Below are 140732 nucleotides of genomic sequence, written 5' to 3'. Positions count from 1 at the left end.
TACTAGCAAAAAATTGGCCTTAGACTTCACCCACAGTGGGAGGGTGTTCCACATACCCTGTCAGGAAGCATGCTGGGTGTAGCCACCTGCGGTGGGTGCTACCTTGCCTTCTTAGGCAGGTGTGGGCATGACCACATGCCTGATGATGGGATCACCCATGGACGCTGGCCGGAAACCGTCTGGGTGATCCCATCAGATATGGGTGATGCCCTCCGCTTCCAGTAGGTGTTCCGGGGTATGCCTACATTAATAGGTGGATACACCCACACCTGTCCCATCAGGCATGATTGGGTACACCATGGGGGGGTTCAAAGGAGGTGTTTGGATGTACCTAATCAAGCCTTGGGCGTTGCCCATGTTGAACATGCCGTCGGCATCGCGGTGGTATATGTGTCGATGCTCAGCATCTGCACCCGGTGTAGTCAGTAGTGTCTGGACCTTTATAGCATACCTTGTTGGCTGCATAGCGTGATATAAGGGTACTGACTGTGGACGACAAGGGCTTGCAAAGCTTTTTTATTATTATTTGATTCGGTCGACCGGGAGGCAGACCCAAACCCTCTAGCTGATCATCTTGCAACACTTTGTTGACTGAAATGGTTCTATTCCGTGGTCTTTGTGTTAGAGCAGAGAATACCTTTCTATCTACTTATGCTAGTGACTCTATAGCTATCTAGACCCCCTAGCCCAGAGCCCTAAACCCCCCTACATACCATCCCCCCCACACACTGATCAAAGTTATTTCCCCATCCCCTAATCACCATAATATATTACCTTAGACTAGTCAGACCATTTACATAATTTTTTATATCTTTCCCACGAGTATACAGCCCAGAACGAATTTAATATCATTTGCTCAGGATGGGTGAACCACAGGCACTAAACAGTGGGTGTGATGTGACAGGGGGTGGAGACACCCATAGTGATGGGAACAGCCATAGCATGTGGGTTAAACCCATGCAGGTGAACCTCTTAGGTTAGAAGTCAGGGGGGGGTATTTAACCCTAAGAGGTTTGGGGGGGTGGTAGCCTGAGGTGTTCAGAACCAGGGCCGGAAACGGAAACGCCTTCGAGAGCGCGGACATGGAAGAGTTCGGGCCGCAGAAGGACGACGTCGGAGTTGTCGGAATCGATTCCGTGGTCTGGTCTCCGAGAGAGGGCGTCAGGTCGGCCCATGTCGCGGCCGGGCTTGTGGTGCAGCGTGAAGTCGAACTGGGAGAGGTAGAGGGACCAGCGGGCCTGTCTCCGGTTGAGGTGCTGCGTCTTCCTAAAGTACTCCAGATTCTTATGGTCAGTCCAAATCTCGACGGGATGCGCGGCGCCCTCGAGGAAGTGTCTATACTCCTCGAGTGCGCGGATGATCGCGAGCATCTCCTTGTCGTGGATTTCGTAGTTGCACTGGACATCATTTAAGCTTTTGGAATAGAATGCTACAGGGTGCCACTTCCCGTCCGGGGCGGATTGTGAAAGAACCGCCCCCGTCGCATAATCAGAGCTGTCCGCCTCAAGTCGGAAAGGCCGTGCGTCGTCCGGAATCGCCAGGACCGGTTCCGAGGTGACTGCGTCCTTGATCGCTTGGAACGCGGAGGCCTCCCGCGTCGCCCCAAGTCCACTGCTGGTCCTTCTTGGTGAGCACGAAGAGAGGGCGCGCGAGGGTCGAGAAGTCCCGAATGAACCTGCGGTAGAAATTAGCGAACCCAAGGAACTGCTGAATGTCCTTCTTGTTTTCCGGAGTCGGCCAAGCGGAGACGCCTGTGACTTTGACGGGGTCCATTTCGACGTGGTTGTGGGAGATGATGACTCCGAGGTACTCGATTGACGATTTTTCAAAGTCGCACTTCTCCGCTCGGAGGTACAACTTGTGCTCTCGGAGTCGCCGCAAGACCTCCTGAACGATCTGACGGTGTTTCCGGAGGTCGGAATGGGCGATCAGGATGTCGTCAAGGTAGATCATGACGTCTCCGGAGAGGATGAGGTCCTGGAAAATGTCATTCATCATCGTTTGGAACGTCAGGGAGAGTTTGTCAGGCCGAAATACATCACCAAGGGCTCGAACAGGCCTCGGTTAGTCCGGAAAGCCGCTTTCCACTCGTCACCTTCCTTGATCCGGACGTTGTTGAAGCCCCAACGGACGTCGAGTTTGGTGAAGTAACGAGCGCCTTTGAGCCGGTTGATGAGGTCGTTGATCAGCGGAAGGGGGTACCGGTTTTTGACAGTCATCGCATTGAGAGCACGGTAGTCCTGGACGAGCGGAGTCCGCCGTCCTTCTTCTTGACGAAGAAGACCGGAGACGCCATCGGAGACTTGGAGGGGCGAATCCGGCCCGTCGAAAGCCCTTCCTCGATGAACGCGTCGAGCTCGCGTTGCTCGAGGGGCGAGATGGGGTACACCTTGCAGTTGGTGGGCTTAGCGTCGGGGACGAGTTCAATGGCGTGGTCCCAGGCTCTCCGCTCCGGTAGCGTGTCGAAGGACTCCTTGTTGAAGACGTCCTGAAACTCCTTAGCCCAGTCCGGGATCTCGGAGGGCGCAGGGGCGGAGTTCCTGGCGAAGGCTTCGCCAGGCGCTGTGAGACAGTACTGCCAGCGCGTATCTCCTCCGAGGGGCGGAACGAGGTGTAGAAGATGCGGTCACCATCTTCAAGCTGACCATCGTCTTCATCATCGTCGGAGTCCAGCATCAGATCAGGCAGGGCGGAGTCGTCACCGGAGACGGAATCGTCTCCGTCGTCAGGCCCAGAGAGGTCCATGGTGCAGACCGAGGGGAACGGGCCGGAGCGGAGTCGCTTCTGGAGCAGCCGGAGTCGCCGTAGCTCAGTCCGTTCAACGCGTTCTTCCTCGCGGCAAGTGGAGCAACCGGGGGGCACCGTGTCATCTTGACCTCCTTGGTTTCCCAATTGATTTCCGGGTTATGCTTCCGCAGCCAGGAGTACCCCAGAATAAGGTCTTGTTTACCAAGATGAGTGACGGCGAAGTTGAACACGCTCGGAATGGCCTTTGTAGCGTAAGACCAAGTCCGCGATCTGGTTGATGGAGCCGGCGTCGTTCGGAGTGCCATCAACGTTAAAGACCGGAATCGGTTGCGCCAGGGTGCGGACCGGAATGCCATTCCGAGCGACATAGTTCGTGTCGATAAAGTCGGAGGTGGCACCACAGTCAACCAGGCCAGAGAGCGAGAGCTTAAGCGCCTGGTAGTGGACTCTAGCTCCAACGGGAGGTGGAGGGAGTTCACTCCAGGGGAAGCAGCGACAGTGCACTGCTTGGGCAGTTTCTTTTCCCAGGCAGTGAGGCGGCGAAGGACGATGACCGGAGTCGCGGGCGAAGTCGGAGACGGAGTCAAAACGGGGCGGGGGAGGGTATGTCTTTCGTTTCAGGCTCGTTGTAGGGCAAAGGAATTGATTCGTCATACAAACAAGCGAAACGATTTACGGACGCGAACGAGGGCACACCAGTCACTCGTCGCGGGGACAAAATCCTCTCCGGCCATCGACTCCGACTGTTTCCGGCAGCGCAGCTGTGTCCGAGTAGCGGGCGATCAACTCCGCTAACATCTCGTCACCGAAGTTGTTGGATCACCTCGTCGAGGATGTCCATTGAGCGGACGTCCGCGGGGAGGGGGCAATCCCGGGCGAGATGGTTTGGGTCGCCGCACCTGAAGCAGGCGCGGCGAGGGGCACCCCGAGCCCTGGTGCGATCCAACTCCATTGGGACGGGAGCTGGAGGCGCCGGAGCGGGGGCGCGGGCCACGGGTGGCACGACCGGAGCCACCGGGCGGAAAGAGGCCGGAGCCGGGATGCGGTTGACCGGAAACGGAGTCCGAATCAAACCGCCAGGCATCTTGGGGGCGGCTGACTTGATCAGCTTGGCCCGGACCAGGGCCTCGTATTGACGGAAGGCCCGGGTGCGCCAGCTAAGGTAGTCCCGGAGGTCCGGGGGGTCGTTCGAGGACGTGATTCCGTTGTTGATCAGGGGGTCAAGTCCGTGGCGGAACTTGGTCACCTTGACCAACGCGTCTTCAATCCGGCGAGGTCCATCAGGTCCTCGAAGTCGTCCGGTGTACTGGTAGACATCCTTTGTGCCCATGTGATAGGCGGAAGTCTCCAGTTTGGAGAGAGCATGATCTTGCTCATTCTCCTCAACGAACCGGAGTCGGAACTCGGAAACGAACGAGCCCCAGGACGGAAACAGAAACGGGGCTTTGCTTCCGTGGCGCTCCGCCCATTGCTGAGCGGGTCCTTCTGCCATAAACGACATGGCATAGCGGACGGCCTTTTCCTCGCTCGCCTCTCCGTTGACCACGAAGGCCTCAGGGGCAAGGCGGGCGTAGGTGCGGACCGCATAGAGAAACGCGCGGCCCGCGTTTCCGATCGCCGTTGAAGGTGAACGGAGGGTTTGGTCGCAAGACCAATTTTGAGGCGAGGTTGATGTCGCCAAAGAGGGCCTCGGAATCGCCCTGAACCGGAGTCGGAGTCGGAATCGACGTCTCCGGGGGTGGTGTTGTTTGGGGTCCGCCAGCAGTATTAGCGGCGGCAGCGGCAGCGGAAGCCTGGGTGGTGAGAAGAGTAAGGGCCTCAGTTAGGCGGTCGATTTTCGCCTCGAGTGCATCCAGCCGAGTGTCAGCATCAGGAGTAGCTCCGGAAGGCATGACAGGTGCGGGGATGACAGGAGTGACAGAGGAGGAGGGGACAAGTGGTAGGGGGGGGTGACGAGGGCGGAACGGACTCGTATTCCGAGCCTGAGTCAGCGCCCGAACCTAGCAATCTTGTCCGGTTGATCCCGTAGAGAGTTTCTTCTGCTGTAAGGGGCAACCCCGGAGGCCTGAGATCAAGGTCCTAGCAGTGGAGGATCCAAAGAGAAGAAACTCTAAGGGTCCGCCTGCTAGGTAGCGGAACTATATACTGCGCTCTTGACGCGCCAAGGTTGATCGTTGCTCCGTGCAGTATGCCTGCGCCATGTCGCAGGCCAGGTCCCAGGGGGATCGCCAGGCGGGGGCGGCGATGCGCCTGACGGAGGCGGTGATGCGATCACCGGAGTCGGAGCCGGAGTCGGACCGGAATCGGAATCGTCTCCGAGGGGCCGAAAGGGAGGTTCCCCTGACAACTATTCTCAGTTTCAGTAATGATTCACCTGAACTTGAATATGGTTTTAGGAATAGAGATATCAATGGCATTAGTCAGCATGTCTGAATTAATACTGATGATTGTCTATTATAAGGAATTTCACAGTGATTTAATGTCTCTAGACCACAGAAATACTATCCTAGAATAATTTATCATCCTGCAGCCATAGCAACATAATAATTATATCATATTTCTGTCATTTTCTACATATAAGGAAGACAAAAATATATTGATGACTTTTAAACTGTATTAAAACTATTTAGAATGTTTTAAAACATTTGTTGAACCCTTTCTGTTTGATTTGTCTCAACCCACAAACGGAAACAAAAAGGTTGGAGCCCTACTTCGGAACGCAGAAGTGGATGGTCGAACTGAGCGATCGAGGTTATTGTTGGGTTACTACTTAGTACTTAAGGCGTAGCCAGATAATAATTTTGACTGCTGGTTATAGCTAAGTAGTGGATGTGAGTAGTAATTATAATGTATCAAAGGAGCTCAGATCTAGTAGCTTCATCGTTGTTTTGTGTCGCGGAAGAACTGCTTCCTTCAATTCAGCGACCAGCTCCCGCATACCAGCCGCCTTCTCCGTCGAAGTCGACTCCGAAGTCTCGCAGCTGGGTTGTACGACGAGGGCCTCCAGTCCCGAATACGACTTGAGGTATGCGACGGCAGCGGCGGAGAGTCGGTTGATCGTCACGGATTTGAGCTCGATGCGACTGCGAAGCAGGGCGTCCCAGACGGGGTCCCAGTCACGAATCCCGACGAGCTCGAGAACGCGAAGGTTGGGGGAGAGGCAAATGATATCCTCAGCCGGAACTTGATTGAGAATGTCTTGGGATGGGGTTGCAGGAGGGTGCATGGGGAGTATGCGCAATGGGAGGGTAGCAGTGAGATACAGTTTCGGCTTGGGATGGGCGGTCGCGCATGACAGTTTGAGCGCGACCAGCCCTGAAAGTCGGGGTAGGGCAAGGTCAACATAGTCCGGCTGGATAAGCTCGAACGAGGCCAGCACGGAGAACGCTGGCAACGTGCCGCAGACCGTATCGTAGAGCCATGCCGGGTCATCGTGCGAGATGCGGAATCTACAGTTGCTTTGGTGTCAGGCACACATTTCTGCAAAAAGAAAGAAAAAACGCACACTATACTGGTGATGCGACGAGCACATGCGTGGATGGCGAGCAGCAGTCCTTTTACAGGCGACTCCTCGATTATAGCCGACGCAGCAGAGCATGTCGGAATCGGCGTTGTTGCCCGTGCAATAGTTAGTCGTTTGGCATATCGAGACCACCCAGTGCTGCCCGCGTTCAAAGCCCGGAAGAATTCGCTAGTCCTCTCCCAGCGCAAGCGATTGGTCGGAATATATATATTCCTACAAAACAGGGGCTCGACACAGAGTCGAAGGATCGTGTTTGTGGCGCGCAAGGACGCCTGGTCTGCGATGCAGAGCTAGAACTAGAATGAGTATCTCCAGCATTGAGAGAAAAGTAGAGCTCACATGAGAGGCAATCTCGTATATGAGTTCGTTGGGTAGATTCTGGAGGGAAATCATAGCTGGCGATAGCATTTGGTGCGATAGTTCTTATAGCGTTGGTATTGGGCGGAGCTGGGCGGTATTCGGTTGGTTCTCCAATTGTGTGTGTGAAAGGCAGCTTGTACGTTGCAACGGCAGCAACACGCTAAGGCAACGCTCGACGGAAGTGACACTAAGTGGCGCCAAGAAGCGAGCTTTCCCACCTTAAATCGTATCGCGGGAGTGTAAGGGGGCCGCGGAGTCGGAGAGCAGCTCGGCTATGGCGCACTAGCGGGTCGCTTATCGACATTCGACTGCCCTATGGTGCCGCCGGCCTAGTCACCACTAATTTGTGACAAGGCGATGAGCTCAGCATAGAATATATATTTTCATTATCCCTCTTACAAAAGTAGTTGAATTGAGTCTAGTAAACAATCTGTTAGAGGGTTTTCCCTTAAAATGCCTCAATAAATTTTCGATACTTTGAGACTGAGCGGTGTTATATAAGCATCACGTGCAATGCACGTGGCCTCCAAGGAACACGATAACAGATGATAACGCGGGTCAGATACATGTTGAATCAAGCTATCTATACATCAAACTGACGTGCAAGGGTCTCTGGGACACGCCTGTGGGACTTATACTTGTGTGAACTGAACTGCCGAACCCTTGCCTGCGCGTCCTTGCAATCTAAGCCGCCATTATATGCATCAATCCATCGCCACATACGATGCTCCCACTTCCGAATGGTCTCCACTGAGATGGATGCCAACGACTCATCGAAGTTCTTCTTCAAACCATCGAAGGTATAGTCACAAACCTCCCGCAGTCGTCGTTTGACAGCTCCCCAAAAGAACTCGATAAAGTTGAGTTCACAATGATATTTGGGAAGGAAGATGCAGAGGTGGCCGGCCTCTTCGATAGTTTCTTGAACAAGAGATCGTTGGGCCTTGAAATCAGGCTGTGTCTCCAGTATCCGGCGACAGCAGCAATCATCACGATCGGTGTTGCATGGATTCTTGCACTCTCGAAGAAGCCCTGATCGCCAAAGTCCACGTTCTTGGAGAACAACGCGCATCCCTTTGGGCTGATTTCTGAGTTTGTCGTCAGAGTGGGTTGCCGGGTAAATCATTGGCTGAGGAACACGCTTCTTGTCAGCATCAAGATACCAGCCATCGCGGAGTCGAGCTTGCTTGCCGCCTGGATTAAGGTTCATCCGTTGAGCCAGCAAAGCATCCTCGGAATAAGCTGAATGACCCTGTGAGTTGTCGATCATGAACAGGGCTTGATATCCTGGGCCATGGGCAGCCTCAAATGCAGGTATGATCTTTTCTTTCAGCTGAAACATGCTCAGTCAATGATAAAAAAAGAACGATACATACACACCTGCTTCACGAAGAGCTCGCCATTCCAGTAACCATCATAGTTCTTCCCGTATTCAATCGTCTGACCTGCATCTTTCAGATGTCCACATGTCGATGCGATAACACCGCTGTAATGAAGACCACGACCCTTCCCCTTCTTTCGCAGCGGCTGTTCACCTGCTGGACCCCAACTCTTTGCTCGTCCGTCATGTGCTTGACAGGTAACCTCGTCGTGCGAGCAGAGAACAAGCTGTCTCTCGACCATCACACCCTCGCCCTTCTCAACCAATCGCTCAACCTCCCCGACCACATATTCCACCAATCGAGGCTTGTGCTTCAACATTGCGGGAATGAATTCCTTCTGTCGGTAAGCCACCACATCCGGTCGCTCATGTCCATCATAATAAAGAGCCTTTTTATGTTCTTGATATTTCCAGCCGAATTTGGCCAGCCATTCGCGAGCTGTCGAAAGCGAGATTGTTTGTCCCAAACCGACCTTTATGCCAACACGTGGAAACAGTGTATTGACGACATACTTTCGAAGGGCTTTGGGTATCTCATCGTCGACCAGATGTCGAAGATATTCTTGGGCTTGAGGTGAGACAAATTTGGCTCGCACGAATTCAGAGAACTTTGCCGGATCGGTAACCCACTTGTTAGAGCGGAGATATGACAGCAATTCGTCGCGGATGGCAGGATCGTCAAGCAAGCTCTCTGTCTTTGAATGGTGGCCACGGCTGGATTGCGGGAGGATACGACTGTTAATCCAGTCATGGACCCAGATGCGCGTTAGTCGACTTCCCCACTCTGGTCCAAATCCATTGGCTTCTGCAGCTCGCACAGATGCATCCATCAGCCGCCGATGACCTTTAACCATCATGTGAAGACAGCTTTGGACGCAACGAGCACGCCGTGCTTGGAGGCTGTTTTGTCCCGCCTGGAATTCAGTCTTCTTTGAAGTAATGTGCTTGTTTATTGCTGTCAGAGCATCTGTCTGTTGCTTAAGCCGTTCTTCCCGTGCCTTCTGACGAGCCACACGGACAGGTACATCGAGTTTTCGGCGTTTGCGAGGACGACGAAATAGTTCTGCAATCGTTGGTGCGTGACTGTCGTTCACTGCTTGTCTCTCTTGCTCATCACCATCGTTGTCAGACTCCCACTCCTCGTCTTGGAAGTCTGACGCGTATCCGCCCACAAACACATCATCGTCATCATCAATCTCGATACTGCTTGCCACATTGGAAGTCGAGGGAATGGGTACAGGCTCAGGTGGAGGTGGAGGTGATGACTGGCTGGCTTGGAATTGCAAGAATCGTTGGAGGTCGAAGACTCCATCTTGGAGAATGTCACTGGGAAGGGGTTCCCAAGCTGCGGGACTGGGAACTGGCAGCGGAGCTGGCGGAAGCGAAGGTGGTGGAGACACTGTGGGTATTGCAACAGGTACGCCTCCAAAATGCTTCACGAAAGTCTGAGACTCAGAACTGACAATACTTTAGAGTCAGACGACATGCTGGATGCTGAGCATACCTTATTTTGGATGCTGCGGCGGCAACTTCGCGCTCGCGCGCCAGTTGGCGGTGTCGGCGCTCAGTGCTCTCGCCAGGACTGCCCTTGGTATGCACGCTGCGTCCCACTGTCACTTCCGCCTTCTTCCACTCCTTTGCCGTTCGCTTCTTCATTATCCCTCCCCACTGCTGCAAACTACGCAGTGTTTGCATTTCCCTCTCCATCTGGCCGCGAAGGCATTCAATCTCCTCTTCCTCATTCAGTGGCTCAATGTCCAGAATGCCCACTTCCTCCTCACTGGCACACTCATCTACCCGGTTGATGTCCCACTCCCAATCATCTTCGGTCCACTCTTCAACATTGTGGGACACTCCACCTTTCCAGGTTGTCGTCTCCGAGTCATCGTCGATGGAATCATTTTCGGAGTCGGAAGAGAGAATTTCGATGGTGTCAACCGGAGACTTCTTGTGTCGATGGGAGCGGGCAGTCCTTGCAAGGCGCAGGTAGCGTTTTCTGAGTCGTGTAGGCATGTACACTGTGGGTAGAAGCTAAAAAATTCATTTGTACATTACAGCCGGCCTAAATTACTTGTTTATTACGTGCAGAAAAAAAACGGCTCGCTCGCTTTGAGCGGTGGCTGTGCTGATTTGTCAGCTGTCACAAATTAGCGGTGACTAGGCCGGCGGCACCATAGACGGCAGTTAAGCGGCCAGACTGGAACCGGGAGTAGAATGATGGCCTGAGCTCAGTCAGCAGTCGACAATGCAGAACTGGAATGCACTACCAATCGGCGAGTATTGAGAAGGCGGCTCTAGAGTGCTTCATGTTTCTGGATTCCGGAACCGGAAGCTGAGAGGTTTGAGTCCTGAGTAGGTAGCTGTCGACTTGATCCGTGGCTGCTGTTCAGTGGGTCTAGACGCATCATATCCTCAGCTGACGATTGGGCCGAGATGAAAGATAAGGCTTACCCACTCGCGAGATGCAATATTCCGCTCCGCTTCGATCCTTTTTGAAAACCCCACATACTAGTAAGTACTGGTAGTAAGTATGCGCATTTCCATACAGGTACACACTCTGGTCCATCGACACCGGTCAAGTGGCACAATGAATCGCTTGATGAGATATTTGAGTTCCCCTGCAACAATTTAGACGCCCGCGGGTATCGTCGACAGGTCGTCTAGATGGTAAGTCGCGCAAAAAAAGATCCGTGACTCGTGTGACACATAGCTCTTCGCTGGCCATCGCAACTGCAGGAACCGCCCGCAACCACCGCTGTCTTGACACTCTCAGAAAAACTGACACTGGATAAGAGACTTCATCAATGTTACGGGGATTGATGCATCTGCCGTTTGCAAAAGCTGTTGAGCAAGAACATTCGGACGAGCACCGGCAGTTGCAGTGGACCAGTGGTCAACTTGAAACAGTGTCGAACGGCATAACCTGCTGTGTATTTCACCGTGATGGTCGACCGTGAACGCTAGAAAACTTACTTCACATGGGCTGAGGGGGAACGGCTCTCGTCGTGGAGATTTGAATGACTGGTGAGTCCTTCTCAAAGAACCAAGCGACATCTAAATTTAAAGCAATACAGCCGCATTTCCATATTCCGCCTCATCCATTCATTGTAATCGCGCTCTTCTACAAACTAGCACTCCGCCATGCGACCAACAGGGAAATCTCCTTCACGCAGTTGGTCCCCAGGAAGAGCTAATCCCATTCTGGGTAACCTTGAATTCGAGTTCTTGTTACTCTCGGTTCCCATCCCACCAAATCGGAAACATATCACCGCGACCCACGCTCCCAGGCTTTTCCCTACAAATAAGCTGTTGCGGAAATGCTCAGCCTCCCCAATTTCACCCTCCTCACTCCCTCATCTCATGGCTTCCCTCGATGATTTAGCGACGGAAATTGTGCAAGAGGTGGCTTCACATGTGAGTATTCAATTAGTTTTTGACTTGTTCGTCGTCAGATAACACATTGGTATCTAGCTTGCTGTTGCGGACCAAGGAGCGCTGCGCGCGACTAACAAATACCTACAACTTTGCGTTGAGCCCCTGCTGTGCAAGATCATCTTCATTCCAAGCGATCAGCTCTTCTCGGACAACACCATGCTCTTCATCCGCACATTGGCGAACGGGAAATCGTGCTGGTCGAGATATGGGAGAACTTTGAGCATTCGTCATCAGACGACCATGGGGCCCGGCAGTCGAAGGGGGTCAGAGCCCGAGGATGCCACGCCTGGACTCTTAACCTCCGCACTCTTATCGTGTGCTCGGCGCATAAGAACCGTCCGGTGAGAATATTCAGTGCTTCTCTTCTCTATTCTTCGTGTTCACCGACTGTAGTCATTTCGTCTCGCGGGACGACCCGCCTTGGCTATATGACGTCATCTGCTCTGTCCTCCCAGCATTTCCCCACCTCGAAAACTTCGACCTCCGACAGCTCGACCATCCCCAAATCACGCTTCCGATATTGTCCCATCTCTCAACACTTAGAATCTCCACATCCCCCTCGTTGCCCGAACCACAGCAATTCCTGACATTTGGTCTACATTGGCGGTTACTTGTCGTTCATCCACCAGCCACCCCATCCAACTCCCTCCCAAATCCAGCGTCGATTGAGAATGTCGTCGCCAATTGCCCTGATCTCCGCGTCCTTGAACTCTTGGGTGTGCAGGATTGGCAAGACGTTTGGCGCACAACTCTTCGAATTGGGATTCATCTACAATCGTTGACCGTCGATCGCATAACGCCATCTGTGCTCGAATATCTGAAGTCTTACTCCGGATTGCAAGTCCTCGTTATTCAAAGAAATGTTCACGATCGACGGAGTCCAGCAGAGCTTGACCCGCTCGCTCGGGAATTCTTCGACGAGGTGTTACCGCTCCATAAATCTACCCTCACAGTTCTTTGCTGTCCCATGCAATACGAGAACGAGTGGTCAATCAGCCTTTCCAACATTCAAGCCCTTGATTGTCTGAAGAATTTGGAGCGGTTGGAGATGAGCGTTAACCAGGCTGCTATCGAGAGGAGATTGCCTTGCTTGGTGAGTAAGCCCTTGCAGTTTCTTCCAATATCGTTCTTATACTCCGCCCTAGAGCGCATTCTTCGACACAATCATCGGTCTCCCGCATATCAAGCATATTGTCCTTTCGCTGGCTCTTGCAGAAGCAGAGCGCGCCCGCGTATCCGCCATCTCCACGGGTATCCTCCCAAACAATGAGCGACAGATTAAAGAGGCACTGAGTCCGTACCTGGGGGTGTTCTCTGATAGAGTTGTGGCTCAAGTCAATGAGCTCGATGAGGCAAAATTCGTGCTGAGCGACCAGAACACCGATTTGCGCGAGTATCCGTTTCGCGGGTTTCGCGGACCGACTGTGTCGGGAGGGGGTTCCGTGTGGGCCGCAGTTGTATCCCGACGCGGAGAGTTGGTCATTTAATGTAATAACTTGGTGCTGACTAGCTAAATCGTAATCATCCAAGTACTCAAGTATCTACTAAATAGGGCAAAATTTTTCGATTGATCCCATCACCGACGTGACAAGGCTGCTTTTTGACTTTCATGAGTGACTTCACTGGCAAAGCTTCAACGTTGACATGGTCCTTCGACGTATCCCCTTTCCTCGCCAGCCTCAGCGCGCGAGAGCCATTATCTTTCCATGCTAGTACTCTCGGCGACTCTACCCTGCGACGTGCTGTCAATGAGGTGCCTGACGAAATCATGCGGTACAAGGCCGGTATTCAACAGCTGGAGGCTTTGACTACGAGGTTATCTGCCCAACAACGGCAACTGACTCGTTATCTTGAGGACTGCCAGTCCGCGCTCAAATGCCACATCCGCCAATTGCCTGCAGAGCTGCTGGTTGACATTCTGGAGCTTGCCGCGGGGCTGCTGGGGCCCGGAGAGTTTGGGAGATCGGATTTGGATACAGAAAAATCCGAGCTAGAGCGCCTAGGACAGAAAAGCCTCCTTCGGCTTGCCCAGGTATACTTCGTTACTTATACTAGTATTTTCTAGTTTCCGCTCACTTTTGGCGTAAACAGGTCTCGTCGCATTGGCGGTTGATTGTGATGGAAACTCCGCGGCTCTGGGCAAATATCCGCGTCGATTGTGATCTCTGGCCTGACATTGACAAGTCTACGAATGTCTTTCTTCCGCTCCTTGCATCGACATTGTCCAAAAGCGCCAATCATCCACTGACCATCGCCTTTTTGGGCCCGGATTCAGACGATGAAAGCTCACAGTCAGTGATGGTCCGTGCATTGTCCTTGATTGCTCACCACGCTTTTCGCTGGGAGGATGTCTTCATAAAGATCGATTCATTATCTCTACTCCTCGAGTTGCCGTTTGAATCCCCGCCCGTGTTTCACCAACTTACGACTGTGGAATTCAGCCTCTCTCTGCCAAATGATGAGAAGACATTCGCCCTCCTCCAGCACAGTCCGCGGCTTTCGAACGTCACTTTCACGGGAGATGTTCCAGATGTGATCCTTCCCTGGGAGCATATCCGTGCTTTCGCGATGTTTTACCGCTATGATTCTGACTGGCGGGCTTTAAAATCTCTTACAAACGCAACAATGGCTTCACTCCGGGAACTTGGCCCTGACAGCTCCTTCTACATCGATATGTGCCTTGCACAGCTAGCAACTGGCACGGACCCGGACCTCCCAGTTGCTTGCTCACCTCGAAGCCCGCAGACTCCGGTCCTCTCCAATATAACGTCATTAACGCTCAGCATCTGCCAAGAACAATCGGACAATGTCGAACTCAGCGATTGGTTCAACGCGTTCACTTGTACTGCCATGTGGAAATTCCGGCTCGTTCCGCAGCAGGATCCTGACCCGCACCAGTTTCCGGTATGGGCCCCAGCGGCCTTCGCCTCCTTTGCCGTACGGTCAAGATTTGAGGATACACTCACGAGCCTGGCAATCATCGCCGTGGTGACGACTGCGGAACTGCTCTCAGCCCTCGAGCTGCTTCCGAAGCTGGAGCAACTCCTCGTGTCTGACCTCCCGGCGCAAACGGGCCTCCCGGCGGTCATCACGAACGCGCTTTTACTAGCACTGGCTCAGAGGGACGCTGTCCTTATACCTGAGCTTCGTTCCATTACCCTGTCCAGCTGGTTGGACTTCGCCGACGACACTCTGGTAGAATTCATCAAGGAACGCGGGGCAGATATATTTCGCCGCCCTCCGCCGCCCACCAGCCGCCCACCGCCGCGTCACTTAGCCCCATCGCCGCCCACCTCTGTCACGCTGCCGCGGCAGTCACACCAGTGGGTGGGCGGCGGGTTGGGCGGCGAAGTACATGATCTGACGTAATCATGCACTTCGCCGCCCACCGTCGTCGAGCAACGTCATGAGGACTCTGAAAGTTGGCGGTGGGTGCCATGGTAATGTGCTGGATAATAGATATGTGTAAGAAACACTCACGCTGAGGGCTGGCGTCGTCTCCGTTGGCTTCAGGGCCGCGGCGGCCCTGTCAACGCGCCGCCCAGGGGTGGGCGGCGAAGTACTTTAAGGTTTTGGGATTTTTGTTGGATTACATAGTCTTGTGTGTTCTATACACTATAGTGAAGACCCCAATGGATAATTTGCAGTTGTTGTGCTGCTATTTACATTCTAAGTAATGATAAATCTTTAGGGATTGTTGAATTCACATGTTACACCATGTGGAAAACCCCCCTGATCTTGTAGAATTGGAGTGTCCAACAACTATATAGGGCTTCTGAGGGCATGGGACTTGGACATCTAGTAGTTTACAAGCCACTTATGGTATTTAGAAGCCGTCCCCCTCGCATGGCCACCGTAGTGTCACCGACGCGCCACGCCCACTGCGCTTTTGTTCGCACGGCTCACCGGCGGGCTTTGAGTGGTGCTGGAAAGCTGGGCTGTGCAACTTGAGGGCACCGAGGTTGTTGTTGGAGACATTGGTCAAGTCCTGTGAAGGCAGAAACGCACGCGGGCCCGGCACGCGGCGCACTTTCGCTTGGTGGTCGTGGCGGTGGAGTCGACGGTGCGCGATCGGCGATGCTCGCGTGAAGTAACAAGATATGTCGAGAATGCGGGTCCGTCCTCGACCGGCGAGTCGCACGGGGAGCAGCCGAGTCGCACGGGGAGCAGCCGAGCCGCTCATCAACTTGAAGCCGCGTACCAACTTGAAGCTGCGCAGTGCGGCAGCGGCGGGCGGCCATGTGCTTTGGGTTTGTGTGAGGGCACCGACGTTGGGTTCTTGAAGTCACAGGGGGGGCCGTGGCCGGGGGCATGTCGGGATGGTGGTGGAGCGGAGGCAAGATGCAGTGATGACTCATCATCTGTCAGCCGCCGGTGTCGACGCCGCCGGCGAACGTTGATGGCGACGACGACGACGGCGCGGGCAACGCAACATGCGTTCACAACCCGGAGAAGTGGCCAGCGACGAAGGCGACGGCCTTGTGGTGACAAGGAGTGAGGTCGATGGAAGAGAGGCGCGCCGCAGCTGCCGCTTACTGGGGTGGGCGGCCATGTCATCGCCGCCCTCCTCGCTTGGCTGAGAGCCGCCCTCTGTCACACGAGAGCCGCACTCAGTTGTGCGAGAGCCGCCCACAGCCGCGGCAGCACTGCCACGAGCCGCCCACCACAAAAAGAGGGCGGCGAAATTCAGGCAAAAAGCCGCCCACCGCCGCGTCCGAGCCGCCCACCCAAAATGTCCAAGGGCGATGCTCGACAACGAAGCCACCGTTCGAGCCGCTCGGTGGCGCGTTCGAAAGGGCTCGTCGGGGGCTATCGAACGCCCCAAGAATGTTGTTATTAGGTGAAGTACTTATAAAGATATTGTCTACAGAACATTCGTGGAGCCGCCCACCAGCCGCCTCCGAGCCGCCCACCCCAGAAGCGGCGAAATATTTTTGCCCGACCTGGAGTGATGAATGGACACTGGCCACGACGGCTCAGAATCATAGCCAGCGCCGGTACGAAGGTCCGCTTCTACCTTCCCGATACGACGCCGGAAGTTGCTCAAGGCACATTGTGCTTCAGCTGCATTGATGGCCCGGAGCCACCGGGATTCGAAGTTGGGTAGACAAACACGGTCGTGGTGGTCTGGGCTGCAGCTAAATTGTCGAGTAACGCATTGGTCGGCGACCTTCAATGCGCGGAATGCTTGCCAGGAAATGGAGAGAGAGGCGTGGACAATCAGTATGCGTTGCGCGTGGAGAGGCGCCAAAGTCTTCAAATTCGGGAAGCTTAGGGGCTGCGAGAATGGGAGCGCGTTTGGGGGTATTTTGGTAGGAAAAAGGTCTAGCTCTCGTGTGTAGAGGAGAGTCAGAAAGCGACGTCGTCCGTGCTTGTCACCCGCATCCATAGCTTCGGAGGAGGGTAGAGAACCCGCAGTAATGCGCTGAAGCCACAACTTTTCGATCGTTTCGACAAGCTTGGTGTTCAAGAGCTGCATCGCCAGATCGAAGAGCCTGCCGAAAAGGGCTCCAGACAGCATGGTCGCGTGTTTTGTCACGATTTCAAGAAGGACCATACCCGCCCATCGCTGCCAGCCCTCCATCTCGTACTTGTGCGCGAGCTGGGAAAGCGCCATGATATCTTCAAGCGCGTCGAAGGGGATCTCTTGCGGAACAAGCTCGAAACCACTGTCGGAACCATTACTTATGCGAGCTGAGGAAGGCACAAATAGCCGGAGACGCACGGTTTAGTAGTATATTTCAGCAAGGCACGGAAATCGCTCGCACTCTCCCCCTCCAGCACTATGGGATTGTTGTCCGACAAGCCCTCAGCGGGCGAGGTTGTATCAAACACGACATTTGCGACACTTACGTTGACGCTCAAGTCCGACACCCCGTGCCGATCAGGTGTCGGATTTGGACAAAATGTGTGACAGTGTAAGATCTTCCCGACTGCTCGGGTTGCGGCGCCGGCCGCGGCGGCCGGGGTTTTCCACCCCGGACCCCCGACCAGGGCTTTGCCCTGGACCCACCCTGCCGGGAGCCTCCGCTCGCCGCGTGGCCCGCTGCGCGGAGCCTTTCCCTTCTTTTCTCCCTCTCTTTCGCCTTGGATACTCCTAACAAGTCCTTTTTGGGACTAGATTGCGGCGCCGGCCGCGACGGCCGGGGTTTTCCACCCCGGACCCCGACCAGGGCTTCGCCCCGGACCCCACGCTGCCGCGGGCTGCCGTTCGCCACGGGGGCCCGCTGCGCGGAGCTTGCCATCCTACTTTATGATCTGCCGTGTGTCACATTTCCTTGTGAATCCCCCAAACGGGAGTGTCGGACTTGGCCATCAGCGCCTTCAAGTGTCGCAGTTGGACAAATTTTCATCATTTTCTGTCCATCAATTACCGAAAATAGTATGTGTCGTACTTGGACTAAGGTGTCGTGAGTGTCGAAGATGAAATATCCCGTCAGCGGGCAGCTCGCCCTGCGGTAACCCAAACATCGTCGCGAACACGGGTGAGTCGCGCACCAGGAGTGACTTTTGGACCTACATTATAGATCTCTCAGGACTTGATTGTTACAGATGGGGTAGACACGTACCCTGAAGAGCGTAGTCTCGACCCTCAAAATGCAATAGTCGCCACAGGACGGCGTCTCTGGGTAGAATGACGCGTCTCGAGTGACGACGATGTCGGAGTCGCTGCGCTGTCGTTTGAGCGGCCGCGCATCGACGGTACCATTGTGTTCACCGAGACTTGTCTCTTGCGTTGTGTCCATTGCAGGAAGATCGCATATTGTGGCCCAATCAGCGGAACGTTCAAAGACACGTCCCAATTGGGCAGCAATACCGGCTGAATAACATCTTTTTTGAAGGATCAAGTGGTGATTCTCTCTAGCTCCGCCTCTTCCGTGTCGAGCTTGAGCGCGGGCGCCCGAGCGACCAACAGAGTCGCTGCGCGGCCTGGTGCTCCGAGACCTGTATTCATCCTGGATGCCCATGGTTAGTTATGATATCAACAGCCGCTGATTTTCGCGGGATCGTGACCAAATGCGGACAGATTTAGTGTACATTACGCTAGCACGTGCCACGCTACATATCTTTCTCACCCTTCATCACGATGGGCGTGCAGATCGCAACCGCCATGGCGAGAGGGCTGCCAACGGCAAAGACGAGGAAACCGCTGCCCGTGCTGCCGAACGAGCTGCTTATGCTCGTCTTCCGCATGGCCGACCGCGCCACGCTCAACGCGGTAGCGCTCGTTTCACGGGCCTTCCATGAACTCAGCATGGAGGCACATGTCACCGCGCTCGCATGGAAGTCGCAGGCCCTTGCAGAGTCCAATATTGTGTTCTGGCGCCGGCACAACCATGCAGTCAAGTTGACGCATGTTAAGCGGCTGGCGCTTTGCTTTGGCCGGAGGCGCGGTGTGTCAAGTTCTTCATGCCGATTTCCTGACTAATTTTCCATTTTGCAGATATACCTGAGCACACTACGGCTGCTATCTGTAATTTTATCCCGTCATTCACACACCTTCAATCGTTGTTCATGGTTTCGACTGCGCTCCCGGATGATTTCTTCTTCGTTCTGGCGCGTCTCGAGCGGCTGACGGCACTAACTTTATCTTCGTGCGCTATTCCTGAAATCTCAAATACACCTCATATTCTCCCCGCGGTCACCTCGCTCAGGCTTTCTTATCCTGTGGACAAACTCACTGGGAGGCATGAATATGTGCAGTACTTCTTCTCCTTCTTCCCCCGGCTTTCCACTCTCGCGACGGACTCGCTTCAAGACGACGAGATTTCGCTTACCCAAGCTCAAGCCGCGCAACTCGTCTTCCTCAATCTAGGCAGCGGATACTCCACAGGCAGCGCGTCGAACACAATCGAAACCTGGTATGAGTCTCTCCAGCGGTTCGACTTCCCTGTATTGCGGCGTATATCCGTCATCTCCCCAAGTCTGTACCACCACTACACCACAAATTATGTCCCGCTGGCTGAACCAAGCAAACCATTTCCGGCGTTGGAGGACATCTTCGGCCCCTTGGTGTTTGTGGAGAAGTTTGCCGCTGCCGCCCCCAAGCTGTCTCGCGTGGCGGTGCAGAATGCCCTAACGAAGTCTGTCATCGCGCTCCGCTTCGTTGAAAGCCTGGCTGCACATCCCCTCCGTAGGCTTGCGATAATCCTCACCACCTGGGACCCCGACGTTTTTGCTCGCATTGCGGAGTTGCATTCAGGACTAGAACGACTCGAAGTTCTGTACTACCAAGGAACTCCTTCAGAGGTATGCGTGTTAGACCGTAAAGGGCTGCTTGATTCACCTTGAATAGAAATTCATGCGCGAAGTGGGTACAATCCACCTCCCCAAGTTCTCTACATCGGGCCTCAAAGTGCTCCATCTATATGCACTACCGACGGCTCCGTCTGACTGCGAGGCGTACTTCAGCTCGCAGCGGTGGCACCCCGTGGAAGTACAAGACAGGCCGCGTCTAACCTTTGCCAAACTGCGCCGTTTTGTCGAGGCGTGGGGCGGGGCAGCTCCGACGCTGAAGCGCGTCCGACTGGGGCGGGAGCCGTGGAAGACCTGGGTCCGGGACGACAACTTCGACTGGGAGCAGCGGCGCGGGGAGCAGGTGTCCACTCGGGGATGGGGGAGCGTGCGGCAGATGGACAGGTATTTGGCAAATACCGCCATGTTTGCACATGGGTACTAAAAATGAAATGCTTATCTGTGAAGCACTTCCGCGATTCATCTCTTGTTTCATTACACGCAATTTGTGAAGCCGCTTAGTCATGTGTGTGTGTCACGAGTGACCTTGTACGTAAACACTTTCGCTCTCCTCCCACCACTTCCCGCTCCTGCCCTCGTCCCCCATGCGTTTCCGAACGCTAGAAATCCGATGGAACGACTCCAAGCCCATCAGCTCCTGCGATTTTCAACCTGTACCCGTCAAAAAAGCCCGCCCACCGCCCAATGACCCGCGTGCATTTGGCGGCCAGTCCTATCGCCTTGCCACTGGTGGAGAGGACAATCACGTCCGTGTCTGGATGGTTTACCCGCATATCCGACCGCCAGGTGTCGAGGACGAGTCAATATCACGCCGCCCTGCTCGCGTCGAGTACCTGGCCACGCTGAGCCGCCATTCTGCAGCGGTCAACGTGGTCAGATTCTCCCCCAACGGTGTGTGGCAACGATTTTACGCGACTTTCCACGACTGCTGACGCGTAAAATAGGCGAGCTCATCGCGTCTGCTGGTGACGACGGCATGGTCATTATTTGGGCTCAGAGCGCCAGTCCACAGACGACGACCTATGGGAGCGACCTCAGCGCTGAAGACTTGCAGTACGAAAAGGAGTACTGGAAGCCGCGAACCACGTTTCGTTGCACGACGATGCAGGTTTATGACCTTGCTTGGAGTCCAACGGGCGAATATCTATTGACTGGGAGCACGGACAATACAGCCAGAGTCTTTGCTGCAGCAGATGGTGCGTTCTTTGAGCTAGCTATTGCTCTACTCCCTTTACTCATTTCCATCCAGGGAAATGTGTCCATGAAATCGCTGAGCATTCACATTATGTTCAAGGCGTTGCTTGGGATCCGTTGAACGAGTATATTGCCACCCAATCTTCAGACCGCTCTATGCATGTCTATCGAATCTCGACCTCCAAAGTGCGTCTCATCCTTTGGTCATTCCCTCAAGTGATATTAACTCTTTCGCCTCAGGGAAGCTTTGAAGCCCATGCCGTTGGAAGAAACACCCGTTTTCCCACTCATACACCAACCCCTCGAGCTCACAGCCGTACTCCATCGATTCACCGAGACGAGTCGATCCTCAGCGCCAGCAGCACTGAATGGAGTCGACCCCTTCTCATGCGAAGTCAATCCATCGAAAGCGACCGTGAAAGAGAGCCGGGTCTTTCCACTCCCTTTCCACCTACTCCAGTGTCGATGTTGGCAACAGCTTCAATTAATGCTGCCATGTTTCCACCACCACCTGCGGGCACTTCAAGTCGTCGATCATCTTTCAGTGGCAGTAATGCTCCCAGTTCGCCTGGCTGTTCGTGTTATCTTTCTATTTTCTCTTCTTCTAATGCTAAAATCCTGATTTGTAGTCTCACGAGCTCATGCTCGTAGTCCTTCTCCGATGCCCGCTCTTCCTGCGATCCGAACACCTCCCAGCGCTAGTGCTGGCTGGGCTGGTCGGTACGATGAGCGGAGTCGCAGTAGAAGTCGCTATGACGAACGAAGATACACCGACGGGGCCAGAATGTATGGCGATGAAGGCTATAGCAACTTTTTCCGTCGCCTGGCTTTCAGTCCAGATGGTGGTCTCTTGTTGACGCCAGCCGGCACATTCGAAGACCCCAGCGCAAGTGTGCCGGGATGGGAGAACGCGGACCAGGAGGCGGATGCTGAAATGTCGTCACGAGGGCGGAAAGCTCGGTCATCCACGGAAAATGTTGGGCCAGCGGAGCAACAAGCGACAAATGCGTCCAACTCCACAGTCTACATCTACTCTCGCGCCAACTTTGCCCGCCCGCCCGTCGCACAGCTTCCTGGCCACAAAAAAGCTAGTGTTGCGGTCCGCTTCAATCCTGTCCTTTTCGATTTGCGACCGGGTGTTCTGGGTGGTACAAAATCTGCTCAAGGAACCGCAACAGGTGCGGGAGACGGGCCAAGAGATGTCGAGGAAAATATTGAAGTAGATATTACCGGACCTTCCTCATCGGCTTCTCCAACAATCTCACCTGTCGATTCGAGTCGACCACCTTCTTTGGCAACACCAGTTCCGTCAAATCCTTCGTCTCCACGAATTAATGCCATTCCTTTACCCCCGCCACCACACTCCAATCTTCCTGGCACAGGCTCCATTTTCGCGCTTCCCTATCGAATGCTGTATGCCGTCGTCACGATGGACACACTTGCGATTTACGACACCCAGCAAGCGGGACCCATCTGTCTGCTCACGAAGCTCCATTACGATGAGTTTACGGACTTGTCGTGGTCGCCCGATGGTCAATGCCTGATTGTATCCTCGCGCGACGGGTATTGCACGCTGGTCACTTTTGACGAAATCTTGCCACCACATCACACCCAGCAGACGGTGCTGCAACTCCAGCAAATTGCGGCGGCTCATTCTATGGTTGTTCCTGGAAGCACTCCCGCGACACCAAGTCTCAGCGGGAGGAAGCGGCCGCTGGAGCCGTTGACGCCTGCTGCGAGTGTTGACGGTGATCGGGAGTCGATCCCGCCATTGCCAGCGAATGCGACTGTGGATGATGCAGGCGCAAGCGGGTCCAAAGGGGTCGAAGGAGAGAAGCAAGAGGGGGACGATGGTCCCCCGAAGAAAAAGCGGCGCGTTGCGCTAACCCGGGTTGGCGACTTGTAAAGTGGACGACCCTTTGGCGACAATAGGGCCGTGTTTTGCCTACTACTCCATATGTTTCTACCGACAACAACCATAACACCTTTGTTGTGCTTACACCTTGTCGATGATGGACTAGAAGAGCTACTTGTAATACAACTACATATTGTCGTTGATATGCTCCTCGGGTCCACCTATCTATGCGTTACCATTGGGAACGGCAACATTCAAGTGTGGAGGCGTAGTTTCTCTGTCGTACCTGGGTACCATCGGGCATGTTTTGAGAGTAGCATCCCCGGCGAACCCGGGAAGCCGACTAGTACAGGCTGTGAAAACGCGCACTGATTAACGTCGCAACAAAACTCGTCCTCCGTGCTCATCTGGACCTGTATTGCACCGATACCACAACTTTTCGATGGTGTCAACAAGCCGGCCTCCAGCTCCCTCGCCGGCGCAGATACTTAAGCGCAACGTCCTCTCAGAGCACATCAAGGAACAAGCTCGAGCCTGATCCAGACTGGAACAAAAATTGAAAATTCGCAGATAGACCAGGACACGCGGACTGTTTTTGTTTACACATTCCCTGTGGGCTTGTTGTCCGACACGCTTTCAGCGGGCAACTGGCTGTTCGCCCTGCGGTAGCCTACACAACAGCGCAGCTACACAGCTGCAAATCGCTTTTCGTCGACCCAGAATAGCATGCACCTGAGCTATGCAACTCTAAGCTGCCCAGCCCGCCGCCGACGTTATTCTTAGAAATGTCTTAGGCACCGCAGTTGACCCTGATCAGCGCGGTCTGGACTCTCGAAAATTAAAAAATGTCATGGTCACCAGACGACCATCGACGGCGTCCTTTTTGCAGACTGCCACGTCTCGACTCGGGTGAGGATCCCGCCGCCGGAAGCCGCGTCGCTGGCGTTGGGGTGGGCGCACCCCAGGCGCCCGCCAAGAAGCGCGCCGCTGGGCGGTACTCGGATCCAAGCACCCCAAGTGCATGGCAGTTCACGGTCCAATCAACGGCACGCGCAAGGATCACCCAGGCAGCCTAGTTTCTCGCAGGGACTCACCCCAAATAGGCCGCCCTACGGGATGAAATCACGATGGACCCTTGTTGTTCAACACGACCCTGGACTTGGGAGCTCAAAGTGCTCCACAAATGTTCAACTTTAACCTCTCGCGCTCCACGATCAAGCGGAGGTTGAACACGGAGGCAATCCGGCGAGGAGGTTCAAGTTGGGAAGCGAAGATACGAGCACTTTCGGGGCAACCTCTCATTAGATTAGGCGCCCCCATCAGCGACGCCAGGAACAGGCGAATCAAACGCAGCGTGCGCCGTGATTGGCTACCGGACTTTTGCGCACGTTTCAACGAATATTATCACTGACCGGAACGACGGGCATCGCCAGCGCCGAGCGTACCAAGGACGGCCAAGCTTACCAAGAATTGATCCAAGACAAGCCAAGCACGTCGAGTTCCGCCCACCCAAGCGCGCCAAGCGGACGTGTTGAATTGCGGTCTGGACCGATGGACCCGCTTGTGCTGAACAACCCAATCATGTATCAACGCTTGCGGGACTGCGATCCATTCGCGGTGGGACAACCGTATGCTTTAAAATCCAGGATCTGCGTTTCTCGGGCGCCTTCATATTTGTACCGCCCACTCTTTCTTTTCTGCTTCGCAACCCCCCGCCTCTTCCTCTTTTCTTCCTCTCTGTCGTGTCTGCGTGCGGACTCGACATCTACTCCTTCGAAGACAAAAGGCCTCTTTGTAACGCCGTCTGGACTTTCAAGCTTCAGTCTTGTAATCCCTTGCGTCTTTCACCAACCATGTTTACCCGGTTACTCGTATCGTCGCTAGCGGTCACGTACGCCAGCGCAAGCTGCATGCACGGCACGTCCTTCATGCCACGCGCGGAGGGCAAGGTCGACATTAGCAAGTTCGGCTACTCTGGTCTGCAAGGGCCACTCAACTGGGCGGGGCTGGACCCGGCCAACAGCGCGTGCCGCTCGAGCAAAGTGCAGTCGCCCATCGTCCTCGACGACTCCGTCGGCAAGGCCAAGTCGAAGCCGAAAATCGAGATCGAAACGCTCGAGGAGACCGAGTTCGAAAACTTGGGCACGACGCTCGAGGTCGTCATCGGCGAGGGCAAGGGCAAGACGACCGTCGAGGGCAAGGAGTTCGACCTGAAGCAGTTCCATCTCCACACCCCCAGCGAGCACCGCATCAACGACGAGTACTTCCCGCTGGAGATGCACATGGTCCACCAGGCGAAAGGTAATTGGTCATCTCGTCGTGCTTCTTTTGATGGGCGATTTGCTGACTGTGCTTCCCGTGCAGACGCGTCCATCGCCGTCATCGCGATCCCCTTCCAGCTCACGGAGGACGGCTCGACCACTGAGCTCCTCACCGCTGCCACCGCCAACCTCAAGGACGTCGGCAAACCCGGCACCGCCACCAAGACTGGCAAGCTCGATTTCGCGGCGCTCATCAAGGCCGTTGAGGACGGCCCCCTCTTCCAGTACACCGGCTCGCTCACCACCCCGCCCTGCGCTGAGGGCCTCACCTTCCTCGTCCTCGAGAAGCCCCTCCCCCGTGAACGTCAAGACGTTCAACGCCCTCAAGAGCGTGATCAAGTTCAACTCGCGCTACACGCAGAACAAGCTCGGCGAGAGCAACTTGCTCGCTGTCTCGACGGAGCTCTTCGCCAAGGAGGACGGTACGTGCCTTGTTTGACGACGTTGGTATGGCTGCTGAGCGCTTGTAGGCTGCAAAACGGTCACCGTTAACAAGAACGAGCAGCCGCCCAAGAAGCCCGAGATGGAGCACAAGATGATGGAGCCTAAGAAGCCCGAAATGGAGCCCAAAAAGCCCGGAATGATGGAGCCCAAGAAACCCGAGATGGAGCCCAAAAAACCCGAAATGAACATGGAAAAAGGCAAGATGGACATGCCCAAGAAGCCGGAGATGTCGCATGAGATGAAAATGAAGGAGGAATGCGGCCAAATGTGCAAGCACAAGCGTCACAACGACTTCGAGCACGACCTCCACTAGTCCGGGGTCCTTGTAGCTCGTTCTTTCGTTAATGTACTTATCTTTCCTTCGGACGGTTAACGTTACAGTACTTGGGCTCGGTAACTAATGGATCTCACTTTTTTTTTGTTTCCTCTGACAACCCGACGACTGCGTTCGTCGAGCGAGCATTGGCAGTAACCAGCACTATGTCGGCGTTTTCGGTGGCGCAACTGTAAAGTGAGACAACCGCGACCGTTGCATCGCTCTCCGCAGGCCTTGGCAGTAACTGTAACCAGCGGGGCGCCTTCGCGCATTGACATAAACCCTAGTTGCTGGATACTTAGCTATCTGGCGCAATGGATTCAAGTCGCGATATTGTCGCGAGGCGAGCACAAGCAGCAATCGCGCATTGGACATGGCGACGAAGGATTTTCTGCACCCTCCCGGGCAATGGTCTGGTCATCTCCCTGCGAAAAGAAAGGTGGCGGTTGGCAGTCACTGGTTTGGCGAGGATAAGTTGTGACGTCACGTTTGCGTCCGCATCCCTTGATTTCTCTCTCATCCATTGGCAACACACATGCAAGTGCCAGGTGAATGCGATGGGCTCGGCACAGAAGGCGCAGGAGCTAACTCTAACCCTCTGTCGGTCTTTCAGCTCGTCGAGGTGCTCCTCACGGCCGTTTTCTCTGCCCGGCGCAAATGCGAAAGACGCTAAATGTCCTGCTGTGGCCCGGAAAGTTGCGCCGTACGATGCAGGGATCCAACAGTTTGAGTTGATCGCCACACGACTGCCAGTGGGCGAGCAGCGCCAGCAGCAGCTCGCAACGCACGTCGAACCTAAGAATGCCGTCTGACGCCAAATTCCTAGTCTCCGGTTCGGATCGAGTTATTCTGGAGGTGGCGGTGGGAACGCCCAATCCTCAGGCTGGAGACTTGGAGAGACCAGTAACGGTGACAGTATACTCGTGGAGCTAGAGCGAATATGCCGAATAGCGCACAAACAGCTCTCGAAGCTTCAAATCGCTGTGGTCAGTGATCTGTGTATACCCATCGTTTTGACCGCTATACTGACTCGAAATAGTTTTCTTGATTATCGACCCTGACCTTGACAATCTAGTCAGCACTGGCAGCTGTCAGCTAACCAGTTGGAACTCAATTGAGAGACTCCGAACTGGTACCATGACCAGGAATTCACCGTGGCTTACTGTCATGGGGCCAGACTCCCAGACGTCTGCTGTCTCGAGTGTATCGACGACACCCCAAGTTGACTCTTTTGTCCTCCCACTGGCAGCAGTTGGGATTCAGGCACATCCGAAAACCCGTTTTCATCGAACATTTCAGATTTCAGGAGGAGCGGAGTGGTGTGTAGTTAAACGGGTGTGAGGATACAGATCTCGGGATATCTTGATTCTCATATGATTCGGAGTTACGGCGCGAGTATGAATATGAACGGGGCATATTTATTCCCAGCCATCATAGAGTTCGCGGCGAATCATAAGTGGCGCCACACTGCGAAGGGTCGTGGAATCACAGCAACTGCCCATCATGGCATCGCCATGCTCGACGTTCCACAGCTCTCTCTCGTACCACCATGGCCCCCACCCCCACCTTGGATGCCCAAACCAACTCCGCTCGTGCAACAGATGCCATTGGGCTGGCAGCACAGCTCACAACAAGTATTCCAATTGCAGGAGGAGCGATCTCTAGCTGTCTCAATGTGATGAAGGGGCTTCTTGAAATGGTCTCGGTGAGTTTGCCACCACTTCCCTCACAAGATCGACTCAGGGTGTTGTCATGTTACAGACTGCACAGTACAACAAGAAGGAGCTGCCCGGTCTTATTGACCAGCTAAAGGAAATCTGTGAAATACAGATGGAGAAATTAGCTGATATCCCAGAAGTCCAGCATTTATTCTCTGTATTGAAGAGGTATTTTGAATGTGTTGTTGCAACTTAGTGTATTAATCATATGCTGCAGCAAGCTAGAGCCATATATTATTCAATGTGAAGACCTTCTACAGAGCTCAAAGAAGAAGAGAAACTTCTGGAAGAGCCCATCTATCAAAGCAGACATCAGTGATATCAAGACAAAACTAAATGCATACCTTCAAAAGTTTATGGTCAGTCTTAAACAATTCCACCAGTAACTTGAAACATCATAAACTAAGCTTTCTTCAAGACAGAAATGCAGATAGCATTATTTATTCTCACACAACAGTTCTATACTGAGGGTAAGAATTACATACATCATGACACTTTATGGATTAACAATCAAAAGACAAAATGAATCAAGCTCTCAGTAAGCTAGATGCAAGATATATTGCAGCTCAATATAATGCTGAGAATACACCCAACTGCTGCTTGGAAGATACCAGGGTAAAAGTTACCCAAGAAATCATTGCTAGATTGACCAGCAATCAATATCCACAGCAAATTATCCTGCTTACTGGCTCAGCAGGGTCTGGGAAGTCTACAATTGCTAAGACAGTAGCTACAAAGCTAGCAGAGGAGCATTCTCTTGCTGCCTCTTTCTTTTTCTCATACCGCTTTGCTGGACGTAATGACCATAGAGGCTTACCTATTGCTCTTGCCTATCAACTGGCAGCATATAGTTCTGAGTTCAAAAGGCTACTCGGAAAATTTCTTGAGGACAGTCAATTTCAGGTCCTGAATGAAGATCCTAAGAACCAGTTTGATAAGCTTGTCATAGCTCTTTTGAATCAGTTACAAGTCCCCTCCTCTCAATCATTTTGGATTATTTGTCTAGATGCTCTTGATGAGTGTGGGCAGGATCAGGGCCAGATAGTTGTATCATGGCTGACAACTGCCAGAGATAAAATTCCTTTCTTTATCCGTTTTTTCCTTACTGGGAGACCACAAGTTCCAGCAACAATTATGACTGGTCCTCTCAAGGCATCTGCTTTTGATATTAAGCTGGACCATCTTGAGCAGCATATTGTTAGAGCAGATATCAACAGATATCTTCACCACTTGCTTCCCCTTACATCAACAAATTGGTATGACAAGTCAAAGGCTGCTTCTACTATCAGTTATATCTCATATCATGCTGCTGGACTGTTCATATATGCAGCCACTTGTGTTAGATATATCAGTACATCTGATAGCCAGAACAGCTGGGATGAACAAGCAGAATATCTGTTGAATATGCAAACTGGACATCAAGATCTTAATGCACTCTACTTGAATGTTGTATCATCAGCCATCCAGAGGCCAGAGGCAAATTCAGAACAGTGGAGAAAGGATCAATATGAAAGACAACTCAGTATACTTTATACTGTGCTTAATCTTTTTGAGCCACTTAGTCTTGATACTCTGGCTAAATTACTAGATATAAACAAGGAGAAGGTTCATAAGTATCTCATGAGATTAAGTGCTGTGGTATTTGTTCCAGATCTAGATGACACAGCCAGTCTTGTTCAGCTATATCATCTATCATTCAAGGAATTTGTACATCAACCTGCCCAAGACATAAATAATCCTGACTTCAGCTGTAGCTCTGAAAAGGCACAAATATTTGTTATTAAGAGAATTATCCAGGTTCAATTAAATGAACTTAGGTTCAATATTTGTGATATTAAAACATCATACAAGTCAAATGAAGAGCAAAATTTGGATATTATGAAATATATTCCACCACACCTCAGATACTGTGTTTTTGCACTGGATCAAGCATATCACCCCACATACTCAGAATCTTTCTGATATCCAGAATCTTCTGATGACCAATGTATGGTTTTGGCTAGAAGTGATTGCCTTATTAGGTGGGGTGACAGTGATAATGCAGCAGGTGAAGACAATATCACAATGGATCCAGGTAAGATAGACACCTATATGCTGACTATTCCTCATAAAATACAGAATGAAAAGCACAAAGCAATGTTTCAAGAGCTTGCTAGTTTCCTGCAAGTTTTTGGGGGATGTATACAGCATAGTACAGCACATTTATATGTGTCCGCATTAAATTTGATACCTCAGAACTCCCACATGATAACTTCGCAACTGAAAGAAGGGGGCTTGAATCAGACACTCAAGGTCAACCAGGGAGCTTGGAAAGACTGGCCACAACTTGTAAAAACTTTCCATCAGGATTCACCAGTTCACAGAGCAAGATTTTCATCTGATGGACAATCTATTATCATCTGTGATGTACACTCTATATACTGCCGGAATGCTATAACAGGAGAGCAGCTTGGGCATTGGCCAGCAAGTAACCTGGGGGTGAGTCCGGATCTAAGGATTTATAGCAGACCTGTTCTCTCACTAGATGGACAATATATTGGATCTGTTATAAGTAATATGTTGCAAATATGGCATGCACCTACTGGAGATCTGATAAGACAATCTGACCTAGGAGGCATTGATATTAAGCGGATTATTTTCTCACCAGATAGCCAGCTTATTGCTATGGATGGTGGCCAGAGGATGCAGATATGGAATATACATACTGGAGAGCCATTTGAGCAGCCATTTGAGGGGCATACAGGCAGAATTATCTCTCTTGCATTCTCATCAGACAGTCAATATATTGTCTCAGGCTCTGAAGATTCAACACTCAGAATATGGAATGCATTTACTGGAAATCCTGTTGGTTGTTCACTTCAAGGACATACTAACATGATTTTGTCTGTAGCATTCTCACCAGATGGGCAGTATATTGTGTCTGGATCTGCAGACAAAACTCTTCGTATCTGGAAAACATTTACAGGAGATCATGTTCAACATTCTCTCAAAGGACATACTGCTCCAGTTCTTTCAGTAGCAGTTTCACCAGATAGCCAATTTGTTGTGTCTGGATCTCAGGACCAGACTATACATGTATGGAGCCTACTGACTGGAGCTCATATTGGACATCCACTTTTGGGACACACTGCTGATGTTGGCTCAGTTGCCTTTTCACCAGATGGCCAATATATTATTTCAGGATCTGATGACAACACAGTAAGAATATGGAATATCTCTGAATATTATGATCTAGTCAACACAATTTCCTTAGCCAAAGGTCATAATAGTAAGATTTTAACATCTGCTAGAATGTCTATGCACAGAAATAGTGAGAGGACTTGTCCTGAACAGCACTCTGGCTCGGTCAACACTGTTGTATTCTCACCCAATGGTCAGTATATAGCTTCTGCATCTGATGATAAGACCATACATATATGGAATACATTTGCTGAAGATAATCTCAGCTATAGTCTTAAAGGACATACTGGTGCAGTTCGCTCTGTTGGATTCTCTTCAGATAGTCAGCATATTATTTCTGGATCTCTTGATGAGACTGTGCAAATATATAATGCACTTACTGGAGACTGCATTGGATCTCTTAAGCATAGTTCTCCAGTTTTCTCTGTAGTGTTCTCACCAGATGGCCAATATATTGCTTCGGCTTCAAACACTATATCTGTATGGAATGCACATACACAAGCACTTGTTTGGTATTCTACTGAGTATGATAGCAACCTATTTTACTCTCTTGCATTTTCTTCAGATGGCCGATATATTGTTTCTGGCTCCTATGATCAAAATGTTCATATATGGGATGCTATGAATGGAGATATTGTGAGGCATTACCCTTTTGAAGAACATTTTAGAATTGTCTGCTCAGTGTCATTCTCACCAGATGGTCAGTATATTGCCTCTGGGTCTTCTGATGGCTATGTGGATGTCTGGAATACTCTTGCAACAGATCATGTCAAACATTGTCTTATAGGACATACTGACTCTGTCCGGTCAGTAGCCTTCTCACCAGATGGCCAGTATATTGTATCTGGATCACTTGATCATACAATCCGGATATGGAATGTAGCAACAGGCGAACTTGTGAAACAGCCTCTGGAAGGCCACACTGATGCAGTTCTCTCTGTTGCATTTTCTCCTGATGGAAACTTTATTGTTTCTAGTTCCCAGGACCAAACTATAAGAGTATGGAGAATACATACTCTTGGTTCCTTATTCTCCTCTTATACTATGCTGCCTACATCTAATGTCAGTTAGTTTTATTAGCTATATTATTTTGACTTATATATGTTTAGAGCTTCACACTGCCTACCTTATCACCCTTTTGGAAACTTAGTGATGATGGCTGGGTTCTATCTGAACAGGAAGATCTTCTTTTTTGGCTTCCTCCAGATTTTCGACCAGGATTTTATATGCCACTGAGTACCAAGGTCATTAGTCATCACAAAGTCAACTTCTCCTATGAGAATTTTATGCATGGAGATAACTGGACTAAATGCTATAGTGCTATCCAACTATCAGGTAGTCAAGACTTCATTGTTTAATACTCTAAGTTACTAATATGTTAATTTAGCATAAACACCCCGCCTAACCTTGAGACTATGCTGGAAAATGTGCTCAATATGATTATTTGGATAATCAACTATGTGACCTGTAAGGTTCTTTTATATATATATATTTTTCTTATTTAAGTTTGATAATATATATTATGATCAGTCATTACTGTAGAGGTATTTTTATATGCAAGGTAACTTTACTGAAAGACAAAAGGTAAGTTAATACCAGCCAGTAATCATTTGACAAATTACAAAAGCTGTTAACAATTCATTTACTTGTTGGGTCGGGCCACAAACCCAGCCCGATTTCGGGCCTCACTTTGTTGGAGCAGGACCCTGATAATAGAGACTTTGCGATGTGCCACCAGGAGCCACCCGGTGGCCGAAATTTGTTGCGATCACCGGTGGCTCCAGTGGCTCCACAGTGATATCATGTGGCCCGATGATAAGCCACAGTCTGGGACAGACCAGGAAACGACTATTTTTGTCGATTTTGTTGCTCAGCGCACGTCTCAGAGTTGACATGAGTCCCGAATGGTCAACTAGGGAGTTATCTGCACAAGAACCAGTCAAAATCCAGTCAAAATCTATCAAATCGCTCTCAGTGATTCCAAAATCTTGACTAGGAAAAGTTTGCAGAGCCCTTTTCTTGCTAGAATCTATCCAATTCTATGCAAAATCCCCAAAGGGAGTGCATTCTAAAAGGCATATTTGGTTTGGCGCTCAGTGGAGACTTGAAGTCGACTTCTCCTAGATAAGGGATACCCCTATCTCTGTTGGTATCAACAACTGACATCATTGGAACATGGTTTCGGATCATGTTGGAGGATCGAGAGTCCCAAGGGACGGTTAAACGGCGAAAACCTACTCAATTGATTGGGGCCTGGACCTGTGATCAACGGCGACTCTAAAACACTGTCGAGGAACTGATCATCTGAACATTGGAAATGCACCAGGAGAGCTGGGACAACTACTGCTGAGGCCATACGCACAAGATACAAGTTATGGGTGTCAATCGAAAGCTGGGAAGCAGAGCTATCCACTTATCCTACTCAAGATCGAGGGATTCTTCACAAGGAAAACTAGATGGTCACGAACACAGAAGATTTACACAGGTCATTGACACCAATACACGCGATACCAGTCATCTGGACCTGGATTTTCAACTCTGGGCCGTATGGCGAAACGATACCTATACAATTATGCACATGGACGACTCTTCTTACTTGAGATTTTCCCTGATTCTATCAATTTCGTTTTAGTATTTATATCACTGTCTTGTATTTGGGGGATTCATGGATTGCCCCACTCTACTAGGTGCATCTGGGGATCTAGCTCGTCAATCTATCTTGCTAGCTCTTTCGAAATAGTATCAACGCGGTCGGGAGGATTATTGGTTGAGGGTTTCGGTTGCGGAATGTAAGAGTTCCGGTTGCTGTTTATTGGGTTTCGGTTGCTGGTCGAGAGTTTAAGGCAGTTAGTTCCTGACTCGAGACAACTCAGAGGGTTTAAGGCAGTTAGTCCTGATCCAACGAGTATAAACTCTCCGGGCATCGTATTGGCGCTTCTCTATTACTGAGTTTCGTCGATAGTACACTTTGGGGCACACAAAATCAATGTTTTTCGCAAGAAACTCGTATCAACCCTACAACCTTACACATTGTGCCAAGGCTCTGTTCACAGGGGTCTGTTCTCGCACAAGGAGTCGATGATTTTTGGGTTTTGTGACTTTTCCTACTCAACATTATACATCTTTCTCTCTACGTCAAGTGGAGTTTAGTTGTTTTTGTTGGTTTGGTTAGTTAGAGAGCTCATTTGCTGTCCCCACTCCGCACTCATCACCGAATAAGCTCAAATTAGACTGAGTTAACATGACGTGGCTATGATGTCATCTTGCTCCAAGAATTGTGTCTTATTTGAATAAAATTTCATGAAACTTGAGTTTTTTCACAATTTCTACTCAAAACTGGTGTGAATTAGCAGAATTGATAGCCACTGGAGCCACCAGTGATCGCAACGTAATTTGGCCACTGGGTGGCTCCCGGTGGAATGTCACAAACTCTCTAATAGGTAGGGGACCCATATGTGTGGTTGTGTTTTTTCCCAGACGCTCTGCAACCAATTCTTCTGTGAGGCTTGGCTTTGGACCCAGGTTTTCTCCAGATGCTCAATAGGGTATATCTAGGCTGAAATTTGCTAAAAACTTGGTTTAAAATCAAAGTTTTGCCTAATATTATAGTTGCACCCAAATGCCAAGTCGAGGTCAAAATTTGGTTAGCAACCAAGTCTTGGTTGGGTGGTTTTGACACGTGCTCTGAGCTAGTTTTGAGTCCATTCATGTCTGAAGAATAATAAATAATTGGAACTTTGAGAAACTTGGGCTAGGTGAGGTCCCTGGCTTACAGAATTATATAGTGTAACTAGCATGACAAATTTCCAGAAAAGGGAATTTTTGCCATTTGACCATACAATCATCAGATAATGTCACACATTGTCACAAAGCAAATTTATATATTTTGTCTATACAAACAACTTTCATTAAGTAACCTATAGTGTCAATTGAATAGTTGTGCCCGTACTGCCAAATCACTAACTAATGTACAGCTAATGAGGCTCTAGTTCCATAACTACTGGAGGTATATACATGATTTAAGTACTATCAGACAGGTCTTCAGCAGTACCATTAATTGACCAAGATATTTGATCACTATGTTACAATATGATCACTGTATCTACTTTTCAGTCATATGAAAGAGAATATCTGGTAGTTCAACTAATGTGTAGTGGGTGACTTATATGTTCAGATACTTTACACCTGTGTAGCCCAGTATACACTGTGAATTTTCAGGTCCACCACAGCAGGTTGGACCTAATAATTCATGGTGATATCTGCAATGCCCATACAAATGAATAATTCATGGAAAGTAGGATGAATAATTTCAAGTTTCAACACTGCTTTTTCATCTAAGTCCATCCAGTATGAATAATTATGAATAATTTAAGCAGTATGACACTCAGACTTGAAATCTAACACTGATATGTGACGTCACAAAAGGTTTTCTATACAAAGGGTTTTCTATAAGACTATAATATAAGTGTATCATACTATAAATAGCAATGAATAATTAACCCTTTTGGCAACTTGTGTGCATTTCAGCACCGGGTCACGATGTTACCAATGTCACAGAGTGTGGGAGATTTGCAGAAAAGGAAATTTTTGCCGTTTGAGACTAAAACCATTAGAGAATGTCACAGATCGTCACAAAATCAAGGTTGTACATTTTTTTTTATACAAAACAACTTTCATTAAGTAACTAATAGTGCTACCACTATTATAGTGGTAGCTCAATAGTTGTGCCAGCACAAGCTAATCACTAGTTGATGCATAAGTGATGATGTCACAAACAAAGCCGGATAAGATGATGGGCCAACTTAATGGATGATCAAATGATCTAATGTTGTAGTGGTTAATGATGAAATCAAGTTGTATTGATAGGTATGATACAACTGAATGACTATTTCCCAGGAGGTAGGAGGGAAAAGAGAATAAACGTGCTAGGAGCAGAAGGCCACCAGCGTCCTCCTTATATACTAATTCCAGGCTGACTAATACTGACTCACTCTGACACATACCAACTCACCCTGACTCATGTCATGACTTATGACTCAGATTGATATGACTCGGTCTGAGTCATTGATGGATTGATGATATCATCTAACCAAATATGGTAAGGCTGTGCTAGCCTTTGTTTGGGGTTGGTTGGTGTGATGTGATGGAGGTTGATGATATCAGCAGAGCCTAGAAAGTGTAACATTACCCCCCTCTTATGATCAATGTCCTCATTGAACCAAGAGTGGTAGCAAGCCATAATCCAGATATATAAGGCAATTGTCAGGGGAACCCCCCTTTCGACCCCTCGGAGACATCTCCGATTCCGGTCCGATTCCGATGGCGTCTCCGGTCCAGCCCTCCATCTCGCCAGCACAATCACCGATCCGTCAATGCCCTCCCAATGGTCGCCCTGGGACCTTGCCTGCGACACCGCCCAAGCCTTCTGTGCCCAACAGCGGCAGCTACAGACAAGCAGTATATAGTCAGCTACCTAGCAGGTGGACCCTTAGAGTTTCTTCTCTTTGGATCCTCCCCTGCTAGGTCAGCTTCATTTGTATTTGCTTACCAATATTCACGCTTTGGATCCTCCCCTGCTAGGCCTTGATCTCAGGCCTCCGGGGTTGCCCTTACAGCAATTCAGGAAATGGAACTAGAAAACTGTTATATGAGAGCGTCTTTGACCAAATTCCTGGTGATCAAACTGCTCTTCTTCTGTATGTGTGGCAAGTCTTGCAGACACAAGCAGACTATGGTTGCCTATGGTGTCTTGTGCCAGTGCTCGGGTACTGGTTAGAGTTCTGTTCCTCAAGGAATTGTGTGATATACTCCTTAGCATTGGTAAGATTTTGCTGAGGCTCCCAGGTATTCTCACCATATGGATAGCCTTTCCATTTCACAAGATATTGCCAGCCTCTGCCTCTCTTCCGTGACTTGAGAATTTTTCTTAATCTCATATTCTGGCTGATCCTGCACAATTATAGGGGCAGGGTGTTCTTCTTGACGGTGAGGTGGTGGTTCATGATATAGGGAGAGCAGCTCTTTGTCAGACTGCGGGTCGGGCCGTGCAAGGACCTCTCCTAAGAACACACGCCCGGAACAGAACAGACGGATAGTCGGGCCCGCAAGGACGGCGGGCGGGGTAGATCGAAACTGAAAGGGCCCGTGAACTCGGTCCCTTGTCGCTGTCGGTGGTCGAAGGTTTGAATCGGGTCGTGTCGGGCCTGATGAGTTGATAACGCCTCCTTGCACGGAGTAAGGTAGTTCTTCAGACGATCTAAGCGATAGAGTACAGGGTACACTATCGCGCCTTATATACGCGGGCCCGCAAAGGGGGTGATCGGACACCCTGGCCTCTCCTCCTCCTCCTCGCTCCCGTTCCTGGCCGCAGAGGGGACGATCGTACATCCCTTGCGGGCCAGGCGCTACTCCTAACCTCCTAGCACTCCTCCCCAGTCCCCTTGTGTCGAGTTGGGCTCGGCGACGGCTCGGCGCGTCGTTCTCGGTCACATGCTTCCCACGTGTGTGTTCCTCCTACTGGGGCGCATGTTCCCCGTTGTCACGTGCTGCGTGCTACGGGCCCGCGATGGCCCGACACCAGCGCCGGAGCAGACGGGCCGGGTCTTATCCGTGACACTCTTCATTGTACACAGGATATTGATAGTCAAGTCCTGGTACCTTTAACTGGTATGATGCTGCTCCTACCTTGTTCAAAATCTCATAAGGACCAAGTCGCTTGTCAGACATCTTTATTTAAGGCCGTCCTTGATTCAACTGCTCACTAGCTTCTAGCCATACCTTCTAACCAATCTTGAAATCTGGTGTGGGCTGCCGTTTCTTATTGTAATACTTCTTCATTTGCTCTTTAGCCTTTCTCAAGCATCCTCTCTAACGGCCTTCCATCTTTTCAGCAAAGTCCTGGGCACTGTCATTCCGAGACTCCATGAGTCTCCATTCCTTTTCAAGGGTGGTATCCATGATCAAGATAGAATGTTGAGAACTTGGTAGAGGCATTGACCTTGTCATTGTAGGTAAACTCAGCAAGTGCAAGCCAGTCAGACGAATCAGACTGATGAAAGTTTACATAGATTCGGAGATAATGTTCAATCTCCTGGTTCATCAAATTGGGACTCCATCGACTGATTCACGGACTGCGAACTGGATCCAGATTGGTTCTGCATCGCCTGAAACATGTTGTATATTATCATGAACTGTTGAAAGTTCGGGTCGACCAGGGCAGGCCTGGTTGAGCAGGCCCTTGAAGGTATGCAGGGTACGCTTCACTCTTTTGCCCCATTTCCCCCATTCTTTGAGGCTGTTTTCCTCCTATCCCTGGCGATACTGAATCTTGTTGTAGGATCTGTGGAAACAATTGCATCGCCCCCGGCTAGTTCGAGAATCGTGCTGGTTCATTAACTGAGACATTATTTACTTGATACTGTCTAGTCATCGCAGCTATTTGCGCCCTCAATGAACAGATTTCATCCTCATTCGTGTCATACAGCAAGTTATACTGCTCATTGGGAGTATATTCGTTGTAAAACGATGATTGAAGGTTTGTCTGCACATTTCCTGACACAATATTCCCTCCACCTTTGCCATACCAGTCAAGAATTCATTGATATCTTGAAACATTCTCAGGATACTTTGGAATATATTGACCTCCAGATAGACACAAGCCTCCATTCTCCATAACAATCTTCCCCTGGTCTAACAACATCCTCTTCTTTGGGCAATCTCACACCATATGTCCAGTTTCCTCACAGAAATGACATTAGTCCCCTCCACTCTGTTGTCCCCCATACACCTGTTTAGCCCACAACCCACTGTACATTATCAGTGGTAACCCGGCGGGTTGCCACTGATAAGTTGCAGTGCTGGCAGCACCTCCCAAGTGGTGAATGATTGCTGAAAAGAGGGGTGAATAATTCTCAACTCCAAGGTAAATTTCTGCTAAGTCGAATAGGTAGGGGGTGAATAAAGGTGAATAACACAACACAGGCCATCGAGACCAAGTTCCCTAAAGTCACATGTGACACAGTGTCCCAAAAAGGAATTTTCATCAATACCCACCATTTAGTACCTATACTATGCTGTGTCATACTATGATATACTGTAATATGGAGGGATACACATAATAAATTTCTATAAAAGGAAATTTTGGTCATTTGAGAATATCATCATCATTAGAGAATGTCACAAATGGTCACAAAATCAAAGTTGTACATTTTAACCATATAAGTAACTTTCATTAAGTAACCTATAGTGGCAGCTGATTAGTTGTGTCAGCATTAGCCAATTACCACCTGATATCCTCTATCTCCATAACTACCTGATGAAAATACATGATCTAAGTACTGCTAGGAAGGTTCTACAGGGTATTATCAATTTATATGCTATGTCATCACCATAATATGATATAATCACTGTAGTTACTAATTGGTTATATAAAAGGGAATATCTGGTACTCCAACATTATAAGGTAGATGACTTATATATCTAGAGACCCCAAACTAAAGCTATAGTCTGTCTAATTCCAACCCCAAGTGAATATGATACTGTGTATGCAGTGCATTCACTCATCAATGGTATTTGATCTTCATCAACACTGAAAGATAACTGGGGATCTTGAGTTTGCCTGGGGGGATAAAGCTGGGAGGGGACTCATTTGAAAGGTATACCATCCTATTATACCCTTGTCCATCTAGCCATCTCATCTGGTATCACCACATCAATCCATTGACTGCTAAGCATGATAGAATGCTGAGTTGAGGAGTATTTTGCTGATGTCCTGGGACCCCATTTATGGAATCTCATGATCTAAGTTGATCCAGCTTCAGGTGATGGTTTACCACAATCCTATTGATTGGTGATCATGCAGTGAGTACTGGAGTGGGTCAATTTCCAGAGAACTTAAGTGCTATATAACCTAGAATAGAGATATGCTAGAGGGGTATGGGTACCAGTTTCCAGGAGGTGGATCATACCCCTACTAGTGCATGCACTCAGATTCCTCAGGTTCACCAAGGTCATATTGTGGTGAACTCATCATTATTGGTATAGATAACACTCATAATGGTACTGTGAGAGATCCAGATTAGCTATGAGATTGATTAAAGTGCTGGACAGGTTTATTTTAAGGTCCATACAGCTGTAGGTTCAAGTCTTGGATCATACCTGAAATTAATTTCTGACCAGTTGTAATAGCAAAGACACTCTCTTTTGCTCTATGGGTACCTACCCTCTCTTCAGGTACCTTGTGTAACACATGCTAGAACCACAACTGATTATAGTACAGGGTCCTAGTAGACACCCCTATACATGCATCTCAATGTCCAGTACTCAGTCTATAGACCTCACTATTTATGTAAACTAGTTTTGTACCTAACACCTGTTTGAATATCTGCCTCAATTCATCCATCAAGAACATACAGAGATCAATCAGAGTATGTGGTTGGGTATATATCCTTTCCTAACTGAATGTTACAGATTTCGATCTATAATCAACTAGGTTGATGAGCTAGATCCCCAGATGCACCTAGTAGAGTGGGGCAATCTGTGAATTCCCAAATACCAGACAGTGATATAAATACTAAAACAAAATTGATAGAATCAGGTAAAATCATGAGTAAGAAAAGTAGTTCATGCACATGATTGTATAATTCCAGGTCCAGATTGTTGAAGAAACTAGACAAAATATTCGATGTTTATTAGAGTAGGACTACCAAGTATTTATACTACTCTCTTTATTCTAGTATATTCTGTATTCTGAGTCAATAGAAAGTGGGAGAACATTCCCAACGCGCCGAGTGTCGGTGATGACTCGGGTTCGCCAACCCGCTTACTTCAACACTCCCCCTCGAACACGAGTCGAGCCGTGCTTTCGCAAGCATGGTGCGCAGTGGAATACCTCGCCTGGGTTAGAGGCTTTCTTGTGGTGTTGTAGACTCCCCCTTTCTCCATGCAGTCTCTGATGCTGACTGTAAATCCCAGTGTCTGTTGCCCATGTGCCGTTTGCTGCTTGGCCGTTCCTATGGTCCTTCCTGGCCGCCCTCGGCGCCAGCGTCAACCCGGAGTCCATGCCGTGCCCATACCAAATCCGTTGCCGCGGCCCATAAGCCCTCGGTGTCCATGTCCGTGTCCGCGAGTACATTCCCATGTCGTGTCGGTAGCCTCCGGCCCGGTTCCAGTTCAAGTCCATCCATTTCCGAGTCCGACTGTGATCCAGCCCATCGTGGCGATCCCTTTCGTGACTCTGTTCCATTCCATTCCAGGTCCCAACCAACTGATCCAGCCCATTGGCGATCCCATGGCGGTAACCCATCCCAAGCCAAGTCCATGCCGCTCTGGCGCGCCGGCCGTGAGCCCGAAGCTGTGTCGATGACCGATCTGTGCTGACCATGCTCATCTGTCCGTGTGCTGGCGATGCTGAGCCATCTGCCATCCGTGATCGAGTGTCCGGTACGTGTCGTTCCCTTCGCCGCTCTTTCCCGCTGCTCTGCCAGCCCATTGCCGTAGAGGGATCACATCCCAAAAGGCTGCTCCAGGAGCCGTCCCATCCCGTGGTCGCTGTGTGTCGGAGGAGGGTGGTGCAGGGGATAATAAGTGGTGTCGCTACTGTGGGGTGCTTGGCCAATGTGAGGTGCCGGGCCCATAACCTGTTGAAGAAACTAGACAAAATATTCGATGTTTATTAGAGTAGGACTACCAAGTATTTATACTACTCTCTTTATTCTAGTATATTCTGTATTCTGAGTCAATAGAAAGTGGGAGAACATTCCCAACGCGCCGAGCGTCGGTGATGGCGCAGCCGCTGACGTCATCTCTCGGCGATGACTTGGGTTCGCCAACCCGCTTACTTCAACACAGATGACTGGTATCGCGTGTATTGGATATACTTTCTTTTCCTTGGAAAACCGTTGGAAAAGTGAAATACCATGGGAAAATCTTTATAAAAAAGATGTAAATCATCATGCTCTAGGGCTCTGAGTTTGACAAAAATAGCCAGAAAATCTACCAAAATTTCCTTGACCTTGTAGGTCAGCCCTAAGAGAGGTGACTTGGCGTACTATACTGTAGCATTTTATTCAATTTGGTGGCCACGTGTCACACCAGCCTTAAAATGCTAAATTTTTTTTGGTGGTCACACTTGACAGCCCAGATGCTGAATTCCCTTAGCTGATCTTCCATTTTTCGCTGGCGCGGCCCTGTGGGCCACACATTATGGTCACCTTTGGAGCCCCCGGACACTGAAAACTTTATTCCAGCACTGATGTCACACCTATTTTGGGCGCCAAATTGAAAAAAAATGCTACAGTAGGGTGTTGGTTCTAAAGCATTAATCGTCTCTTCAATTATTTTCAATTGCTTTGGTATGGTGTTGTATGCCTCTGTTCGCTCAAGGCCCTTGAGCTTGTCCTCGAGCGTTGTCACGACTTGGCCCCAGTCTACCTCGTAGGGATAGACACTGGACCGTATCGGGGTTGCGTGCCTTATCCTACGGTACGGTGAGGTACAGAACAGGGACTGTATTACACCGTACCATAGCCCGTAATACGGAATGCCATAGCAACTTCCATGAAGTACGTCATTCTGACGTGGCACGTCACAGCGGCAGTGCTTTTTTTCCTCTCTGCCTCCCATCCCCCCGTCAGCTCCTGTCAGCCTAAGCATGGCAGACCCGCTAGCGGGCCGAAAGTGCATCAAAAAAAGTGTGTCGCACTGCTTGTTGTTGCTTGTACTCACCTTCCCAAAGCTTCAAATAGCCGTGAGCCCTGTGCTACACTGTAAGCTTCGACAAGCAAGACCGTGGCCGCGTCGACGCTGTCCATTCTTAGCTTCTTCTTGGCCTCCATCGGCACCTTCATGCTCCCAACCATCTTGCTTCTCGGCCTTCCCACCTCTTATCTAAACGCTATTGAGCCATGCGCTAATTAGGGAATGGCACGGGTATACCCACGAGTATCCGAGGGCCTACCCGCACCTGTACCCGCACAGCCACAGTACTCATACCCGCGGGTACGGGTATGGGTTTACCCATGGGTTGGGCAGGCACGGAGGAAGCAAGATAAGAGACAGCTTGGTTATTGTCCGGAAGGTGGGATAAAATGCTGCGCAGGAGCAGAGCCGAACACAGAGCATCTCAGAGACCACCTGGAGCAATGCCAGCTAAGTCATCAGGCCACGGGTAAGCCAGCCGCTGACCCGTACCCGTACCCGCGCGGGTATGGCCTACTGTAAGGGCAACCCTGGAGACTCCGACGAAAGCCTAGCAGGGGAGGATCCAAAGCGTGAATAAGACTACAGGAAATACACGGAGGGACCGACCTAGCAGGGGAGGATCCAAAGAGAAGAAACTCTAAGGGTCCGCCTGCTAGGGCGCCAACTATATACTGGTCGTCCGTAACTGCCGACGTAGAGCGCAGAAGGCCTGGGCGGCGTCGCAGGCTCTGTCCCAAGGTGATCGTTGGGAGGGTCTTGACGGATCGGTGATTGTGCGGGCGAAGGAGGCCGTGGACGATGGTCGGGGTGGGTCGGAGCGTCCGAGGGGGCGCCGGTCGGATGCGCCTCGGATGCGTTCGGAGGGTCCGAAGGGGGCCAGGCGGGGGTTCCCCTGACATCACCCCCCTTTGAATGCGGCGTCCCGACGCATAGTTCGGAAGGGCAAGGAGTCGAAGGTCGCTGAGGCGATGTGCCGTGGTTTACCTGGGTACCTCCGATAGAAGTCCGCAATTTTGTCTGGCGCGAAGACACGGTCGAACCGAACCCACGAGTCGTCACGGGCATCGTAGCCTTTCCACCTGACGAAGTAGTTAAGACGCTTATACCTTATCCTGGCATCCAAGATTTCCTCGACTTCCCATTCGGGGACTCCGTCCTCTAGTTCGGGGGCGGTTCGTCGTAGCCGGGTCGTCCATTGAAGGGGTCGTCCTGAGCGAGCTCGAGTTTAACAACGGGGAAGACGGGGTGGAGCTTGGAGTAACGCGGGGGAGGTCGAGCTTGTAGGCACCTTTGCTAACCTCTGCGAGCACCTTGAACGGTCCGAGGCGCTTGTGGGAGAACTTCTCGGAGGGCCGAGTTGTTCTGATGTCAGAGGCATCTAACCAAACCTTATCACCAACTTGAATATTCGGAGCGTCCGATCGTCTCCGATCGTAGTACCGTTTATACTCGTCTTTGGCTTTGACGAGCGCGGCCTTCGCCCGAGACGCCGTTTGCTATCCGATCGCGAAACTCGTTCACCGACTCCAACTCTGAGCGGGTGCCCGGCTCGAAACCCATTCGGGGGAGCCGGCCAGTGTCCGTCATAAAGGGTACCTGTTGAGTGGAGGAGTGAACGTGGTTGTTATAGGCGAACTCAGCGGCAGGGATAAGCTCGTCCCAGTCGTCTTGTTGGTAGTTGGTGAAGATTCGGATGTACTGCTCGAGCTCCTGGTTAACGCGTTCGGTTTGTCCGTCGGTCTGCGGGTGGTAAGCCGTAGAGGTAGCCGGGCTTGACGCCAATTAAGCGCCAGAGTTCGGCGTAAAGTCAGCGATGAACTGCGAACCGCGGTCCGAAATGTACTTCTCGGGGTTCCGTGGTGTCTCCAGACGTTCTGATAGTACAAGCGGGCAGCTCCGACCGCGTCTATTGTCGTATGGCATTCGGTGAAGTGAGCGCGTTTCCCGAGGGCGTCAACCACTACCATAACCGCGTCGTACCCATGGGCCTCGGGGAGCTCGACGATGAAGTCCACAGTGACGGTGTGCCAGCGCTCGGGGGGGACTTCGGTCGGATGTAGCTCCCCGTGCGGAAGCCTTCGGAGGGCCTTCGTACGACAGCATAAGTCGCAGGTCGCGACGTAGCGTCCGATATGGCGGGACATCTGTGGCCACCAGTAGTTGCGCGAAACCAACTCCAGGGTCTTGAACCGCCCGGCATGTCCGGCGACACGCGTGTCGTGGCAGAGCTCTATAATGCGCCTCCTCAGGTCTTTGTCTTTGGGGACTACGACCTTGCCGCGGAAGTACAGGAGGTCGCCTGAGACGGCCCACTCGTCCGAACGCGATGAGCGGGGGCCCCGAGCTTGACCTCGGACCTTCAAGAGTTGCCGAGCCGCAAGTGCGACAGGTTCCTCTAGGTCAGGCTCACCGGATAGCGCTTCCTTGATGTCGCGGACAAGTTCGGAGCCAGGCCCAGAGACAGCGACGGCCTCAAGTGCGCGAACGTGGAACAGTTCGGGGCGTAAGAGGGTGACATCCGAGTTGTCGTCGGAGATACCGTGGTCAGGCCGGGCGGGAGAGAGCATCGGGGCGGCCCATCTGGCGACCTGGGACGTGGTGCAGCGTAAAGTCAAACCTGGAAAGGTACAATGACCATCGGGCTTGCCGACGATTAAGGTGTTGCGCCTTTCGGAAGTATTCCAAGTTCTTATGGTCAGTCCAGATCTCAACCGGATGCGCGGGCGCCCTCGAGGAAATGCCGATACTCCTCGAGGCGCGGATGATCGCGAGCATCTCCTTGTCGTGAATCTCGTAGTTGCGCTGGACATCATTTAAGCTTTTGGAATAGAACGCTACAGGGTGCCACTTCCCGTCCGGGGCGGATTGTTGTGAAAGAACCGCCCCGTCGCATAATCTGAGCTGTCTGCTTCAAGTCGGAAAGGCCGAGAGTCGTCCGGGATCGCTAAGACAGGTTCTGATACGACCGCGTCCTTGATGGCTTGAAAGGCGGCGGCCTGGGCTCTCCCCAGGTCCATTTCTGGTCTTTCTTGGTGAGCGCAAAGAGAGGTTGCGCTAGGGCCGAGAAATCCCGAATGAACCTGCGGTAGAAATTAGCAAACCCCAGGAACTGCTGAACGTCCTTCTTGTTTTCGGGCGGAGGCCATGCGGAGACTCCGGCGACCTTAACGGGGTCCATTTCGACATGGTTGTGCGAGATAATGACCCCCAAGTACTCGATTGACGATTTCTCGAAGTCGCACTTTTCCTTGCGAAGGTACAACTTGTGCATTCGAGCCGCCGAAGGACCTCCCGGACGATCTCGCGGTGCTTGCGGAGGTCCGAATGTGCGATAAGAGTGTCGTCGAGGTAGATCATAACGTCGCCTGAAAGAATGAGATCCTGGAAAATGTCATTCATCATCGTTTGGAACGTCGGGGGGAGTTTGTCAGGCCGAAATACATCACCAAAGGTTCGAACAACCCTCGGTTAGTCCGAAAGGCCGCCTTCCACTCGTCTCCTTCTTTAATCCGGACGTTATTAAAACCCCAGCGAACGCCGAGTTTGGTGAAGTAACGAGCGCCCTTGAGCCTGTTGATAAGGTCGTTAATCAACGGAAGAGGGTACCGGTTCTTAATCGTCATTGCGTTGAGGGCGCGGTAGTCCTGGACAAACCGAAGCCCTCCGTCCTTTTTCTTAACGAAGAAGACGGGGAGGCCATCGGAGATTTCGAAGGGCGAATACGGCCTGTGGCAAGTCCTTCCTCGATGAACTCGTCAAGTTCGCGCTGTTCGAGGGGAGAGATCGGATACACCTTGCAGTTAGCGGGCTTCGGCGTCAGGGACGAGTTCGATAGCGTGGTCCCAAGCCCTTCGTTCTGGTAACGTGTCAAAGGACTCCTTGTCGAAGACGTCTTGGAACTCCTTGGCCCAGTCCGGGATCTCCGAAGGCGGAGGGGCCGAGTTACGGGCGAAGGCCTCTGCAAGGCGTTGGGACACTGTACTGCCAGCGGGATCTCCTCAACTGGGCGAAAGGAGGTGTAGAAGATGCGGTCGCCGTCTTCAAGATGCTCGTCGCCGTCGAGATCTGGTGAGGGCTCCGGAGGGTCCGAAGCAGCTCCGAGCTCGTCGTCAGCATCATCTGGGCCAGCGATATTGATAGCGCAAACAGTGGGGAAGGCGCCCGCAAGTAGTCGTGATTTAAGGAGTCGGAGCCGCCGAACCTCGGCGTGTTCGGTCCGCTCTTCGTCACGGCAGGTAGAGCAGCTGCGGGGGCAACGACTCATTTTCACCTCCTTTGTTTCCCAGTTGATCTCGGGGTTATGCTTTTTGAGCCAGGAGTATCCGAGTATCAGGTCCTGTTTCCCAAGGTGGGTTACAGCCAGCTGAACGCGTTCGGAGTGTCCGTTGTACCGTAGAACGAGGTCCGCGATTTGGCGAATAGACCCAGCATCATTGGGGGTGCCGTCGACGTTGTAGACCGGGATGGGTACTGAGAGATTCCGGACTGGCACATTATTCCGGTTGACATATTCTGTGTCGATAAAGTCCGGTAGCTCCGCAGTCGACCAGACCCGAGAGGGAGAGCTTGAGCGCGTTCGCAGTGGACTCAAGTTCAAGGGGGAGGTGCAGCGAGTTAACGCCAGGAGCGGCAGAGATGGTATAACTGCCAGGTAGCTTTTTCTCCCAGGCAAGTCGGCGAATCCGAACGGGGGGCTTCGGAGGGGGCAGAGGGTGCGTCTTTCGTTTCGGGCTCGTTGTAGGGCAAGGGAGTTGATTCATCATACAAACAAGTGAAACGATTTATGGACGCGAACGAGGGCACACCAGTCACTCGTCGCGGGGGACAAAATCCTCCGCCGGAGCCTCCGAATGCGCCTCCGCTAAGGCCGCAGTATCGGACAACCGCGCAAGCAGCTCTCCAAGCATCTCATCGCCAAGTTGCTGGATTACCTCGTCGAGGATGTCCACATGGCGGACGTCGGCGGGGAGCGGACAGTCCCGAGCCAAATGGTTGGGGTCGCCGCATCTGAAGCAGGCTCGACGAGGGGCACCCCGAGCCTAGTACGATCCAGCTCCATAGGGACGGGAGCCGGAGGTACCGGGACGGGGCGCGGGCCGCGGGTGGCACAGGCGGGGCCACCGGGCGGATGGGGAACGGAGTTGCCGAACGAGTGATGGGGAAGGCGCCGCGCGGGCCCCGGGCGGTCCGCGGGGTAGCCGTTCCCTTAATGAGCTTCGCTCGCACCAGGGCTTCATATTGTCGGAAGGGCCGAAGTGCGCCAGCCCAGATAGTCACGGAGGTCTGGGGGGTCGTTCGAAGAGGTGATGCCGTTGTTGATCAAGGGGTCAAGTCCGTGGCGGTACTTGGTTACCTTAACCAACGCGTCTTCGAAGCCAGCGAGGTCCATCAAGTCCTCGAAGTCGTCGGTATATCCGTAGACATCCCGCGTTCCCATGTGATAACCCGCGCTTTCCAACTTAGCGAGCGAGGTCCTGTTCGTTCTCCTCGACGAACCGAAGGCGAAACTCGGAGAGGAACTGGCTCCACCGAGGGAAGGGGAAGGGGTTTTTGCTCCCATGACGCTCTGCCCATTGCTGAGTGGGTCCCTCCGCCATATAGGACATGGCGTAGCGGACGGCCTTTTCTTCGCTCGGCTCTCCGTTAACTACGAAGGCCTCCGGGGCAAGCCGAGCGTAGGTTTTGACCGCGTATAGGAAGGCGCGGCCGCGTTTGCGATCTCCGTTAAACGCAAACGGGGGGTTTGGTCGTAAGACCAGTTTTGAGGCGACAGTAATGTCACCAAATAACGCATCCGCGTCGGGGGCATTCGGAGATGCCGGCGGTTCGGGAGCTGCCGGAGGTGGTGCGGCAGCGGAAGCCTGGGAAGCAAGGTGGGTGAGGATATTGGTGAGGTTGTCTAGTTTCGCCTCAAGTGCGTCCATGCGCGGTCAGCGTCCGGAGCAGCTCCGGTAGACATAGCGGGCGTAAAGACGACAAGAGCAGAGGAGGAGGGGTCAAGTGGCAGGGGCGGTGACGAGGGGGGGTACGGACTCGTACTCCGAGCCTGAGTCAGCACCAAACCTGGCAATCTTGACCGGTTAATCCCGTAGAGAGTTTCTTCTGCTGTAAGGGCAACCCTGGAGACTCCGGCGAAAGCCTAGCAGGGGAGGATCCAAAGCGTGAATAAGACTACAGGAAATACACGGAGGGACCGACCTAGCAGGGGAGGATCCAAAGAGAAGAAACTCTAAGGGTCCGCCTGCTAGGGCGCCAACTATATACTGGTCGTCCGTAACTGCCGACGGTGGCGCAGAAGGCCTGGGCGGCGTCGCAGGCTCTGTCCCAAGGTGATCGTTGGGAGGGTCTTGACGGATCGGTGATTGTGCGGGCGAAGGAGGCCGTGGACGATGGTCGGGGTGGGTCGGAGCGTCCGAGGGGGCGCCGGGTCGGATGCGCCTCGGATGCGTTCGGAGGGTCCGAAGGGGGCCGAAGCGGGGGTTCCCCTGACACCTACCCGTGCCATTGCCTAGCGCCAATCCTGTCGGGCTTCTTTGTGCTGTCTATGTCTACTGGACAATCATCTGCATGGTTCTTGGTGCGGTTTTTTTTGCTCATTTATCATGCTACTGATCTGATGGCCATCCAGTCACATTCTTCTTCCCCCATGCGACCAATATCATCAAGCATCTCACGTTCGACGTTCCCTATCACTATTGACAAGACCATATTTCACACATGCATCTCAAGCACCTCTACCGTCTGGTCGGAAAGGCCCCCCATGGAGAAGGAGTCCAGCCTCAGAAAGTATGTGCTCACTTCATCTATGTTTCACTGATCAACGTCTTCAAGAACAACATCATGCAATGACAGTTATTGTAGATTCCGATCAAGGCCATGCTCAGCCTCTTGGTATGTCTGCCATTTAGCATTAGTTTGCTCTCTCATGTTGCTCAGTTGTCATCCTGGAAACCGTAATAAAAGACATTTGCCAGCTTCTGGGCAAGAAGGGCCGCTGATCTGGTAGACCAATCTACCTTGTTAGTCTGCACCGTTGTTTCCACGACTGGGAATCAATGGCTCAGCTTAAAGTCACTTCTTCAGGCCACTTTATGATGCCACAATGAATCTGCGGGGGGGAGCACCAGGTACACAACTCTTTGCATTCCCATTCAGACTGACAGTATCGCAGGGACTACTACTCGTAACGCTCAAGGCTGGGAGCAATGTGCGCTCAATGCTGATGGAAAGCTAAATGATGCTGAGGAAATCGATTTTGGGCCGGGTCCAGGAGCTGCAGATGAGTGTGAGTGCAACATATGTCTGCTTTGCTTATTTTTAACTTGCCGATAGCAGTGCTCGGTGAATCCTCAGAAGGTCAATAAATCCGGGACAACAAAAAAACGAAAGCTCATGTGTGCCGCCATTGAGGACAAATCTGACATTTAGAAGCCTTGTTGTCATTGTCGCAAGCGAAAAGTGGCAGGAAAGGGAAAGGAAAAGAAGGTGGTCAATATAGACAGTGAGGACGAGGGATCGTCATACTCTGGAGATAGTGCTGATTGTTCAGATGGGCCTCACGCTTGAAGACGAGTTGGTTGTTTTTTCGGTTTGCTGTAACTCCTTCACAGTCGCTCGCTAATATTGCAGTAGAAATTGAAAGGGATGGTGTCGATTTCCCTCGATACATGGACTTCACCGAATGGGCATGCATTTCTCGCTATTGTTGTCCATTTTATCACCGAAAACGGCAAATCTGGCACGTATCTTCCATTTTATATTTGGGAATCTCATATTCTTTCATAGAATAGCTCTTACTCAACTTCCAGGAGCTTCTAGGAGAACACTCAGGTGAGAATATGTCAGGGTTCGGGTCGGGCCAACGGGCCCTATACGGCCCATCGGGCCCTCACCACCCTTAGAGCCCTAGGGCTTGACAAGCCCTCATAATTCACAAGCTCAAAGCAATGAGCAACAACACTAATATCCTAGAGAAGGGACATAATCACGGATCGCACTTTAGTCAGCCATCAAGCCATCATGACCCGCCATCAGGGATCATGATGCGCCGCCGGACGCCCTTGACAGCGGGCCCAATCGGCCCTAGACAACCACAGGGTCCAGGAGGGAGCTCCTTACTGTTGCATTGTCAAACACTCCTTAGTGTCGACATTGGCATGGCTCCTTTCCAGAGGAATGGTCCCTGGGCTCCTAGCGGAGCGACCAGGGACGACCAGAGACATCCCCTGCTCCATTCTGATCGACCCTCAGCGGGCCCGATCGGCCCCTAGCGGCCACAGTATATAAAGACTAGAGTATTACTCCTGTACCTTAGGTTTAGCATTGAAGTCTCTTCCTTTGAACCCTACTCCAGCCTGGTCCCCTAGAGCGGGGTTGCTGCAACCATACCCCGGGAAAGGGGCGTCTAGACAACTTCCAACACCCAGGCTAGCTTGCCTCATTGACCTGAGCCCTTGGTTGGGCTGGACAGCTCAGGCTCTTGTCTCTTATGTTCACCCTTGTCCTAGCCACTTCTTCTTGCTCTCTGGCCTCAAGCTCTGGGTTCCCCTGGTACGGGGCGATGGGAGGGTGCGGGCCCGATCGGGCCCGCATGTCACGCGGTGTCTAGGAGCCACAGCGACTCGTTGCTCCAGGAAAGGAGATATGTCGCCCCTTGGACTGGCAACCCTTCTCAAGCGCTCCAGGGGTCTCGGGCCCGCAGCCCCTGTTGCGGGGCGACTCCCCTCGACCCCCCGAACCGTCGGGCGTGACCGCGTTACGTCACGCCCCGCCCGAACGGCTTGTTCAACTGGCCCAGCCTATGCCTTGCCCTATGTCTTGGGCACCAACTCTACTAGGCAGCACTCTTTGGCTATGGACTTGTTCCCTTCAGCAGGGGTAGGAAACTCTAGACGACTACTTGTATCCTGTGACACCGCTGTCACACAACGTGGCAGCGGGGCGTCTCGAGTCGCCCCGAGTTGTCCCTACCCTGCTCTCTATTGCAGCAGTGGCACCATCTACGCTGCCTGGTTGCCAACCACCCAGCTATGGGGGTTGAACCATCTTTCCCACACTTGTCAGACTGGCAGGAGACCGTCACGTGGGCCCGGGCCGGCCCTGTTCCTGACAGAATATGGATCATGTTGTTTGGAATAGCCTGGAGAAATTTAGCCTGCATAAGCGTGTACATCCCCATTTTCGCCTTCCGCATCCATGCTGAGTATTCCAGGTAATCGCTTTCATGATGGACAATACAACTAACAACGATACCCTTATTGAGGCAATTGAGAAGTGCTGCCATGCCGCGGGTATCAAGTTTTCTGCAAAACATTTGCGGCTCTGTTGTATACCACACCCAATACATCTTGCCGTTATGGTGGTACATGCGGCCTTCCTTACGCAGCAAATCCTGGCGGTATTCAGTCAGCCATTTGGAAGGTATCTTCTCTTTCATTTGTCATCGTGCCTCGAGGCTGATCCAGTTGACTTTCAGCTTCGTAAATTCATCCGTGCGCTCCAGTCCCCAGCGTCGCCAGAAGTGGTACCAGCTCCTCTCTCCTGGCCAAGTCGTCCAGTGCATGCACATGCTCATTCTGGACGTAAAAACCCACTGGTCCTCCACCCACCAGATGCTCAGTATGTCCAATTCTCCGTTTCCCTCTCGCTTGAGCTCTTACCTTGGACTTTAGAACGCACCATCGATTATCGTGCACATATCGCAAATTTTGTCGAGGAATATCCCGACCTCTATTCGTTTAACCTTTCTATCCAAGACTGGGCTGTGATTACCACCCTTGCTGACTGGCTCAAATCTTTCTGTGTCGCAACAACACAGATGTTGACAACCTTGACACCCATGCTGTCATCAACACATTTAGTCTTCATTGGTCTTTAGAACCGGTTGTGCGCAATGCTTCAATCAATTCCAGTGGGAACATCACCCAATCTTGTACAGGCACTCACCGATGCACATCTCAAACTCAGCGACTACTACTATAAGGTCGACGAGTCCCCTCTGTACATGTGGGCCGCAAGTACATTCAATTACACCTTCTGCGACTTTACCCTGAATGACCTGCATGAAGTCCTTAACCCTTGCTTGAATGTCAAAAAGCTGCGACAGACGTACGCAGCCGAACCCGAGCTCAAAACCTATCTCAAAGATCAGATCAACACATTGCGCATCTACTTTGACGAAAACTATCCTGAGGACAACAATCCAACCACTGCAACAGTGTTCTCAGCTGCTGTCACACCGATATCCGACTACGAAGACTTCTCAGCGTACCTATTTGGGGACCTGGATGCGAACATGGTCTTGGACAAGCTTGATCAGTACTTTGAGACGGTTGCTCCTCCAGCGAAGATTGATCCCGTGCAGTGGTGGTATGCGCGAGGGACTGAATATCCACATCTGTATCGGCTTGCACATGATATCATGACCATTGCTGGTTAGTCATTGGTTTTTCTGCTCTTGCAGCTCATCTGAGATTTATTTCAGGCTCTGCTGTCACCGTCGAGCATGTCTTCTCTGGCGGTCGTGACACCATATCTCTGCAGCAATCCAGACTGGCCCCCGAAATGATCCGTACTCTCATGTTACTTAAGCATCACCTTCGTATGCGTTGTGCAGGGGGCACAGGATGCGTTAGAAGAAATGAAGAAGGTCAAAGAAACAATCTCCCTTGTAGAATAGTGCTATCAATGTACTTACTTCTTCTTATAAATGCAAGCTGCCTCGTTTGTATCCCGTATTGAGCCGTATAACGCCTGTATACGGCCGTACCATACCTGTATTCAGCTGGCCCAACTGTCAATACGGTACGGTGACAGTCCAGTTGGGCCCGTAATTGGCCTGTAAATATACAGCCATACCTATATATGATACGGTGCCAATCCCTACCAGTGCCTCCCTGTACATTGGTACCGATATACACAGTATTGTTCTGTATCCTAGATCAACTACCTGTATTACCAGGGAGTGGTAAGCTTTCACGGTTCGGGCCATATGTTGCATTCAATGTAAAGGGGGAGGAGGTCTGCAGAGCAGAAGACATTGTCAGGGTGTGTTAAGTTACCTGTCGATTTTACTTGGAGGGCCATCCTAATATGTTGTTGCCTTAACATATTCAGGAGTGGTTGAATGAGTCTCAATAGCCGTGAAGAGGTGGAAGTTCCTTTCCTTGTCCCAGTCTGAGTGGTGCCTATTGAAGTCTGTAGCCCATATATACCTTAGTGGTAAAACTGTCATTGTCCTTCCTGCTGGGCTAGAAGTCCTTATGGCTTCAATAACATCATTATACTTACAGTTGTTGTAGACGTTTATGATCATCAACATTCCATGCTCTTCTCTGATTTAGATGGGTGTCACATTGGGTGATTGGATGGGGATGACAGACCAGTCCGCTGAGAAGATGCTGTGGTTGATGAGTATCATGGATCATGTGCGGACTTGCAGCGGCATATGTGTAGCTATCATGTTAGCTCTCTGGGCTGCTGCTGCTGCTGGGAGCGGTCCTTGTTGTTGTTGTTGGTGTGTGGTGTTTTTCTGGTGCTGCTGTTAGGCCAGGCATTGTCTTAGAGTTCTCAGGCATGTATTCCAGAGGTATACAGTAAAGCTAGACCACTATGTGAGCCAATGCACCCGTCCCGAAAAGTTTTCCAGTCCTCAACCAGCTATCACGTTGTGGTTTGTTGCCAAGAGAGTCCCTGTCTATTCATAGTGACAGGGTTTCTATACCATTATAGCTTTGTTTTCAGATATCAAAATTCAGTTGCAGTGGATCATAGAAGGGCTCAGTAAGGGCTCAGTATTGGTGTTTGTGGTTTTCCCAAAAGATTAAGAAAACCATAAACACCAATACAGAGCCTCCATCACACATAGCAAAGGCATCATCCAGAATCTTACAATTCTCTTTTATCTTTCCTTTTTGGGAGAATTTTTGCTTAATTCTTTTGGGAAACCACAAACACCAATACTGAGCCCAATGGAAGTAGACACAGGAGAATCCAATGACAAGCAGCAGAGAGACAATCAATGCATGCAATCAAGGGGATAGATGAAATAAGGGAAAGCTTATACTGCCCAAAGGCCTATGGGAATGTTTCTGGAGGGATGCATGCTTTGGCCACAGGAATGGCACTGGCCAGTGATGGGCCATCAAGTCCAGGCCCCATGTTTGAAAAACAATTGGCCACCCCCAGCCAATTGCAATTGCCTGGGGTACCTAAATGGAGACTGTGCCCCGAAATGGCATACACCATGAAATACACTCCAGGAGTTTGGGAATAAATGGCTCCCATTTCGATTGATTATACACCCAAAATCAATGTACTAAAATCAATCAAAACAGGCACCATTTATTCCTAAACTCCCGCAGACGCAAGGGCATGTGAAGGCCGCCTGCTTTGGGCATCTGCTATTGAGCTTAAAGACGGGCTTCCCAGCTGCAAAAACGGTGCATTTTCGCGCAGACAATACATCAGGCAAGGGGGGTTCAAGATTGGAATCCCAGATATAGTGTCGGATTTCTTTTTTTTCCAACCCTCCAGGACCTCCCCCCTCCCTTACTATATCGGGTAATATATTCCCATGATAAGATAAGATTTTGAATCAGGTGACCAATGATGAGATCAAAAGCAGTGTAGAAATTGACATTTTGGACAAACTTTGCCTGAATAGTACCCAACCTGGGGCTTTTATACATCAATCCCTCTCACAAGAGAAGTGGATTGATGAATCAAGCTCTCTTGCTCTGACCTGCCCCTGATGCATCATAACGCCTCTGCTTCCCGGCCTAACAACGCCGCATCAACAATGTGATTGTAGCATCAAATCTTTGCTGTCAACATCCATCATAGTGCTCAGCGTGCGTTGCCATCAACGACGAGCACAAAATGTTCAGAATAATTCCAGAAAATTCTAGTGGGTAGGTGCAGAATCGTCTATATATGAGCAATGTTTTCTTGCACGATTTGGCGTCATAGACAGTATAAACAGCTGAATTTTTCATGCTTAGATGTTACCTGTTCGGGCCCCAATGGCCCCACATTGCTCCCACTGCGCAATTGTTCGCATGGTTAATTCACACGTTGCACCTGGGTTCCTTCCAAGGGGGGCAGAGGACGGCTCCATCCTGCTTTCGGAGCACCTTCCGGTCTGCTCTGGTGGCTGCTCCGGCAGCCCTGCACTTCCTTCACAATTGCCGCTTCGCGCTTTGCCCCCACATGGTTCCAAATGTGGCGATTAATCAGCGACTCCATTCCTCAGCCTTACACACACTAAGCTTTTCCACTGGCTACTTGCTCTCTCGGCACACACCGCACACTCTCACCAGCCCAATTTGGCATCTGCGCGGCTTCTGCTCCCGGCGGGCACCGATGTAACTATATGGGAGGAGGTGAATGGTCTGTGTTCCATTATCCTGTAAGGGCAACCCTGGAGACTCTGACGAAAGCCTAGCAGGGGAGGATCCAGAGGGTGAATAAGACTACAGGAAATACACGGAGGGACCGACCTAGCAGGGGAGGATCCAAAGAGAAGAAACTCTAAGGATCCGCCTGCTAGGGCGCCAACTATATACTGGTCGTCCGTAACTGCCGACGTAGAGCGCAGAAGGCCTGAGCGGCGTCACAGGCTCTGTCCCAAGGTGCTTGTTGGGAGGGTCTTGACGGATCGGTGATTGTGCGGGCGAAGGAGGCCGTGGACGATGGTCGGGGTGGGTCGGAGCGTCCGAAGGGGCGCCGGTCGGATGCGCCTCGGATGCGCTTGGAGGGTCCGAAGGAGGCCGAAGCGGGGGTTCCCCTGACATATTCCAGCTCGATCCGAGCCCCCGGATGTTATCCGCTGGCGGCTCACTGCCCTGCGGGCCGCGCATTCCGAGTCGCATCGGCCTATATATCCCCGCCTCCCCAGACACGCATGCAGGTGGACCAGCACAGCCTCCATGCATGTCTTCCATCACAGTGCAGTCTGCAGCCTGTCGCTATAGCCTAATGTGCTTGTGCCATTCCTGCTGGACTGCTTCTGTGCCGGCACGCAGTCAGGTTGGAGACTCGACTCTCGAGATCCAGTAGTTATTGCAGCATACTGCAATCCTGTTTTCTGTGGCTTGGCCTACCCTCCATCACATGGCTACTCTACGTGCGCACTCAGCTCATCGCGCCGCCTCCGCTGGCCGGATTCTGCTAGTCGGATCTGATCCTCACTCATGGGCTGGGAACTAGTGACAAATTACAATTTCCACTGAGGTTCAACTCCAATGCATTACTGGGGCCAGGGTACTGACACTAGGACAGGTCCCTGCCAGTGGTGCTGCTTATGAATGTGCAGACACATACATTGCTGGTAGTTGGTGATAATAGATAAAGTTTTAAGTTCCCCAAGAGTGGGTAGAATTTAGTATTGGTATGCACGAGTACTTGAGCAATACACAAGTTCCCATAAAACTTTGAGATTTTTCTTAAGAAACTTGTACGTAGGTGGGGGCTGATTATCAGACACAGATAGTATGGATCTCTGAGCAATTTTTGGTCAACTGAAGGTATTAGTGTTGGTTCGCCATGCCCCGATACTGTGTCATCGGCACTGTGTCATCGACACCGAGCCATAATTAACGGCGGCTGTCATCGCATACAGTCGAAGTCTACATAACCTATAAGGGTCGGTGGACATAGGATCGTATGGGTTAGTGGGACATATGGGTTTGGAGGAGGGTGGGAATAAATTCCCAAAAAGGAAATTTTCGGAAATATATTGATTTTGAGGGTGTAGCTATGCTTAACGTGTAAAGTAGTCTGTAATCAAAGTGGGAGACTGAATTTTGACCTGCTCACGATGTGTATCGCGTGTTAAACGTGACAGATTAGCCTCCAGCTGTCGCGCATAGATGTCATCCCGATCTGCGAGGAAACGCCGAAGGAGTGCAGTTGCCTCGTGAACTTCCCAGTATGTGGGAGGGTCAGGAGTCTCTGTATCTTCGTCGTCATCATCATTGTGTCTACCGTCAGCTTTCCTTGCCTCGACAGCAGCCTTGATCTGCTCGTCAGTCAGCTCCTCAGACATCATCTCATTCTCCTCTGAGATGTCGATGAGCTCCGTTGTTGCCAGTCGATTGTTTTTATGCAAGGCTCCACGCCGCTCCAGCTCATCCAGGATGTCTTCCAGCTCAGCGACAGGGTCATTGTCTCCATCACCATCTGCTGGAACCCGTGACTGACTACGAGCAGCCGTGGCAATGTTGCCATCGCTGCTTTCGTCTGAGGAACTCAGGGGTTCGGAAAGGGAAGATGTAGAGAGGAGGGAGTCCATGCTTGCATTGCGAGCATAGCATTCTGCGCCAAGAATGCCAGATTTGTGCCAACAGTTTTTGATTGTGTCTCCACTGACTTGCCGCCATGCTTCGTCTGCAAGCCGCATAGCTGCCAGTTGGTCGATGTGGTAGATTTGGGCTGCAGTAACGCCGGAATCAAAACGTTCGAGGGCACGTTGCATGAACAGTCGACGGTAGTTGGCTTTGAAACACCGAATGATCCCAGCGTCAAGCGGCTGAACGTGGGATGTGAGATTGGGCTCAAAGGGGACGACACGGATGTTTGTAAGACGTTTCGGGTACTTGTGGCCTTTGAAATTATCTTACAGGAGCAAAATCTTGCAGTTTTCTCTCCGTAGTCGCTTATCCCAATCACGCAGCCATTCCTTATGTAGCGGGCCCACCATCCAAGATGCTGCATTGTTCCGATAATAGAAACCGAGCTCTCGCGCTGTCTTCTTCTTGAATGCACGCGGACATTCTGCTTTACCGATAATGAATGGCTCGAGTGTTTCGGAACCATCAGCGTTGGCTGTGAATGCATAGGTGAGCCGTTTCTTGCTTCCTTTGACACCAGAGGTCTTCTTCGTCATGAGGCCGCGATCCGGAGGCATCCTGTATCTGTCAGTTTTGAGATCGAATGTCAGGAAATTACACACGCCCAGAACAAGCCTGTCTCGTCCATATTAGAGATGTCCTTGCGTCGATATGCTCGTGCGATCTTGTAAATCCGCTCCCGCTCCATGGTCACCTTTGCAGGATCCACCAAGCCAGCTTGGCCATGACACTTGAATTCCTTTAACCCACACCATTTCTTGAAACCCCGCAACCATCCATCGCTGAGTTTGACGCGGTCTTCCATCGGAACCTTGCAGAGGTCGGCAAATTTGGTCCATTTCTGGCGTAGAATCTCGCCAGACAGATGGACATTGTGCGCCATGCAGTTGTGTACCCAAAGCTCCATCATCTCATCGACGACCGGATTCTCCACCAACCTGACACGTTTTGCATCTACTCTACGTCCTGACTCGACAGCTTCCTGCCACCTCTGTCGCAGTGTGGCCTCTTGCTTGATCCACTCGGAAACCAAGGGTTGCTTGATGGTGACATGCTGAAGTTCCTCATTCCAATGCTCTGCAACCTGCTTTTGAGTCTTCGATGGGTTGGCCTTCCTCCAATCAAGAACCCTGATCTTTTCTTCCAGTGTCGTGTTGCCCTTTTTCTTCCCTTTGCTGGCTTTGTTTTTTTCTCTCGTTGCTGCTGACTTCGCCTGCATAGTGACCTTCTCCTGCTCAGTGTAATCACGCTTTCCTATGGCCATGAAGTCAGAACAGAGCAAGACATCCTTGGACACTCACTTTTGAGGGACTTCTTAGCCGTTAGTTCATTTTCTCTCGCTTCTTCAGCATCTGCTTCAGCCCCACTTTCCGGCTCTCCTAGCCTGGCCAATTCCTCCACCATTCTTGTCTTTGCCTCGTCCAGTCTCGAAAGCCCGCGCTCAAAATCAGAGGACTCATCTAATTGGTCAACAACGACCGTCTAGTCAACATGGTTTGCACCATCATTAAGCCATTCTTCATCTGCATCTGTAATCGTTTCTCTGCGGTGAAGACGGGCAAGAAGCTCCTCCTGGCGTGTCTTGGTCTTTGCGAGGAGCCTTCGGAGACCACGTTTTACACTAGCAAGGCTGAAGCCTGCCATGGTAGCTTAGCGCTTAGTAGCGAATATTTTTTTGCAGTCATGATGGCTCTCGGTGATCTCGGATATAAGTTATAACTCGACAAAATCTTATGTATTATGGGGTACAGGGAATATGGGTTTTCTACCATAGAACATAGTTGGTGGACCACTAAATCCTATGGGTTAGAAGGAATTATGGGTTGTGATGTCTATGGGTTATGTAGACTTCGACTGTAGCCACAAATCTGTAGATCCTCGAAAGGATTGACACCAGCAATGGTCGGAAATGGAGCAGCACTGAGCATGGCACTTAATTGCCAAGCACCTCGTAGGCAGCATGGGTGCGCTGCGCATCGCGGCAGTATCCGAAGGCAACCTGTTATAATTAATTAAAAACCCCGAAGGGCTGCAAGCGAGGCTAGACCGGCTCGTCGTCAAGCACCCAAAGGTGGACATGGTGGGCTATAGGCAGCACCACTGCAGCGGCGCAGCACTAACGGATACCGGATACCCGCAGTGTGCAAGCAGGCAGGCGTGAATAGCCCTGCGGCCCTACTCGCAGGTAAGTCACCAGCGAGGTAAAGTGGCGGTGGGCAGTCGGGCGGTCGGGCGGTCGGGCGGTCGGGCGGTCGGGCGGTCGGGCGGTCGGGCGGTCGGGCGGTCGGGCGGTCGGGCGGTCGGGCCAGCCAAGCGTCCGGGCATCGGTGGGGTGGCGGGGTGCCAGCCCTGTATGCATCATCTCCACTATGTCATATAGATTGACATCAGCACATGGGGCGGGAAGCAGGAGCCGATGGGCGGGAAGGCGGGGGCGGTCGCGTGGGCGACAGCATGGATGGGATGGCTTCAAAGAGATGCCATGATGCATCAGAGCAGGTCGGTGCTAGAGACCTTGATGCATCATGGCATCTCTCTAACAACTGTCATTTGATCAATAGAATCCCCAGGTATGCCTGCTGAATACACATATATATCTCTTTATAGACTTACTTTCAGCTCTTTAACACTATGGATAAGCCATGACTGAGCTAAGAATGGTCACCGGCTATCAATAACTGGATGACAACAATGTGACAAAATGTCACCCTGCACCTATCTAAGCCCAAGAACCTTGAATTATTCAAATATGGGGGCATAACTTGAGCAATAGGGTAACATAAGGTGAGTATTATATATTTTTAATAGATATGGACCTATATTTGCTGCAAAGAATCTTTATATAAAAAGTTTTTTTGTTACCCCTGGGCCCCCCCACCCTTGACATCAGGTATTTACCATAATCTATGAGTTTCTTCTCTTTTCCTCCTTCTTATGTGTTAGACTTTCCCCCCGTAGCCATAGACATAAGCCATGAGCCTATACTTAGTCAAGTGTTAAGTATGCTCCGCAACCATCGATCCGCGGTCACGCGTCACCGCCACCCTCCATCTTTTCCTCTTCCCACCACCACCACCACAACGCATGCCGTCGTCGGACAAGGCGCCGAAGCCGCTGAACCTGCTGGAGTACCACCGCCCGAAGCGGCTGAAGCTGAGCGCGGCGCGGATCCCGCCGCTGAGCGCAGAGTCGCGCCGGTATGTTTTTTGCCCGATACCCGGTCCGCTCACATACGGTGTTTGTGCAGGTGCCTGAAGAACCTGGCCGCCCACCACGCCGCGCCGCTCCCGTTTGCGCTCCCGCGGGCGCGCTGTGCGGCGGTGCTCGTCGCGCTGTTTGTGGGGAGGAACGGGGACTTGTATGTCCTGCTGAACCGGTGCGTGGCCTTGTGGGAAAAGGAGGGAGGGCTGATGAGGGGGAAGACGGTCGGCGACGCTGCGGTCGTATGCGGGGGACACGAGTTTGCCGGGTGGGAAGGTGGAGAGGCGGGATAGGACGATTGAGGACACTGCGGTGTGTGTTTTTGCCTTTCTCTCTCTCTTTTTTATGGGGTGGGTGCTGATGGATGTGGTTGGATAGCGGCGGGAGGCGTTTGAGGAGATCGGGCTGCCGCTGAACCGGATGAAGGTCCCATTACTCTGCATCCTCGAGCCCTTCCTGGCATCCAACAACCTCGTCGTCACACCGTGGGTCATCCCTTCTTTATCTCCTTCCCTCCTCACCACTAACAGAGTTGTCGTGCTGATTCTCGACAACACGCTCCGCCCAATCCTCAACACGGCCGAGGTCGCCGCGCTCTTCTCGCACCCACTGTCTGCGTTCCTCTCCTCCGACCCGCCGTTTCCCGCCGAGCCCGAAACGCTCGAGGTGCCCTACCACTCGTCCCACGAGTGGACCTACGCCGGCCCGAACGGGGCGCAGCACGTTGGGCGGGTACATCGCTTCATCACGGGGAGAGAGGCGGGCGGGATCAAGCCTGTGTTCGGGCTCACAGCGTGCGTTGCCATCGACTACTTCCTCCAGGCCTGCTGAATATTTTCTTCTCCAGGGCAATTCTGATCCACGCCGCGACCGTCGCCCACGCGTGCGAGCCCGATTTCGAGGTCACGCATCCGCAGGGCATGAGCGGGCCTGCACGCATCGCGTGGGCGGTGCTTACCAACCCGGCGTTTCGTAAGGCGTACGAGGCGGAGAAGATGGGGAAGAGTGTGGATTGGGCGGTGATTAGGCGTGTGGCGGGGGTGGTGGATGAGGGCGAGGAGACGGATGGGAAGAAGGGAAGGAGGAGAAGGAGGGAGCATAAGCTGTGAGGAGAGGGGATAGAGTGGGAGTGGGAGCGGGAGTGATGTCGACTGGGCAGGTCAAGGCTACCTCGTTTCGTGGATCGCGATACTTATATTAATAGGAATACACCAGGATTCGAAGAAACTCAGAGGAGTTCTTCTACCGTGCTGTTTTAGGCAGAAAGGCTGTGTTTTTTTCCTTGCATGCGGCAGGAATCACGGAGCATACCTTGCAGTGAAAAGCGGACGTGTCTTTAGCAGATGCAGTGTTTTTTTTGGCGAGTGGATCAACATGCGGGAACAGAGAGGAATGGGCAACGTTGGCAGGTAAGTAATGCTCCATTATAATTGGGTTCGCGCTTAATGCTCCATTATAATTGGGTTCGCGCCCCTCCACGCAGATCCCGGCTCCGGTCCTTCCCAAACCATCCAGCGAACTCTCTGTTCACGAAGGCTTTGCGAACGCCTGGGATCCCGGGCCTTGAATGCTCGCATATGTCCGCGAGGCATTACGGTGCGTGTTCCATATCCTCTTCCATCATAGTTGCTGAAGCCAACACAGGCCTGACGCAGCCATAACCGGCTTCTGGCGCGAATGCGTCAAAGACAGTGCCATCGGAAGTTGTCTTGAAATTTTACTATTATATATCAAGTACATGCTCAGGCCGGCAGTACTAGTAATAAGTGCTCCCACACATCTCCACCCCTTACTCAACAACTCTCCAACGCCGACACAAGGTTCGGGTTCTGAAGCTTCGTAAGGAGGCTCTGGAAACTGGGGTTCCCACCCTGGCCCTTGGTGTACAGCGTCGTCGTCAGCGCATCGGCCTGGGGCACGTTCTTGCAGAAGATGTTCTGATGCCGCTTAACTAGCCTGAGGCGCGAATTCACCGCAGGTTGATTGATGATTGCGTATTGCTGGAACTCGTTGGTGAGCAGCTCGTCTGCGGATACGCATAGTATGAGCAGCAGGTCTAGCAAAACTTGAAGAGAAGACACACCGCCTAGGTTGTCCATCGGCCCGGTAATCATCTCCCTGTTCTTGTATATCTGGACGGCTTGGGGACGGAAATCATCGTCGACATTCTCCTTGGTGGTATCCTCTGCGCCGTTATAGAACATAAACTGCAACAACATGTGGGTGAGTGGCTAAGCGGTGAACACACGCACATTTAGCCACTCTTCCGTCTCGCCCGGCGGAAACTCGAATACGCTAGCACCAGCTCCGTTCCAGGTGTACTCTGCAACGGATGGTTCATTCGATCAACGTCCGCTCAGCTTAGAGGGATTGAAACAACATACCGAAGACATCAACTCCACTCCTTGGTCCACTGCGCCCCAACACGCGAATTGTGCTGCAGCAATGACACTGTCGGTGAGATAGAAAGCGCCGGGGACCTCGGGCCTGTGGTGGAAGTCGCCTCTTTCAGCGGTCATCGCGAGGTTCACGCCGGCCGCCAGGGAGGCGGCGTCTTCGGGCTCGGTGCCGTGGAAGAGCGTGATGCGGCTCTTCCCGCTCGGGTGCGATATCCCAGCACGCGCCTCATGGCGGTTTAGCGAGAACTCCGCATATCGTGCTTGCAACGCCTTGGCGATCTTGGCCTGCGAGCACGCCGACTTCTTCCTTGAGGCTGGCGCTTTTTTCGCGGGTGCCTTGGCAGGTGCCTTGGCAGGTGACTTCGCGGGGACGTTGGCTGGTGCTTTGGCGGCCGGAGCCGGTGCCTTTGCTGGGGCTTTTGCGGGCGCTTGTGCGGGCGCTTTTGCTGGGGCTTGGGCGGGCGCTTTTACCGGCGCTTTTACTGGCGCGGCGACGGGCGCTTTTGCTGGCGCGGGGGCGGGTGCTTTTACCGGCGCTTTTGCTGGCGCTGGGGCGGGCGCTTTGACCGGCGCCTTGGCCGGAGGATTCGTCGCCTATGTACAGAGGCAGTGAGCGGCGTGGCTGACAAACACGGGATTACGCACCCGCTTCTTCAAACTGCGCGCTGCACGAGCCTCAAGCGCCTATAACGTAAGCCCCTTCAATGCGAGATACAGCAAATAAAGGAACTCGGCGCACCATTAGCTCGGCGTCGTCGGCCGCGGTAGGCGGCTCGAGACTACCAAACGCGGGCAGTGTCAGGAGGAGCGAGACGAGGAAGCTTGTTTGGAAGCGCATCGTTTGGTCGGTAGAAGAAGGACGTGACGGTGGGGGGCGGATGAATTAAAGAAGAAAGTTGCGATCTAGCGCAAACAGAAGTGAAGGAAAGAAGAGCCGGTCTGGCGGCAAGAAGTTGAAGGGAAGGAATAGGCCGGGGGAGTACGAGGACTAGTTGCAGAAAGGAAGAAAGAACCGACGACGACCCCATTCTTAGACACCAACCAAGTATATATAGCTCGCGGAATTTCTCACAGGGGCTTCGGATTTCGCAACCGGTTTTGAAATCTGAAAGATGGGTTTCGAAATTCGAAACACGTTGAGCACACATTTCTGTCAATGGGCTGCGAAACCGGATACTACTACCCTGACATTGAATCCAGCTTACTGCAGGCGACGGATGCGGATCCATCGACTCGCCGCGGCGCTCGACTCGGACTCGCGCCCACACTTCACCGGCAGATCGCCACATGTGCAGAGCCGCTAGCCTGCCAGTGCGACTCGATCACTTGCTTCATCGCTTTTTGGTTTGAGGCCAAGGTTGGCCAAGGCCAGCGATCCACTATTAGTAGTGCTGGCCAGAATTATGTTATGGTTGATTAAATATTGAATATCTTCAGATTATTAGGAATATATTATGGCTTTGGTTGATCACTTGAATATGATTATGTTTGAATATATATATTATATTATGAATATACTATATTATGGCCACACAATACTCCAATATAGTAAGTTGGATTATGATAGCCATTTTTCCAGCCTGTGTGCTTACTAATAGGACTAAATTTAGTGTGGATTAGACATACAGTCATATACTTTGGATAAATGTGATACAATCAAGTTATCCATTGTAAGTATATTGTGATACTTTACTCCTAGTAGGACCAAATTTGAATAGTAATCATGTTGGGATGTGACACAGATAGTCTAGCCTGCTTGGAAATTTTCCTGTAGCAAATATGTCAAATTTGTCCAGGGATATGCATACTAGATTATAGTTGAATATAATCATAACATAATCATATTTTGCGTCTGAATATGATTATACTATACCACCCTGTCACCAAAAACCAAAAAATCAAAAAAATGTCCCCTGTCAGGGGAACCTCCCTTTCGGCCCGGAGACGCGCCCGATTCCGGTCCGACTCCGGTTCCGACTCCGGTCCGGCCCTCCATCTCGCCCGCACAATCACCGATCCGTCAACGCCCTCCCGACGGTCGCCCTGGGACCTCGCCTGCGACGCCACCCAAGCCTTCTGTGCCCGACAGCGGCAGCTACGGACAAGCAGTATATAGTCAGCTACCTAGCAGGCAGACCCTTAGAGTTTCTTCTCTTTGGATCCTCCCCTGCTAGGTCAGCTTCATTTGTATTCGCTTACCAATGTTCACGCTTTGGATCCTCCCCTGCTAGGACCTTGATCTCAGGCCTCCGGGGTTGCCCTTACATCCCCATTCGGCTTCAACTTTGATTTTTTCTTCTGCATACTAAAAGTAGGTAAAATCAAGTTGGTACAGTTTCTGCCAGAAATTTCCAGCCTAATCGTTGGTTGTCATGGGTATATTAGAAACTAAGTAGTGAATGACCTCAAGCACCTGTGGATTCCACATATCCTCTCTAATTATAATTAGAGAGGATGGCTCTGAAACCCCTACGCTGTGATAAATACTCCAATAAAGCTGCTATAAAGTGAATAAATCCCAGGCTGAAACCTTGCAAGGTAACCTCGGGCTTAGACACTATGTGACATCACATCATCACAAAGGGATTAATTAGAAACTAGAATACAAGGTTATTATATAAGGAAGAATACTAGCTAATGAGAACATTGAGGAACTTAGGCTAGTTGAGGTCCCTATGACAATTTATGTGTAAGGGCAACCCTGGAGGCCTGAGATCAAGGTCCTAACAGGGGAGGAAGCATGAACATTGGTAAGCAAATACAAATGAAGCTGACCTAGCAGGGGAGGATCCAAAGAGAAGAAACTCTAAGGGTCCGCCTGCTAAGTAGCTGGCTATATACTGCTTGTCTATAGCTGCCGCCATAGGGAACAGAAGGCTTGGGCAGTGTCACAGGTGAGGTCCCAGGGCAACTGTTGGGAGGGTGTTAACGGATCGGTGATTGTGTAGGTGAGATGGAGGGCTGGACCGGTGATGAGTGTGGAGTGAGGACAGCAAATGAGCTCTCTAACCAATCTAACCCACAAAAACAACCAAACTCCACTTGTCATAAAGAGAAAGATGTATAATGTTAAGTAGGAAAAGTCACAAAACCCAAAAATTGTCGACTCCTTGTGTGAGAACAGACCCCTGTAAACAGAGCCTTGGCACAGATGTGACAATCAACTGCAGGCTAGATGCAAAACTAGTTTACATGAATAGTGGGGTCTATAGACTGAGTATTGGACATTGAGATGCATGTATTGGGGTATTGGGATATCTACTAGGACTCTGTACTGAAATTGGTTGAGGTTATGGCATGTGTTGCAGAAGGTAGCTAAAGAGAGGGTAGGTACCTATAGAGCAGAAGAGAGTGTCTTCGCTATTACAACTGGTCAGAAAATAATTTCAAGTATGTCCCAAGACTTGATTGTAGGATGGTATACACCTTCAAATGAACCTGTCCAGTACTTGAATCAACCTCATAGCTATGATGGATCTCTCACAGTAGCATTATCAGTGTTATCTATTCCCAAAATGATGGGTTCACCATAGTATGGCCTGTGGAAGTCTGAGGAATTTCAGTATATTCAATGGTAGGTGTATGATCCACCTCCCATAAAGTGGTGCCCTTGCCTCTCTGGCATATCTCCATCCTGGGTTATGTGGCACCTAAGGTCTCCAACAATTGACTCACCCTAACACATGCTACAGCATCACTAATGGGTGGGATTATAATGGACTATCCTGTGATATCATATCACTTTAGATCATGAGATTCCATGCATAGGGTCCCAAGATATCAGCAAAATATTCCTTAACTTAGTGTTTATACATGCTTGGCACTAAATAGATCAAGGTAATAGGTCACAGATGATATGGAACATTAGGCTAAATAGGAGTAGGATAATATACCTTTCAAATGAGCTCTCCTCCAGCTTTATCCACTGAGGCCAGCTGGAGATCTAAGCCTATCTTCCAAATTGATGGAAATCAAATGCCACTGATGAGAGAATGCCTTGCATTTTCAGCGCCCAATTCAGTTTGGATTGGAAGTAGACATAGTCAAACATTGGCTTAGGGTATCTGAAGGTTCAAGTCAGCAGTCTTATCACTTTAAGCACCCACATATCCTCTTTCATGTGAATACATGGTCAGTAGAGTGATTATATCATATGATGGTGATTAAATGCCATGTTCAAGTAATGATACCCTGAAAGGCCTTCCTGGTAGTACTGAAATCATGTATTTATATCAAGTAGTTATAGAAATAGAAGCCCATCAGTTGAACATCATCTAGTGATTGGACAGTTCTGATACTACTATTCAGCTGCCACTATACATCACATAATGAAAGTTGTTTGTATAGTCAAAATAGAGAACTGTTATTTTGTGACAATTTGTGACATTCTGCAATGATTGTGGAAATTTCCTTTTTTTGGAAATTTCTTATATGTATCACTCTATGTTATAGTATATAACCATATGACATAGTCACTAAAACTACCAACTCCAATCTCTATTGACTAAAGTTCCTTTTTGGGATGCCGTGTCACCTGTCACGTAGTGTGACTCCGGGAGACTTGGTCTGGATGACCTATATTGTATTATTCACCTTTATTCACCCCTTACATACTGGACTTAGTACGAATTTTGCCTTAGAGCTCAACTTTATTCACCCCTCTCCCCAGCAATTATTCACCTCAGGGGATGTTCTGAAAATACTGAGCCTTGTCAATGGCACCCTGGCGGGTTACCACTGATAACTCACAGTATTCTGTGGGCTAAACAGGTGATCGAGTATTGTATTGTATTGGGTTGGAGCCCTACAGTGTAACTATACTGGGAGGAACAGCTTCTAGGTTCAAGGTCCAAGTTGAACCAAGCATGAGCTGCCACAGTTATAGGGAAGCCACTATGATGGAGAGAAGCATTGGGAAGCATTGGTGTAAGGAATTTAAAAGAAAAAGGAAAAATATTGTTGGGCGGAATGAAGGTTTGGAGTCTGAAATGGCTGTTGATCATGCATTTTATGGTACTCACACCAGAGTTTCAGCCAAAAAAAATGGTCCCCTAAGCAGGATTTATATATAAGAAATAATGGTCCAAAACAATGGCCCTTTTTGCTGCTTTGATGGATATGTAATAAAAGTTACACAAACTGTATCTGATTTACAAGAAATCAAGTTCTATATCATGGTATAGTATCAAATACTGCATATATTATGACTACCCCAAAGTTCCTGACCATATTTTGTAGACAATAAGTACACATTATTCAAGCCCAAATATTTGTTGAAAAAATAGTATCACAATGTTATTGCCGCAATTTGTCATATATAAGGGTGACTTGTCATATATAATGGCCATTTATCACTTATTTCTGATATATTAGGTACACTTTGGTGCTGGCCCAGATTTTTGATATATATGGTCTCATATCTTGTGACACATTTATCGGTTGCAAATCATTACCACAAAATTGTCAGCTAATATTGGCTCTGAGTTCAGTCAATCTGATGACTTAATATATGCCCCAATTTTTTTTTACAAATCAAGTCTACTTTTCTGGAGTTTTATTTGTTATTGTTCCAAGTTGTGAAAATGTATATTTTTTTTGTCCACTATTTATCATAAATAAATCCTACTTCAGGGCCTATTTTTTGGCAGAAACCTTTACAATTTATTTCCATTTCCAAAAAATTATATCCATCAATCCGCGGTCACGCTGTCTCTTGTCTCTTTCCCTCTTCCCACCTCCACAACAACGCATGCCGTCGTCGGACAAGGCGCCGAAGCCGCTGAACCTGCTGGAGTACCACCGCCCGAAGCGGCTGAAGCTGAGCGCCGCGCGGATCCCGCCGCTGAGCGCAGAGTCGCGCCGGTATATATGTTTTTTGCCCGATACCCGGTGCATCCGCTCACATACGGTGTGTCTGGAGATGCTTGAAGAACCTAGCGGCCCACCACGCGGAGCCGCTCCCGTTTGCGCTCCCGCGCGGGCGCTGTGCGGCGGTGCTCGTCGTATGAGCGGACCTGCTCGCATCGCGTGGGCGGTGCTTACCAACCCGGCGTTTCGTGAGGCGTACGAGGCGGAGAAGATGGGGAAGAGTGTGGATTGGGCGGTGATTAGGCGCGTGGCGGGGGTAGTTGAGGAGGGAGAGGAGAAGAGTGGGCGGAGAAAGGGAAGGAGCAGGGAGCATAAGCTGTGACGAGGGGGAAAATGGAAGGCGGCAGACAGATCGTTTTCCCGGTGTTGAGCGAGGGACGGGCCAAGGTTACTTCGCGCAGCTATCGTTCGTCATGCAACAAATGCGGGGGGCACCAATGCGAACACACAGGCTCGGAGGATTCTATTCGACCGTGCTATTATAGGCACCTTTATTCGAATGAAGAGAGAAGACATGCGGTTTTCTGCGTTTTTTTCTTGCATGCGGCAGGAATCACGGAGCAAGATACCTTGCAGTGGGAAGCGGAGGTGTCTTTAGCAGATGCAGTGTTTTTTTTGGCGAGTGGATCAACATGCGGGAACAGAGAGGAATGGAGGTAAGTAATGCTCCATGATAATTGGGGCAGCATTCCTTCGTTTCCCCAATACACCCTGCGTATGCGGCTGCTGATCGCCGTCGACTCGACGGCGCTTTCCGTGCTGACCCGCCAAGAAGATCAGACACCGCTTTAACGCTGCTCTATAACACCATCCCGCACGTGTGTCCCCTCCTCCCAACGGATACTGCGTCGCTTCAGCCATCCGCGACGGACCTCGGCCCGGAACACGCTTGGAGAAGCCCAACGGCGAGTGGCTGTCAACGGCGTTCAAGCAGGTGTTCAGGACACCCTGTCCGACCTCGGCGCAGGCTTCGCGCCCCTCTACGTAGTACGCAGATCCCGGCTCCGGTCCTTCCCAGACCATCCAGCGAACTCTCTGTTCACGACAGCTTTGCGAACGCCTGGGATCCCGGGCCTTGAATGCTCGCATATGTCCGCGAGGCATTACGGTGCGTGTTCCATATCCTCTTCCATCATAGTTGCTGAAGCCAACACAGGCCTGACGCAGCCAAAACCGGCTTCTGGCACGAAAGACAGTGCCATCGGAAGTTGTCTCGAAACTTTACTATTATATATCAAGTACATGCTCAGGCCGGCAGTACTAGTAATAAGTGCTCCCACACATCTCCACCCCTTACTCAACAACTCTCCAACGCCGACACAAGGTTCGGGTTCTGAAGCTTCGTAAGGAGGCTCTGGAAACTGGGGTTCCCCCCCTGGCCCTTGGTGTACAGCGTCGTCGTCAGCGCATCCGCCTGGGGCACGTTCTTGCAGACGATGTTCTGGTGCCGCGCGACCAGCCTGAGGCGCGAAGTCACCGCAGCTTGATTGATGATAGCGTATTGCTGGAACTCGTTGGTGATGAGCTCATCTGCGGATACGCATAGTATGAGTATGAGCAGCAGGTCTAGCAAAACTCGAAGAGAAGACACACCGTCTTGGCCGTTCATCGGCCCGGTGATCATCACCTTGTTCTTGTATATCTCGACGGCTTGGGCACGGAAATCGTCGTCAACGTTCTCCCTGGTGGTATCCTCTTCGCTGTTATAGAACAGAAACTGCAACAACATGTGGGTGAGTTGCTAAGCGATGAACACACGCACCTCTAGCCAGTCTGGCGTCTGGCCCGGAAACTCGAATACTCCAGCACCAACTCCGTCCCAGGCGTACTCTGCAACGGGTGGTTCAGACGATCAACGTTCTCCCAGCTTAGAGGGATCGAAACAAGTTACCGAAGACATCAACTTTTGCCGGTTCTCCTTGTTCTGCGCCCCAGCACGCAAATTGTGCTGCAGCAATGACACTGTCGGTGAGATAGAAACCGCCGGGCACCTCGGGCTTGTGGTTGAAGTCGCCTGTTGGAGCGGTCTTCGCGAGGTTCACGCCGGCCGTCAGGGACGCGGCTTTGCTTGGATCGGTGCCGTGGAAGAGCGTGACGCGGCCCTTCCCGCTAGGGTGCGCTAGGCCCGCACGCGCCTCGTGACGGTTCAGCGTGAATTCAGCATAGCGTGCTTGCAACGCCTTGGTGATCTGTGCCTGGCACGACTTCTTTGCTTTGGCTGGCGCTTTCGCGGGTGCCTTGGTAGGTGCCTTTGCAGGTGCCTTGGAAGGTGCTTTGGCGGCAGGTGGCGGAGCCGGTGCCTTCGCGGGGACGTTTGCTGGAGCCTTTGCTGGGGCTTTGGCGGGCGCTTGTGCGGGCGCTTTTACCGGCGCTTTTGCTGGCGCCTGGGCGGGCGCTTTTACTGGCGCGGCGGCTGGCGCTTTGGCTGGCGCGGCGGCGGGTGCTTTGACCGGCGCTTTTGCTGGCGCTGGGGCGGGCGCTTTGACCGGCGCCTTGGCCGGAGGATTCGTCGCCTATGTACAGAGGCAGTGAGCGGCGTGGCTGACAAACACGGGATTACGCACCCGCTTCTTCAAACTGCGCGCTGCACGAGCCTCAAGCGCCTATAACGTAAGCCGCTTCAATGCGACGGAAAGATACAGCAGAAAAAGGAACTCGGCGCACCATTAGCTCGGCGTCGTCTGCCGTGGTAGGCGGCTCGAGACTACCAAACACGGGCAGTGTCAGGAGGAGCGAGACGAGGAAGCTTGTCTGGAAGCGCATCGTTTGGTCGGTAGAAGAAGGACGTGACGGTGGGGGGGCGGATGAGTTAAAGAAGAAAGTTGCGATCTAGCGCAAACAGAAGTGAAGGAAAGCAAAGCCGGTCTGGCGGCGAGAAGTTGAAGGCAAGGAATAGGCCGGGGAGTAGTTGCAGAAAAGAAGAATCGACGAGGACCCCATTCCTAGACACCAAGTATATATAGCTTGCGGAATTATTCACGGGGGTTTCGATTTTCGCAACCGGTTTCGGAATTTGAAAGATGGGTTTCGAAATTCGAAACATGTTGAGCACACATTTCTGTCAATAATGCTGCGAAACTGGACAGCGCCGGAAGAGCGCTAGCCGCTGGTTGGCTCAGACTGTCCTTCTCTCCCTCTCTTTATCAAAGCTCGGGCTTCTGAGGGGTTTGTTTGGCGCCTGCGGCCTGAGGCATTACATGGCAGGGGACATAGCGCGTAGCTCGACACGGCTTCCACGACCTCGTTCACCGCATCGCGTTCCTGTCAATCTTGATGGGAAAAAAAGCCAGCCAGCTTTTTTTCGAAATTGTGCAGATCTAATACTAGTGGATTGCTGGCCTTGGCTGTTCAAATGTGGCGATCCGCGGGTCCGCGAATGGAGTCCGAGTTACCGTACCGTATACAGCTACGGCCGTAGACGGTAAGTACGGCCTCTGACGGCGCCGGGACGGCCCCTCGCCGCGCTTGACTTCAAAGCGCTTACGGTACGGGACGGCGCCGTCACGTCGTATTACGGTGACGGTGACGGCCGGCCATGTGGCTAAACTCTGCCTCCGAGCGACCGGGCCGGGTCGGGCGGCGGTGCCAAGCGCCTGCCTGGAGTGTTGGGCGCTGTCTGAGACTCGAGAGGCTAGCCAAGCCGTGTTGGCAGATGGCTGGGCCCGAGCAACGGACATCCAGAGGTCCGATACCCGGCGGATCAACGATCTCCGAATCAAATCCCGGGTAGGCGAGCTTCCGCCGAGTACAGCGACCGTCACCGTATACGGGACGGTCATTACGGCGTCACGGCCGTCCCGTCGCCGTACCGTACACTTCCGCGAGTCGATGGATCCGCTATTCAGCTGGATTCAATGTCAGGGTCCTGACTACAGTGAGGCATCGTGCGCGGGACAGCTATGCGCGCGTCCCTTTCACCCCCGAAACTGAAGCATTTTTAAACTCTTTACTGAGGGTAATAATTGGCCAAAAAAGGGAAATTTTCATTTGTTGGGGGAAAAGATTCAAAAAGACCTAATAAATGGAATAGCCATCTTGTCCAAAAAAAAGCAATCAATGTTATAATACAAAAAAAGCTCCTTGTGACCAAAAAAACTCCATTTTTCATCCTATAGGCAAGCTTTTTTGCCACAATCTGGGAAGCTGTTTTTCCCCATAGATTTATTCGAGGTCCAGTGAAGGACCCGGCGAGTCCGAAGTATCCCCGAGGTCATCTTTGGTGCCATCTGGGCCAGTGATATCAACGGCGCAGATAGTGGGGAAGGCGCCTGCGTGACTTAAGGAGTTAGAGGCGCTGAACCTCAGCATGCCTAGTTCGCTCCTCGTTGCAACAGGTAGAGCAGTTACTGTAGCATTTTAATCAATTCGGCGGTCACGCGTCACACCGCCTTTAAAACGCCGAAATTTTTTCGGCGGTCACACACAACAGCGACAAATGCCGAATTCACCTGGCAAATTGGCCATTTTTGGCTAAGCGCGGCCCTGCGGGCCGCGCCGTAATGTGCCGAAAGATTTTGGCGGTCACACTCGGAGGCCTCGGACGCCGAAAATTTCAATTCGGCGCCGATGTCACAGACATTTTGGGCGCCGAATTGATTAAAATGCTACAGTACAGGTAGTGCTGGCCACCGATACGATACGAAGAATATATTTTCAATATATCGTTGAAAGTACAAATACGATACACCATTTTGATGTGCATATCGTATCTGTATCGGTTTGATGGAGGAAAAAAGTTTTATTTGCAGTTGTGGTGTGGATTTCTGGATCCTGTAAGTGCCTAACACAAACCATAGAGGGGTGTAGACCTACCAACATTATCTAGGAGCCATCCCGATGCAGTTCAAAGTCAAGAATATGAATATGATACACGATACAGGCTCCCGATATGATATGGATATGATACGATACACCAAATGGCGTATCATATTCGTATTGGGCCAGCACTAGTTACAGGGGCAGCAGCTCATCTTCACCTTCTTCGTTTCCCAGTTGATCTCGGGATCGTGCTTTTTGAGCCAGGAGTATCTGAGTATCAGAATCCAGATCTTGTTTTCCAAGGTGGGTAGCAGTAACCCACCGTGGGTTACCGCCAGCTTTGTCTGTTGTATTGCAGAACGAGGTTGTCACGGATAAGACCCGGCCCATCCACTTCAACGCTGGTGTCGGGCCATTGCAGGCCCATAACATGCAGCACGTGATGATGGGGAACAGGTGCCCCAGTAGGAGGAACATACACATGGGAAGCACGTGACTGAGAATGACACGTCGGTCACGTCGAGCCATTGCCAAGCCCAATTCGACACCAGGGACTGGGGAGGAGTGATAGGAGGTTAGGAGTAGCGCCTGGATCAGAAGGGACATACGATTGTCTCCTCTCTGGCCAGGAACGGCGGCAAGGAGGAGTAGGAGAGGCCAGGGTGTCCAATTACCCCTTTGTGGGCCTGCATATATAAATTGTGATAGTGGAGTGTACTGTACTCTATCGCTTAGATCATCTAAAGCTTCTCTCTGTGCAAGGAGGTACCGCCGATTACCTCAACAACTGACAACAACAAGGGACCGTGTTAATGGGCCTATTTGGTTCCACTCTACCCCGCTCGTCGATGATCTGTCTGCATTTGCCGTTGGATAATGAGCTGTCAATATGACCACTATATGAATACTAACATATGGACCCTATAAATTCATTTTCATGCACAATAGGCATGCAACATATGAGGAATCTCAGAATAAATGTTGTAAACCTCTGAATCAAATCTATATGTACCCGGCCATAAGGTCTAGGCCTACTCTAGGCCAGGGACCGGTCTAGACTTTGAACCAGACCAAGGGTAACATGTCTATATTTGGCAAGTCTGACCCGGTTGTGTTGGAGGAGTTGTTCCATGGGTTGGCATACATTGAAGCTTGCTGGACAACAAACGGGACTATGGGCACACTGTGTATGTTTTTGCCTTCTCTTGCACGCTAACGGACACTCACGCTGGGGCTGCCGGATCAAAGAGAAGAAACTCTAAGGGTCCGCCTGTTAGGGAGCTGACTATATACTGCTTGTCCGTAGCTGCCGCTGTCGGGCACAGAAGGCTTGGGCGGCGTCGCAGGCGAGGTCCCAGGGCGACCGTCGGGAGGGCGTTGAGGGATCGGTGATTGTGCGGGGCGAGATGGAGGGCCGGACCGGAGTCAGAACAAGAATCGGACCGGAATCGGACGCGTCTCCGGGCCGAAAGGGAGGTTCCCCTGACAGTGAGAGTATCTCCGAAGCAGCAATGGAGTTGGGTCTTTCAGTCAGCTCCGGCTCTGACTTCGATGCGGATTCGCCCGAATGACGTGAAACTATCTTCACTTTCAACTCGACCACTGGCTATATTTATCGAGACCAGTAAGTCTCGGCCTTTGATACAACTTCTCTCCCCTGACCATTTCTCCCAGTATCACAGCCGTTGACAAGCTTCAAGACGGGAAGCTGTTGCTCCATACACGCAATACGCTGAAGGAACGAATGCGCCGCCATGGCGTACGATGCTCATAGGAAGATATTACTGTTAGTATACCAATTGCAAGTCCACGAATAGTTACTGCGAAATATTATTAACTGCTGTCAGCCTGTCCAGCAATGACGAATTCGGAAATGGACCCAGTCTTCACTCTTCACAAGCACTCTTCACAAGAACTCTTCACAAGCACGGCCGACTTTACGTTGGTGTGTCACTCTCTTCACAGGTCCCTCGCAAACCCTGACCACCAACCACCGCTTTTCTCAGGATGCCTTCTCCCAGTTCTTTGGGGGCTCTCGATACCGACCCCATTGACGACGATGGAAATCATAACTGGGTTGACGAATTACCCGTTGCTCGTGTAAAGAGTACTCACGCGAGCCGTCACCCGCTGCGGCAAATGGTACCTACTCGTCATTGGCCATGGGTCAAGAAGGGCGCTAACTTCCGGCGCAACGAGGCGCGCGAAGAAGCTAGCTAAGGAAAACCGAGGCGTCGAGCTTAATGAAGCCATCAGTGAGCTTCTTGCGCCTGTCCGGGACGCGGTGCCCGAGCTTGCTGCCAAGTATGGGGTCGTTCAACAAGAAGTCTTGCGCTGCATCACGAATGCCTCCCAACGGCTAAACAAGAAGCCTCGTGCTATCAACAGCTACAATGCGAAGATTAAGCATGTTATGATGACGCTCAATGAAGGTGTGTTGCCCGAACTTATTGTTACTTGCCGACTGGATACTGATGACATCTAGACCTTCCTGTCGGGGAGAAGTATAAGCTGCGCGAGGTTCAGGCCATGATTGCCAAGGACTCAACTATTCTTGACGATGTCACACAAGAGCAAGTTGAAGCAATGAAAGAGGCAATCCGGACTGAGCGGAAGGGTCGTCATTCGGGCATCAGAAGGGACAACAAGACGGCTACGATGGATGGAGTGCAGTCGGTTAAGTCTATTTCGGATGAGGTGTGTATCATTCCCTGTAAGTTTCAGCGGAATGTCTGACGATCCACGTATAGATGGTCGATCTTGAAAGACGAACTGGTGTGCTCGGCGTAGCAATATTCAGTCGAGGTCATCTCAATGACACCATGGTCCCAGTCATTGTCGAATCTGGCGGCTCTTCACGTTTCTTTGCCGACGTCTTCAAAAAGGATCCTCTGCAAATCCCACCCATGCTCGAGCTCTGGGCTGTTGCTCGAGCTAAAGGTCAGTGTTAATTCTCGTTACTCTCGCATATTCTCATGATAATTGAAGGTACAATTGGAGCGCTCAGTGTTCCGGAGATGCGGGTTGAAGCTGCGGCCTCAATTCAGCGTGGATTAGGTATGCATTTCCCATGGTGTTCTCACAGTCTACTCATCTCATGCAGAAGAAATCACGGGGAAGTCCATTCGGATGAACTTCGAGAACTTCAGCGAGAGAATCGTCGCTGTTCATAGCGTCACAATTTCTTGGCCCGAAGACATTCCCTTCAAACGGATGTCTCTCAAGAACAACTCGGACACCCGGACTCTCTACTCCGCACTTCGGGAAAAGACATTGAAATGGGAATGGTTGGACGACAAGGGGGTCGAGAAGGAGCTCAAGCGTCTGAAGCTGCAGCATGGCAATCTCCCGGCCAAAACACGCAAGCCGAGGAAGGACAAGGGAATGACGCATCAATCGAAGAAACGAAAGCGGGTCGACAGTGATGAGGACCCATCTGATGTTGACGGAGACCGCGCAGATGGAGACGACGAAGAGAGCGAGTCTACCATCCAGTGCAAGCGGAAGATGCTCCCAGCGCTTGCCCGGGCAACGGCTGCTCGCAAAGCTGCCAAATCGGCCAACAAACCCCAACTGCAGAAGAAAACCAAACACAAGGCGAGCAGTTTGAAGCGAAAGCACGATGATGGAGATGATGTGGGTGGGACTAAGAAAAAGAAACGTAGGGAGGGGAAGGAAAACGAAGCATTGGATGATGGGGGTGAGGCGCTGCGTCGACTGAAGCGTCAGATGAACGCTAGTGGAGGGGGTAGACCGAAGCCTCGACCGGCATTTGGGAAGAACCGAGTCAATGATACCTCAACTGCCCGAGCATTTGCCAAGGGCAAAAAAGGAAAGGGTCCTCCTGGTGTTCGAGAATCTGCTACTTGAGTTGTTTGCCTACCTTCGTACTTCTAGTCTTTTTTTTTCTGTTGCCGTCTATCCATAGAGTAGTCACAATCACTTTGTCTTAATTAGAATGGACTGATCCTCATGAATTAATTGACTTGTCATTGTTTTATTAAATGATTGTTCTTAAGATTAATCAATATATGTACCTGTGGATCCCACATAACCCTTCTGGTTAGGATGGAGGGTACAGATTGATTTTGTTGCCAATTTTTGCCTGTGTTATTTTGATCAAAATTTCCTTTTTAGGCAGTTCTGACCTAATCATTGATGATGAGAAGAGAATTCTAAAGTTATTGGACTTATAGCTCAGTGCTTTCATGAAACAGAAATTTCCTCTTTTGGTAATATGTGATAGGATGATGATTGATGATCACAACACCGCTGATGACTGGACTTGAAGTTTCTAAGTTCTTTATCTGAGATTTCTTGACTTTATAGCAGCTTTATTGCAGTATTTATCACAGCATAGGGCCTTTAACAGGTTCCTTGCTAGTTAGGATGGAGGGTTGAGTGTACCCTCCATCCTAACTAGGAGGGTTATGTGGGATCCACAGGTGGGACGTCCAGCAGTTTCTGGGGTTTGCTAATTTCTACCGCAGGTTCATTCGGCAACTTAACTACTTCATCAGGTGGAAAGGCTATAACGCTTCACACGACTCGTGGGTTCAGTTCAACCGCGTCTTCGCGCCAGACAAAGTCGCGGATTTCTATCGGAGATACCCAGGTAAACCGCGACACATCGCCTCAGCAACTTTTGACTCGCTACCCTTCCGTGTTATGCGTCGGGACACCACATTCAAAGGGGGGGTAATGTCAGGGGAACCCCCGCTTCGGCCTCCTTCGGACCCTCCGAACGCATCCGAGGCGCATCCGACCGGCGCCCCCTCGGACGCTCCGACCCACCCCGACCATCGTCCACGACCTCCTTCGCCCGCACAATCACCGATCCGTCAAGACCCTCCCAATGATCACCTTGGGACAGAGCCTGCGATGCTGCTCAGGCCTTCTGCGCTCTACGTCGGCAGCTACGGATGACCAGTATATAGTTGGCACCCCAGCAGGCGGACCCTTAGAGTTTCTTCTCTTTGGATCCTCCCCTGCTAGGTCGGTCCCTTCATGTATTTCTGTAGCTCTTATTCACGCTTTGGATCCTCCCCTGCCAGGCTTTTGTCAGAGCCTCCAGGGTTGCCCTTACAGGTCCAAAATTGATTAAGCCTTAAGTAAGCCTTAAGCCCTTCAATAAGCCACAGGGCTTAAGGACTTAATTGCCTAAAAAGGAAATTTTTCAGACAGCCTTCTGTGCAGCTACAGCAAATCACCCGGAGGATTCCAAAGAAAACTGGACCATTTAAAAAAAATCTTAATGAAGGTAATAATATGCCAAAAAAGGCTATCTTTATTGAGTAGAAAAAAAGTTTCAAGTGGATAGCAAATAAATCCATAGGGAAAAAAAAAGCTTCCCAGATTGTGGCAAAAAAGCTTGCCTGTAGGGTGGAAAAATAGGACTTTTTTGGTCACAAGGAGCCTTTTTGTATCATTAATATTGACTGTTTTTTTGACAGATTGTGTCAGATTGTGTCACAATCTGTGACACAGCAGTGACCGTGACTATTTGACACGTAATTTTCTTGACCCTGTCTTCCTTCAACAATCATCGCAATGCTGCAGCTGCTCGACCTCCCCGCGGAGGTGCTGCTCATGTGCCTCTCGCACCTGTCGCTCGGGGACCTGCTCGCGTGTCTGGACATGCACAATTTGGCGCTGAGCACGCTCATCTTCGAGGCGCCCGCGATCCAGTTCCGCGTCGAGCAGGACACGTGTGGCGTCGCGGAGACCGCGCACGGGGCGGCGGGCCCGCTGTTCGCGCGGCGGGCGGCGCTGAGGGAGCGGGAGGAGCGGTGGCGGGCGTTCGCGCCGGTGGGCCGGCGGGCGGTGGCGACGCGCGATGTGCGGCTGTATGACGTCGGCGAGGACTGCTATGCGCTGGCGTACAAGAGTGGCCCGCAGGCGGCGATGTGTGATAGGGTGGAGTATATGTTTTTGGATGGGAGTGAGGGATGGCTGGCCCCGGAGGATATAACGCAGCCGGTGGTGGACATTTGTGTGGTGTCGGAGTGGGACTTGTTGGTGGTGGTTACGCTGTGCGTTGCTGTCTCTCTTCTTCGTACCTTTCTGACTGGAAAACAGGTCGGCGGAGAATAACGGAATGCGCAGGCTGGCTGCACATCTGCGACAGCTGTCGACTGGGGCGGTCCAAGCTGGTCTGGCGCGGACAATCGAGCTGACGACTGCGCCCGCGGGCTATGGCGTGCCGGACCTCCGGGTGGAGGTGGCCGGGTCCACGCTGGCCATCGCAGCCTGCTTCGTGGCCAGCGCGGAAGACGAGGTGGAGCTGGACCTGCTGCACCTGATCCACTGGCCGTCGGGCCGCGCGTTCACGGACGCGGTCCCGTGCTCGCTGACGAGCTTCGCGTTCGTGCACGACGCGCTCCTGCTCGTGCCGAACCCGCACACGCACTGCCTCGACGTGCTCGCGCTCGGCGCGGACAGCTACGGCTGGATGCTCTCCTTCCGCCTCCCCGCGCTGCGCCCCGGCCACCAGCTCCTCTGGGACTCCTTCGACTGCCGCGCGCAGCCCACGCCGCACACCCACCTCGTCCCCGCGCCGCCGCCGGCCCGCGACCTCCATGACACCCCCGCGCAGACCCGCACGCCGTTCCGGCCCGACCCGGAGCAGGCCCTCATCGTGCTCATGTTCGACACCGCCACGGACGCCGACCCCGCCGACGCCGACGTCGAGCTGGTCACGACGCCCACGATCGTCGTCATCGACCGCCTGCGGCTGCGCGAGCGCTTCTACGCGGGGTACCGCGAGCAGGCGGACGGCGCGCCGCTCGTGGAGGTGCCCTTCGCGGACTGGGGCCCGCACGCGTCCACGTGGCTCGACGCCGGCCGCAGCGGGCTCGCGCTGTCCGGGTACGCGGTCACGGGGTTCGTCGGCACACGTCTCGTCGCGCTCGGCGAGGCCGGGGGCGCGGAGCCGGAGGGCCCGCGGCACGTGCGCGTGCTGGACTTCAACTACAAGACTGTGAACCGCGTGCGCAAGCAGCTCGACGCCGCGAAGATGGACGTCCTCGAGGCCGCGCAGGCGACGAGACGCGTGCGGATGCCCGCCGCGGACGCGGAGCACGGCGCGTTCGCGGAGCCGCTCGGGGCGGCGCTGGGGTATGTGGACATCACGTCACGGGAGGTGGTCGACTGGGAGGGCGTGCATATGAGCAATGCGTGCATCTTGGGCGAGAAGGTGCGTGTTTGATGTCTTCTTTCGAGGGAAAGCTGACAGATGTCGGGTCGACAGGACTCGGATGTCGAGGGCGAGAGAGAGCTGCATGTGCTGTACTTCGGCTGAGGCGTGAAGCATGTGTGCATAACTCCACGTTCAAGTTCTATACATCCATCTTCTTGTCATTAGTACCCATCCACCTAATCTTTTGTTACTGGCAACACCTACATGTCTCTTTACTTGCTAGACAGCCCCAATTTCAGAAAAATCTCTGAATCAGGTCTCTTCCCGATTAATGTCTAGATACATATAAGTATTCTATAGTTGTCCCCAGATTTTTCGTTGTATCAATGTCAGCTTAAACTCTGAGATGAAGGGGACATATATCTGTTGTAGTCGGATTGAGTCAGGCACAGATTTATTTGGAAAATTTACTTTATGTCAAAATTTGCTATTTGTTTACTAGTTACTATGCAAAAGAAGTCTATGGATAACTTTTCAATTGATTTTTGTCTTTAACGCTAGAGCCTAAATCGAGGATTATACAGATGCGACAACAGGCAGGAAAACAGACGCGACAGGTGTCGCATCCGTTCCATGCCTGCTGGTGCGTCTGTTTTCGATGGCCCAGATGCGACACCACAACAGCAATCAATTGATTGTATCACACTGGTAGTTAATACTAGTATTCCTCTGAATAAAAAATAACCCTAACCAACCCTAACCAAACCCTAACAAATAGTTACAACATTAACTCAGCATTTCCCCCAACAGCATATATAGATGTACCTTTCCCTTATCCTAACCCTAACTAACCAAACCCTAACCAACCCTAACTAACACTAACCAATACTAACAAATATTACTTAAAACAAAATATTCATGTTTCTACTGTTGCATCTGTTTTTGGACCAGACTGTTGGCAGTCTGTTGCATCTGTGCCCGTGTGTTGCATCTGAAGGTATAAATGTTGCATCTGAATGAATGTAGTCGCATCTGGTGTGTCCCGGCCTAAATCAGCCCTCCATTTGCCGGGATCAGGTCACACTGAGTCAGGTCACATGAGTCATTGATCGGCAGCCACTCTTGCTTCTGCCCTTGATGGAGCTTATCGACGCGTCGCTGGGGCCACGCCTGCCGCCCGAGCTGGAGCGTGAGATCTTCGAGGCCGCGGCTGAGATGGACCCGCCATCGATTCCGCGGCTCCTGGTCGTGGCGAAACGCGTGCAGCTGTGGTATGAGCTCCTCAATTCCGCAGTGCTAGCACCAACCCGCGTTGCAGGATTGAGCCGCTTGCATACCACACTGTGACCGTGGACGACTCGAAGCGGTTCCTGTCGTTCCTCGACAACGCCAACGGCGGGTGGAAGCCGCCCGCGTTCTTTGCGCAGCACGTGCGGTACCTCTTCATCCACATCACGACCGACGACGGTGTCCCGCTCCAGCCGGCGCTCTCCGCGCTTAAGCTCTGCACCGGCATCACACGCATCGCCGGCGCCGGCCCGCTCGTCTGCCGCGACCTCCTCCCGGTCCTCGCCGGTCTGCGCCTCGAGCGCATCGCGCTGTTCCTCACGCACGTGTTCCCGGAGCTGGAGGAGGTCGACCTCGGGCTGGCGTGCTTCCAGACGCTGACACACTATGACGTGTTCGACTACCTCCCCGAGCACGCGCAGGCGCTCATGTACGTCGGCAAGCTCGCCCTGCTGCCCTGCCTGACACACGTGTCCCTCAACGACGACGTCCCGTGGCCGGCCGTCGAGGAGCTCTTGCAGACGTGTGCCACTCTGCGTGTGCTGGTGCTGCAGTGGGCGGACGGGGTCGAGACGGGCATCAAGCGCGCGGCGGAGACGCCGATCCGCGACGCAAGGTTCGTGATGACGATGTTCGACGACATGGAGGAGGCAGCGTGGGACGCGCCGAACCTGTGGACGCTCGCAGAGGAGTTCATCGAGAACAAGCGGCAGGGCCGGATTGACGGTGAGGGATCATTCCACCCTTGAACCATGAAGACTGACTGCCAGCGTCATACAGAGACTTGTTTCTGGATGCAGCGCGCAGACTGGCCAAAGAACGATGACGACGCTCCTGAATCAAGTGCGGAAACTGAGGGGAACTCGATACCAGTCGCCGGGCTGTCCTTGCAGGATGCGTAGCTGTGGATGTCGCCAGCAACGCGCGGAGTTTGAATACTTATATTTACGGATACGGAATTTGGAGTGCACAACCTGAACGAGACGTAAGTATTGTAGCATTCAACTCGTAATCCAGCTTCAAGTTTCCGCAAAGATCGTCAAGACTAACCTGTAGTTTTACTGATGTTGTAAATATAGGAATTTTCTACTCAATCCGTATCAGTGTCTATCAATGGGAACAAATATTCAAATGTGAACTTGGCTCGGGTAAGTGTCAGAAATCAGGTGCCTAATCCGGGAATGGTGGCATTTGTTCCCGAGTCCATTGCAGTTTGAAGGGCTTGAGGTCCATTGCTCAGCTTAAGCTTCGCATTGATGCAGTTGACATTGACATGAGCATACATAAATTTATTGAGTATGCTAAACATGGAGAGAAGAAGACCTGAATCATTCACTGCCTGGCACAACCACTTCCCTGCCCCTGCCCCTCCCCCTGCCTCGACGCGTTCATTCTCCGGTCAAACCGGCCCATCTCCGAAAAATAGTCCATATGCTGGATGCCCGGGAGGCGGTCCTGGGCCGGCGGCGGCGGCGGCGCGTTGGGGAACGGCAGCCGGACCTCCTCGCCGCGGTAGCGCAGCGAGTAGCCCGTCGGCGGCGGCGCGGGCCGGCGAGGCGGTTGCGGGCCGGCGGCGCGCGCGGGGTGCGCGTGGATGTGGCAGACGGCGGACGTGCAGACCGCGGGGACCGCGGCGGCGCGGGCGGCGTACTCGGCGTGGTTGTGGCTGGGCGCGGGGTAGAGCGCCGCGGGGAGCGGCCACTCCAGCGCGCGCATGCCGCAGACGATGTACCGGTGCGCTGGGGAGGGGCTGATCAGGGGACAGACTCCGAGCCGGGAATATTAGTAATCGGACCCACCGGCGGCGTAGATGTCCTGCACGGAGTTGCGTGGGGCGACGCCGATGAGCTGGCCCAGCTCCGCGAAGATGTGGCCGAATTGCGCGGACGGCTGGGAGAACTTGACGAAGACCGACTCGGCGTCGGTGAGGATCGGGGCGTCGCGGTGGCCGTTGGCCCTGTTGTAGGCACGTGTGATGCGCCGGATGTGGGCCACGACTGCTGGTTGTGAGCAAAGTGACTTGAAGACGAAATCGAAGGAAACGGACCGCGCTCGAGCAGATCAGCCCTGCCCGCCGGGTCGAGATAGAATGCGCCTTGGTAGTTGGGTATCTTGGAGGCTGCTGGCAGCACAACGTGTAGGGAGTCGAGCCAGAAGTCGAGCTGAACCAGCTGCGGAAGGAAGCAGACTTCTTCCCGCGTCGGGGTGATGCCAGTGTGTGTGTTGCGGATGTCAGAGGTGGTCATGGTATGCAGGAGATTGAGTAGTGGGTTGGGGCAGCAACGAGAATGTGGGTGCAGCTTATATACTGAGTGCGAGGGCGCTTTGGACGCTTTGCGCTCGACGGTGGGATACGCACGATCGTCATCGCAGCTCAGGCCCAAGCGAGCCGCGAGAAAGTGAGAGGCCATGCCGCCATCCAAAAGAACTCGCTGTTCATCGAATCAGCAATAAAGAGAGGCAAAAGTCACCCGATATTCACCGTCTAACCGCTTTTCGTGTTTTTCGTTCTCTATGAAACGGTAAACCCTCCCCCCGGGCCTGCAAGCACAAACTCGGCGGGTCGACCTAACGCCCGCAGTCATAGTCGCAGGAGCCTTGGCCGATCACGGAAGGTCATTGCATTCAAGTTTGCCGAGGCCAAAGCGAAGCGGGTGGACAAAGCAGGCCGGGAGAAGGATGTGCTTTCGGGATTACGTAGTCAGGGATATGCCGTAGTACCTCAGTCAAGTGCTCATCCAAAACAACGCCGCTGTTCATGGTATCAGCAAGGAAAAGCAACAAGATTCGCCAGCACTCACCGTCCAGCCGCTTTTCGCGTTTCCTCTGGATAAACTCCTCCGCGTGCGACCACAGCCTGAGACTCGGTGGATCCCGCACGCCCGCGGTCATATTCCAGTATTTGGACATGAGGAAGCGGTCGTCGCGGAAGGGCACCTCCTTGGCGCGTGTCTCTCCTTCCGCCTCGGACGCAGACACTGACGTCAGCACCACAAGTACCCGCAAGCTTTCGCAATTCTGCAGAAGATTCTCCGTTACAACCCAGTCGACCGTGGCGTTGAGCGCGAGATGCGTGAGGACCGGCAGTCGCGCAAGCTTTGCCGCGCCACCTCGTTGTCCCACAAGTTGTCGTATAAGTAGAGATGTGGCAGCGTCTGAAAGCACTGCGCATTGGCAAGCCCCACCGACCCCGGAAAGACATGCGAAAGGAACTTGAAGAGCGCCACCCGCTCGAGGCGCATCCCCGCCAGCAGTGCCCAGCACCCGAGCCAGGGGCGGTCTGGGCGGGACCCCCGCAACCCGGGTCACACCGGTACACAGCCCATGCGTCTTCGAGTGAGGCGGCCCTGTTAGAGGCGATATATATGTGAATTATGAGGCGGTGGACGTGGCGCGCGAAAAACTCGGGTATTGTGACGTCACGTTTGCGTCCTCATCCCTGATTCCATATGATCATCTACTGGCAAGAATGCGGAGGCCCTACACATAAGGCGCAGGAGCCTGAGCTCTGTTGCTCCCCGCCGCACCTCGTTTTCCGACTCTTTCCAGCACTGCGAACATCTTTTTAGTATTGGACATTTGCTTACTCGAGTACAGATTGAAAATGGCCTGTAGCTCTCCTGCCTCCTTCGTCCTCCAAGCAGCGCGTAGCTTGAGATTCAGGGACATGGGCCTCGCACCGGAAACCGGTTTGTGGGGGGCTGGATTCCATCGAACAAATGGATTCCAGGAGGAGAGAAGGGGTGCGCGATTGAACGGGGTGGGTGGATTCGTGGTATACATACTTATGTCGGGATATCTTGATTCTCATGTGATTCGAGGTTCCGGCGCGGGTATGAATATAAACGGGGCATATTCTATTCACAGCCATCATTGAGTTCACAGCGAATCATGAACGGCGCCACACTGAGGAAGGGTCATGTGGAATTCGAATCACATCATGGCATCGCCATGCTCGACGTTCCACAGCTCTGGTCTCTCTCTCGTACCACCATGACCTCCACCCCTACCTTGCATGCCCAAACCAACTCTGCTCGGGCCACCGATGCCATTGGGCTGGCGGCCCAGCTCACAACTAGTATTCCAGTTGCAGGAGGAGCAATTTCTAGCTGTCTGAATGTGATGAAGGGACTTCTTGAGATGGTCTCGGTGAGTTTGCCACCACTTCTTTCACAATATCCATTCAGGGTCTCGTCATACAGACTGCACAGTACAACAAGACGGAGCTGCCAGGCCTTATCGACCAGCTAAAGGAAATCTGTGAAATGCAGATGGAAAAATTAGCTGATACTCCAAAAGTTCAGCATCTATTCTCTGTATTGAAGAGGTATTTTGAATGTGTTGTTGCAACTTAGTGTATTAATCATATTTTACAGCAAGCTAGAGCCATATATTATTCAATGTGAAGACCTTCTACAGAGCTCAAAGAAGAAGAGAAACTTCTGGAAGAGCCCATCCATCAAAGCAGACATCAGTGATATCAAGACAAAATTAAATGCATACCTCCAAAAGTTTATGGTCAGTCTTAAACAATTCCACGAGTAACTTGAAACATTGTAAACTAAGCTTTCTTCAAGACAGAAATGCAGATAGCATTGTTTATTCTCACACAACAGTTCTATACTGAGGGTAAGAGTTACATGCACAAAATTCATAGATTGACCTTCAAAAGATAAGATGAATAAAGCTCTCAGCAAGCTAGAGGCAAAATATATTGCAGCTCAATACAATGCTGAAAATACACCCAACTGCTGCTTGGAAGATACCAGGGTGAAAGTTACCCAAGAGATCATTGATAGATTAACTGGGAATCAATATCCACAGCAGATTATCCTGCTCACTGGCTCTGCAGGGTCTGGGAAGTCTACAATTGCAAAGACAGTAGCTACGAAGCTGGCGGAGGAGCATTCTCTTGCTGCCTCTTTCTTTTTCTCATACCGCTTTGCTGGACGTAATGACCATAGAGGCTTACCTATTGCTCTTGCCTATCAACTTGCAGCATATAGTTCCACATTCAAAAGGCTATTAGGAAAATTTCTCGAGGACAGTCAATTCCAGGTCCTGAATGAAGATCCCAAGAACCAGTTTGATAAGCTTGTCGTAGCTCTTTTAAACCAGTTACAAGTCCCCTCCTCTCAATCATTTTGGATCATTTGTCTAGATGCTCTTGATGAGTGTGGGCAGGATCAGGGCCAGATAGTTGTATCATGGCTGACAACTGCCAGAGATAAAATTCCTTTCTTTATTCGTTTTTTCCTTACTGGGAGACCACAAGTTCCAGCAACAGTTATGACTGGTCCTCTCAAGGTATCTGCTTTTGAAATAAAGCTGGACCATCTTGAGCAGCATATTGTTAGAGCAGATATTGACAAATATCTTCACCACTTGCTTCCTCTTACATCAACAAATTGGTATGACAAGTCAAAGGCAGCTTCTACTATCAGTTACATCTCCCATCATGCTGCTGGACTGTTTATATATGCAGCCACTTCTGTTAGATATATCAGCACATCTGATAGCCAGAACAGCTGGGATGAACAAGCAGAATATCTGCTGAATATGCAAACTGGATATCAAGATCTTAATGCACTCTACTTGAATGTTATATCATCTGTCATCCAGAAGCCAAAGGCAAATTCAGAACAGTGGAGAAAGGATCAATATGAAAGACAACTCAGTATACTTTATACTGTGCTCAATCTTTTTGAGCCACTTAGTTTGGATAATCTGGCCAAATTACTAGACATAAACAAGGAGAAGGTTCATAAGTATCTCATGAGGTTAAGTGCAGTGATATTTGTTCCAGATCTAGATGACACAACCAGTCTTGTTCAACTATATCATTTGTCATTCAAGGAATTTGCACATCAACCTCCCCAAGGCATAGATAATCCCGACTTCAGCTGTAGCTCTGAAAAGGCACAAATATTTGTTATTAAGAGAATTATCCAGGTTCAATTAAATGAACTTAGGTTCAATATTTGTGATATTAAAACATCATACAAGTCAAATGAAGAGCAAAATTTGGATATTATGAAATATATTCCACCACACCTCAGATACTGTGTCTTGCACTGGATCAGGCATATCACCCCACATACTCAGAACCTTTCTGATATTCAGAATCTTCTGATGACCAATGTATGGTTTTGGCTAGAAGTGATTGCCTTGTTAGGTGGGGTGGCAGTGGTAATGCAGCAGGTGAAGACAATATCACAATGGATCCAGGTAAGAGAGACACCTATATATAAACTATTTCTTACAAAATACAGAATGAAAAGCACAAAGCTATGTTTCAAGAGCTTGCTAGTTTCCTTCAAGTTTTTGGGGGATGTATACAGCATAGTACAGCACATTTATATGTGTCTGCATTAAATTTGATACCTCAGAACTCCCAGATGCTAACTTTGCAATTAAAAGAAAGGGGTTTGAATCAGACACTCAAGGTCAATCAGGGAGCTTGGAAAGACTGGCCACAACTTGTAAAAGCTTTCCATCAGGATTCCCCAGTTCGCACAGCAACATTTTCATCTGATGGACAATCTATTATCATCTGTGATGTATACTCTATATACTGCTGGGATGCTATAACAGGAGATCAGCTTGGGCATTGGCCAGCAAGTAACCTGGGGGTGAGTGAGGCTCTAAGAATTCTTCACAGACCTGCACTCTCACCAAATGGACAATACATTGGATCTCTTACACATAATATATTGCAAATATGGCATGCACTTACTGGAGATCTAATCATGCAATCTGTTCCAGCAGACATTGATAATGAACATATTATTTTCTCACCAGATAGTCAGCTTATTGCTCTGTATGGTGGCTGGAGGATACAGATATGGAATATACATACTGGAGAGCCGATTGAGCAGCCTTTTGAGGGGCATACAGGCAGAATTACCTCTCTTGCATTCTCCTCAGACAGCCAACATATTGTCTCAGGCTCTGAAGATGCAACACTCAGAATATGGAATGCATTTACTGGAAATCCTATTGGCTGTTCACTTCAAGGACATACTAAGATGATTCTGTCTATAGCATTCTCACAGGATGGGCAGTATATTGTGTCTGGATCTGCAGACAAAACTCTTTGTATCTGGAAAACATTTACAGGAGATCATGTTCGACATTCTCTCAAAGGACATACTGCTCCAGTTCTTTCGGTCGCAGTTTCACCAGATAGCCAATTTGTTGTGTCTGGATCTCAGGACCAGACTATACATATATGGAGCCTAATGACTGGAGCTCATATTGGATATCCACTTTTGGGACACACTGCTGATGTTGGCTCAGTTGCCTTTTCACCAGATGGCCACTATATTATTTCAGGATCTGATGACAACACAGTACGAATATGGAATATCTCCAAATATTATGATCTAGTCAACACAATTTCCTTAGCCAAAGGTCATAATAGTAATATCTTAACATCTGCTAGAATGTCTGTACACAGAGATAGTGGTAGGACTTGTCCTGAACAACACTCTGGCTCAGTCAACACTGTTGTATTCTCACCCAATGGTCAATATATCGCTTCTGCCTCTAATGATAAGACAATACATATACAGAATACATTTGCTGAAGATAATCTCAGCTATAGTCTTAAAGGACATACTGATGCAGTTCGCTCTGTTGGATTCTCTTCAGATAGTCAGAATATTATTTCTGGATCCCTTGATAAGACTGTGCAAATATATAATGCACGTACTGGAGACTGCATTGGATCTCTTAAGCATAGTTCTCCAGTTTTCTCTGTAGTATTCTCAACAGATGGCCAATATATTGCTTCGGCTTCAAACACTATATCTGTATGGAATGCACATACACAAGCACTTGTTTGGTGTTCTACTGAGCATTATGGCAACCTATTTTACTCTCTTGCATTTTCTTCAGATGGCCGATATATTGTTTCTGGCTCCTATGGTCAAAATGTTCATATATGGGATGCTATGAATGGAGATATTGTGAGGCATCATCCTTTTGAAGGACATTTTAGAATTGTCTGCTCAGTGTCATTCTCACCAGATAATCAGTATATTGCCTCTGGGTCTTCTGATGGCCATGTGGATATCTGGAATACAACAGATCATCTGAAACATCATTGTCTTACAGGACACACTGACTCTGTCCGGTCAGTAGCCTTTTCACCAGATGGCCAGTATATTGTATCTGGCTCATTTGATTGTACAATCCGGATATGGAATGCAGCAACAGGCAAACCTGTGAAACAACCTCTAGAAGGTCACACTGATGCAGTTCTCTCTGTTGCATTTTCTCCTGATGGAAACTTTATTGTTTCTAGTTCTCAGGACCAAACTATAAGAGTATGGAATATACATGCTTTTCATTCCTTATCCTCCTCTTATACTATGCTGCCTACATCTAATGTCAGTTAATTTTATTAGCTATATTATCTTGACTCATATATGTTTAGAGCTTTACACTGCCTACCTTATCACCATTTTGGAAACTTAGTGATGATGGCTGGGTCCTATCTGAAGAGGAAGATCTTCTCTTTTGGCTTCCTCCAGATTTTCGACCAGGGTTTTATATGCCACTGAATACCAAGGTCATTAGTCATCACAAAGTCAACTTCTCCTACAAGAATTTCATGCATGGAGATAACTGGACTAAATGCTATAGCTCTATCCCACTACCAGGTAGTTAAGACCTCATTGTTTAATACTCTAAGTTACTGATACCTTAACCTAGCATAAAGACCCTACCTATATAGAGTGAGGCTTTTAACATAAGGCAAAGAGCCCTTGAGACTATACTATAAAATCGGCTCAATATAGTTATTTAGATGATTAACTATGTGATCTGTAAGGTTTTTATCATTCTTTTTTTATTTATTTATTTGAGTGAGATGATATATGTTATGATCAGTCACCACTTCTATCCTTATATGCAAGGTAACTTTGCTGAATGACAAAAGGTAAGTTAATACCAACCGGTAGTCACTTGACCAATACAAAAGCTGTTAACAGTTTACTTAGCCTATTGACTGGAAAATAGTAGTGGGTGAACTAATGGCCATAACAACTGCAATTTGACTGGTATTATGGATCCCAGCCATCTCAATAGTCATAATTAGCACACCCCTCCCTACATAGATATACTATCTATGTTGATTTCATATTATATCTGTACTAACTCAGGCACCAAAGCCCATCTTTATTTCTGGACTCAGTCTGTCTCTAGTACTTGGTTTTTAGACAATGAAGATTTGCTAAGTGTTTCCGATTATCCTGACTTATAATTTGTCAGGAACAGGGCCGGCCTGGGCCCATGGCATGGTCTCCTGCCAGGTCTGACAAGTGTGGGAAAGCTGGTTCAACCCCCCCCATACCTGAGTATGTCAGTGAAACCTCCCCCTTTTGGTTCCCCAGAGATCTCTGGTGAAACATCGTCCCGCCCTGGACCTGGCTTGCGATATGGTGCAGGCATACTGCTTGAAGCAACAATCACACTTGGCACATCAAGAGCGCAGTATATAGTTCAGCTACTTAGCAGGTGGTGCCTTAGAGTTTCTTCTGTTTGGATCCTCCCCTGCTAGGACTCTGCTTCTGATCCTCCTGGGATTGCCCTTACACATGTGGTTAACCATACCAATTTTGGGGATTAGATTCCAAAGTTAAAGGATATTATCATAATGAATCTCCTATATATATATATATACTGATATAGCTCGAGTCTGTATAATCTTATGCATCCATCTGAAGTAGGCACAGTTATCAATATCCATGTATCATCTTACTATGTTATTGAATAGATAGTTAGCGTAGGGCATCGTTTGCCCTAACGCACAGATCCTTCATTGGAGTGTGATTGCAAACTGAATTTGGCTACTTTGATCCCATCCTTCCTCGGATCAACCGATATTTCAACAGTTATATCCATGCTGACTCCGGTTCGATTCCAAAATATGATTCTGGTATTTGGTTTTTACGCAATGAAGATTTACTGAGTGTTTCCAATTATGCCAACTTATGATCTATGCAATCATCTATGCCTTGTTCCTCGTATGCAAGTCCTCTTCTACTCTCCTTGACTTTGTTCTAATCTTGTTACTTACTTTGTTATCACTTATTCCATTTCCGTTACTTCTCATACTGTCACAGATAAGACCCGGCCCGTCCGCTCCGGTGCTGGTGTCAGGCCATTCCGGGCCTGCAATATGCAGCACGTGACGATGGGGAACAGGCGCCCCAGTAGGAGGAATGCACACGTGGAAAGCATATGACCAAGAACGACATGTCAAGCTGTTGCCAAGCCCAACTCGACACTAGGGGATTGGGGAGGAGTGCTAGGAGGTTAGAAGTAGTGCCTGGCCTGTAAGGGATGTACGATTGTCCCATCTGCGGCCAGGAATGGGGGCAAGGAGGAGCAGTGGAGGCCAGGGTGTCCGATCACCCCTTTGCGGGCCCGTATATATAAAGCGCGATAGTATACCATGTACTCTATCGCTTAGATCGTCTAAAGTACTGCTTCTCTCCGTGTAAGGAGGTATCACCGACTCATCAGGCCCAAAATGACCTGATTCGAACCTTTGAGAACTGACCATGACAAAGGGACCAAGCAAACAGGCCCTTTTGGTTCAGTGCTACCCTGCTCGCTTTGCTTGCGGGCTCAACGATCCTAGGGCTCCAACTATTTTATTTCTATTTGTCAAATTTTCAAATAAAATAGAAACACAAATATAAATGGATATAAATGTTTAAAAATATTTGTAAACAGTAATTTTTAGACTAGTTATGGTGTTGGGAAAAGACCAGCCTTGATCCACATCTTTGTCAGCATTGCTTCCATAATAGTCTCCGCCTTCATTGATGCACGCGTGTCAGCGCAGAGATGTCGGGACTTGGAGAATAAGCGCTCGACAGAGACGCTGGTTCCGGGGATTGCCAGATAATCTCGCGCCATACGCGAGATCACAGGGAAAAGATGTCCGAATTCCTATTGCAACTTGGAGTAAGAAAGTGAATAGAGATGGCGTGAACAAAAACATGCCTTCCACCAATCCAGCGGCTTATCTCGGTCCCCACGTCCATAAAGCCGATAGGCGATGAAGAAGCGTTGAAGCTCTGTGTTAGAGCTCGTTCGGGAACGAGAATCCGCTGCGATTCTCGCGAGAATCTGGATTCTCGTCAGGTCCGGCGTGACTTCCTTTTTGAGTTAGCATTGTCTCACACCCGCCGGAATGGTTGATGGCATTATTATTCAGTTCATCTTCTGTACTCTTTACTGCTTTGTTATCTTAGAGGGTGTCCAAGGGCAACACACATGTACTTTGGCTATTATGGAGCTCACTGAGAGAGAAAAATCAAGTGCTTGTCCAAGTCACAGGCATCATCATGTGATATGATGTGACCGCCACCAATGCTTCCTCGACTCCCTGATGCTCGTCGTACACGGACACTGGCTGCCCTCCTGGCTGCCCATCTACTGCAGCTACTGGCGTATATGTCTATGCTGTATGATGCTAGCATGGCTCGGGCTGTACCTGTACCTTATCATACCTCTGCACTATCTGGTCAAGCCTGGGTTGATGAACTGTATCATAGCCAGCACCCAGACCGGATTCTTTGTGAATTGGGTGTACGTCGGCATATTTTCAACATACTCATTTCCGAGCTTCGCTGGATGGGCTATACTGAGTCACGGCATATCTCATTGGAAGAAAAATTGGCTATCTTTCTCTATACTTGCGTAACTGGTCTTTCTATCCGTCATGTGGGGGAACGTTTTCAACACTCAAATGAGACTATTAGCATGTGAGTTTATTTTATTCTCTGAATCTGTTGAACTAATTTATATAATATTTTCTAGTTACTTCAAAGAAATGTTGGATGCGTTCTCTGGTCCCAACTTCTATAACCGCTATGTCCATTTACCCACCGCCACCACACCCCAACCCCAGCACTTTGCCAATAATCCCATTTTCATGCCCTTTTTCAAAGATGCTCTAGGTGCCATTGATGGCAGCCATATTCCATCCTGGCCATCCAAAGAGGAACGCCAATACCATCGTGATCGAAAGGGCCAAGTCTCAAAAACATCCTTTGCTGCTGCTCCTTTGATATGCGGTTCCAATATGCAGTTACTGGATATGATGGCTCAGCAGCCGATGCAACAATGTTTGCACAATCAAGAATGGCAGACTTCAGAATCCCGTTCAACAAATTCTTTCTTGCTGATGCAGGGTTTCCAAACTGCCGTGCACTTCTTGTACCTTATCGGGGTATCCGTTATCATCTGAGGGAATGGGGAATTGCAGACCGGGCGTGAGTGTCATCAAATCATGATATTACAAATCTAATATTTTATCTTAGACCTGTAAATGCACAGGAGTTATTCAACCTGCGGCATGCTCAAGCACGGAATGTGATCGAACGTATATTTGGAGTTCTCAAGAAGAGATGGGCCTGTTTATGCACACCACTCAAGTATAACATGACCATCCAGGCTCGAGTTCCATCTGCTTTGATTGCCATTCACAATCTTATTCTCCGTTATGATCCTGTGGAGGCTACAGATGTTCTATATAATGAGGATGAAGATATTTGGGACCCAACACCACGAAACGAATCAGCTCCCGATGAGCTCAGCAATCAAATGGCTGTTCCTCAAGCTGAGCAGGCAGAGGCGGAGGCTCGACGAAATGCAATTGCAGAAGCAATGTGGATCCAATACCAGAGCTACCTAAACAACTAACTAGTTACCATAAAGTGCCCGTAGAATTATCAAACAAAGAAGGGTTATACGGAAAAGAAGATAGATCAGGAAAATCAGGTGGATTGAATGGAGGTGGAGCTTGAGAGGAAAGCATATCCAAAGGAACAATAGCATCAAGAGATAGGTCATAGCCAGGAGGAAGACAATCAAGCATATCCAACTTACCCAAAACCCATTCACGACGATAAACAACATCCTCGTCATCATCCCATAGGCCCATATATACCGCAACCAGGTCCCGATCCTTCTGCAGCAGATTTGTAAATGCCAGAGCAAGGCGGGAGGGAAGCCAGACACGCTCCACCTTGCGTACGTATCGCACAGCCTCGCTTAGTCGAGCAGGGGTATCAGGCGGGGGCGGTGGAGGCGGTGGAGGTGGTTCAAGAGCCGCTTTGAGCAGAGATGATGTTTCCTTGAAATGCGCATCTATCTGCTGAAAACGCTCATCGGCTTTTTGATTTCGACGCGACGAGGATGCAGCAGGGGTATGAACAGGACCAGTAGCCCGGAACTTCTGAACACGAGACGATGGTAATGGCGTTTCAGTCGGGGCACGTTTGCGACTAGCAGGAGTGGTTGCTGGTCCAATAGATGACTGTGATGAGGACTGTGGTTGAGAGGAAGGATGGTCGTCATCAGGTAGTTCTTGGCCTTGCTCGATATCCCATAGTGGGCTGTTCGGTTGCGCATCTGAGTCTTCGGAGGTACTGTCTGTAGAGCAAAATCAATAAAAAAACAAAAGAAGAGAGAAGAGTTCCAGACCTTCATCCACAATGGCCTCAGCACCTCCTTCCGAAGCACGATAAACGCTCTGGCCACGAGGAACCACCGTGTTCATGGGCATCAATTCATCGAATTGTCGATACAGAAGAAAGCCATTGTTGCGGAAGGGCTTTGATTTGGGATTGTGTCGGACCCATTCTGCCCAAACAGTGGCCTTATCCGGTGTTATATTGGCACCATGCTCCATGTCCCATGCACCAAAGCCCGAGTTAGCGCAGATTTTGACAACTTCTTGCCAGAGAGTCTTTTGCTGAAGCGCAGACAGTCAGAAAGGAAAGCCAGAAGCATGGCTGACACACCTTCCCAAACTGGTTCTTGACCGATGGACCATTCTTCGGCAGGCCTTCAGTTGGTGGATTAAGAGCAAGAGCAACGGCATTTGCAGTGGCCTTCCGCAGCCCCACAGGCTCCCCAAGCTCTGACTTCCGGCTGATGATCTCCTCCATCATTCTCACAAGGTCGGCATCAGTGTACAGGCATGTCTTCTGCTTGCTGTCGGTGTCTTCCACGGCGCCAGTCTCTTTTTTCTTCCGGCCCATCGACGGAGGACAGGTGATGTAATGATTTGTGACTATAAGTGACATGCGTTACAATCTAGTGACGAGAATCCAGATTCTCGCGAGAATCGCAGCGGATTCTCGTTCCCGAACGAGCTCTTAGTCTCCACTGGCGGCGTGATATCGACATCGTCAAAGGTGCATATACCGTCGAGAATGGAGGAAGAGGAGGGTTGCTTCGTCAGTGCTGAAGGTATTGCTGGTGCTGCAGTTCCATTCTGCTCTGTGTCGTAGGCTGCCTTGTATGATTCGTAGACATGTTGAAACAGGACACGAGCCTTTGTTTCGCGCTCACCCATTGGACTGGCTCCTACCGCCGCCACTGGTGTCATTGCAGCTGGTTCCGGGTCAGTCGACGCCGCCATGGAAGTGGTTGCAGCAGAGGTATCTTCTGATGGCAGCACTTCTGTTGAAGCTAAGCGGTCTTGTTTGGCAAACCAGGCCCATCCAAGCGCCGGATGCAAAACTGGAGGTGTTGTCATCGTCAACTGTCCGCTGCAGTAAGCAAGTAGACTCACCAGTTGAAATGATATTGAACTGTGATTTTTGCGCAAGCTTGTGATACTGTTCCAGCTTGAGCAAACCGGCTGTCGCAGCTGTGCGAAGCTCAAATGGCAGATTCAAGTCATCGCGACATGCCTTTAGATGCGCCAGCATAAGCTCATACTAGTACATGGGCAACACCCACGGAAGCGTTGGGGTCGATGATTTTGACATCTGGAGTGTAACCTCTGTGAACACCTATAGACAGATGGATTCAATTGCAGCGCTGCGAGAGGGAAGCAAATGTACCTCGAGAACCCCATTGAGTGATCGGAGCAACTCCCATTGCTCAGGCTGGAGGATCAATGGGCGGAGCTCCGGTCGCTCGAAGAGCCACTTCTCTTGGGCCTGTACTCTACTTCAGCTCGTAGCTTTGAGCGAGACAACGACAAACCTTGTTCTGTTCCGGGTGCGTGTTCATAGGAGGAGCCTTGCACGGCCTGACCCAAAGCCTGACAAATACTTTGATGTATTACTACGTACTTCAGTTTGTAAATTAACATTGCTGGTCTCTATTCCCCAGTGTCATCTTGACTCCACTCTTCTCTCCTGTCTTGTCTTGGTCAACTGGAAGCTGCAGTCGCCAGTCACCCAAACTTCCTTCTGTGGTGTTCCGGTGCCCCCCCAAGTGCTCTCCAACTTTGATTCTGTTTCCGACTCCAACTCCAACTCTGGTCCTCTGGTCGGCATGGCACTTAACAGACTATCTCTATGTCCACTAACCTTCCTAGGTAATGAATCTTTGAATAGACTCCTATGCATATACAGTAACATAGAGACTGATGATAGAGTCTGTATATCTCTATGTATCCATCTGAAGTAGTCATAGTTATTAATATTCATGTATTATCTGACTGTGTCTATGTCCACTAACTTTGCTAGATCTGAAGTTAGTGGACACGACTCGGACAAAGCACACAGCCTTATAATTAATCTTAGTACCGTGACCGCAAACGGCAGTAATAAAAGATCGATAGCTTACACCTTCCCCTCCGGCAACCCTCCATCCTCCGGATTCGCATTCGCGGGTCCGACAAGCAGCCACATAGGCAGCGGCCGCAGGCCAAACTCGCGGAAAGCATTGATAACGTTGGCGAGCGGGAGGAGCACCAGAAACATGGGCAGTATCTGGCCAAACCCCCACCCCGAGCCTCCATCTGCATCGACATTCGCGTCGGTGTTGGTATTCCAGCGGATGAGCAGCTCTGTGTTCATCACTGCCAATGTCCACAGCACACACACGACGAACAAGTGAATCACGAGCGGCCACGCGATCTGCAGGTCGTATGAAGGCCGCTGCGTGTCGCTTGCCGCGGTCCGTCCACGATACCGGTTGCGCCCGGGGACACGGCGCGGTCCGCGGGGGAGGGCACCGGGGCCAAATGTTTCCAGTCCTGGGGGGACAGACCGGGGTGGATTAGCGTGCGCGGGGCCGGGCTGCGGGCCGGGCTTCTCCGCAGCCTTGCGCTCTACGTTGGGCACACGGCGAAGGACAGTGCGGCGCATCCAACGACGGACGGCGTCAGGCGCGGGCGGGAGATGGTCTCTGACTAATACCCCGGTGTAAACGACGACAACGACACCCGTTGCAACGGCGCCTAATACTCTGCCAGCGCCGAGGGCAGAGAAGGGGCGGAAGAGGACAGCCCGGGCTTGGGGGTTGCATTGGACGGTGGTAGGGGAGCCGAAGGTTGGGGCGGAGATGGTCAGAGCGAGAAGGAAGGCGAAGATGGTGTAGGATTGTAGAACGGAGAGCGTGTGGAGGAGAGTCAGCGAGCGTGCTGAGCGGGCCGGGGAAGAAGAGAGGGAGAGAGGGAAGCGTGAGCAGGCGGGGAGCGTAAGGGTTACGGTCGTCCATGATAGCAGTAAGAGGTAAAAGACCACGATTGCGCTGTTGCTGCTGGTGAGAAGACTTTATATAGGAGCTGTGGACCGCACTCTTGGAGGCTAATCTCTGGGACCGGCTTAAAACCCAAAATAAGCGCAGTCACCGCCATCGCGGTGTTCGTGAAGAGCAGCGTATAAAGTGCGCCGGTAATTTCCTCTAGCGAGCCAGATCTTGCAGAGAGGCAGCCTGAAAGGCAGCCAGTCAGCATAGCGTTTCATCAAACAACAAGCAGATACACACTGAGAAAGAGTGTCTGCAGATAAAACGACACCTGTAACCGATGAAAACCGGAATGAGAGCGCAGCGCGGAGACTCACTCGCACACCAATCCCGCTTATATCAGAGTTCATGGGCAGCGGACATCCCTCCGCCGTCGCCATCGTCGTCCTCGTCGGTCGTAAAGTGCAAGAAGTAACAGCTTTCGCCTAGCGCCCGGCGTCGACATGATGGCATGAGAACAAAAAAAAGCGCCCGCTGATGTCATCCCCAAACTCATAACACCACACTGCAGGAGTTCGGGAATAAACAGCCCCCGTTTCGATCAATTATATGGCTAAAATCAATGTACTTACCAAAAAAGATTCACTTATATGATCCAGGGCCCTGATATATGTTATATAAGGGCATATCCAGTGCATTTTTTTTGGCACAAATAGAGGTGAAAAAAAATATTTTTTTGATACATTGATATTAGGTGTATAATCGATCGAAACAGGCGCCGTTTATTCCTGAACTCCCGCAGTGCCATCTACCAGCTTCCGTCCTCAGTAAAATATCCCCACTCGGCATCCCACCATATACTCCCGTCCATTTTGCTCCAACCTTTGCGCGGAACGGACCAACTCGGGGTTCAGAAACTCCGAGTAACCGCTCCTCTGGGATCGCTGGCCACGGAGCTGCGCCGAGTCTAAGTGTGCGCCGATCCAGTAACGCATTCGCCGCGTTTGTAAGGCCGTCCACGTCCTCCGGGTGTGGCCATTGCCGGCCCGGGCCGCCTATGTAAGCGCACCGCCTCCACGTGCTCGACAGCTCTGTCATCCGCCCGCTAAACACCGACGAACGCGACCTGGACCCAACGCTACATCTCACTTCAGCTCCACCACAACATAGCCACGCGATACCAGCTGAGGCGCACCGTCGCTTGCCACGCGCATTGGACGATGCATCAAGGGCTGCAACAGAAAACTTTTCAATTTTCTGCAGCGACAAGTGGCTGCTCGAGCCCATGGCTCAGACGCGGGATCGACGACGCCCTCGAGCAGACTCACCGACGACTCATAGTCGTGGGAACGCCCTCGGATGACTCCTTCCACCCATTCAGCCTACCTGTCTCCCCTTGCTACGTCGACCCGGCAGTCGATCCGGGCTCGTATACGTCAACAGAGTGCATAGGACTGCCAATATAGTACCCTCGGCTTATCAATGGATCGTCTTGCGCCTCAAACAAAGGACGCTGCTCGAGTTCCTACGGTCACTGCGGAGGCATACGCATACGCGTCGCGGCGTCTGACTCTGTTTGCTTGCAAAGGCCGTATCGACCCGTGCGCGTCAGGGATGGCTCTTCGGTGTCCGGGCAGTTCCCTTTGTCAGGCGCCAGCCATTTGTGGTAGTCTATACTTTCGAATGGGCATTTTAAAGGTCTGTGGAGCCTCAGAAAACAGCAAACGAACATCCACGACTCACAAGTTGTAAACAGAATATTAATGCATCCAAGCAGCTCGTCTATCCCGCTCCAGCGCGGAAAGGCCTGTCTCAACTGCAGGCGAGTCTCATTGCACTCGTCTCCAAGATAATAACTCACTAGCAACTTGAAACCAGGCGTCGAAAAACGGTGAAATTTCCTCCCATTAGGTTTAAAGAGTCGCTAAAGCTTCTGCCACAGAAATGTGACAGTGCTCGCCCGGTATGCGGGCCTTGTTCGCGACATCCTGGGATCGCTGAAGACTGTGAATACGACGATGAAGGGCCAGCAAGCAGCCAAATTCTCGAAGGTAGAAAGGCGCTTCAAAATGACTCTTGCCTGAACGCGATGTTAGAGCAAATCAGAATCTTGCAACAGCGCATCAACGATCTTCAAAATCCTTCGACCCCGCGCCAGCCTCAACAGCGCATGCCTTCGTCGAGCTCTGCGGCGCCAAGTCAGATGCCTTTGGGACCGCTCTTGTCCTACTTTCGTCAGTATCATATGCAATCAAATTCCATGATAATTGAATCGGCTCACTTTTGGTTTTTAGACTCTCAGCAGACTTCAGGAACGAATGTAAGCGCGTCTAGCGCAATGGCCGCCGTAAGCAAAATGATGAGACCCGATAGGCGCCAATATACTGATTTGCCATCACAGGAGGTTCCGCCGATTGTCCTGCAAGCATTGTAACTATCACTGAACTCTATTTTCGAAAAGAGCGCTCACGAATAGCTGTCCAGGGCCCATAACTTCCTACACAATGCGTCGTCCTTCGGTTTTTTCCTTGACACGCAGGCCTTCCACGAGGCCATCCAAAACCAGACGCTCCAGTCGAATCTGCCCTCGGTGCTTCTGAACGTGATGCATCTGTGGGGTATCCACCTCTCGACTGATGCCCGTATTGCCCGATACGAGCCGGCGCTTTTGGCGCGGGCATTGGACAGCACCGCTTCTTCGCTGACGAGCACCCACCCACGGACCCTTCTCCATGGCGCACAAGCGGAAGTTCTGCTGGCGACGTACTTCCTGCGCAACGGGCGGATGGTGGAGGGTCGGTACCACATCAGCGCCGCGGTGGGCATCGTTCTCAGCGGGCGGTGGAACCAAATCCAGCCAGCCTCGAACCTGGATGAGCTGCGCGAGAGGAGAGAGCAAGTCGCCGCGTTCTGGAATGTCCTGACCATTGATGGGGTCTGGGCGGGCATACACGACTGGGCGCCGAACGTCATTGTCGGGCCAGGGGGATTAGACATCCAAACCAGCCTGCCGGCAGACGATTCCAATTTGCGTGCCCAGGCAAGTGTTTTCCCCGTCGGGAGTGATGTGATACTGACGAGCCTGCTTTCTTCCTGCCCCACAGGGCGGAACGCTGGCTCGGTTCATGGCTGACTTGCCGGACCACCCAGACTCACCTGCGGCGCTGCACGCAAAAGCAGGGATACTATTGGCCACCGCAGCGATGGGCCGGCCAGGTGAGTGCTTCTGTCCTGTCTTCTGGAGATATGGAATCGATGAGCTGAGCGGAATTAAAAGGAAGCCCTGTCGACGCTGCCCTTGATAGACGCGTCGCGGGCTTCGTAGCTGGTCTGCCGGCCATTCAGTCGAAGACGACACTGATCACGCATCTCCTCGCCCGGCTTGCGACGATTCGCCTCCACCTGTCCGTGGGCGCTCCAGACTCCCGGGCGAAGGTCCTTGCCGCAGCCAGAGAGGTGGTGGGCATCCTCATGGACCCTGCTGTCGCGGAGGAGGTCAAGGGCGGCATTGTCGACCCCATCATTGCGGTGTGTGGGCCCATTCTCCCCAGTCCTTCACATATGATCTGGCCGCTGACTCCTGACTCTGTCACCAGCCGATCCTCGCACGCACCGCTCGTGTGTTTATTACGGAGCTGGCTGCGGTCCGCGCTTCGGGCTCCAACGGAGGCGGCCAAGGCCTGCTCGAACAGCTCAAGTTCCTTGTCCAGGTCATGCAGATTATGGCCCCCCGATTTACGCTGATGGGTGAGTATTCAATATTAATTGCCTCTTTGGGCCCGGCTAAGTGGTGTACTGAACGATCGCTAGCGAGCCAGCTTGAAACGATACGTCAAGCCTGTGGCTCCGCCCGAATTCCTCTCGCTTGAGGGCCCCTTCGATCGAGAACGCTAGCTCGGAAATCGGGATATCTTGCTTATTGGTCATAGATTATATTCTGGTACTGGTGTTTACTAGTCCTGTGCTGGTTTCAGCAGCCAATCGACTTGTTGTCTATTATCTGGAGGTCCGGGTGCAGTGCCCCACGCAGCGCCAAGCCGCGTCTTAATGAAAACCTTCCTGTTGCAGGTCCTTGTTCCCAGGAAATTCAAAGACGTCCATCAGCCATCCGGAGGCGTGGGTGCACGAACTTTGTTTCGATCTCTAAAGCTTCGATCCATTCTTCGGCTATGGCATCGCGGGGCCAAATTGTTTAATTTGTCCAATAATTTGTCGCGTTTTTCCTCGATTCGGATCGCATGCGGCGCCGATACAGCTCCGACGGGCTGGGAATAAGCAACGAATCGGTCTGGGGAGCTAGCCTAAGGCAATATGAGAAATTCTCAACTCGAAGCTCCTTGGAAGAGCATATGACGCCAGTGAGAAGGCTCAGAAATAGCGCGGGATGTCACTGACTGAGAGAGAGATAATCAACTAGGGATGTCTGTGGAATGTGATTGTGCTGGGCCAAACTCCGCACTCGCAGGCGACGTCTCGCGGGAGAACTTGAGCTGTCTGCGTGAATTCAGAGACAAAAGGAGTCAGCTAAGTCGGGGGGCATACCGACACCAAACTTATCAGTAACTTAGTAGATGCCCCTCAGCCTGACTCGGAGGGATCGTGTGCGGCCGGTCATTGCCGGACTGAGAGAGGCATGGTCTCGACAGCACAAAATTAATGAATCTGAGAGTCTCGCAGAACGGAGACATTAAGTCCGCACAGTGGCGCGGCACCACGTCCACGAATCCAAACTCCGCCCATCTCCGAATGAATGGAAGGTCAGTCACTATATTTAGTCGATGTTTCCGACTGGTGGAATATGTACAGCGGTATATACATGATCGTAAGGTATGGTAGGATTTTCTGTGTGATGTATAGTGACAGCGACAATTAACACAGGCGACGGGGTAAAGTAGTAAGTATGTACTGGGTGTACAGTATAGCAGACGGAGACACAAGCAGGGTCGTAGGTCGAAAACAAGACAAGAGCTGGATGAGGCTAACGACAGTGACAATCTGGGGGGTACAACGAAACAGTTGGAGGCAATTTGGATGGGGAGACGTAGCACAAGATAGAAAAAAAAGGGGGGAATTCATGGATGGTGAGCGCGGGGGCAGCGACGCGTTCCGAGACATAATTGACATCGATAATTTTTCCGAGTGGTCGTGCTGCGTCCGACCCTTGAGCGCGCGAGAGTAACACCACAGCCACGACGAGAGCTTGAGCACGATGTCTGGGACGGTGGCTTGCAAGTAGCAACGACCCGACAGGCTCCATCAACGGTCACAGTGGCTCCCTCAAACGCCTTCAGAGCATTGCGTTTCGCAGAGAGAATGGGGGTGGCTCTGCCTGTTGGCACATGGATAGGCGCGACCGCGAGGCCGGGACTGGACGTCTCCACCAAGGCCTCTGCGGGCATAAGTCCATCGAATACAGAGTCCGCTTCCTCCGCGACAACAGCATCAACTCGCAGAACGCAAACGGGCTGGATCGGGGTCGTCGACAACGGTGAAGTCGAGAGCGAGGCCAACAGGAGATGGCTGATGCTACCAACACGACCTGAGTTGTTTTGGTCTTCCTGATTTCTCCCGTTGTCGCTTGTGACTGCTTGATTATCGTGTGTGTCCCCTGCTACCGGTGCCAGATCACGAGCTGCGCCCCCGCTTCCACTGTCTTCTTCTGCTCGAAAATGGTCGCTACTTTCGGTCGGAGCATTACTTGCGCCTTGAGATGCATTAGATACGCCAGGAGTTTCGGTCGTTTCGGGTTGGCGAGGAAGTAACGGCCGCAGGGGAGGCGGTGGATACCCAGAATAGGTATGCTCATAGGCACTGGCACGACGACGATGAACAGGCGGCCGCTGCGCTTGGTTGGAGGAAGAACCGAATGCTGTTTCCGTCGGCGGCAGACGACGACTGTGGCTGGGCGAGCTTGTCTTAGCACGGGGAACAAGCGTCGCAGGTGATAATCCACCCGTTGTTATCGTAGTCATTTCGGGTGTCGGCGAATAGACCGGGTGTCCATGTACAAAGGGCGGTGGGGGTGGTCCAAAGGCGGAGGCGTCGAACCGACCCGCAACAGAGACTGGATAGAGCGGGTAATGATATGGAGTTTCATACGGCGGAACAGGGCCGGGTACAGGCGGTGGTGGAAGGCCTATATGTGGCAATGGGCTTCCCGAGAATGGCGCGCTATTCGGAGGCATAAGACCAGGAAATGGTGGGAGAGAACCGAGGATTGGAGGGGGGATTCGCCTGAGGTAATTCTCTAGCGTCTCGACTCGTCGTCGAAGGGCATCGTGCTCTGCACGAGGAACATACTTTTCAGATCTGTAATATGAGTTAGTTTGGCTCGCAATGGGTGACAAATAATAAGAGGAAGATTTAAAAGGTATACGAAAGGGGGAAGAGAGCGAGGCTATGAGGACGGAGTTTCGGGGATTCAGTGGGAACTTGAGGCAAGAACACAACAAGAGCACAGGGAGTCTGCATGGTGGGTTGCTTGTCCGAACGTTTCAGCGCCAATTATTACGGAAAGACAGTGTGGAGACGGCGAGGAAGGCCGGCTTAGACAAGATAGATGAGGGGAGGCTTGGAAACGAGGCCAATAGGTACATATGAACAGGATACAGGATGTCTGTAGGCATTGTGGCGAAGAAGTTAGATGGTGGCGTGGCGACGAAGATGTTAATAGGAGACGACAGGCTGTGAGAGCTTGCAGCGCAAACGACAGTTGGCATAGGCGTTACGAAGAAAGAAGGTCTTGAAGGACGGGAAAGGACAGATGAATCATGTTGTCAGGTCTTGAGAAATAACGAGGGACGGTGTTTTCGGCGGGTGTCCACAGCAACATGTGGGACCATGGTGTTCCATTTGAGGAGCCAGGATGGGAATCGCGACGAAGAACAAAAAGAAGGTGGAATGGGTGATGGGGGGAAAGAGAAAAAATAGACGGTCACGTACGCTGTCTCCACAACGTGCCACTGACACTTGGCCTCGTCCCCCCTCCTCGCACACGGTCCACACGGCTGCGCCCTACTCCAGTTGCGAGGTCAACATCTCGTTCATCGACAATCGGCCAAAAACGCGCACCTATCACATCGGATTTTGCGTCGTTTACACTCTAATGAGCGGAGTCAGGTCACGGTCACCAAGTTAATGAGTCTGAGCACATACCTGTGCAGCTCAAAGCCTGTCTCCTGCGCTTTTTCCGGGGCGGCTCGCTGTCCGAATCGGGATCGTCGTCTTTTCGTCGCTTGTGATTGTCGTCTTCATGCTCGTTGTCGCGCGACCCCGCATCAGATGATGGTCGACGTTGCTGGCCAACGAAATTCGGAGGCGGTGCTGCAGAGGTCGACGGGGGGACAAGCGGAGGAGTCTTCGCAGGGATTATGCCTGAAGGCGGAGGCAAATACGGGTGCAAGTCTCGGATGCTGGGCAATTGTGGGCCAGTCGGCCGACCTGGCTGCATGCAACTCGGCGCGGAAGCAAAAACAGAAGGGGAAACGAAAAGCGACTGAAATTGCTGTCGGCTGCCTTTTATACTGGCGTTTAGAGTCAAAATCCGGGTTTAAGCGGGCTGTGCAAATCGGGATTGGAGATTCAAGAGAGATCTCTTGGGAAGACTTTCGGGGTTAAGTATTCCGTCGTCCCTGCATCCGTTTACGTGTCACTTGTCTCATGTCGAGGTCTCCCTGACTTCCGCTCTGTGACCCAGTTGCGCAGCTCCGTGCAGTCTCACCTTCTCATCGGGCCCATCGCCAGCGAGGAGGCTGGGCCCTCAAAACAGCCCAATGCCAAGAACACCGTCCGTCTGAATCGTTCCAATCCCTGCTGCATGCATTGTGTAATAAATATAGACCCAAAACACGAAATCTTCGCTCCAAAAGAGAATTATGGTTTTATCAAGCGGGACCCGCTGAGTTCTCGCGTGACTCGGGCGGATCCTACGGCGCCAACGATACACAAACCCGTTTCTACTTTTTTGTGAAGATACTCCACTGATTGGTCAGATTGTACTTGGGGTGTTCCGTCGCTCCAGCTTCACTTGGGCTCTTTGTCCTGAGAAGCGGGATTTGCTGCTGCGGAATGCGGCAAGCACTGACGGCGCGGCGGACCGGCAAACTACCGTTTGTTTCGGCACGGACGTCCCGATCGAATTCCTCGGCCAATCCAGCCGCTATCACCGCTACATGCCTGGGCACAGGACAATTAAATGCCGGAGGGAACCGAGACGTCATCATACATATCGTGTGTCTGCTGTTGCTGCCAGATGCTGGAAAATGGCCACCTGGGAGAGCCCCTCGAGAGTGCCAGTTCCTGAACGATGCGAAGGTCTGGACTTTTGTGCCTACTTTTTGCTCGGTGAAATTCTCGCGGCCCGACACGCGGCGTTAGATCTGCAAATCGTGGGCGATCCTGGTAAATCTGAAACACACGGCCCGGCCATCCTCCTCGACGCCGGAGAAAGGGCCTGCCCAGGCTTGCGAGCGAGTTCACCGCAACGGCTGACGTCGACGTCTGTCGCGCGGGTTCTCCGTCCTGTCGCAGCTATCTGGAGATGCCACGCCCAGGACCTCGGTCACCAAATCGCGCATGGCCCTGGTCAGTAGTCAGGGCTGCGAGGTCATTGGACCCGAAGCCGCATTTCCCGGAAACTCGCGTGCTTAGCGCTTATCTTCGTATCGTCCCCATCGATTATCGGGCAGATCAAGGCGGCCCATCCCGGCTCACGAAGCCGTGCCTGAGTCCATGTTAACGTTCGCACGCTGCTAAATCGCAGGGTCCCCCCGCACACAAACCCACACAAACTTTCTGGGACTGGGAAGCTCCACGTGGCACTGGCAGCGTATTCGGTGATGGTTGTCCTCGACGGCGAGGTGCGTGGTGAGCTGCATTGCACATGTGCATATCATGCGCAGGGGTGCGGCGCTGTTTATATATTCAACGTGTACACGTTGGTTTCTGAACTGCTCCCAGACTGTTTCATTGGGCGACTGTCGACATATCAGTCGCGGTCGGCTCGCGCCTGCTCCTCCACCATAACGGCAGCGAGCTCTTGGCGAGGTGTAGCGCAATTCAAGCATGGAGTGCACGTCACAATCTATTCTCGTCCCAACCAAGTACACGGAAGTAACAACAGACAAAGCAAATGTAACTTTCATACGGGCCAGCGCCGACCTCTACAATCTACCGGCGTGATCTAGGTGAAAGTGCTCGCTCTCCCTGACAAAACGGCTCAAGGTCTTCCGCATCGAAGGCGCGAAGACCCCAAATATCAGCCCGCCAGGTGAAACTTTCGATAAAAAAAGCGGGCATCATGATGCGCACAGTATTTACCCTTTCTTGCCGCGCGCACGGACCAATCACGTGTATGATGTGGAGCTATAAAAATGATCGGCGTAAGAGTTTTGGATTCTTACAGTCATCTCGCCGCGCGTTCAACGAGTCAAACGCCGTTCCCTTCGTGGGTGTGTGGCACTATGGCGACGAGTAGAGGGATGACCGACGCTGGGCATGTCGTTGATCGTAGTTTCTCCTACTGGTGTAGCGGCTAATCAGCGTTGGAGACAAGTATATACTTGGTATATACTTTGTTATGTTACTTATGTACTGCGGTCTCCGGTTGAATTCATTCGATTTCCTGTAATTTGCTTCAGTCCCATCCTTAGGTTTCACCTCATTTAACCTTTAAAATGTCCCTTGAATACCCATACAGGTGTAAGTAGCTGTAGCTGGAGGCTGGAGGTTAACCTGGAGCGGTTCCGGCTCGGCGCGATTCGGATCAGCGGTCTAGACCGCGTGACAGACCATCTGGGCATGCCGTCAAACGCTATTGCTTGGCTTGTGAAAATGCAAGGCTACCTTCCCGAATAACCTTTTTGCATCCGCCCTCCACAGGACCCGCGCCTTCCTATCCCAAAGACCGCACTACACGCCCACGTGCGGCGCCGACCTGTATCGAATTCTCATGGCCAGCCCGAGGAAAGCAAAGAAGGCGATGAAGCTCGCCATGCCCACGTGTAAATCCTGTTATCCCTATCCAAGCTCCCTTGCGCTGACCGCCCGTTTTCAAGACGCCCCCGAAGTTGAGTACTCGCTCAACCTCGGTGCTGAGTCGGACTACTCCCGGGCCGCGACGCCGCAGCCGTCCGACGGCGAGGGCCCCGTAACCCGCCGCAGGAAGGCCGTTGATCAGAGTCAGAGCCGCGAGCAACGGATGCGCCTGTCGACCGCGTACGACGAGAAGGGCCATCTGAAGATTGCTGAGCGGGGCAGGCGGGAGGCACTCCTTGATTGCGGCATCTGGTATGTCGCTTGTTTTCCTGACTGGAGCCCTACTCAAGCAGCCACCCTAGCGACGAGACCGCCGTTGATCCAGTCCGGACCGAGTGCTGTCGCGCGCTCTTTTGTCGCGAGCACATCGATGCGGTGTGTTATCCTTCCTTACTTATACCCGGCGACGCTAAGCTGGGGCTATTTAGTGGATTTACGGTCCGGCGGCAACTGGTCTCTGCCCTTCATGCGAGAAGCCATGTGTCGTCTCACACAACACTTCCTCCTCCTCTCCTTCCCGCACGCCCTCTCTCTCGCCTTCGCGCTCCCGCACCCCTACGCGCCCCGCCACGAAGCTGCGGCCCAAGTACCGCCAGTCGCTCGTTCCCGGGTTTCCGGAGCTGATGCGTGTGCTCTGTGGCATTGCGTTGCTTGTGCTGCTCGGTGTCCTTAGTCGGCGGTATGGGGCGGCGACGACAAGCGAGTAGTCTTCGCCTGTGTTCGGCGGCAACTCAACTTGCCTGCTCTCTGTATCGTTATCTACTTTCCTTATACCCACATGCACCGCTATTCGGGGCGATGTCCTTCTATCACTAGCGTTTTGGAGGCTGACAACTTACACATTTGCATTTTTTTGGGATACATGATGGTATAAAAACAATGTTCAGCAAATTACATGAAAGTTGTAGACCCAAGTCATGAGAAAGGTACAGTATCATGACTGACTTGAAGTTATCTCTCTTTAACCACCAGTTGGACTTGATTCAATTTGCCTGATTAAGCTGCTAGTTCAATATTATTTATGTTACTCATTCATGTCTTCAAGACCGGATAGAGGCTTACAGCAAAGGTTTGGGTTGCACCTGCTTTTTGAATCAAATCTTCATTCAGTCATGGGATAGGGGCCATCATGGGGCTGACACCTAAGCTTTACTTTATTATTACATTTTCCTGCAAGGGCAACCCTAGAGGCCTGAGATTAAAGTCCTAGCAGGGGATGATCTAAAGAGAAGAAACTCTAAGGGCTCGTTCGGTAACGAGAAACCAGCGCGGTTTCTCGACAGAAACCAGTTTCTCAGGAGAAACTGAGCTTCTGAGCAGAATCAGTCACAGGTGGGTAACACTGTTCGGTTAGTCGGCCAACGAGTTAGCATCATAATATGCCGAGATTTGCCAATGTGACATTTATGTCACGAGCACTCTTTGCGTACTTTTGGGGAAGAAAAAATGCCCAAATACAAGTGTTATAGATTGAAATGCTACATTGGTAGCTTTAGAGTTCCATTTCACCAAGAGTTTCCCCCGTAACACTTGTTTTTTTGCTTGTCTTGGACACTCCGATGTACTCCGATTAAATCCGAAATGATGCGGTACTGACGGAAAATCAATCTGTGGACAGATCAACGATGGTTTCCAGCCCGCTGACAGTCACACTGTCGGTGCTCAGAAGCTCAGTTCTGCTGAGAAACTGGTTTCTGTCGAGAAACCGCGTGTCAGACTGCGGGTCGGGCCGTGCAAGGACTTCTCCTAAGAACGCGCGCCCGGAACAGAACAGACGGATAGTCGGGCCCGCAAGTACGGTGGGCGGGGTAGATCGAAACCGAAAGGGCCCGTGAACTCGGTCCCTTGCCGTAGTCGGTGGTCGAAGGTTCGAATCGGGTCGTGTCGGGCCCGATGAGTCGACAGCGTCTCCTTGCACGGAGTAAGGTAGTTCTTCAGACGATCTAAGTGATAGAGTACAGGGTACACTATCGCGCCTTATATACGCGGGCCCGCAAAGGGGGTGATCGGACACCCTGGCCTCTCCTCCTCCTCCTCGCTCCCGTTCCTGGCCGCAGAGGGGACGATCGTACATCCCTTGCGGGCCAGGCGCTACTCCTGACCTCCTAGCACTCCTCCCCAGTCCCCTTGTGTCGAGTTGGGCTCGGCGACGGCTCGACGCATCGTTCTCGGTCACGTGCTTCCCACGTGTGCGTTCCTCCTACTGGGGCGCATGTTCCCCGTCGTCACGTGCTGCGTGCTACGGGCCCGCGATGGCCCGACACCAGCGCCCGGAGCGGACGGGCCGGGTCTTATCCGTGACACCGCGCTGGTTTCTCGTTACCGAACGAGCCCTAAGGGTCCACCTGCTAGTTGCCTACTAGGTAGCTGACTATATACGGCTTGTCTGTAGCTGCTGCTGCCGGGCATAGAAGGCTTGGGCAGTGTCACAGGCCAGGTCGAGGGTGTTGACAGCTCTGTGATGCCAGTGGTGTGGGCTTGAGCGGGGGTCGGACCAGAATCAGAATCAGACTGTAATTGTCTCCAGGGGCCGAAAGGGAGGTTCCCTGACATTCACTAAGCTAAAAATTCCAGATATGAAGGAAGGCAAAGGATACAAACATTTCAGAAACTTGATAGAATAATGACAAGATTAAGTACTATCAGACATGACTCAGTAAAACTACCCATTAGGAAAAAGTGGAATTCCTGTTGAGAGCCGGTGACAGCCGCAATGATTGTATCATTTGCCGGGGCTGGCAATACTCTCAACAGGCCTTAAAATAACTCTCACCTAGTTTAGTGCAGCTACCCTCCCAGGCAACTGTTTCCCCAACTGCCCCTACCATTATTAGGCTATATATTACTATGTGTCACAAACAACACCAATTCAGAGGATGTCAGTTGGCCAGTGCATGCTGTGGGCCTGGGCTAGGTGCGACACCTTCGTCTCTCCGGGTTGTGTTTGGCTGACGCGACGCCGGGTAGCCCAGCCATGATTCACGTTGTCAGTCCTTTTGGACAGCGTCCAGACTCCCCACACCCACGGTCGCAACGCAGTCTTGTGTTTGCTGTTAACGGTGTGTCTCCCTTTCCCCAGGCCCACTTTTCTTTCCAACGCTGATATTGCTCGTAGTGGCGCTTGTGTTTCTGGCACGGTCGTCCAGCGCATCCCCTGGGGCACCCAGTTCATCACCGCTCGTCCAAGGCGGACTGTGCCTTGCGCTACTGCACCGAGAACGGTTTGTCCCCCTCCCTATCGTCCCCCTTCTTCCCCGCTGACCTCCCCCCAGCTGGCAAATGCGGTGCCCATGGAGTCGCTGAGGGCCGGCAGTGCTGCTGCGGCCCACCCTTCAATCCTTTGGGCGCAACCAGCTTCAGCAACGGTGCGGGCAAGCAATTGATCGGCGGGTAGTGTCTGAGCGAGAAGGATGCGCCGGCTCGTTGGGCAACTGCTGCGCCCGGTGCGGCCTCGGTGTACATCCATAGCGCACACATAGGGTTGCAATTAGTCAGTATATATTATGTATGTAGTTACTACAGCACAATATACATTATTGCCTGTCTTTTTGAGTGTTCTGTACCATTCAGTAGGCATCCCCCATTTGTCACAGCCTTGTCTGGCGCTGGTCCACCTCAGGATGTCTGTATGATATCCCTTGTCAAACAGATGTCAGGAAGATATGCGCATTCAATTTCGTCCTGACATCACGGATATCCGATCTTGATGTCACAACCTGATGTCAGGCGACATTTTGGCATGACATCGGCCAAGTGTCATGCCGGGTTGGTGGTGTAGACTGAGCTACTGGACATTCAGGTGGGTGTATAAGGATATTTGGATGTCCACTAGGACCCTGTACCATAATCAGTTGTGGTTCTGGCAGATGCCACTGAAGGTACCTGAAGAGAGGGTAGGTACCTATAGAGCAAAAGAGAGTGCCTTCGCTATTACAACTGGTCAGAAAATAATTTCAAGTATGATCCAAAACTTGAATATAGGATGGTATAGACTTTCAAATGAGCCTGTCTAGCACTTGAATCAACCTCATAGCTAATCTGGATCTCTCACAGTACCATTATCAGTGTTATCTATCCCAAAGATGATGAGCTCACCATGGCATGACCTTTGTGAGTCTCAGGAATCTGAGTATATCTACTAGTAGGGATATGGTATACCTCCCAGAAAGTGGTGCCCCTGACCCTCTAGCCTATCTCCATCCTGTGTTACATAACACCTCAGGCCTGAAAGGATTGACTAGTCCTAACAGTTATGGTATGACCACAAATGGATGAGATTATAGTAGACTATTATATGTCATCATATCAACTTGGATCATAAGATTCCATGGATGTAGTCTCAAAATATCAGCAAAATGCTTCTCAATTCAGTATTCAATTATGCTTGGCAGTCCATAGGTCAATGTGATGGTACCAGATGAGATGGATAGATGGATGGGATAATGGTAGGATGATATACCTTTTAAATGAGCACTCTCCCAGCTTTATCTACCCTGACTAGCTTGAGATCCATGGTTATCTTTCAGGGTTGATGGAGATCAAATACTACTAATGTGTGAATACATTGCATTGCTAGTATCATATTCACTCAGGATCTGAAACTAAAATGTCAGAGCCCTGGTTTGGAGTATCCGAACATATAAGTTACCTACCACACATTGGGTTAAGTACCAGATATTCCTTTGATTATGACTGAGAATTAAATATAGTCACCATATGGTATGATGTTGATCAAATAACATGGTCAATTAATGGTCCTGTTCAAAGGCTTCCTGGTGGTACTTGAATCATGTATTTACCTCAAGTAATTATGGAGATAGAGGCTCATCAGTTGTAGATCAGTTAGTGATTGGCTAGTGCTGGCATAACCATTTAACTGGCACAATATGTTACTTAATGAAAGTTGCTTGTATACAAAAAATATACAATTTTGGTTTGTGACGATCTGTGACATTCTCTGATGGTTGTACTATCCAATAACGAAAATTTCCTTTTTTGGAAATTTGTCACACTATCTGACCGGTGTAACAGCGTGACTCAGGCGCTGAAATAAGCACAAGTCTCCAGAGTGTGTAATTATTCATCGTTGATAATATATAAAGCGTTATATTAATGCTTTATTGGTCTGGAGAGCAGAATTGCCTTTTTTTGGAAGGTCCTAATGATCTTAAACATCAGCCATGAGTGGACTTGTCACTCCAAGGTCTTAGATCTGAACTTTATAGCAGCTTTATTGCAGTATTTATCACAGCATAGGGAGTTTGAGCAGTTTCTTTCTAATTAGGATGGAAGGTGCACTGTACCTCCCTTCCTAACTAGAAGGGTTATGTGGGATTCACAGGTGTCTTCTGCTCCAGTAGCTATATTCCAGATCTTAACAGTGTGTCCTTAGAGCCTGAAACAACCTTTGTGCCATCCAAAGAGAATGTTACAGAGTAAACCGCACCATGGTGACCATTGAAGCTCTGCTCTTCGGCCCCGGTAGCTGCATTCCAAATCTTGATAATGCTGTCCTTAGAGCCTGAAACCACTTTTGTGCCATTTGGAGAGAATGCTACAGAGTATACATAACCAGAGTGGCTATCAAACCTCTGCTCTTCAGCTCCAGTAGTTGCATTCCAAATCCTGACAGTGCTATCATCAGACCCTGAAACCACCTTTGTGTCATCTGGAGAGAATGCTACAGATTGTACATAATCAGAGTGGCCATCAAACCTCTGCTCTTCTGCTGCTGCTCCTCTAGCTATATTCCAGATCTTGACAGTTCTGTCATTAGAACCTGAAACCACCTTTGTGCTATCTGGAGAGAATGCTACAGAGCATACATAACCAGAGTGGCCCTTAAGGCTTTGTTCTTCTGCTCCTGTAGTGGCATTCCAGATCTTGATAGTTCTATCATCAGACCCTGAAACCACCCTTGTACCATCTGGAGAGAATTCTACAGAGTATACATAACCCAAGTGGCCCCTAATCTTCTGCTCTTCTGCTCCTGTAGCTACATTCCAGATTATGATGGTTCTATCATCAGAGCCTGAAACCACTTTTGTGCCATCTGGAGAGAATCCTACAGAGTATACATAACCCAAGTGGCCATTAAAGCACTGTTCTTCTACTCCTGTATCTACATTCCAGATCTTAACAGTTCTGTCATTAGAACCTGAAACTACTTTTGTGCCATTGGGAGAGAATGCTACAGACTGTACATAACCAAAATGGCCCTTAAACATCTGCTCTTCTGCTCCTGTAGCTACATTCCAGATCTTAACAGTTCTGTCATCAGAACCTGAAACAACCTGTGTGCTATCTGGAGAGAATGCTACAGAGTGTACATAATGGGAGTGCCCATGCAAACTCTGCTCTTCTGCTCCAGTAGCAGCATTCCAGATCTTGACAGTTGTGTCATCAGACCCTGATACCACCTTTGTGCCATCTGAAGAAAATGCTACAGATTGTACATCATCCAAGTGGCCATTCAAGCTCTGTTCTTCTGCTCCTGTCATTGTCTTCCAGATCTTAATAGTTCTGTCACTTGAGCCTGAAACCACCTTTGTGCTATCTGGAGAGAACACTACAGACTGCACACAACCAGAGTGACTATCAAAGCTCTGCTCTTCGGCTCCTGTTGCTGCATTCCATATCTTGACTGTGTGATCACTAGAGCCAGAAACAACTCTGTTGCCATCTGGAGAAAATGCAACTGTACAAACTGCCCTCTCATGCCCCTGGATATTTACCAGAACTCTATCCTTTATGATCTGCTGACAATTTATTTTGATAAGCTGGGAAAAATACTTTCTCCAGCTATCTTGTCCTTTCCCACTTCCAAGTGTTATAGCAAGACCAGTAACATATAAGTGTGCTGTTGAGGAGACTCCTGGTCCACTAATATAGTAGGTCCATAGAGATTGAGCACTATAAAGATAATCCTTTAGCATTTTATGTTCCTCAACCTGAAGGATTTGTAAATATGAATGTTTTTCAATTTCTCACGATATTTACCTTGTGAACCCAGCTTAGTGCCTGGTCTAGTGCCTCACGACAGTCTCTGTTCAGCAAGTTCATAGTCTCCATCCAAAATAACACTTTGACTTCTACAAATTTCTCTAAACACTTTATAACTTCAGCAGCTCTTGGATTATCATGTCTGATGGACTTCAAATGTGCACCCCAGTTCTGGCAAGAATATCTAAGTTGTCCTCCAATTCTTTGCTTAATTTTCATCTGCAAGTTGATATCCTCCTTATCAGTTTGGTAGGATGATGCTAAGTCACAGATATTGAACTTCAGCTCTTTATCTAAAATCTTCAATGCTGTACATGTGCAGTCAACAAAATAATCATTGGCTTTCTCTTTGTGTTGTGATCTTGCCCAATCAACAACAAAGTCATCAAATGACTTGTGATAAGAATAAATGCACTGATCAGCTGCTGAGATATATAATACTGCATGAAAAGCCTTTACACTGTTCTCTACAGCTTTCATGTCTGGTTCATCTGAAGTACTCTCCATGATAAGTGGAGCAAGAGTTTTGATAGTATGAGGTTGGCGAGCTGCCACAACAGCATATAATACATGCCGTCGTCGAACCAGTTCTGGTGTGTTTGTTGGCAGTCCTTCCTGAAGGATGTATCTGTATAGGGTGGCAGTTTGGAGCCCCTCTCCTGCATCTAGACTCACTAGTCTTCCACTATCATATAATTTTGTCACTCTCTCATGCTGTTCTTGTGATGTCAGAGCATAATCTAAAGGCTTCAAGTATCTGACAATTGTGGCTGCATAAATGAAAAGTCCTTGAGCCTGCTGGACAATATAATACCTATCTTCCTCAGGTAATTCAGACAATTCTGCATTAATATACTTCTGGATGTCCCCTTCTGCTTACCCTTTTGGAATCCACTCCAGATGGTAAACATTTTCTCTGAGTTTCTCTGCCAGTCTAGCAATTTCAGGATGTGGGCGGCTGGTGACCAATAGCTTCAAACCCTTAAAGTCATGATTGGTTTGCATCAATTGCTCAAGAATTTTGTGTCCCTGCCCCCCTTCAACTTCATCTAGAGCATCAATCACAATGAGATGTGGTATAGAGTGATGTTGCATAGATTTCCTCCAGGGCTCAACTAGCAATTCCTCACATGTGTACTTGAAGATGGGACTATGGTATCTAGACTGACATCTGACAGACTTTGAGCATATGGCCCATACTCTTGGAGAAGCTGTCTAGCAATGGTGGGCACAATATTTGCTAATGTTCTTGACATAGGCTCAGTTCTGGAGCAGAAAAATGATGCAGCTAGTCGCCTCTGTTCCTTCATTTCTTGGCAGATTGTAGTGACAACAGTAGACTTTCCAGAACCTGCCATACCACTAAGCCAGAATATTTGAGAGCCATTTGGGTCTTCAATCCAGGTTTCAAGTACTGTCAGTAGGTCTTGGCAAGTTCTTGCACTACATCAATTTCGTGAACAACTCAATCCCTGATCTGCATCAAATAATGCTTTTAATGCAAAAGGTAGTTTTTCAGCCTAATACTGCATTATAAAGTATTACATATTGTGAGGATTTCTTCATACCATTGCAAATTTCATTATCTTTGTCACATCTTGAGCAATTGATTGAGTTATTATATCCTGTTGGATAATAATATCTTAAGAATATATATCAAACTGCAGAGAAAATTATATCCACCCTATGGTCATCTAGTCCAGTGGTCAGTTCATTAATACAGGCATTAATGCCCTCAGAAAAGTCATTGGGTTGTATAAAGTTCAGTATTTTGGACTGTTTTAGCTTCTGCAACTTCACAGCTTCTTTGTTGAGTAACCTGGATTATTGTGAGATTTCAACATTAGCAACTAGTGGCCTGACTGCATACTGTGCTAAGCTCTGGCTGCTTTTGATTATGGTGGGGTTATATTTGTCCCCCTCAGAGATTTGTTGATTGATCTTCTCTAGCTGGCCTGTGAGCCTTATGACCAAGGCCTCCAAATCCTCCTTATTGTCATGATATTCCTATGAAAATGTGAGACCAATAAGAATGTACAATATCAAAATATACAATAATCAAACTAAACAGAGTATTCAAAACCTGAAGAGGAGCATTGAATGGAGGAGGGACTATTGGATCCACAACTTTGATGATTGCTGATAGTCCCTTCAAAGTCCCTTGAACCTTTCTATAAATAATCTTCTTCCAGGAGGGCTGTGTCTATAACTCTTCCATTTAGAATAACCACATAGATAAAAATACCAGTTGCTACCTCAAATTCCTGCTGATCATCCAGTTGCTGTGCTGTGAGACCCACCCGGAAGCTTCCATCTCCTTGATTCAAGACTTCCAATGACAAATGTTGCTTCAAGTTGCTAATGACCAGAAGTAGAACACTTACAGTTTCCAGTGGCACTGTTGTCTAGCATTTCTCGGACTGCATAAACCTGCTGGACCAGCAAATCATCCTTGCTCCATTTGTGTGACTGGAAAATTGCAACATAGAGTTTCACATCAAGTGATTCAATAACACTTATACAGTTCCTGAGCTAACTGATAATTATTGGTATTTTCCACACTCACATTTCCTCTCTAACACTCCACTGAGCAGTCTGGATGTTTTTGCTCTTCTTTGTTTCAATGAGGACTTTCCCAGTGGGGCTTCCCAGGCAGACAACAGCATAGAGCCTCATAGTCTTCCCTGGTTTGGCACTTGAGGTATTATCTTGTGCTGAATTGACTTTACAAAGGTCAGCACTGTTGAGGGTGCAGGGACAGTCTGGACAGAGGCTCACTCCGGAGGGTGTAGGTTTGGGACATGGTGGACGAGCGCAAGCAAGCAGCGATGCTCCCATGAGGCATCCGCGTTGCTGTCCGGACACGAGAAATGTCACAAGAAGCAGTGGGGAACATCGAGCAGCCACATGTATGATCGCACACACGCAAGGTGTATTTTTGTCACAGGAGCTCCTTCATTCAAATTAACGTGCCTAAATAGCATGGTAGAATGTCAGTAATTATCGCGATAGACATATCGCCTGTACGACGAAGAATAACTGCTCGGAGAGTCGGAATGTGATGCGCGAAGTCTCCTTGACCCGCCCACTCGACATCGCACTAACCAACCTAACCTCTCTGCGCCTACCCTAACCCCTTTCCTCACAGCTTCCCCCCCTTCCCCTCCTCCCCTTCTTTGTCCCATCCGTCTCCACCTCCACTACCCCGCCACGCGTCGAATCACCGCCCAATTCACACCCCACAAATCGTACGCCTCGCGGAACGCATAGTTGGTAAGGACCGCCCACTCATGCGACTTCGAGATCATGCACCCGCGGCGTATATCAGAATCGCTCTACAAAAAGCCCCAATCTCAGTAACCTCTTACTATATGGGAGGGAAAGGGAACGCACGCAGTGAGCTTGAACACAGGCTTGATCCCGCCGGCCTCCCTGCCCGTAATGCAGCGATGTACCCGCCCGACGTGCTGCACCCTGTTCGGGCCGACGTAGTAGGTCCACTCGTCGGAGAAGTGGTATGGCGCCTCGAGCGTCTCGGTCTCGGCGGGTCGGAGGAGAGAAGCACTGACAATGGATGTGAGAAGAGCGCGGAATTGGGCAGAGCGTGTTGTCCAGAATAAGCACAACCACTCTAGTGTGCAATGAGGAGGGCAGAAGGGGAAGAAGGGATGACTTACGGTGTGACGACGAGGTTGTTGGACGCGAGGAAGGGCTCGAGGATGCACAGTGACCTTCATCTGGTTCAGCGGCAGCCCAGTCTCCTCAAACGTCTCCCTCCTCCACCCCATCAGCCCCCAGTTCCGCGCTCATGAGCTCAGCCGCTTCGGGCGGTGGGAATCCAGCACCTTCAAGTCCAGCGGCCTCTGTGTCTTGTCCGACGACGGGTGACGGGGAGGGAAAGAGGGAGAGAGTCAGGCGGTGACGCGTGACCGCGGATTGATCAAGCCTGGGCCATGGCAATCCCGGATGCGCTAGTAAGTAGTATAGCACAACTTGCAGCGGAGATCGAAACAACCACTATCGCAGTAACAGTCCGTTTAAACTGACTCCGAATAGTCAACAAGTTTTAACATCTACGCATCACGTCATATACATTGTATAATGCACTTGCTACTTCTTTTCTCCCAAACTTCCACCATGTCCAATCCATTTGAAGAGCCGCGATTCCCCTCAGAATTACAACGCGAGATATTCGAGTGTACGGCGCATACATATCCTTTCTGCTCTTATACTATCTGGCTAACGTGGAGGCCGCTCCAGGCTGCTCCAGGATTGAGCCTCTCGTATACCACACCCTGACAATCAACTCCTCAAAGTGCTTCAAGGCGTTTCTGGCGGCGACCAAATCTCGACCACCGGAATTTTTCGCGCGCCACGTCCGCCGCGGCACCGCCTCATAATTCACATCGCCTATAACCGCGAGGCCCCACTCGAAGACGCTTGGGCTGCGCTGGCACTGTGCACCGGTGTGACCCGGGTTGCGGGGGTCGGCGCCATCGTGAATCCACCCCTGGCGCGGGTGCCGGGGTGCTGGCGGGGAACGCCGGGGATGCGCCTCGAGCGGGTGGCGCTCTTCCTTTCGCATGTCTTTCCGCGGGGGGTGGAGCTTGATACGCAGTGCTTTCAGACGCTGACGCATCTTGACCTGTACGACGATTTGTGGGACCACGAGGTGGCCATGGAATACGCGGCAAAGCTTGCGTGACTGCCGGTCCTCACGCATCTCGCGCGCTGAACGGCGTCGTCGACTCGGACTGGGATGTAACGGAGAACTTGAATCTTCTGCAGAATTGCGAGAGGCTGCAGGTATTTGTGGTGCTGTGGTCGCTGTTTGCGGACGAGGCGGAAGGAAAGACACACCTGTACACGGGGTTTTTTTTAAAAAAGCCTTCTCATTACCAGTGTTAATGTTTTTAAAAAATGCCTCTAATTTATGCCCCTGCCAAAAGGCGGGTTTTACATAGGGAAATGAGAGATCAAAAAAAGGTTTAAAAGGTTGAAAAGCCTTGTCAGGGTGGGCAGTGTGGTAGCTATAAGGCCCCAGACCTAACGTGTGGAAAATTCCTTAAGTATGGGGAAAATACTGTGTAGGGGAAAGGCCAAAAAAGACGAAAAAAAAATGTTGATGCCAAGGTGCCAAGAAAGATACGGAGTTTGACAGCGTGGATTCTATTAAAATGAGGGGGGAACTTGTAAATCACTGATGTTTTTTAAAAATGTTAATACTCTAATTACAAGGGATCTTTTTAAAAAAAACCCCGTATACGCCTGAAAGACACGCGCCAAGGAGGTGCCCTTCCGCGACGACCGGTCCCTCATGTCCAAATACACAAATATGACTGCGGGCGTGCTGGATTCCCCGAGTCTGTGGTCGCACGCGGAGGAGTTCATCCGGAGGAAACGCGAAACGCGGCTGGACGGTGAGTGTCTACCGAATTTTGTTGCTTTTCGTTGCTGATATCATGAACAGCGCCGTTGTTTTGGATGGGATACCACTTGACCGAACCCTACGGCATGTCCCTGACTACGTAATCCCGAAAGCACATCCTTCTCCCGGCCTGCTTTGTCCACCCCCTTCGCTTTGGCCTCAGCAAATGCAATGACCTTCCGTGATCGACCAAGGCTCCTGCGACTATGACCGGGGGCGTTAGGTCGACCCGCCGAGTTTGTGGTAGCAGGCGGAGGCCCGTTTCTAGCAGAAAAAAAAACGAAAAGCGGTGAGACCTTGGGTGAGACGGAGAATATCGGTTTTCTCTCCCTCTCTTACTGAATCGATTAACAGCGGCGTTGTTTGGATGGCGACATGTCAGAGACTAACCTGCCCTCCCACTTTGTCCCGGCTCGCTTTGGCCTGAGCCGCGATGACGATCGTGCGTAATCGACCGAATCCCACCGTCGAGCGCTTGAAAGCGTCCAAAGCGCCATTGCACTCGGTATATAAGCTGCACCCACATTCTCGCTGCTGCCCCAACCCACTACTCAATCTCCTGCATACCATGACCACCTCTGACATTCGCAACACACACACTGGCATCACCCCGACGCGGCAAGAAGTTTGCTTCCTTCCGCAGCCAGTTCAGCTCGACTTCTGGCTCGACTCCCTGCACGTTGTGCTGCCAGCAGCCTCCAAGATGCCCGACTACCAAGGCGCATTCTATCTCGACCCGGCGGGCAGGGCTGATCTGCTCGAGCGTGGTCTGTTTTTCTTTCGATTTCTTCAAGTCACTTTGCTCACAACCAGCAGTCGTGGCCCACATCCGGCGCATCACACGTGCCTACAACAGGGCCAACGGCCAACGCGACGCCCCGATCCTCACCGACGACGAGTCGGTCTTTGTCAAGTTCTCCCAGCCGTCCGCGCAATTCGGCCACATCTTCGCGGAGCTGGCCGGCTCATCGGCGTCGCCCCACGCAACTCCGTGCAGGACATCTACGCCGCCGGTGGGTCCGATTACTAATCCTTCCGCGTCTGTCCGCTCATCAGCCTCTCCATTGTACCGGTACATCGTCTGCGGGATGCGCGCGCTGGAGTGGCCGCTCCCCGCGTCGCTGTACCCCGCCCCCAGCCACGAACACGCCGAGTACGCCGCCCGCGTCGCCGCGGCCCCCGCGGTCTGCACGTCCGCCGTCTGCCACATCCACGCGCACCCCGCGCGCGCCGCCGGCCCGCCACCGCCTCGCCGGCCCGCGCCGCCGCCGACGGGCTACTCGCTGCGCTACCGCGGCGAGGAGGTCCGGCTGCCGTTCCCCAAACGCGCCGCCGCCGACCCAGAACCGCCTCCCAGGTATCCAACATATGGACTATTTCTCGGAGATGGGCCAGTTTGACCGGAGAATGCTCGCGTTGAGGCAGGGGGAAGGGGAGGGGCAGGGAAGTGGTTATGCCAGGCAGTGAATGATTCAGGTCTTCTTCTCTCCATGTTTAGCATACTCAATAAATTTATGTATACTCATGTCAATGTCAAATGCATCAAGCTGAGCAATGGACCAGTACAGCTGTTATAAACTGCAATGGACTCGGGAACAAATCACACTGGATTTGGTAAAATATCCCTGGAAGTAGAAACTGTTTTAGATTCTTCCAGAATTTAGAACCAAATCAACCTGTGGAGATTTGCCCAAAATATTTTTGAAACTGATAATGATTTTAGTCAAATATATACTAGTTTTAGGCAGTCTGAGATGAAAACTATCTATGGGACTGAAACCATTCCTGAAATGGTTCATATCTGTGCGCATATATTTGGTTGTGATATCACGCACATCAAATGTGCTGGAACTGTCAGTGAAATGTCCAGCACACATGATACAAAGGAAATCAGCAGTGGAGAAATGCACATAGATTCTCTTTGTTTCTATTTGCATTTCTCCACTGCTGACTCGGAAACCGTAGGTTTGCAGTAAGGTAGGGGTCGTGGGAACCCTGCACATTTGGTCATCCATCAAATGATGGCATCAGCGCCATCTTTTGAGCTTTCATGACAAAAAAATATTATATTTCTACTATTTTCAGGGCAATAGTGGATCTGTCAGGGGAACCCCCGCTTCGGCCTCCTTCGGACCCTCCGAGCGCATCCGAGGCGCATCCGACCGGTGCCCCCTCGGACGCTCCGACCCACCCCGACCATCGTCCACGGCCTCCTTCGCCCGCACAATCACCGATCCGTCAAGACCCTCCCAACGATCACCTTGGGACAGAGCCTGCGACGCCGCTCAGGCCTTCTGCGCTCTACGTCGGCAGTTACGGACGACCAGTATATGGTTGGCGCCCTAGCAGGCGGACCCTTAGAGTTTCTTCTCTTTGGATCCTCCCCTGCTAGGTCGGTCCCTCCGTGTATTTCCCATAGCTTTTATTCACGCTTTGGATCCTCCCCTGCTAGGCTTTCGTCGGAGTCTCCAGGGTTGCCCTTACAGCAGAAGAAACTCTCTACGGGATTAACCGGTCAAGATTGCCAGGTTTGGCGCTGATTCAGGCTTGGAGTACGAGTCCGTACCCCCCTCGTCACCGCCCCTGCCACTTGACCCCTCCTCCTCTGCTCTTGTCGTCTTTACGCCCGCTATGTCTACCGGAGCTGCTCCGGACGCTGACGCGTGCATGGACGCACTTGAGGCGAAACTAGACAACCTCACCAATATCCTCACCCACCTTGGTTCCCAGGCTTCCGCTGCCGCACCACCTTCGGCAGCTCCCGAACCGCCTTCGGCATCTCCGAATGCCCCCGACGCGGATGCGTTATTTGGTGACATTACGGTCGCCTCAAAACTGGTCCTACGGCCAAACCCCCCGTTTGCGTTTAACGGAGATCGCAAACGTGGCCGCGCCTTCCTATACGCGGTCAAGACTTACGCCCGGCTTGCCCCGGAGGCCTTCGTGGTCAACGGAGAGCCGAGCGAAGAAAAGGCCGTCCGCTATGCCATGTCCTATATGGCGGAGGGACCTGCCCAGCAGTGGGCAGAGCGTCATGGAAGTAAAACCCCGTTCCCCTTCCCTCGGTGGAACCTATTCCTCTCCGAGTTTCGCCTTCGGTTCGTTGAGGAGAACGAGCAAGACCTCGCGCTCGCCAAGTTGGAAAGCGCGGGTTATCACATGGGAACGCGGGACGTCTACGGATACACCGACGACTTCGAGGACCTAATGGACCTCGCCGGATTCGAAGACGCGTTGGTTAAGGTGACCAAGTACCGCCATGGACTTGACCCCCTGATCAACAATGGCATCACGTCCTCGAACGACCCCCCGGACCTCCGTGACTATCTGGGCTGGCGCACTCGGGCTTTCCGCCAATATGAAGCCTTGGTACGGGCGAAGCTCATCAAAGGGACCACCCCGCGGACGCCTTCGGGGGCTCCGCGTGGCGCATTCCCCATCGCCCGTTCGGCAACTCCGTTCCCCATCCGCCCGGTGGCCGCACCTGCGCCACCCACGGCCCGGCGCCCCCGTCTCGGTACCTCCGGCTCCCGTCCCTATAGAGTTGGATCGTACTAGGGCTTGGGGCGCCCCTCGTCGAGCCTGCTTCAGATGTGGCCACCCCAATCACTTGGCTCAGGATTGTCCGCTCCCCGCCGATGTTCACCATATGGACATCCTTGACGAGGTAATCCAGCAACTTGGCGACAAGATGCTGGGAGAGCTGCTTGCGCGGCTGTCCAACACCGCGGCCTTAGCGGAGGCGCATTCGGAGGCTCCGGCAGAGGATTTTGTCCCCCGCGACGAGTGACTGGTGTGCCCTCGTTCGCGTCCATAAATCGTTTCACTTGTTTGTATGATGAATCAACTCCCTTGCCCTACAACGAGCCTGAAACGAAAGACGCACCCCCTGCCCCCTCCGAAGCCCCCGTTCGGATTCGCCGACTTGCCTGGGAGAAAAAGTTACCTGGCAGCTATACCATCTCTGCCGCTCCTGGGGTTAACTCGCTCCACCTTCCTCTCGAACTTGAGTCCACTGCGAACGCGCTCAAGCTCTCCCTCTCGGGTCTGGTCGACTGCGGAGCCACTTCGGACTTTATTGACACAGAATATGTCAACCGAAACAACGTGCCAGTCCGAAACCTCTCAGTACCCATACCGGTCTACAATGTCGACGGTACTCCCAATGATGCTGGGTCTATTCGCCAAATCGCGGACCTCGTTCTACGGTACAACGGACACTCCGAACGCGTTCAGCTGGCTGTAACCCACCTTGGGAAACAGGATTTGATACTCGGATACTCCTGGCTCAAGAAACACAACCCCGAGATCAACTGGGAAACGAAAGAGGTGAAAATGAGTCGATGCCCCCAAAGCTGCTCCACTTGCCGCGACGAGGAACGGACCGAGCGTGCTGAGGTTCGGCGCCTCCGACTCCTCAAATCGCGTTTGCTCTCGGGCGCCTTCCCCACCGTTTGCACTATCGATATTGCCGGTCCAGACGATGCTGACGACGAACTCGGAGCTACTTCGGACCCTCCGAGTCCCCCGCCAGACCTCGACGACGACGAGCATCTTGAAGACGGCGACCGCATCTTCTACACCTCCTTTCGCCCAATCAAGGAGATTCGCGCTGGGAGCACCGTGTCCCAACGCCTTGCAGAGGCCTTCGCCCGTAACTCGGCCCCCCCACCTTCGGAAATTCCGGACTGGGCCAAGGAGTTCCAAGACGTCTTTGACAAGGAGTCCTTCGACACGTTACCAGAGCGCAGGGCTTGGGACCACGCTATCGAACTCGTTCCCGACGCAAAGCCCGCTAATTGCAAGGTGTATCCCATCTCCCCCCTTGAACAGCGCAAACTTGACGAGTTCATCGAGGAGGGACTTGCTACCGGCCGTATCCGCCCTTCGAAATCTCCGATGGCTTCCCCGTCTTCTTCGTTAAGAAAAAGGACGGAGGACTTCGGTTTGTCCAGGACTACCGCGCCCTCAACGCTATGACGATTAAGAACCGGTACCCCCTCCCGTTGATTAATGACCTTATCAACAGGCTCAAGGGTGCCCGTTATTTCACCAAACTCGATGTTCGTTGGGGCTTCAATAACGTCCGGATTAAAGAAGGAGACGAGTGGAAGGCGGCCTTTCGGACTAACCGAGGGTTGTTCGAACCTTTGGTGATGTATTTTGGCCTGACAAACTCCCCCGCGACCTTCCAGACGATGATGAATGACATTTTCCAGGATCTCATTCTTTCAGGAGACGTTATGATCTACCTCGACGATATCCTTATCGCACATTCGGACCTCCGTAAGCACCGCGAGATCGTCCGCGAAGTCCTTCGGAGACTCCGAATGCACAAGCTGTACCTTCGCAAGGAGAAGTGCGACTTCGAGAAATTGTCGATCGAGTACCTGGGGGTTATCATCTCTCACAACCACGTCGAAATGGATCCCGTTAAGGTCGCCGGGGTCTCCGCATGGCCCCCGCCCGAAAACAAGAAGGACGTCCAGCAGTTTCTGGGGTTTGCTAATTTCTACCACAGGTTCATTCGGGATTTCTCGGCCCTCGCGCAGCCTCTCTTTGCGCTCACCAAGAAAGACCAGAAATGGACCTGGGGAGATGCCGAAGCCGCCGCCTTTCAAGCCATCAAAGACGCGGTCGTCTCAGAGCCCGTCTTAGCGATCCCGGACGACTCTCGGCCTTTCCGACTTGAAGCAGACAGCTCAGATTATGCGACGGGGGCGGTTCTTTCACAACAATCTGCCCCGGATGGGAAGTGGCACCCTGTAGCGTTCTATTCCAAAAGCTTAAATGATGTCCAGCGCAACTACGAGATTCACGACAAGGAGATGCTCGCGATCATCCGCGCACTCGAGGAGTATCGGCATTTCCTCGAGGGCGCCGCGCATCCGGTCGAGATTTGGACTGACCATAAGAATTTGGAGTATTTCCGAAAGGCGCAGCACCTTAACCGTCGGCAAGCCCGATGGTCGTTGTACCTTTCTAGGTTTGACTTCACGCTGCACCACGTCCCAGGTCGCCAGATGGGCCGCCCAGATGCTCTCTCCCGTCGGCCTGACCACGGCGTCTCCGAAGACAACTCGGACGTCACCCTCTTGCGCCCCGAGCTTTTCCACGTTCGCGCGCTCGAGGCCGTCACTGTCTCTGGGCCGGGGTCCGAACTTGTCCGCGACATCAAGGAAGCGCTATCCGGTGAGCCTGACCTAGAGGAGCCCGTCGCGCTTGCGGCCCGGCAACTCTTGAAGGTCCGAGGTCAAGTTCGGGGCCCCCGCTCATCACGTTCGGACGAGTGGGCCGTCTCGGGCGATCTCTTGTACTTCTGCGGCAAGGTCATAGTCCCCAAAGACAAGGACCTAAGGAGGCGCATCATCGAGCTCTGCCACGACACGCGGGTCGCCGGACACGCCGGTCAGTTCAAAACCCTAGAGCTGGCTTTGCGCAACTACTGGTGGCCACAGATGTCCCGCCATATCGGACGCTACGTCGCGACCTGCGACTTGTGCTGCCGCACGAAGGCCCCAGCTCATATAGCTGTATCTTTGCAAAAGATGAGGGCTGAGCTGCAAGGCTGTAATGCAAAAGATAAGGGCAAGTGCCCAAAGAAAAACTTATAAACAATAAAATAATTACTTATAGGCCCTCTGGCGGGTTTTGATTGATGGGATCAGTGCATTCAGATAATATTACTTAATGTGGAACGATTTTTGATTGCCTTCACTAGATCTAATGACCAGGTGATGCCACATCAGTCTTACTTAATCTCTGAATTTATTTCCTTATTTCTGCCATATAAGTCCAAAGTATTACCATACGAGTATTCGGCCTGAAGAAAAGGTGATTTATATGACTATATCAATTTTTAGCTTAGTCATATCTTTCAATTCCATTGAGAAATTCAATAATTAAACCCTGTTTCACATCTTTTGCATTAGAGCCTTGCAGCTCAGCCCACATCTTTTGCAAAGAATGGGCTATATAGGGTGAAGGCCCTCCGAAGGCTCCCGCACGGAGAGCTACACCCGACCGAAGTCCCCCCCGAACGCTGGCACACCGTCACGGTGGACTTCATCGTCGAGCTCCCCGAAGCTCATGGGTACGACGCGGTCATGGTAGTCGTCGACGCTCTTGGTAAACGCGCCCACTTCACCGAGTGCCATACGACAATAGACGCGGTCGGACCCGCCCGGTTGTACTATCGGAATGTCTGGAGGCACCACGGAACCCCCGAGAAGTACATTTCGGACCATGGTTCGCAGTTCATCGCTGACTTCACGCGCGAACTCTGGCGGTTAATTGGCGTCAAACCGGCTACCTCTACGGCTTACCACCCGCAAACCGACGGACAAACCGAACGTGTTAACCAAGAGCTCGAGCAGTACATCCGGATCTTCACCAACTACCAACAAGACGACTGGGACGAGCTTATCCCTGCTGCTGAGTTCGCCTATAACAACCACGTTCACTCCTCCACTCAACAGGTACCCTTTATGACGGACACTGGTCGGCTCCCCCGAATGGGTTTCAAGCCAGGCGCCCGCTCAGAGTTGGAGTCGGTGAACGAGTTTTGCGATCGGATAGCTAACGGCGTCTCCGAGGCAAAGGCCGCGCTCGTTAAAGCCAAAGACGAGTATAAACGGTACTACGATCGGAAACGTTCGGACGCTCCGAATATTCAAGTTGGTATAGGGTTTGGTTGGACGCTTCTGACATTAGAACGACTCGGCCCTCCGAGAAGTTCTCCCACAAGCGCCTCGGACCGTTCAAGGTGCTTGCAGAGGTTAGCAAGGGTGCCTACAAGCTCGACCTCCCCCCGCGTTACTCCAAGCTCCACGCCGTCTTCCCCGTTGTTAAGCTCGAGCCCGCTCAGGACGACCCCTTCGATGGACGACCCGGCTACGACAAACCGCCCCCCCCCGAACTAGAGGACAGAGTCCCCGAATGGGAAGTCGAGGAAATCTTGGATGCCAGGATAAGGTATAAGCGTCTTAACTATTTCGTCAGGTGGAAAGGCTACGACGCCTCACACGACTCATGGGTTTGGTTCGACCGTGTCTTTGCGCCAGACAAGATTGCGGACTTCTATCGGAGGTACCCGGGTAAACCACGGCACATCGCCTCAGCGACCTTCAACTCCTTGCCCTTTCGAACTATGCGTCGGGACGCCGCATTCAAAGGGGGGGGGTGATGTCAGGGGAACCCCCGCTTCGGCCTCCTTCGGACCCTCCGAGCGCATCCGAGGCGCATCCGACCGGCGCCCCCTCGGACACTCCGACCCACCCCGACCATCGTCCACGGCCTCCTTCGCCCGCACAATCACCGATCCGTCAAGACCCTCCCAACGATCACCTTGGGACAGAGCCTGCGACGCCGCTCAGGCCTTCTGCGCTCTACGTCGGCAGTTACGGACGACCAGTATATAGTTGGCGCCCTAGCAGGCGGACCCTTAGAGTTTCTTCTCTTTGGATCCTCCCCTGCTAGGTCGGTCCCTCCGTGTATTTCCCGTAGCTTTTATTCACGCTTTGGATCCTCCCCTGCTAGGCTTTCGTCGGAGTCTCCAGGGTTGCCCTTAGGGGATGTAGTAGGTAGATATGCAATAGGCAGATACTATTCCATCATAAACAACACCCTCCTGCCTTCTGTGCTGTTGTTTGGTGGTCCTCATAGAGGTTGTCACAAGTGTTGACAAGTGTGACGGCTCTAAATGGATAGAATTTGGCTGTAATTTAACCCTAGAGCAGGACTTCATTCAATTTAATGCTGATTTACATAGTAGATGTCACCACAATGTGTTAAAATATGTTAACCTTGTTGACTTTATGTGGCACGTGATAGTGATTGTCACGCTTTTGAGCGGTGTCACATGTGTCACAGTGCCATCATTTTGGGTCTGGCAGAATATAAAAGTTTAATATTATTGAATGATTGGACCTAACATTTGTTCAGACTATACTAAGCTTCATTTCTGTACACTTTATGGATCACTATATATCCTACCCCTGCGCCTATTGCTGGCGCATCACCGCTGATGCCATCAGCTGACTAAATGTGCAGGGTTCCCACGACCCCTACCTTACAATGAAATCATTGTTGAAATCTCAAATTTATTCATGCCAGAAATTGTGATTAAAACTGTCAGCATATACATTGGAGAAATTGTATAAGATATTGTATGTATATCAGTGACTTGGGGGTCAACCCTCAAGTAGACCCTGCAAGTTTAGTCTTCAGCTACATATTTAAATACATAATTAGTGTGAATGGGATAACAACTTTGTAATGATGTTACATCAACTTTCTAATAAATGTTACCAGATTGTAGGGACCCTTAATACATGTTACTATTCAGTTTAGACTTATGCTTCAAAGTCAAAGGTTGAGTCAGAAAATGCAAATTACTGACCTAACCCTGAGTTTTCAAAACAGTGGTAGGATCATATCTCAATGAGGTATTATCCATTCCTAACATGTCATATATAAGCAGGAAGGTGTTCAATAGGCCTACAAACTGGTATTCAACAGAAGGTTTATTGTATACAAAACCATAGACTTTATTATAAAATATATTTTGACTATCAGATTTTTAATCTAATTACTTGTTGGTTTCTGGGCTGTTCATCAAAACTTAGATATAGTCAGAAAGGTATTTCAAAGTTCTGTACCATAGATAGTTTTCACTTCAGACTTGCTAAAACTAGTATATATTTGACCAAAGTCAATCTCAGTTTCAAAAAAGTATATTCTGGGCAAATCTCCACATGTTGATTTGGTTCTAGATTCTACCAGAATCTAGAACAGTTTCTACTTCAAGGGATATTTTACCAAATCCGGTGTGAATGCCACCATTCTCGAATTAGGCACCTGATTTCTGACACTTGCCCAAGCCAAGTTCACATTTGAATGTTCGTTCCCATTAATAGATACTGATTTAGATTGAGTTGAAGATTCCTATATTTACAACTTCATCAGTAAAACTACGGGTTGGTCTTGAAGATCTTAGTCTTTGAAACAGAACTTTGGTCCATTAACTTGGTCCCTTGTCGCTGTCAGTGGTCGAAGGTTCGAATCGGGTTGTATCGGGCCCGGTGAGTCGGTGATTCCTCCTTGCACAGAGAGAAGTAGTTCTTCAGACAATCTAAGTGATAGAGTACATGGTACGCTATCGCGCGTTTATATGCAGGCCCACAAAGGGGTGATCGGACACCCTGGCCTCTCTTGCTCCTCCTTGCCCCCATTCCTGGCCACAGAGGGGACGATCGTACATCCCTTGCAGGCCAGGCACTACTCCTAACCTCCTAGCACTCCTAGTCCCCTAGTGTTGTGTTGGGCTTGGCAATGGCTCAATGTGTCGTGGAAGCACATGACCGAGGACGATGTCAGGGGAACCTCCCTTTCGGCCCCTCGGAGACGCCTCCGATTCCGGTCCGACTCCGGTTCCGTCTCCGGTCCGGCCCTCCATCTCGCCCGCACAATCACCGATCCGTCAACGCCCCCCCGGCGGTCGCCCTGGGACCTCGCCTGCGACGCCGCCCAAGCCTTCTGTGCCCGACAGCGGCAGCTACGGACAAGCAGTATATAGTCAGCTACCTAGCAGGCGGACCCTTAGAGTTTCTTCTCTTTGGATCCTCCCCTGCTAGGTCAGCTTCATTTGTATTCGCTTACCAATGTTCACGCTTTGGATCCTCCCCTGCTAGGACCTTGATCTCAGGCCTCCGGGGTTGCCCTTACAGCAGAAGAAACTCTCTACGGGATCAACCGGACAAGATTGCCAGGTTCAGCGCTGACTCAGGCTCGGAGTACGAGTCCGTTCCGCCCTCGTCACCGCCCCTGCCACTTGTCCCCTCCTCCTCTACTCCTGTGGTCCCCGCACCCGTCATGCCGTCCGGAGTCACTCCTACCGCAGACGCCCGGCTGGACTCACTCGAGGCGAAAATCGATAGCCTAACTGAGGCCCTTGCTTTACTCACCAACCAGGCTTCCGCTGCCGCTGCCGCCGCTAATAATGCTGGCGGACCCCAAACACCATCGCCGGAGACGTCGATTCCGACTCCGACTCCGGTCCAGGGCGACTCGAAGCCCTTTTTGGCGACATCAACCTCGCCTCAAAATTGGTCTTGCGACCAAACCCCCCTTCACCTTCAACGGCGACCGGAAACGCGGCCGCCGCGTTCCTCGCGGTCCGCACCTACGCCCGCCTTGCCCCTGAGGCCTTCGTGGTCAACGGAGAGGCGAGCGAGGAAAAAGGCTGTCCGCTATGCCATGTCGTTTATGGCAGAAGGACCCGCTCAGCAATGGGCGGAGCGCCACGGAAGCAAAGCCCCGTTTCCGTTTCCGTCCTGGGGCTCGTTCGTTTCCGAGTTTCGACTCCGGTTCGTCGAGGAGAATGAGCAAGATCACGCTCTCTCCAAGCTGGAGACTTCCGCCTATCACATGGGTACAAAGGATGTCTACCAGTACACCGACGACTTCGAGGACCTGATGGACCTCGCCGGATTCGAAGACGTGCTGGTCAAGGTGACCAAGTTCCGCCACGGACTTGACCCCCTGATCAATAACGGAATCACGTCCTCGAACGACCCCCGGACCTCCGGGATTACCTTAGCTGGCGCACCCGGGCCTTCCGTCAATACGAGGCCCTGGTCCGGGCCAAGCTGATCAAGTCAGCCGCCCCCCAAGACGCCTGGCGGTTTGATTCGGACTCCGTTTCCGGTCAACCGCATCCCGGCTCCGGCCCCTTTCCGCCCGGTGGCTCCGGTCGTGCCACCCGCGGCCCGCGCCCCCGCTCCGGCGCCTCCAGCTCCCGTCCCTATGGAGTTGGATCGCACCAGGGCTCGGGGTGCCCCTCGTCGCGCCTGCTTCAGGTGCGGCGACCCAAACCATCTCGCCCAGGATTGCCCCCTCCCCCCCGATGTCCGCTCAATGGACATCCTCGACGAGGTGATCCAACAACTCGGTGACGAAATGTTAGCGGAGTTGATCGCCCGCTACACGGACACAGCTGCCCTGCCGGAGACGGCAGCGGAGTCGATGGCTGGAGAGGATTTTGTCCCCGCGACGAGTGACTGGTGTGCCCTCGTTCGCGTCTATAAATCGTTTTGCCTCTTTGTATGATGAATGCAGTTCCTTGCCCTACAATGAGCCCGAAACGAAAGACACACCCTCTCCTGCCCCCCCCTCGACTCCGTCTCCGACTCCGCCCGACTCCCGGTCATCGTCCTCCGCCGCCTCACTGCCTGGGAAAAGAAACTGCCCAAGCAGTACACTGTTGCCGCTGCCCCTGGGGCGAACTCCCTCCACCTCCCGTTAGAGCTCGAGTCCACCACCAGCGCCTGAATCTCTCACTCTCTGGGCTTGTCGACTGTGGTGCCACCTCCGACTTCATTGACACGAACTATGTTGCTCGGAATGGCATTCCGGTCCGCACCCTCGATCAGCCGATTCCGGTTTTCAATGTCGATGGCACCCCCAATGACGCTGGCTCCATCAAACAGATCGCGGACTTGGTCCTGCGCTACAAGGGCCATGCCGAACGAGTTCAGCTGGCCGTCACCCATCTTGGCAAGCAAGACCTCATCCTGGGGTATTCCTGGTTGCGGAAACATAACCCAGAGATCAATTGGGAAACCAAGGAGGTCAAGATGACACGGTGCCCCCGCAATTGCTCGACCTGCCGTGAGGAAGAGCGGGTCGAACGGACCGAGTTGCGGCGACTCCGGTCGCTTCAGAAGCGTCTCCGCTCCGGCCCGTTCCCCTCGGTCTGCGCCATGGACCTTTCTGGGTCTGATGACGGAGACGATTCCGTCTCCGGTGACGACTCCGGCCTGCCTGATCTGACGCTGGACTCCGACGACGACTATGACGATGGTCAGCTTGAAGATGGTGACCGCATCTTCTACACCTCGTTCCGCCCCTCGGAGGAGATACGCGCTGGCAGTACTGTCTCGCAACGCCTGGCCGAAGCCTTCGCCAGGAACTCCGCCCCTCCGCCCTCCGAGATCCCGGACTGGGCTAAGGAGTTCCAGGACGTCTTCAACAAGGAGTCCTTCGACACGCTACCGGAGCGGAGAGCCTGGGACCACGCCATTGAACTCGTCCCCGACGCTAAGCCCACCAACTGCAAGGTGTACCCCATCTCGCCCCTCGAGCAACGCGAGCTCGACGCGTTCATCGAGGAAGGGCTTTCGACGGGCCGGATTCGCCCCTCCAAGTCTCCGATGGCGTCTCCGGTCTTCTTCGTCAAGAAGAAGGACGGCGGACTCCGCTTCGTCCAGGACTACCGTGCTCTCAACGCGATGACTGTCAAAAACCGGTACCCCCTTCCGCTGATCAACGACCTCATCAACCGGCTCAAAGGTGCTCGTTACTTCACCAAACTCGACGTCCGTTGGGGCTTCAACAACGTCCGGATCAAGGAAGGTGACGAGTGGAAAGCGGCTTTCCGGACTAACCGAGGCCTATTCGAGCCCTTGGTGATGTATTTCGGCCTGACAAACCCTCCCGCGACGTTCCAAACGATGATGAATGACATTTTTCAGGACCTCATCCTCTCCGGAGACGTCATGATCTACCTTGACGACATCTTGATCGCCCATTCCGACCTCCGGAAACACCGGCAGATTGTTCAGGAGGTCTTGCGGCGACTCCGAGAGCACAAGTTGTACCTCCGAGCGGAGAAGTGCGACTTTGAAAAATCGTCAATCGAGTACCTCGGAGTCATCATCTCCCACAACCACGTCGAAATGGACCCCGTCAAGGTCGCAGGCGTCTCCGCTTGGCCGACTCCGGAAAACAAGAAGGACATTCAGCAGTTCCTCGGGTTCGCTAACTTCTACCGCAGGTTCATTCGGGACTTCTCGACCCTTGCGCGCCCTCTTTTCGTGCTCACCAAGAAGGACCAGCAATGGACTTGGGGCGACGCGGAGGCCTCCGCGTTCCAAGCGATCAAGGACGCGGTCACCTCGAACCGGTCCTGGCGATTCCGGACGACACACGGCCTTTCCGACTCGAGGCGGACAGCTCTGATTATGCGACGGGGCGGTTCTTTCACAATCCGCCCCGGACGGGAAGTGGCACCCTGTAGCATTCTATTCCAAAAAGCTTAAATGATGTCCAGCGCAACTACGAAATCCACGACAAGGAGATGCTCACGATCATCCACGCACTCGAGGAGTATAGACACTTCCTCGAGGGCGCCGCGCACCCTGTCGAGATTTGGACTGACCATAAGAATTTGGAGTACTTCAGGAAGACGCAACACCTCAACCGGAGACAGGCCCGGTGGTCTCTGTACCTCTCCCGGTTCGACTTCACGCTGTACCACAAGCCTGGCCGCGATATGGGTCGGCCTGACGCCCTCTCCCGGAGACCCGACCACGGAGTCGATTCCGACAACTCCGACGTCGTCCTTCTGCGGCCTGAACTCTTCCACGTCCGCGCACTCGAGGGCGTTTCCGTTTCCGGTCCCGGCTCTGAACTCCTCCGTGACATCCGTGATGCCCTCTCCGGTGAGCCTGACCTGGAGGAGCCCGTCGCACTAGCGGCCCGGCAACTTCTTAAGGTTCAAGGTCAAGCTCGAGGCCCCCGCTCCTCACGTTCTGACGAGTGGGCCGTCTCCGGCGGTCTTCTCCATTTCCGAGGAAAGATCGTCGTACCAAAAAGACAAGGACCTCCGGAGACGCATCATCGAGCTCTGCCATGACACCCGAGTCGCCGGACACGCAGGTCGTTTCAAGACCCTGGAGTTGGTCTCCCGGAACTACTGGTGGCCTCAGATGTCTCGCCATATCGGCCGGTATGTTGCGACCTGTGACTTGTGCTGTCGCACCAAGGCACTCCGGAGACTGCCCCACGGAGAACTGCACCCCACGGAAACGCCTCCGGAACGCTGGCATACCGTCTCCGTCGACTTCATCGTAGAGCTTCCCGAAGCCCATGGGTACGACGCGATCATGGTCGTCGTTGACACCCTCGGAAAGCGCGCCCACTTCTCAGAGTGTCATACGACGGTCGATGCAGTAGGGGCAGCCCGCCTCTACTACCGGAATGTCTGGCGGCACCATGGGACTCCGGAGAAGTACGTCTCCGACCGCGGCTCGCAGTTCATCGCGGACTTCACCTGAGAACTTTGGCGTCTAATCGGCATCAAGCCCGCCACGTCCACCGCGTACCACCCGCAGACAGACGGTCAGACAGAGCGCGTCAACCAGGAGCTGGAGCAGTACTTGCGGATCTTCACCAACTACCAGCAGGACGACTGGGATGAGCTGATTCCGGCCGCGGAGTTCGCCTACAACAACCACGTTCACTCCTCCACGCAGCAGGTCCCCTTCATGACGGACACGGGACGGCTCCCGCGCATGGGCTTCGAACCCGGAGTCCGTTCCGCCATGGAGTCAGTGAACGAGTTCCGCGACCGGATCGCCACTGGTGTTGCTGAAGCCAAGGCCGCGCTCACTAAGGCCAAAGAGGAGTACAAGCGCTACTACGACCGGAGACGGACTCCGTCTCCGGAGTTTAAGGTTGGCGACCGTGTTTGGCTGGATGCCTCTGACATCAGGACGACTCGCCCCTCGGAAAAGTTCTCCCATCGCCGCCTTGGACCGTTCAAGATAGTCGCGGAGATCAGCAAAGGTGCCTACAAGCTCGACCTCCCTCCGCGCTACTCGAAGCTCCACCCGGTCTTCCCCGTCGTCAAGCTCGAGCTCGCTCAGGACGACCCCTTCGACGGACGCCCCGGCTACGACCAGCCCCCTCCGGACCTCGAGGACGGAGTCCCGGAGTGGGAAGTAGAGGAAATCCTGGACGCAAGGGTGAGGTATAAGCGGCTGAACTACTTCGTCAGATGGAAAGGCTACGACGCATCGCACGACCAATGGGTCCGCTTCGACCGCGTCTTCGCCCCGGAGAAAATTGCGGAGTTCTATCGTAAGTACCCTGGCAAGCCACAACACATCGCCTCCGCGACCTTCGACTCGATTCCGTTCCGGTCTATGCGCCGGGACGCCGCATTCAAAGGGGGGTGATGTCAGGGGACCTCCCCTTCGGCCCCTCGGAGACGCCTCCGATTCCGGTCCGACTCCGGTTCCGTCTCCGGTCCGGCCCTCCATCTCGCCCGCACAATCACCGATCCGTCAACGCCCCCCGACGGTCGCCCTGGGACCTCGCCTGCGACGCCGCCCAAGCCTTCTGTGCCCAACAGCGGCAGCTACGGACAAGCAGTATATAGTCAGCTACCTAGCAGGCGGACCCTTAGAGTTTCTTCTCTTTGGATCCTCCCCTGCTAGGTCAGCTTCATTTGTATTCGCTTACCAATGTTCACGCTTTGGATCCTCCCCTGCTAGGACCTTGATCTCAGGCCTCCGGGGTTGCCCTTACAGACGACTCGTTCTCGGTCATGTGCTTCCCACGTGTGCATTCCTCCTACTGGGGCACCTGTTTCCTATCATCACATGCTGCGTGTTTCAGGCCTGCGGTGGCCCGACACCAGCGCCGGAGCGGACGGGCCGGGTCTTATCCATGACAATACCTGAGGATTGAACTCAGCATCTCTACTATGCCACAGTGACAATGACACATTTGACAGTCTGGGCGGGCATGTGATAGACTGACACAACTTAGTTGCAAACCATGATGTTGCTAGACATGCTGGCAGAGCTGCTGCAATAAGGATTGCTTGTCTACAGCTGGTTATTTATTGAATTTTCTCATATATGTAACATGTCCAATATTTGGATAGTCCACTATTTGGGCCTTGCATTTGGAGTTTGGGGTTAGAGCCATCCTATTTACCTTTACTGTTAGGAACCAAGTCAGGTCAGTCTGGACTCCGGGAGTGTCAAACCCTGGGTTCAAGAAACCTTTTTTCCGCACATTTCAAACCTTTTATTCTGGTGCTGGTTCATAAGATAAGACAAGGAGAAGATAAGATGGACGATGAGATGGTGATTAGATCATCAGATGTCAATGCTGATGTCAATTGAAAGCATGGAGTTGGACATGAGGCAGACAGCATGTAAAGATATGGCTAAAGTATGACATTATTGCCTCTCATATTAGGTATGATAAACATATAGTAGTAGTGTATATGCGTAGAGTAGATTTTGCCTTGTACCCCAGTCTTTGAATTGCATTATCCTTATAATATCTGAACCCAGCCAGACCCAGACCCCTTCAGGGGCCCCAGAGAGGGCAATAAGACAGAAAGGAGAAATACACATAAGGATCTATAGTCATTATCTACCTTCAATATCTTATATGGGAAAGCTGCATGAAAGGATGGGTAACATAGGATAGGTCCTAGTGGCAAATCATACAACATCATCATGATTTCCAGCTGAACCTGGGCAAGGCAATCTGTTTGCAATACACCGCTACGAATGTGTGGAGACGATAATGCAAACAACAATCGGTGGCCTCGAGGGCCATGTGTTATGCACTGCATGATCGAGGTGAGGCGAAGCTCAAGGCCTGTAACAAGTGTGGCCAACATCAACACATTATATGTGGTCCTTCTTTCCCCTCTTTCCCTCTTCCCCTTGCCCTTCTCCTTGCTGGTGCTTGTGTGAGGTGCTCTGTGCTAGCGCTGGCCTAGTGCGGGCTGTTCCCTTGTTTTGTCTGTGTCTTTTTTTGTTTGCTTTTTACTTACCTGCGTTGCAGTCCCGTAAATGTCCCCAGAACACCACATCCCGACTACTGGGCACATTGCCAGTGAATATCCCGAGGCCGGTGCCAGCGTGGCTATAAGAGCAATAGGTCTTGATAGCGTGTAGATTCACACTGCTGTCTCGTGTTTGTGCTGACAGCGGATGACAGGGCATTGAAGTGTGGGCAGGTTGGGGCTGCACATGCTGTGGTCAGTGATGCTGTAGGATGATATTGTAGACATGTTGTATTGTAGTTTTGTTTTCAATCTAATGTTTGTATCTAATATGATTGAAAGCAAGTAAGCAATGTTCGAAACAGCACTAAATTGCTGGAATTTACCTGGAAATTTATGGAAAATTTACTTGGATTTTCTGAAATTTCTGGGGGACTAAAGGAATCACAGAAATTCTGGAAATTAAAGAAATCAGTTAAAATTCCTGTTGATTTCTGGAAATTTCCCAAAATCCCATCAAATTTCTGTAGGAGGCTTTTTCTGATGCGGGTTCAGAAGATATTAGACTGTTTAAATAAATTGAAAAACAAATGAATGATAGCCTTTTTTATCCTGTGACAGTCAGCAAATTTGGAAGATTATATACTGTACCAGGTTTCAGTCATATATGCTAAGTTATCAATGCTGATTTAAACAAATTATTCTTTCTACTGGTATAACCTGAAAATCATGATTATCTCAATCATGATGATTGATATCATGATGATTGATATCATGATGATTGATATCAGCTAAAGGTAGGCTGGTGTGTCACTGTGGGTGCAGGGTGGAGCACTTGCTGATAGGGAGGAGGTGGCCAATTGCAAGCCCGTCAACACCTGGGTCACAGCATGATTGCCTGGCATTTAATGTGGAATGGATCCCTGGTCGATCCAGGGGGGTAAATTGGGGTAGTGATATGATGCACAAATATTTTGGTGCTGATGTCTGGAATTGGCCAGGTGCAGATGGGCTTTAGGCTTGGTATACACTATACTATAGTATTTTATCGCATCCTACTTGATGAGGGACTATATGGTATGATGGACCTATACAATAATAAATACAATCAGGCTGCAAACAGTATATTCCAGCAAGATTGATATGAAAGGAATTTGGTTTGCCAGCTGCTTACCTTTTGATCTAGCGTGACTAAACTGGAGTTTCCAGCCCAGTTGTCTATAAACATCTTGAAGACACGTGTTCAATGTATATATAAACCAAGCCCTAAAAAGAAGCTGACTTGTGGTGCTGTGCACCTAGTTACCACCAAAATGCAACAGCAGATATCGGTTCTCTAGCGCTGCTCTAGATAAGTACTCAATACTGTAGGTAAATAGGGCTTCCTAGGCTATATGCTATGCTTGAAGCTAAAAAAAATCGACAATCTGGGAATTATTGGCTTGACTGAGGCTCGAACTCAGGATTTCGTGGATAGTGCAGCCTATCAGGCTACTGGACATGCCAGAAAAGCTGCTGCAATAAGGACTGCTTGGTTAGAGCTGGTTATTCATTGAATTTTTTTTTTTCATATACGGTACTATTTTAATCAATTCATCCGACAGAGTTGACGAATTGGCCTGGGTGATGGCATTTGGGCCGGGGTGGCCAGCTTGTCCTGACAAAAACTTTCATCAATCACACAGCTGCAACGCGGCTGAGAAAAACATTCAATTTGTCAGGGGTGTGACGCCGCTAACCCCCTGACAAATTGATTAAAATACTACAATATATAACATCTGCAATAT

The 140732-nt window shown here is 51.3% G+C and overlaps 21 protein-coding genes across 21 annotated transcripts; 14 read left to right on the top strand and 7 right to left on the bottom strand.

Annotated features, from left to right (window-relative positions):
• Window positions 1–5590: 5590 nt before the first annotated feature.
• Window positions 5591–6679, bottom strand: MIND_00302900 (uncharacterized protein; the record flags this gene model as incomplete). Its single annotated transcript, XM_037359891.1, has 3 exons — window positions 5591–6197; window positions 6254–6561; window positions 6611–6679. The coding sequence occupies 3 exons, from the start codon at window positions 6677–6679 to the stop codon at window positions 5591–5593; spliced, it is 984 nt and encodes a 327-aa protein (XP_037222776.1).
• A 941-nt stretch (window positions 6680–7620) lies between these two features.
• MIND_00302800 (uncharacterized protein) lies at window positions 7621–8082 on the bottom strand (the record flags this gene model as incomplete). Its single annotated transcript, XM_037359890.1, has 4 exons — window positions 7621–7719; window positions 7770–7964; window positions 8012–8026; window positions 8077–8082. The coding sequence occupies 4 exons, from the start codon at window positions 8080–8082 to the stop codon at window positions 7621–7623; spliced, it is 315 nt and encodes a 104-aa protein (XP_037222775.1).
• A 243-nt stretch (window positions 8083–8325) lies between these two features.
• On the bottom strand, window positions 8326–10084 carry MIND_00302700 (uncharacterized protein; the record flags this gene model as incomplete). The annotated part of the gene is made up of 4 exons (XM_037359889.1): window positions 8326–8485; window positions 8526–9470; window positions 9517–10030; window position 10084. Coding segments are annotated over 4 exons (1620 nt in total).
• A 1069-nt stretch (window positions 10085–11153) lies between these two features.
• MIND_00302600 (uncharacterized protein) lies at window positions 11154–12934 on the top strand (the record flags this gene model as incomplete). Its single annotated transcript, XM_037359888.1, has 4 exons — window positions 11154–11426; window positions 11484–11788; window positions 11841–12540; window positions 12593–12934. The coding sequence occupies 4 exons, from the start codon at window positions 11154–11156 to the stop codon at window positions 12932–12934; spliced, it is 1620 nt and encodes a 539-aa protein (XP_037222773.1).
• A 122-nt stretch (window positions 12935–13056) lies between these two features.
• Window positions 13057–14816, top strand: MIND_00302500 (F-box domain-containing protein; the record flags this gene model as incomplete). Its single annotated transcript, XM_037359887.1, has 2 exons — window positions 13057–13479; window positions 13539–14816. The coding sequence occupies 2 exons, from the start codon at window positions 13057–13059 to the stop codon at window positions 14814–14816; spliced, it is 1701 nt and encodes a 566-aa protein (XP_037222772.1).
• Window positions 14817–18558: 3742 nt separating this feature from the next.
• On the top strand, window positions 18559–20127 carry MIND_00302400 (F-box domain-containing protein; the record flags this gene model as incomplete). The annotated part of the gene is made up of 3 exons (XM_037359886.1): window positions 18559–18841; window positions 18892–19697; window positions 19744–20127. 3 exons carry the CDS (start codon window positions 18559–18561, stop codon window positions 20125–20127), a joined length of 1473 nt encoding a protein of 490 aa, XP_037222771.1.
• A 160-nt stretch (window positions 20128–20287) lies between these two features.
• On the top strand, window positions 20288–22803 carry MIND_00302300 (WD-REPEATS-REGION domain-containing protein; the record flags this gene model as incomplete). Its single annotated transcript, XM_037359885.1, has 5 exons — window positions 20288–20594; window positions 20648–20899; window positions 20953–21083; window positions 21138–21471; window positions 21527–22803. 5 exons carry the CDS (start codon window positions 20288–20290, stop codon window positions 22801–22803), a joined length of 2301 nt encoding a protein of 766 aa, XP_037222770.1.
• A 1499-nt stretch (window positions 22804–24302) lies between these two features.
• On the top strand, window positions 24303–25830 carry MIND_00302200 (Carbonic anhydrase; the record flags this gene model as incomplete). Its single annotated transcript, XM_037359884.1, has 4 exons — window positions 24303–25053; window positions 25117–25385; window positions 25435–25495; window positions 25544–25830. The coding sequence occupies exons 1-4, from the start codon at window positions 24606–24608 to the stop codon at window positions 25828–25830; spliced, it is 1065 nt and encodes a 354-aa protein (XP_037222769.1). The 5' UTR covers window positions 24303–24605.
• A 943-nt stretch (window positions 25831–26773) lies between these two features.
• MIND_00302100 (uncharacterized protein) lies at window positions 26774–27174 on the top strand (the record flags this gene model as incomplete). The annotated part of the gene is made up of 2 exons (XM_037359883.1): window positions 26774–26819; window positions 26873–27174. 2 exons carry the CDS (start codon window positions 26774–26776, stop codon window positions 27172–27174), a joined length of 348 nt encoding a protein of 115 aa, XP_037222768.1.
• A 4601-nt stretch (window positions 27175–31775) lies between these two features.
• Window positions 31776–32123, top strand: MIND_00302000 (WD40 repeat-like protein; the record flags this gene model as incomplete). The annotated part of the gene is made up of 3 exons (XM_037359882.1): window positions 31776–31793; window positions 31841–32066; window positions 32119–32123. 3 exons carry the CDS (start codon window positions 31776–31778, stop codon window positions 32121–32123), a joined length of 249 nt encoding a protein of 82 aa, XP_037222767.1.
• Window positions 32124–60865: 28742 nt separating this feature from the next.
• On the top strand, window positions 60866–62091 carry MIND_00301900 (Glycoside hydrolase family 5 protein; the record flags this gene model as incomplete). The annotated part of the gene is made up of 6 exons (XM_037359881.1): window positions 60866–60978; window positions 61029–61157; window positions 61204–61294; window positions 61361–61467; window positions 61513–61776; window positions 61830–62091. The coding sequence occupies 6 exons, from the start codon at window positions 60866–60868 to the stop codon at window positions 62089–62091; spliced, it is 966 nt and encodes a 321-aa protein (XP_037222766.1).
• A 7023-nt stretch (window positions 62092–69114) lies between these two features.
• Window positions 69115–69571, top strand: MIND_00301800 (Glycoside hydrolase family 5 protein). The gene is made up of 2 exons (XM_037359880.1): window positions 69115–69243; window positions 69302–69571. The coding sequence occupies exons 1-2, from the start codon at window positions 69131–69133 to the stop codon at window positions 69387–69389; spliced, it is 201 nt and encodes a 66-aa protein (XP_037222765.1). The 5' UTR covers window positions 69115–69130; the 3' UTR covers window positions 69390–69571.
• A 975-nt stretch (window positions 69572–70546) lies between these two features.
• MIND_00301700 (uncharacterized protein) lies at window positions 70547–72012 on the bottom strand (the record flags this gene model as incomplete). The annotated part of the gene is made up of 6 exons (XM_037359879.1): window positions 70547–70779; window positions 70843–70966; window positions 71012–71079; window positions 71141–71762; window positions 71814–71852; window positions 71914–72012. The coding sequence occupies 6 exons, from the start codon at window positions 72010–72012 to the stop codon at window positions 70547–70549; spliced, it is 1185 nt and encodes a 394-aa protein (XP_037222764.1).
• Window positions 72013–79536: 7524 nt separating this feature from the next.
• Window positions 79537–81307, top strand: MIND_00301600 (uncharacterized protein; the record flags this gene model as incomplete). Its single annotated transcript, XM_037359878.1, has 3 exons — window positions 79537–80039; window positions 80086–81202; window positions 81257–81307. Exons 1-3 carry the CDS (start codon window positions 79558–79560, stop codon window positions 81305–81307), a joined length of 1650 nt encoding a protein of 549 aa, XP_037222763.1. The 5' UTR covers window positions 79537–79557.
• Window positions 81308–82264: 957 nt separating this feature from the next.
• On the top strand, window positions 82265–83334 carry MIND_00301500 (Zn(2)-C6 fungal-type domain-containing protein; the record flags this gene model as incomplete). Its single annotated transcript, XM_037359877.1, has 3 exons — window positions 82265–82416; window positions 82464–83158; window positions 83213–83334. The coding sequence occupies exons 1-3, from the start codon at window positions 82283–82285 to the stop codon at window positions 83332–83334; spliced, it is 951 nt and encodes a 316-aa protein (XP_037222762.1). The 5' UTR covers window positions 82265–82282.
• A 430-nt stretch (window positions 83335–83764) lies between these two features.
• MIND_00301400 (uncharacterized protein) lies at window positions 83765–84843 on the bottom strand (the record flags this gene model as incomplete). Its single annotated transcript, XM_037359876.1, has 3 exons — window positions 83765–84171; window positions 84232–84429; window positions 84480–84843. 3 exons carry the CDS (start codon window positions 84841–84843, stop codon window positions 83765–83767), a joined length of 969 nt encoding a protein of 322 aa, XP_037222761.1.
• An 8977-nt stretch (window positions 84844–93820) lies between these two features.
• MIND_00301300 (Nuclease harbi1-like) lies at window positions 93821–95155 on the top strand (the record flags this gene model as incomplete). Its single annotated transcript, XM_037359875.1, has 4 exons — window positions 93821–94215; window positions 94271–94578; window positions 94719–94725; window positions 94774–95155. The coding sequence occupies 4 exons, from the start codon at window positions 93821–93823 to the stop codon at window positions 95153–95155; spliced, it is 1092 nt and encodes a 363-aa protein (XP_037222760.1).
• Window positions 95156–98037: 2882 nt separating this feature from the next.
• MIND_00301200 (uncharacterized protein) lies at window positions 98038–99327 on the bottom strand (the record flags this gene model as incomplete). The annotated part of the gene is made up of 4 exons (XM_037359874.1): window positions 98038–98950; window positions 98998–99133; window positions 99188–99218; window positions 99265–99327. 4 exons carry the CDS (start codon window positions 99325–99327, stop codon window positions 98038–98040), a joined length of 1143 nt encoding a protein of 380 aa, XP_037222759.1.
• Window positions 99328–100976: 1649 nt separating this feature from the next.
• MIND_00301100 (Zn(2)-C6 fungal-type domain-containing protein) lies at window positions 100977–102756 on the top strand (the record flags this gene model as incomplete). Its single annotated transcript, XM_037359873.1, has 8 exons — window positions 100977–101121; window positions 101182–101234; window positions 101289–101317; window positions 101372–101954; window positions 101992–102103; window positions 102165–102415; window positions 102484–102634; window positions 102698–102756. The coding sequence occupies 8 exons, from the start codon at window positions 100977–100979 to the stop codon at window positions 102754–102756; spliced, it is 1383 nt and encodes a 460-aa protein (XP_037222758.1).
• Window positions 102757–103959: 1203 nt separating this feature from the next.
• Window positions 103960–106337, bottom strand: MIND_00301000 (C6 transcriptional factoral factor; the record flags this gene model as incomplete). The annotated part of the gene is made up of 4 exons (XM_037359872.1): window positions 103960–105196; window positions 105830–105901; window positions 105959–105989; window positions 106043–106337. The coding sequence occupies 4 exons, from the start codon at window positions 106335–106337 to the stop codon at window positions 103960–103962; spliced, it is 1635 nt and encodes a 544-aa protein (XP_037222757.1).
• Window positions 106338–108734: 2397 nt separating this feature from the next.
• MIND_00300900 (RING-type domain-containing protein) lies at window positions 108735–109629 on the top strand (the record flags this gene model as incomplete). Its single annotated transcript, XM_037359871.1, has 4 exons — window positions 108735–108888; window positions 108943–109174; window positions 109225–109297; window positions 109351–109629. The coding sequence occupies exons 1-4, from the start codon at window positions 108837–108839 to the stop codon at window positions 109627–109629; spliced, it is 636 nt and encodes a 211-aa protein (XP_037222756.1). The 5' UTR covers window positions 108735–108836.
• Between the last annotated feature and the right edge of the window lie 31103 nt (window positions 109630–140732).

Source organism: Mycena indigotica, assembly GCF_014461135.1.
Source record: "Mycena indigotica strain 171206Taipei chromosome Unknown Mind.scaff0003, whole genome shotgun sequence".
Taxonomy (NCBI): domain Eukaryota; kingdom Fungi; phylum Basidiomycota; class Agaricomycetes; order Agaricales; family Mycenaceae; genus Mycena; species Mycena indigotica.
The sequence above is the reverse complement of the archived record's forward strand: the minus strand, read 5'-3'. Positions and strand labels throughout refer to the sequence as shown.

Coding starts and splice junctions, on each gene's coding strand:
- MIND_00301800 (XM_037359880.1), top strand. CDS start 69,131: ATGCCGTCGTCGGACAAGGCGCCGAAGCCGCTGAACCTGCTGGAGTAC. Junction 69,244..69,301: donor CTGAGCGCAGAGTCGCGCCG/GTATATATGTTT, acceptor GTGTGTCTGGAG/ATGCTTGAAGAACCTAGCGG.